The sequence below is a fragment of the Piliocolobus tephrosceles genome, chromosome 2, assembly GCF_002776525.5.
Source record: "Piliocolobus tephrosceles isolate RC106 chromosome 2, ASM277652v3, whole genome shotgun sequence".
NCBI lineage: Eukaryota > Metazoa > Chordata > Mammalia > Primates > Cercopithecidae > Piliocolobus > Piliocolobus tephrosceles.
Genome location: NC_045435.1, coordinates 101,430,820 through 101,574,998, shown reverse-complemented (window position 1 = coordinate 101,574,998; position 144,179 = coordinate 101,430,820). Strand labels below are relative to the sequence as shown.

Here is a 144,179-nt window from a genome sequence, read left to right as displayed (position 1 = left end):
GGAGGCCGGGCGCGGTGGCTCAAGCCTGTAATCCCAGCACTTTGGGAGGCCGAGACGGGCGGATCACGAGGTCAGGAGATGGAGACCATCCTGGCTAACATGGTGAAACCCCGTCTCTACTAAAAAATACAAAAAACTAGCCGGGCGAGGTGGTGGGCGCCTGTAGTCCCAGCTACTCGGAGGCTGAGGCAGGAGAATGGCGTAAACCTGGGAGGCGGAGCTTGCAGTGAGCTGAGAACCGGCCACTGCACTCCAGCCCTGGCGACAGAGCGAGACTCCGTCTCAAAAAAAAAGAAAAGAAAAGAAAAAAGAAATTGTTGCAGGAAGATGACACGTAACCAGTACAAAACCAGAAGCTTCCTCCAAAAGTCCCTCTCCCTTTTCCTGACATTCAGGTACAAAGAACCATCAAAGCAATTAGCTTCAACGGTAATGTCAATGATGTCAGTGGTGCTAGGCTCTTTATATAGCTATCTGGAAAACGAACCCCTTTCCTGCCCTGGCTTCAAAACCCAAGGATAAGGCTTGCTCTCTTTCTCTGCTGCTCACACCTACTCGGCCTGGGTGTATACCTGTGTAGGATTTGGGTGCACTGTTTTTACCCTAGTTCAGAACAAAGCTAGTTCACCTGGGGTGAAATGAGGGCGGAGCCAAGGCTGCTTCTCCCTCCCTTGCAGCTGGCTTCCCCCAGGGAGCTGCTGTCGGGGAGAGTTTTATCTCCGCTTCCCGGCTTCCCGGAGGGAGAGAGCGGAGCCCCAGTAACAGCTGTTGTGATTTCCAGGAGGCACAGGGCTGGGGACTCCCCGCCCTTCTCACATCTCCCGTGGGTATCCAAATGCGTATGTTCCTTCCTGAAGCTGAAGGTGTAAATAGCTGTGAAACTGACAAGAGAGATTTGTGGATTTATAGAGTAACACGACTGGTTAAGTAAAATGCCCCTTTTATTATTCAGGAAAGTGGAATTACAGAAAGGGGATAGGGTTACCTGCTCAAGGTCATAAAACCACTCATCCCACCATCTATTCGTCGTGGAGAATGAAAGAGTCCATATTTAGTGATTCCGAAGCCACACTGCTCTGCTTGCTCCCTTAGTGGTATGAAGGGAAATTGGCTGATGCTTGTACACATTTTAAATCTTGATGATTGCTTTTCACTCCCTGCCCATTGTTGGTCATGAGGGTGATATTTTGAGGCTATGCTGTTATAGGCAAGGATCCAGCAACACCCTAGTCCTGTTGCCACACCCCTCTCCCCTTCCCATTAAACCCCCCCAGGAAGCTAAGCATAATAAATGATTGTAGATTGTGAAACAGGTACTTTTTCTTTCTTTCTTTCTTTCTTTTTTTTTTTTTTTTTTTTTGAGACAGAGTCTCACTCTGTCACCCAGGCTGGAGTGAAATGGCACAGTCTTGGCTCACTGCAACCTCTGCCTCCTGGGTTCAAGTGATTCTCCTGCCTCAGTCTCCCAGGTAGCTGGGATTACAGGCATGCAACACCACGCCCAGCTAATTTTTTTTATTTTTAATTTTTTGTATTTTCAGTAGAGACAGGGTCTCACCATGTTGAGAACTCCTGACTTCAGGTCATCCGCCCGCCTTGAACTCCCAAAGTGCTGGGATTACAGGCATGAGCCACCACGCCTGGACGAAACAGGTACTTCTTTATTAAGACGATCCGAGCACCCATACCCCAATGTAGAGCTCTCTGGTGAGAGAGGTAGGGGCCTCCTACCTCTCGGGATCTTCCTGCTGTCTGACCATATGCAAAGAGGAGGAAGTCTAAGAAACAGGGGAACTGTGTGACCAGGATTGCATAGCAGGCCTTGGCTTATTTGTTCACCTAAATGCATGTTAGGGGGAAAGCAGAAGAGAGAATGAGTTAGGCCTGATCCACCTATAAATGATATAGGAAGCACAAGAAAGAAGCATATAGGGCCAAGTGCAGTAGCTCACAACTGTAACTCCAGTACTTTGGGAGGCTGAGGCAGGAGTATTGCTTGAGTCCAAGAGTTTGAGACCAGCCTGGGCAACATAGGGAGATCCTATCTCTAAAAAAAAAAATTTTTTTTTAAACAGCCGGACGTGGAGGTGCATGCTCATGGCCCCAGCTACTCAGGAGGCTGAGGTGGGAGGATCGCTTGAGCCCAGGAGGTCAAGGCTGCGGTGAGCTGTGATTGCATCAAGCTGCTGCACTCAGCCTGGGTGAGAGAGCAAGCTCCTGTCTCAAAAACAAAAACCAAATCCACAAAAGGGAAGCATATAGGTTCGCACCCTTTAGTAAACATACGCTTTGGTAAATGTGTTATTTCCTTAGTGCTGCATAACAAATCACTCTAAAACTCAGTGGCTTACAACAGTAATCATTTATTCTCTCTTGCAGTTTCTGTGGGTTAGGAATTCACACAAGGCAGAGCAAAGATGGCTTTTCTCTGCCCTACCATGTCTGGAATCTCAGCTGGAAGACTCAGAGGCTGGGAATTGGACCTGCCTGAGGAAGCGGTCACTCATACGTCTGGTGGTTGGCAGTTGCTTAGCACACTAACACATGGCCCCTCCAAGTGTCTTCCTCAGAATACAGAAGGGGTCCTGAGAGAGAGCCGAGTAGAAGTCATATTGACTTTTAGGACCCAGCCTCAAAAGTCAGGCACCATGACAGGCCAGGTGCGGTTGCTCACGCCTGTAATCTCAGCACTTTGGGAGGCTGAGGTGGGCGGATCACCTGAGGTCGGGAGTTCGAGACCAGCCTGACCAACATGGAGAAATCCCGTCTCTACTAAAAATACAAAAATTAGCCAGGTGTGGTAGAGCATGCCTGTAATCCCAGCTACTTGGGAGGCTGAGGCAGGAGAATTGCTTGAACCCGAGAGGTGGAGGTTGCAGTGAGCCGAGTTTGTGCCATTGCACTCCAGCCTGGGCAGTAAGAGCAAAACTCCCTCTCAGAAAAAAAAAAAAGTCAGGCAGCATGACCACATTGGATTTGGATTCGTTGAGGCAGTTACTAAGGTCAGCCTAGGTTCAGAAGAAGACCCCACTTCACAACAGAGACGTGTTAGCATCACATCATAAGAACAGCATGAGAAATGAGATGTTTTTGGAAAATACCATCTGCCACATAGCCTAGTCGATGTTTAGGGCTCTGACCATTCAGATTAGAAATGTATTCCTTATTTGTTTATTTGTTTTTCCTCGAGACGGAGCCTTGCTGTCCCCAGGCAAGGGGGATTCTCCTGCCTCAGCCTCCCGAGTAGCTGGCATTACAGGTGCCTACCACAATGACCAGTTAATTTTTTATATTTTTAGTAGAGATGGGGTTCCACCATGTTGGCCAGGCTGGTCTTGAACTCCTGACCTCGTGATCTGCCCTCCTTGGCCTCCCAAAGTGCTGGGATTACAGGGGTGAGCCACCGTGCCCAGCCCAGTAACTTCTTCCTCACTGAGGAGGTAGGAAGGACTGGGACCTGAGATACGCATGGCTGGGAAGAGTGCCTAAAGTTTTATTTTCTCATACCACCCCTACCTTTTTTTTTTTTTACAGTTATTCATTTAGAGACTCCTTTCCACTCCACTCTTTTTAACTTTCTTACCTTCCTTGACCCATGACAAAAATTCAAACTGGTTTTTTTCTGTTTTGTTTTTTGGGGAAGACAGGGTCTCACTCTATTGCCCGGGCTGAGTGCAGTGGCACGATCACAGCTCACTGTAGCCTCAACCTCCTGGACTCAAGTGATCCTCCCACCTCAGCCTCCCCACAGGCGAGAGCTACCACACCCAGTTAATTTTTTAATTTTTTGTGGAGACAGGGTCTCACTATGTTGCCCAGGCTGGTTTCAAACTCCTGGACTCAAGCAGTCCTCCTGCCTCAGCCTCCCAAAGTGCTGGGATTACAGGCATAAGCCACCATGCCTGGCCTGCAAACTCTCTGGTTTTGATATTGAGATAGGACTGGGTTGATGGGTAAGAAGGTACATATGTGGATACTCTGGAAAGACCCCTACCCAATCAACCATTTTCCAAAACAAAGTAAAACAAAACTACAATCTAACACTTTATTTTACTACGCCATAAAAATCTGCATGAAAGTTAAATTTGTCTTAAAACTGCATCAAATGCTAAATTCAAATAAAATAGAAGTGCTATCTTATGAATCATGTATCACCTTAGTGGAAATTCATTTGGGTTTGAAATTGCGGGGAAAGGGTGACTGGCAATGGAGTTGAGAGGCTGGTAAGGGACAGGGTAGAGGTGAAGAGAACAGCAGAAACAGCAGAAGCTATAATTACCTGGAACATAGCCTGTATTATAGTTGACCAAGAGTTGGTCTTTGTAAGCAGTTTCCATGCTTTCCCAGGTGTAAACCCACAGTATCAGCTTGGGGATCACAGACCCTTTTACGCCCCTCACTCAGAGACCAACCACTAAAGCCAAGGCTTCTCTTTCATCCTGCCACTCAATAGAAATTCCCCTTTCCTCTGAGTCCTCCTATAGATAATTCATATTTTCTAATTAATAACAATGACAACTAATATACTAACATTTGTTAACAGCCTACTATGCGCCAAGTACTATGTTAAAAGCTCACTTTATCTCACGTAATTTTTATGAAAATAATCTATGAGGCAGATCCTGGTAACTACCCCTACTTCACACATGAGGATGCTGGAGGCACAGAGAAGTTAAGGAATTTGTCCAAGGCAGCATAGCTAGTAAGGCCTGAAGCTGGGATTGGAACCCAAGCAGCCTGACCCTGGCGCCCATGCCTTTAACCATTGCATTAGGGTATACTTATTGTAGGAAAAGATCATCCTAAATACTTTTTTAAAAATTACTTATTTTATTTTATTATTATTATTTTTTTGAGATGGAGTCTTGCTCTGTCACCAGGCTGGAGTGCAGTGGCGCGATCTCAGCTCTCTGCAACCTCCAACTCCCTGGTTCAAGCGATTCTCCCATCTCAGCCTCTCGAGTAACTGGGATTACAGGCGTGTGCCACCACACCCAGCTAATTTTTGTATTTTTAGTAGAGATGGGATTTCAGCATGTTGGCCAGGATGGTCTCAATCTCCTGACCTTGTGATCCGCCTGACTTGGCCTCCCAAAGTGCTGGGATTACAGGCGTGAGCCACCGAAGCCGGTCAATACTTTTATTAATTAAAAAAAATTATAAACTTGATGAGCTAAAATTCCACCTAAAATATTTTCTGGGATAAAAGTGGCTAGTCTAAAGTAGGAGTAATAAAACAAGATTATATGTAAATAAAATGAGGAACAAAACCAGACTAGTATATTAAAACAGTAAAAAGTAATTTTTCTACAAAAGGCTATTGTCTCAGTCAAAACAAGAAGAAAGAATACATGTTAATAAGATTTGAATAACACAAAATAGACTTGGCATTTAAAAAATATTATTTCTATATATGCATACGTAAGTAAATTTTGATACCCAAATGTGTACTTGCTGATAAAAATATAAAGCACTGTGACAGATCAAATAACCGGAAAAGAAATACAAGAAATTACACCCCAAAAGATGCCTGGTCCTTATGGGTTTACAAAAATTTTGTAAACTTTCAAAGAACAAGAAAAAAATTCCTGTTATATAAACTTTGAAAGTATGTGAGTGCTCATGTGTGTTGTATGTTACCCAGTTCGTTTTGTGAAGAGAAAATGATGCATTTCAAAATCTGAATAGGAAACTGAAATCAAATCTCATTTATGAACACTAATGTTAAGATTTCAACTTGATAGAAAAATACTTTATTAAACATAAGGAGTTGATTTAACTTATAGCAAGGTTTATTTGGAGTACATTATACTTTATTCCAAAGACACAAAACTGGTACACAGAAGAAGTGATAACATAACATGTTATATTGACAGGAAAAACAAATATATGTATACATATAATAATTATCCAAAGAGATTTTTTTTTTTGAGATGGAATCTCGCTCTGTTGCCCAGGCTGCAGTGCAGTGCTGTGATCTCGACTCACTGCAACCTCCGCCTGTGGAGTTCAAGTGATTCTCCTGCCTCAGGCTTCTGAGTAGCTGGGATTACAGGCGCCTGCCACTACGACTGGCTAATTTTTGTATTTTTAGTAGAGATGGGGTTTCGGCATGTTGGCCAGGGTGGTCTCGAATTCCTAACCTCAAGTGATCCACCTGCCTCAGACTCCCAAAGTGCTAGGATTACAGGTGTGAGCCACGGCGCCTGGCCATCCAAAGAGATTTTAATAAGGTATTTGGTATAATTCTCATTCTCTTCTTGATTAAATTCTAAAAAATCAGGTGTTAGTAATTTCTGGATTGTTTTTTGTCCTATGGGATTTACTTCAGTAATGCACCAAAAAGGCAGATTGCCTGGTCTGCCTTGTTCAAACCCATTTTGCTTATATGATAATATATCCTTTACTCCAAGAGAAGGAATAATTTGTTTTACAGATGACATGACTACAAACCTAGAAATCTAAAGAAATCAACTGAAAATTACTGAAAGTAATGAGTTCAGTTGCAGGACTTAACCCTAATACCTCTAAAACATTTGAATGTATGTACATGTGTGTGTGTGTGTATATATATTATATTTGTATGTACGTATACTGTTTTATGTATATATGCCAATATTAAACTGATATCTAATAGGGAAATACAAAAAATAAATTTTATTGTTGCTAGTACAACCAAAAAACAGATTAAACACATGGGGTTGATTTAACTTATAGTAAGGTTTTCTCAGAGAAATTACAGAGGACATAAATTAGAAAAGTAAATAAAATATTATTTTCTAGGTTAACATGTAGATTTACCAGTTAAAGCCTCGGCAGGCTAACTTCAAGTATCTAACAAAGTAAGAGGGCAATTCAGCTGGATAATAACAAGAAGAATGCCAAAGAATACTTATTATAGAGGATGTAATGATTATTGACTCACCCTATTGTACATTTTTGGTCATACTAAATTTTAATAAACGTTACAAAGTGATCATTGTAAAAGTAGTGGAGCATTAAGTTAAAAATAGAATAAGTTACTTAATCCGAAATAGAGATTTAACACATTAATTCAAACACTAAGGGCTTAATATATGACAAAATGGAGTACAGTAAGGAAAAGAATCATGACAAAATGCTATTGGTATAAAGAAGCATTTACATCTATATTTATACATATATGTGTGTGTGTGTGTGTGTGTGTGTATATATATATATATATGGAGAGAGAGAGAGAGTGCGCACAATTAAGAACGGTATTTTGGAATCAGATAGTCTTTGGCAAGTTCCTTAAAATTTCTGTCTCCCTTTCCTTAGTGGTAAAATGGGACCTGTACTACCTAGCTTGAGGGTAATTTTGCAGAATAACTCAGATATTGTATATACAGCACTTAGCATAATGCCAGGAACATAGTAAACAGTTATTATCATGAGTCAGAGTGCTAAATATAAACTAGAACCAACTGGTTAAATGCTCTAGAAACACGAACAGGAAAACATGTTCCCAGTGGAAGAAGGGAAACAAATTTCTGATTATGGAAGCATGCAGGACAGTATCCTAGACAAGATGGATGCTCAAACTCTTAAAAAAAAAAAAAGAAAAAGAAAAGAAAAACTGTATAAACAAACCATATTATTGAGAGTGAACGCAAATTGTTGAGCTCCTAAATGAAGTAGCTTTGGAAAGAGCAGTGGCAGGCTGGTGGAGATGGGCTAAGTTTCAGGATGGCCTGAAATCTCACTATTTGTCAAACAGCCCTTCCAGAGCTGTGCCTGAGAAGGAAAGTTCATGGACAGTTCATGGACCTTTCATGTGACCCCAAAGGCAATCAATCCCAGTGAAAGTGGTCCCCCTTCCCATTCTATCATCCTCTTTGGCTAGGTCTGTCCAGAGCCCTGTGGCCCCTCCTTCTCCAGCTTGGGATGCAGAGGCGCTTCATGTGGGCCGGATGGACTTGTGGTTCTCACTGGTCACCTGAGAGCTGTGCCATCACCCTCTGCTCCCAGGGCTGCTCCTCTGGCACATTTCCAGCCAATCCAGTGGCCCCTTTAGCTTGCCCAATGGTCCAATGTCTCTTTACTTCGTTACCTTAGCTGATGAATGTTCATTGCCTCACCTTTTTTCGTTCTGCTAATGTGGAATTTCATGTCATTCCGACAGCCCCAGCCCAGTCAATAAACCCAATGCAACATCATAATTCATATCCCTAAATCCCACTTTTCCCTTCTTCATCTGGATAATTACTTTATCCTGTATGACTCAAGTCACTCCAGGAAGCCTTCTTTGACACATCCTAGCTGAGCTCAGAGTCTCTCTTGTAAGAATCAAGGCAGCTGGTACACCTTGATTAGACTGTAAATTCCTTGTGTGCCAGCAACAGTCACGGCTCTTAGGCATCTTTGTTCCAAGCACGGTGCCTGGCCCACAGTAGTCCTAAGAAAGGTTTGTGCCATTTGCTGCTGTCTCTCTCACTGCTGGGCACTAGCTTTGACACCACTGCCTGTCCTACTGAAACTGCATGTGCTAGTTTGGGCAGTGGTTCTCCAGCCTGACTGTACATTGACACCTCCTGGGGAGTGCATAAAATACAGTCCCCTGGGCCAAGTAAGTGAGAATCTCCAGGGTTGAATTTTTTCAGAACTCCCCAGATTGTTCTTCTGTGCAGCCAGGAGTTGAGAACCACCAACTTAGGACATTATTCAGAGCCCAACTAAGAGATTTTAATTCTGAGTCTGACTAGGGCAGATGGGAAGCGCGCCCTGCTGACATGGTTGCTATACAGAGCCTAGGGGAGTCAGGAAGCATCCCAGCTCCCTCTCAGTGCCCCTCTCTCCACACCCCCACCCCCATAAGGCTGAATGTTTAGTGCGATCACTTTCACTTCTCCTTGGAGGGTAGCTGTTTAAACCGTTTCTCTAGGAACTGGCTCTGAACCTGCCTCAGCAATTCACATGCACTCTCATCACTGGCTCTAATCAGAGGGATGGGGCACTTTACCTGTCATTATAGTACCTCACTTCTTAGGTTCCCTTTAAGTGGAAGGATAGCACAGCAGTAATCTGATGGATCCAATGAGAACCTGAAAGGTATATAATTTTAGGGGTCCTCTTTAAGGAAAAGAGTACAGGATTACAAATCACAAAATTGCCAGGGCCTTCCTGAAGTCTTGGAAAGAGCCCGTGCCAAGTGCTGTAAGCTTTGGTAGCTTCAGAGTAGATCTGCTTCTGAGAATAATGGCTACCATTTGTTGTGTCAATACATATCTGAGACTTTTTATATATAGCTGTGCTTACAACAAACAGGCAAGGATATATTATCCTCCTTTTACAAACAAGGAAACTCAGTCTTGGAAAACATTCATTTTTTTTTCAGGTCGCACATGTGGGACTAGAATTCAAACTCATTTCTGACTGGCTTGTGAACTCAGAATCTTTCCACCACACTAACAAATTCCAGCATCTACAAAGGTTATGCATGCCAGGGGCCCAGAAGAAACAAGTAAATCCATATATATACTGAGTATTCTATGTAGAATGAAAAATTAATGTGACTTTCATATGTGTGGGCCACTTTTACATTATGTAGATGCTGCTATAAATAATCAAGTCATTTAAAATCGTGTGTTACTCAATAGCTTTAATTACAGTGTCTTTTCTCAATCAACAGATACAAAAGGTACAACTCTTTTTCTCTTTTTTTTTTTGAGACAGAATCTCGCTCTTGTTGCCTGGGATGGAGTGAAATGGCATGATCTTGGCTCACTATAACCTCCACTACCTGGGTTCAAGTGGTTCTCCTGCCTCAGCCTCCCGAGTAGCTGCGATTACAGGTGCACACCACCATCCCAAGCTAATTCTTGTGTTTTTAGTAGAGACAGGGTTTCGCCGTATTGACCAGGCTGCTCTCGAACTCCTGACCTCTGGTGATCCACGCACCTCGGCCTCCCAAAGTGTTGGGATTTCAGGCGTGAGCCACCGCACAAGGCCTAAAGGTACAACTCTTATATGAGCATCTGCAAAACTTGTTTGTGTTAAAAAGGAAGCATGGTGCTGGAAAGTACTGGAAGCTCACTGTATTAATGGTGAAGTGGTACAGCTCATGTTCCCTGAGCCTGTCATGGTCAGGCTCTTTCCACAGGGCTCCAAATTCTTAAACAGTGGTCTCTAAAATGGGGGATTACAAGACAATCTATTGGAGTCAGGGAAGAAAATATCAGAAATTCTATTTATATTTATTGTTAACATTGCCTTTAAAAATGTCCGTGTATGTCTATGTTTCATGAGGTATATATTAATGTTATTGCAGTAGCATATGTGTGTGATTTATAAATAAGTACAAATTACATAGCATAATAGTTAGGAGCATAGACTCTAGAGCCAGATTGCCCAGGTTAAAGTCTTGGGTTTATCACCTAGAGACAGGTTGATAGCTGCAGCAAACCACCATGGCACATGTATACCTATGTAACCAACCTGCATGTTCAGCACATATATCCCAGAACTTACAGTAAAGAAAAACAAACAAACAAAAAAAAAAAAACAGCTGGGTGCAGTGGTGCATGCCTGTAATCCCAGCACTTTGGGAGGTTGAGGCGGGCAGATCACGAGGTCAAGAGATCGAGACCATCCTGGCCAACGTGGTGAAACCCCCGTCTCTAAAAATACCAAAATTTGCTGGGCCTGGTGGCGTGCACCTGTAGTCAGGAGGCTGAGGCAGGAGAATCGCTTTAACCCAGGAGGTGGAGATTGCAGTGAGCCAATATTGCACCAAGATTGCCTGGCGACAGACAGAGCAAGACTCCATCTTGAAACAAAAACAGAAACAAAACAAAAAACACACACACAAACAAAAACCTTGGGTTTATCTCTGTGTGTCCTTGGGAAAGTAATCTTTCTGTGCTTCAGTTTCCTCATCTGTAAAATGGTAATAATAATACCGGAAAGCCTACTGCAGAGGGGTATTATAAGAATTAAATGAGTTAATACAAGCAGAATATTTAGAATGGTGCTCTGCAATATGAGGGGTGGTGTAGTTTTTTTAATGATAAAGACAGTGACCCACAGAAGATGAACTTATTGATGGGTGGACAGAGATAGTGTGCTGTCATGTTCTGATTTTAGAAAAAAAAGAAAAAAGAACAATTATTATTTGCATATATACATATTTTAAGGTATTTTTAAAGATGCATTTTCTGTATGTCTCCTTCTCTTGTCTCTCTCTTTAACCCAAAGAGTGTGGTTTTACACATTTCGCAATTATGGCTCTAACAACTCTACTAACTAGAGGCACAAAAACAAATGACACTGGGGCATCAGAGCAAGACCACCCCCCAGATTGCCCCTTCCGCTTAAGCCAGCCTCTAGCTTTGGAATCTGGGCTAGCACTGCCAGGTTGCCTAACTCCACAAGCGGTGAAAGAGGGCCCTAATATGCTGGGGTTATTTATCTCGGTGTTGTCCTCTGGCCCAGCCCTGCCCAGGAACAGGAGACAGACTGCTACACAGAGCCTTCCCTCTGATAACTGGGGGATGGAGAGGCTGAGAAACAAGGCTTCACTTAGCAACTTCCTGCTCCCTCCGAGGAAGAAGAAAGGGGTGTCTGTGCTAGAGCCACCCCCCTGCCAGCAGCCCAGCAGAACAGCTGCCGATCCCCTGCATCCCCAAGTCCAGGCGGAGGCCCTGGGAAGTGGGAACATCAGCTGGAGAGAAAAGAAGAAAGCAGTACATTGAGTGTTGCTTAGTCCGCTTGCTTTGCTTTCTTCTCTTGCTCTCCCCAGAGACAATCTCATGGCCTGTGTTTCCCTGCAGGCAGGCCCCAGAGCCCTCAAGCCCAGATGTCTGCTGTCCACGCTCTTCTGACTTCCTGAAAGCTAACATCTCATATTCCCTCTCCCTGAAGGACCTTTGGGAAGTCCCAACCCCCACCCCAGGCTCTTTGCTCCCCCTGGGTCTGCTTCTCATTCTCTCAAATAGACGTATAACTTATGTAAATAAATGTACATGATTAGGCAAATGATTATGTAAATGATTCCTTCCTTTTCTCGTCCCAATTCTGGTAACAATAATGATTAGAAGATGGAAAATGGAGTCAACATGTAAAAGGTAAAGAAGTTGGAATTTAATCTGGAAAAGCAAGTGTAATGGCTACTTCATGGCAAGTTTCCATTTGCACAGAGGATAAAATAAAAGAGGTCATTGACTCTCAAATTTCCATGAAAGCTCCAAAACGGTAGCAAATCAGGTAAAATCTGACCACCTGTATTCACCAATTTTCTCATCAATATTAGTGGCTCTTAGGAAATGACCAAGTAGACTAATTGCTATACTGTATGAATGGCTCATACTGTTATTACAGTGATACACGGTATATAGCATACACTTAAAAAAATCCCTGAATTTACTAATAGACAAAATATCTGTGTAGAAAGAGCCATAAATCCAACTGTTAAATTATTATTTTTAAAACTCTTGCCCGTGTTTTAAAGAATTAATAAAGCTAGCTTTTCAGGAACCATGTAAGAATAAGCAATTGGATTTTTAAAATTGAAATGGTATTATTATGCTCACTCTTGTAGGTTGAACAAGATCTACAAAAAATTATGTACATTTTACATAATTTTTTAACTCTGGGAAGCCAAGTACATAATGGTCCCTGAGAATCTACTAATTTCAAATGCTGCTGCAGCTGAAATTCTATCTCCAATTTCCACCTACTCACATTGCCTATTATTTATGAAACTGACCCACATCCCACCCATGCACAAGTTCCAGGAGCCTACAGAACATTTTGTCTAAAGTAATAAAAACAATATTAGAGAACCGTTATTGAACATAGAAATTATATTCTATTACTTGGTTAACAGTTGACTCCCAACTCGGAATGTTTAAGAAAACTTCTCAACAGCACCATCTGGTGGGCAGTGCAGCAAAAAACCAAAACAACAACAAAAAACACAGCAAGACAAAACCCACACTCCATACTTTCAGTTCTTGGAAGTGATTATCAATTGCGCTTCACTAAGTTTATTTTCCAACGTAGAGTCTACATTATGAGATGTTCCTGAGGACCAGCTGGGTAACTGACAATTTAGTGGTATGGCCAAGTCATTTTCTATAACAGTTCATATTTCAAATATTCATACATTCTAATAACAAATATTATTGACTTTTATTTCTTTGTTATGTAATATTATTGTCTCAAAAACGTGGATTTGTAAATTGTACAATGAAATGTAATTTGATTTTTAATTTTTTTTTTTTTTTTTTGAGACAGTCTCACTTTGTCATCCAGGCTGCAGTGCAGAGGCACAATCTTGGCTCATGGCAACCTCCACCTCCTGGATTCAAGCAATTCTCCTGCCTCAGCCTCCCGAGTAGCTGGGACTATGAGATATTTTTTATGTAAGTCACAAATCAGGAAAATTTTTTTGGATCATTTGTTCTATAATTAGGGGTGGGTAGACAAGGCAAAAGTTAGGTTACCAATGGAAATTTGGCTTTTACATTTCTTATGTTAAGCTGTGCTAGGTAGTTTTGAGACAGATGATGGATGAGCAATCTTTCTATGGCCTTCCTTCAATGTTCTAACATAGCCTGGGCTAATCTCCAGTATGCAGAACACAAGGTGTGATCTTTTAAAATGGCTAGCCTAAGACAAGATATAAACTAAGATTTTTATTTCTTCAACAAATATATTGAGCATCTCCGATGTCCAGGCACTGGTCTAGGTTCCAGAAACAACAACAAACAGAACACCCAAAATGACTGCTTGTGAGGAGCTGACATTTTAGAGGGGGAAGCCTAGAAAGTATTGTCAGACAGTAACTGTGATCTGAAGAAAATGCAAGATCAAGAAGATAGGGAATATTGGGGAAGGGAATGGTTACTGTTGATATGGAATCATCAGAGAAGCCCTTCTAACAAGGTGACATCAAAGCAGAAGGAAAGAAGTGAGGCAGAAATCTATGCAGTAGCTGAGGGAAGTGAGTTTCAGGTAGACAGAATAGGAGATGCAAAGGCCTTGGGGTGGGAGTTTGCTAGGCATGTTCAGAAAATACCAAGGAAGCCACGTTGGCTGGGACAGAGAATGAGCCAAACATTTCAGATGATGAGGTCAGGGAGGTAATGGGGTTAGATCATGTAGGGTCTTGTAGCATTGTAAGGATGGGTTTTTACTCTAAATAAGATAGAAAACCACTGAGTATTTTGAATAGAAGAGCTATTCTGGCTGCTGTGTTGATCTGGTCATAGTAAAACAAGGGCTGAAGCAGGGAGTCCAGTTAGGACACCACTGCCTCAGAGGAGAGACAATAATAGCAGGTTGGACCCAGTGATAGCAGAGGAGGCAGTGATAAATAGTTGCATTCTGAATATATTTGCTGGTAGAGCCACCAAGATTTACTGATGGATTAGATGTAGAGAGTGACATAAAGTGAGGAGCTGAGGATGACGCTAAGGTGTATGTCCTGAGCAAATGGCAGAACGGAGCTATCACTTACAGAAAATGGGGCAGATTTACAGAAGTCTGTTTTGGGGGAGGACAGGAAGGGGGATGGAGAATATCAGGAGCTCAATTTGAACATGTTAAGTCTTAGATATTCACTAGACATCCTAACATAAATGTCAAACAGACAGACAAACAAGAGAGAGGTCTAGGCTAAAGGTATGAATTTAGGAGTTCTCTGTGTATAGTTGATATTGAAAACCATGAAACTAAATGAGATCACTGAAAGAGCAGGTATGGAGCATGAAAAGAAGAGATCCAAGGCCTGGGCTCTGGGCTCTCCACTACTTAGAGGTGGGGGAGATAGACAACCAGTAATGGAAACTAAGCAGGAGACCAATGAGGTGGAAGAAATAAAGAGGCTGGTGAGGTCCTGGAATCAGGCAAAGTAAGCCTTGTAAGGAAGAGGGAATGATCAATGAGTTAAGTGAGATGAAAACCAGGAATTGATCATTGGATTCAGCAATAAAAGTGTCACTGGTTGGCTGGGCGCAGTGGCTCATGCCTATAATCCCACTTTGGGAGGCCAAGGCATGTGGATCACGAGGTCAGAATTCAAGATCAGCCTGGCCAAGATGGTGAAACCCCATCTCTACTAAAAATTAGCTGGGCGTGGTGGAGAGCACCTGTAATCCCAGCTACTTGGGAGGCTGAGGCAGAGAACTGCTTGAACCCGGGAGGCGGAGGTTGTAGTGAGCCAAGATTGTGCCACTGCACTCCAGGCTGGGTGACAGAGCGAGACTCCATCGAAAGAAAAAAAAAGTGTCACTGGTGGACTTGACAAAGGCAGTATTGGTAGATTGGTGGGGATCAAAGTCTGACTGGAGCAGGTTTAAGGAAGAATGAGAGGAAATGATAGGAAACGATGAGAAAACTCAATAGAGAAGTTTCGCTGTGAAGAAGCAGCAAGTTGGTAGCCGGAAGGGGAAATGGGATCAAATTTTTTTCTAATAGAAAAAGGATTTTTAAACAAGATTTTATTTAATGTGGAAGAAAGTACAACTTTACGTACTGATTAGAAAGAAGCTGTAGAGGGAGGGAAGTTGATGAGGCAGAAGAAAGGGGAGAGAATTGCTGGGACAAGGTATTTGAGTAGGTGAAGGGAGATGGTATCCAGAATATAGTGGAGGAGCTGATTTTTAATAGATGGGCAGATAGTTTATTTACAGAAACAAGAGGGAAGGCAGAATATGTGAGCACAGATGCAGGGAGGTGGGTAGATGTGTTGGTGGGTACTTGAGGAAGCTCTCCTGATTGCTTCTATTTTCTCAGTGAAAGAAGCAAGGACATCAGCTGAGGAGGATGGAGAAGGAGGTGACAGAATTTGGAAGAATAGGAGGTATGAAAGAATCATCTAGAAGAATGGGGGAATGAATGGTCTAAAGAAATGTGGCAGCATGGCCTCCTTAAGGTTAAGGAGCATACATTTTTTTAGTGACTACCTTATTCTCTGAATTCCAGTATTAATATTCTACATCATTCATTTGGCAATTGACACTCGTTACATTCAATTATTGTTTGTCTGTTCTTGAGAGTTCCATCTCCCTGTTTTTCCTGATTATACCTCACCTGTTAGGGCCTGAGACAAGTAATGTGCCATAGGGAATCATTTAAAACCACATAACTGAGGGCTTCAGGAAATGTGAGAATATACTTGTGGCCCTCTGCTGCTGTGACTATGTAGGGCGGTCCGTCTAATTCTCCAGGGCAGTGTTTTCAAGTCCGTGGGGTTAATATACATCAAACCACATCCTCCTACCTGTCCTCTATCTCTAATAAAGGTGCTATTTTGGCCTCCAGAGTTACTTTTTTGTTTTATTTTTCAATGTATTCAAAAGCTGGCTGATGCAGTCATTTATTAGAGACTCCCTTGAAGACCCCAAGGAGATACAGAAGTGTTCAATAAACATTTGAGACTAGAGGAGATGTTGATGCAAATGTTGAGTTTGAGAGGACTCAGGAGAAGGATTTGGAGAGTTGAGGAACATCAGACATCAGATTAGATGCCATATGATGAAAAGAGTCCAGGGTCACACAGGGATGAGTGTCCAGGTGAGGAGGGATGCTGGGAGTTGCAGGTTTCTTGAGCAAATTAGAAAAACAGGAGCTAGAAGTATAATGAGAGTGATTAGAGCAATAATGAAGGTCTACAAGGCAGGGCTCTGTGTTGGATGCTGTGCCGCACCAACCAGATTCCTCCAGCTGCTGTGAGTACTGGGTGCTCCTGGGAGAAGATAAGGACCTGAGTTCATCCCAGGATACTGACCTTGGCTGACGGTATAGCCAAGGCTGTGCCTTCCTCCCTAGGGGCAACCCACAGCCAAAAGCAAGTCAAGGTCGGGGCACAAAGGTCCATCCCCTTTGCCTTAATTTAGGATCTCTGAAGGGCTATCCGAGCCCCTGACTTCCCCATGGGTCCACTGAAGCCCCTGTTACATCTGTATCAACCCCTCCTTCTGCTCAATCCTGTTTCCTTCACTCTCTTACAGCTGTTGTTGCCAAGGGCATTCACTAGTAGACCTGCATGGAAATCTCTGCTTCGGGTTTCCTTCCCATTCCATGGCAATTTTAACAGAAGTGGTCCTAGGAGGCAAACTGCTAAAATGGAATTTTGGAACTGGATCAGCAACCAGCCACCTGGCAATGAGGACATCATCCCTTGTAGTAAGTGGAGTACTGATACCACCTGGCATGCTGTGGCTGCAAAAGTTAAAACTTTTACCCATGGAGAAGTTGTGATGGGATATCGGTAGGAAGTAATGAAAACAGTATCTCAGGCATTTGAGAGGCTTATCGGAAATCGTGATTATGGAGTCAGATGGTGGCTGCTGGAGGCTATTGCTGCACTGGAAAAATATAATAAAAGATGTGAAGGTGATTAATTACCAATGTAAGATGAACTGTGAACATCACAGGACTTCCCTGGCAGCATATGAAGAAGCTCATCTCCTGTAGTCACAGGGGAGAAAAAGCAGAGTGTCAGGCCTGGGACTTAATTGTAAGGAAAGTGGAGTTCTGCAAAAGGCTGAATTTTCATGCTAAGTCCATTATGATAAGGTTAGGGCTTTGATTAGGAAGAAGTGTGACCCTGTGACTTGGGATGGGGACATTGGGTCAATGAATCTGAAAATCTCAAATTCTGAGATTCCCTTAAATGCTATGGGCCTGCAGAAGTGATCTGCCTTTCCCTGCTAAACACTAATGCTCCTCACTTGCTTGAAGATAAGAGGTTTCTGTCCTATAAAATAACACATGCCCAGCTCAGAAAATGCCGCTAGAACAATAATTAGAGTTAAGTCACAAAATAACTTATCCAGGGAAGTGTTGAGATCACTAGGGGAGAACAGGGATCATACCCTTAAGGTGCTGTGGGACGTAGCCAACACCTATCAGCAGAAGCCAGGAGAGCGTGTGTGGGACTAGACCTGAGGGTGTTAGAGCAAGAGAGGAGCAGAACATAAACTTTGGTAGGTAGAGTTTATCAACATGGCAACACTCTTCAAGACACAGGACTCAATGCCTAGACACTCTAGGAGACGTCGTTAATACACTGCTAGGTTAACCATTGAAACTGCTCTAGCAGACGGTGGAGGAAGAGATCCAAAGACTCAGAGAGGTAGCTTGAGGTAAGGATATGTGGGGCAACGGTAAACAGCTTGGATGGTTGGTTAAGGCCTAGAAGGAGGAATATTGGAAGCCAGGGAACAGTGAGAACTGGGGAACTTAGAGATGGATGACCTGTGGGAGTGGGCATGAAAAGTAAAAAGTGGTGTATCACATGTTAATGACCTCCAGAGGACACCTACCACAGAAGATGAATTAAGCAACCAAGTAGACAGAGAGGCCAGGCTAGCTGACATCAGCTAGTCATGATCACTGCCCACCTTAGCATTGGCATGACGGACCCATGAACAGAGCAGGCATGGTTGTAGGGATGGAGGCCATGCATGAACCCAACAGAAGGGGCTCCCACTCACCAAGGCTGATCTAGTTGTTGAATATACAATTTACTAGCCAAAGACTAGTAAATGCTGCACCCCAGGGGCTGGTACTCAAGGACACCAATCAACCTCTTGGTGTTAAGTCGACTACATCAGAACTCTTCTACCCTGGGAGGATCAGTGATCCATCTTGACTGAAATTGACATATATTCCAGACACAGGTTTTTCTTTTCTGACTACAGGGTTTCAGCACCATTCTCCAAGGACTTAGAATCTGAATCAGTGGTACAAGACCTCACATAATATTGCATCAGGGAAAAGGACATACTTTGGAACAAAAGAGGTATAGAAGTGGATAGATGACTATGGGATCCTCTAGTTCAATCACATATTGTACTACATAGAAGCCACTAGCCTTCCTATTAGAGCATTTATTGCATTTATTGTTGAGGTGCCAGTTTTGAAATGATGCCCATGAAATGGGGTATCATTCTGCAGGATATAGTTCATACTCTAAATCAATAATCACATATGGCACTATGTTCCCAGTAGATAGAATACAGGGCTATAGGCACCAAATAGTGGAAGTATTTCCCGCATGAGCAACTAACAGTCTGTATCTAGAAGTCCTGGTTCCTAGAGGGGAAATATTTCCACCAGAGATACAGTAAGAATCCCTTAAGCTATGGCTGTCCCCCAGTCACTTCTGGCTCTTTGTAACCACCCTGGCATGGGTAATTGACCCTGCTCATCAGAAGGAGGTAAGAGTACAGATAAAACATCGGCAAGGCTATACAGAAAACTAGAGAAACATAATTAATAAGCTTGATCTAATAGTAGAATTCCATATTCACGAAATAGAGAATGAAAATTCTAGCACATATAGAATATTTATAAAGACTGATGGCATGTGAGATCAAAAGAAGTCTATTAAACAAATACTGAAGAGTTGATGGCTTGTAGGTTGACGATTGCTAAGCATTTTTTTTTTTTTTTTTTTTTTTTTTGAGGTGGAGTCTCAGTTGGTGGCCCAGGCTAGAGGGCAGTGGCACGGTCTTGTCTCACAGCAACCTCCGCCTCCCTGGTTCAAGCAATTCTCTTGCCTCAGCCTCCCAAGTAGTTGGCATTACAGGCGTACACCACCATGCCTAGCTAATTTTTTGTATTTTTAGCAGAGGCAGGGTTTTGCCATGTTTGCCAGGCTGGTCTCAAACTCCTGACCTCAGATGATCCACCCACCTCGGCCTCCCAAAGTGCTGGGATTACAAGCACGAGCCACTGCGTCTGGCTTGCCAAGCATTTTTAATCATGCACCTTCACTGTTGTAGGTTAGGTTTCCTGGGAAGCAGAGTCTGAGATTGAGATTCATGTGCAAAATTTTCAGTCATGATCCAAACCTTGGCATTACACAATATACCCAGGTAACAAACATGCATGTGTACCCTGTGATCTAAAATCAAAGTTGAAATTATAAATAAATAAACAAATAAACAATAAAACCCCAAAATGTTTAGAGAGTGATCTCAGAATTAACACCTTTGAAAGGAGGGAGAAGCAGGAATGAGCAGAGGAAGAAGTTGAGGGGCATTGCAGGATGAAGGAAGACCTCGTTCCAATCAATGTGGCCCACCAGGAGCTCTAGACTATGTCAGCCCTGCAGAGCTGGGGCAAGACGACTCCTGCCCAGAGCAGGCAGTGGATGCAAATTACCTTTGGAAGAAGGTGTGACCTTGAGCAAGGCAGTCCCTAAAGAAGGCTGTCTTCTGGCAGCACTTCTGGAAGCTGAGAGAATTAATCTTTCATTCCTGAAAGAGGATGTAGGTAGCACATCACAGAAAATTTTAGTATATATATCTAATATGCAGAATGCTTATTGACTTATAAATCATATACTTTCCCTATTATATTGATGTACATGTACATTAAACAACGCAAAAAAGAAATTTAGAAATGATAAGATATTGACTAAATAATATATTAAAACATCTTACTAATATGTGATAGTTTCATATTATTATTAGCTAATATCATCAGACAGTATACTTTTAGGGCAAACTTCACTATTTATGGCAGGTACATAAATATTTCTTTTTTAAAAAATTTATTTATTATTATTATTTTTGAGACGGAGTTTTGCTCTTGTTGCCCAGGCTGGAGTGCACTGGTGTGATCTTGGCTCACTGTAACTTCTGCCTCCTGGGTTCAAGTGATTCTCCTGCCTCAGCCTCCCGAGTAGCTGGGATTACAGGCGTGTGCCACCATACCAGTTAATTTTTGTATTTTTAGTAGAGATGAGGTTTCATCATGTTGGTCAGGCTGGTCTTGAATTCCTGATCTCAGGTGGTCCACCTGCTTCATCCTCCCAAAGTGCTGGGATTACAGGCGTGTGCCACCGCACCTGGCCATCAATCAAAATTTCTAATAATCTTCTTGATAATTTCCATTTTTTAGCCAACTTCTTGCAAGATTTGACTAACTCATTCTACCTTGTAATGCAGCTGACTAAAAGCTGACACCAGAACTACCAGCTCTGCCATTGTCTCGTTGCTCACCTTCGCTTGCTTTGTTTCATCTTCCCTTGTGCTTTCTTTGAAGGAATCCTTTTTTTATAATTTTATTTTTTAATTCACAAATAATAGCTAGACATATTCATGGCGTTTATGGTGATGTTTTGATACATACACTGTATACTGTTCAGATCAGGTTAATTAGCATATCCATCATTTCAAACATTTATCATTTCTCTGAGTCTAGAATATTCAATATTCTCCTTCCAGCTATTTGAAACTACATAACATATTATTGTGAACTATATCATCCTACAGTGGTATAGAACACTAGAACTTATTCCTCCCATCTAGGTGTAATTTTGTATTCTTTAACAGCTCTCTCCCTATCCCTCCTTTCCCCTTACCCTTCCCAGCCTCTAGTATCCTCTGTTCTACTTTTTGTCACTTCTATGAGATCTGCTTTTTTTAGCTTCCCCATATGAGTGAGAACATGTGGTATTTAGCTTTCTGTTCCTGGCTTATTTCACTCAGCACAACGTCTTCCAGTGCTATCCATGTTACCACGAATAACAGGATTTATTCTTTTTTACGGCTGAACAATATTCCCTTGTGTATGTGTACCCCATTTTCTTTATCCATTCACAAGGAAATTTTTTTAAGAGGGCTTCCCTTCAAGGAGTTTTTTGTGAGGGTGAGTTTAGTCTGAATATCCACTTACCGCATTACATAGAATCTGCAATATTTCTGAATACGCTGAAAACAAATGAAAATGGGAGGATACCACTGTCAGCCTCTGCATTTTGGATGTTGCCTGCTTTGCTCAGGACACCTCATAGCTGTCTGAGATGCAACCTGTTGAGGGCAACAGTGTACATCAGCCCACAAAATATTAATCAAGGTTAAGTTCTTATTTTGTAGGCAAAAATAAGTAGCAATGGTAGTGCTAGTATTTTCTGCCTACACCTCTATGGATCATTTTTCATACTCATTTGGGTAGAGGCACTCCATTTTGGAGATCTCTGATCTAGTGAGCAGAAAGTTCATGCACCCCAGATTTAGTACTTTTAGTCAGTGCTGAGAGATGCTGCTTTTCCAATTTTTCTTCTTTTTCCCTTATGCTATTGGTGATCACTTCTCCTTCTGTTAATACATATTTTCTTCATGAAATGTTTTTTTATTTCTAATTAAGTAACAGTCAAGCTGAAGTTCAAGTAGGCCTGTGAGACTACTTCCTACTAAATGTTTATTTACAGCCCTATTCTCAGGTTCTTAGTGGGCATCTCCGTCTGCCCACAACAATTATATGTGGAACATACAAAAATTTCTGAGTAATTCAATATCAAGTTGAAAAACACATCAGACTGGCAAAATCATTTTTTAAAAAAACAAATTTTGTTTAATGAGACAAGATTCTTAAAACTACCTGTGTGGCCGAGCCTGGTGGCTCATGCCTGTAATCCCAGCGCTTTGGGAGGCCAAGGTGGACAGATCACCCGAGGTCAGGAGTTCAAGACCAGCCTAGCCAACATGGTGAAACCCTGTTGCTATTAAAAATAGAAAAATTAGCTGGGTGTGGTAGCGCGTGCCTGTAATCCCAGCTGCTTGGGAGGATGAGGCAGGAGAATTGCTTGAACCCAGGAGGCAAAGTTTGCAGTGAACCGAGATCGCGCCATTATACTCCAGCCTGGGCAACAAGAGTGAAATTCTGTCCCAAAATAAATAAATAAATAAAACTACCTGTGTATCAGAATTGCCTATAGCACTGGGAAAAAAAACAAACAACAACAACAAAAAACAAAGAACCCAAACTGTACCAATTCTTGGATCCCACTTGCATTCATTTAGATTTTAGGGTCAGTCATGAGTAAAGACTTAAAAATAACACCAACTTCTCCATGATACGAGTTGATTGCTCTCACATAAATGACTGCTGGAGGTAGTGTAGCTAATGCTGCTCCACGAGCTCCTCAGGGACCCATGTTCTTTACTGCTCTTCATTCCAGGGCCTGGCCTCTGTCTTCGTGGTCTAGTCTAGTGGCTGCAACTCCAGCCATCACATCTGTGTTCCAGGCAGGAAGATGGAGGAAGAGACAAAAATGAAATGGGCAAAGGCTGCTCATCATCTGACCATGAAGGCCAGTTCCCAGAAGCGGCCATGTGACACTCCCTCTGACATCCCATTGCCTAGAACTTAGTCACATATCCACAATTTCACGTAAGAGAAGCTGACAAATACGTTGTGTATTCTGGGCCACTACATGCTGAGCTAACAATTGGGACATTTATTCCTACTAAGAAGAGAAACTTTGGGGGACAGCTAACGGTCAGTTTACAAATCAACAACACTCTAGGCCTCGGCCCGCTTTGGAAATCCATGTGCATTGAGGATCTGGTTGGAGAAGGTTTTGCCCTAAGTTCATCCTAGGGATATCACACGATGGCTAGAATTAGCAAGTGTTTGTGTGTCCTTAGAGAGTGTGGAATAGCCCTAAGTACAGTGAAAATATGCGTGCACGAGTGACTGCATTAGCTCTGCTCATGTCAGCTTATGAGATGCTTTCAGGCACTCATTCTGCCAGGCTACTTTAAGTTTGGGTGAAAGAGAACAAATAAATATTTCAATTGAAATGCCCTGGGAGACCGGGTGCAGTGGCTCAGCACTTTGGGAGGCTGAGACAGGAGGATCACTGGAGCCCAGGAATTTGAGATTAGCCTGGGCAACATGAGTCTCTACAAAAAACAAAAAATAGATTAAATGCCCTGGTATTCTTTGGACAAGAATTTAAAGTTCTGTTCATCTCTCTCATATTCCTCTTTCTCAGGGTGCTAGGAAAAAAAAAAGAACAAACAAAACGCAAACATTTTGTCCCATTTTGTTCCAAATTTGGTCCTATTGGTGATCCAGTCTAAATAGAAATTTTCTGAACCACTTTTGTCAACTATTATTTAGAAAGATACAGCAATAACCAGAAGAGTTTTTGGCTTGAAACCGCTACACAGAGTGTCCTGGAAACAAAACTAGGCATTATACAATTCCTGGGGATGTCATTCATATCATTTCTATGTGGATGACAGTCCCTTGGTACACAGTATGAATGGTGTCCGCTGGAGTTGTGCAATGCTGCTGTCCTGCCTGGAAGCAGTGTAACTTGTCTGTTAATCTCAAAATACGTATAAGCTGTTAAGATAAACAGATGGTACTGACAGTCCCAGGAATAGTCAAGAACTATTCTGTTCTTGCAAAAAGCTGCTTTTAAACGTAGTCCAGAGAACTTGATTTAATCTTATCAATGGCTACCAAAAGGGTTCAGATAATCTAGTGAGGCTGCAATAGTTCTGATTTCTAGGTGTCTGTTTTTTTTTTTTTTTTTTTTTTTTTTTGAGACGGGGTTTCGTCTTTTCGCCCGGGCGGGAGTGCAGTGGCCGGATCTCAGCTCACTGCAAGCTCCGCCTCCCAGGTTTACGCCATTCTCCTGCCTCAGCCTCCGGAGTAGCTGGGACTACAGGCGCCCGCCACCTCGCCCGGCTAGTTTTTTTTTTGTATTTTTTAGTAGAGACGGGGTTTCACGGTGTTAGCCAGGATGGTCTCGATCTCCTGACCTCGTGATCCGCCCGTCTCGGCCTCCCAAAGTGCTGGGATTACAGGCTTGAGCCACCGCGCCCGGCCTTAGGTGTCTGTTTTAAAGACAAATCTAAGACCCTAGAAATTCTAGGTTCCTACAGTGCAGTAGAGTGTGATTTGCATAAACAATCCTGTAACATCATTCATCAGGGGAATTTAGGATTCCTCACTTGATCGCACTCATGCACACCTGTTCCTGCTGGAGATAAATAAACAGAGAGCAACTGCAGCTGCATGGCGGCTTCACTGATTTAAGGAGTATCATTAAGAGCGTCTTTCAAGCTGGGAGTCTTACAGCTTCAAGGGTGTTTCCAATATATAATTCCCGTCACAGTCAATTATCATTAGAACATATTTTTAAAAATGAAATCCAGAGGTTTTTCTTAAACAAATGTTTTAAAATTATTAACAAAATCAGCCTTTTAAGCAAGTATATTTTCAAGGACAGGAGAGGATATCCTGAAAAATTTCATCATATTAACTACTATTATATGTAGGACCCAGCAAATTTGAATGTTTGGCTTCATTTGATGTAAAATAAGAAGGAATGAACTCATATTTTCCTCTTCCTGTTTTCTTTCTTTTTTTTTTTTTTTTTCTTGAGACGGAGTCTTTTTCTGTCACCCAGGCTGGAATGTAGTGGCGAGATCTCGGCTCACTGCAACCTCCACCTCCTGGGTTTAAGGGATTCTCCTGCCTCAGCCTCCCGAGTAGCTGGGACTACAGGCAAGTGCCCCCACTCCCAACTAATTTTTGTATTTTTAGTAGAGATGGAGTTTCACCATGTTGGCTAGGCTGGTCTCAAACTCCTGACCCCAAGTGATTTGCCCACCTTGGCCTCCCAAAGTGCTGGGATTACAGGCATGAGCCACCGTGCTGGGCCGCTCTTCCCGTTTTCTATTGGTCCTTAACCTTTATTGGGTCATGATACATTTTTTTTTTTGAGATGGAGTCTCACTCTGTCGCCCAGGCTGGGGTACAGCCGCGCAATCTCAGCTCACTGCAACCTCTGCCTCCTGGGTTCAAGCAATTATCCTGCCTCAGCCTCCCAAGTAGCTGGGACTACAGGCGCGTGCCACCACACCCAGCTAATTTTGTGTATTTTTAGTGGAGATGCGGTTTCACCATATTAGCCAGGATGGTCTCGATTTCTTGACCTCATGATCTGCCCACCTCGGACTCCCAAAATGTTGGGATTATAGATGTGAGCCACTGTGTCCGGCCGGGTCATGATACTTTTTAGAATATGATGTAAGATATGGTACCTCTTCCAAGAAATGTACTCAGATACATATACACAAACTTTATCATAATATTTCAGGGGTTATTGACTGATAAAATCTATTCATAGACACTCTAATTTCAAAACCTCAATCTAGAGGCTAGTGTAGGGTGAAAATAAGTTGTAAGAACTCAAAATTAATTCCAGGTTTGAAGAAAAAGTTAGTGGGTTTTTTTTAACATTAATTTGAAAACAAGTCACTTTGGAGACAAAATTACTACTTTCAGGAATCATTTTCATTGATGTCTTTAATTTCACAAACCAAATTATATAAAATTAAGTAGTATATATTTCAAACATAATAATTGTGCTCTGTACAATTCAAGGCACACTTGGATTTTTTGTTGGTTTTTTGTTTGCTCTTTAACAACGGAAAACTTATACTCCAAGATTTTTTCCATCAGAACTTTCATCATTTTGTTGGGGTTCACAGGTCAAAATATTGTGAAAGTTCATTTCCACCACAATGAAGGATAACATCTTCAGCCCCATTTATTTACTAACAACTTTATTGAGATACAATTCACACACCACATAATTCACCCACCTAAAATATACAACTCAATGGTTTTTAATATATTGTTATGTGATCATTACCACAATAAGTTCAGACCATTTTCATGAACCATAGAGAAATCCTGTACCTATTAGATGAATCCTGTACTCCCCATTCATCACCCCTAATACTAGCCTTAGGCAACCACTAATGTACGGGAAGTATTTTTTATAGAGACAGGGTTTTGCTATGTTGCCCAGGCTGGTCTCAAATTTCTGACCTCAAACAATCCTCCTGCCTCAGCCTCCCAAAGTGCTGGGATTACAGGTGTGAGCCACTGTGCCTGGTCCTTTATTTCTTTTTATGACTGAATAATAGTCCATTGTATGGATATACCAGATTTATCTATTCATTAGTTAATAGACATTTGGGTTGTATCCAACTTTTGGCCATTATGAATAATTCTGCTATAAATATTTGTGTACAAGTTTTCGTATTGACCAGCCCCTTAATTTTTAACTACACAATGCAAAAAGTAAAAAGAGAAAAACTCTTATAACAAAATTATACAAAATATGTTTTGCAACAATTTTAGAATTTTCAAGATTCAACCATTTCCATACGTAACATCACAGAGGCCTGTCATGACAGGAAACTGGTATCATTTCATCACAGAATTGGGAAATCCTAGGTTAGATGTTCTCTAAGACCCTTCTTACACTAAGTTAACGACTTACTACTTTCTATTATTTCCTCATAAACAGAAGAGGAAAGACCAGAAGAGGAAAGGCTTGCCATACTAATCTGAGTTCCCTGTGCTGGTTTGAAGTACTCAGTTCCCTTACCAATTTCCAACTGTGTTTTTCCTACGACTTTAATGTTTGTTGAGTGTATGTATGATTCATAAGATTTCTGATCAATACTATGTGTGTGACATTGAAAGGAGTCAAAATCAATGTATGACTTAGCTGCATTTGTCATTTATTAATTGATGACACATTTATCCAATGATCAAAACATTTGAGAATCTCAACTTATACCTGAGCCTCTTTCATCAGCGATTATGATACTACATTCACACAAGTTCATGCATTGAATTTATCTGATAAGGACAGATTCAGAGGCATAGGAAGCACATTCCTAAAGATTTGACCATTAGAGTCGTCACACAGAAGACTCTACTGATTATTTCTTTTGCTTTGTATTTCAGAACAATCTTACTTTGGATTTTTGATTTAATTTCACTGAAATTCAGTGAGCATTACCTGATGCTAGCATGTGAGGCATAATCTGGAAGGCTGAATCACAAGTGACTGCTAGGGGAGCCTGCCAAGCTTTGCCATTCTTTCAGGGGAGGGTTTCCCTGAGAAGCCAGTTTTTTAAGATAGTCACTGGGCTCCAATTGGGGAATATCAGGGTTCTGCCTGTAATATTTCTGCAACTTCTCTAGAACTGTGGGCAACCCAACTGTGGAAGCATAGAACATGGGCCCGCCCTTGTGCCTTGGCCATCCATATCCATGTAAATAGACAACATCAATGTGCTCTGGGCTAGCAGCTATCCCTTCTCCCAAGATACGGAATGCTTCATTGATAAGTGAATATAAGCAGCGCTCAAGGATCTCATCCTGGCTAATGGCACGTGGTTCAATGTGATAGGTTTCTCTATACTGTGATAGGAATTTGGAAAGCCAGGGATCAGGTTTGTGAATCCTACCCAACGGCTTGTCATATTGATACCAACCCTTACCTGTCTTCTGGCCAAATCGTCCTAATTCACAGAGCACATCAGGAATTGGGCAGTATCTCCTATTGCCCCTTTTTCGGGCAGGAGTTCCTGGAGGCAATGTAGGTCCAGTAAGACCTTGCCCCTTTCTAGATTTCCAGCCCACATCCAACCCAGCAAGATCAGACACTCTAAAAGGTCCCATTTTAAAACCAAACTCTTCCAGCACCTGATCTACCTCCTCTGGTTTGCTGCCTTCTTCTAACAAGAAATATGTCTGATTGTAATAAGGATTCAACATTCGATTCCCCACAAATCCAAAACAGTTGCCTACAACTACTCCAATCTTTTTAATCTTTTTTGATAAGTTCATAACAGTGGCAATGGTAGTGGGGGAAGAGTATCGGCTGGGAATAACCTCTAACAACTTCATGACATGAGCTGGTGAAAAGAAGTGGGTGCCAATGACCAAGTGAGGACGATCAGTGGAAGAAGCAATCTCATCAACATCCAGGGCTGAAGTATTAGTGCACAAAAATGCTTCTGGTTTGCACACTGCTGAGAGTTCAGCAAAGACCTGCTTCTTCAGGCTCATTTCCTCAAATACTGCTTCAATGACTAAATCTACATCACTAAGCTCCTTCATAGATGAAGTTAACCTGGGTTTTGGTCCTGACCAAGGGTGGCCACTCTGTTGCATTTTGGAGGCTTCTTTTTCCAAGACAGAGGTTATTATCATGTTTGCAGTTGCTAGCTGGTTTTTGTCTGAGTCTACAGCAATCACAGGAATCCTGGCCCTTGCAAAAGAAATGACAATGCCTCGGCCCATTGTTCCCAAGCCTGCAGATAAACATCAAAGGAGAAAAAGAATGATTCAGTGATATTGGGAACTGAGAAATTATTCACTGGATGGAAGGCTTATGTGACAATGTGGCATTTAAAGAGATCGATTCAAGAAACACAAATGGATTGAGTACTAATAAAGACTCTGCACTCTGTTAAGTGTTTCAGAGGATATAAAAATTAGTTGGATTCATACACACAAATAGAAGCTATACAAACTAATAAATGGGTCCAACAGGGTTGTAGGTACATAATTGATATACAAAAATCAAGTATATTTCTATATATTAGCAATAAACAACCTGAATATAAAATTAAAAGAAACAATTCTACTTACAATAGCACCAAAAAGAATACTACACAGGAAGAAATTTAACAAAGAATAAGAGGATCTGTACACTAAAAACTATAAAACATTGTTAATAGAAATTAAATAAGACCAAATAAATGGAAACACATTAAACGTTTATGTATCAGACAACTTAATATTGTTAAGGTGGCAATAGTACCCAAATTGATGTGAAGAACCAACACAATTCCTATAAAAATCCCAGCTGGTTTTTTTGCAGAATCAATAAGCTGATCCTAAAATTCACACAGAAATGCAAGAAATCCAGAAGAACCAAAACAATACTGTAAAAGAACAAAGCTGGAGGATTCACTCTTCCCAATTTCAAATTGTATGACAAAACTATTCAAGGTTGGGTGAGGTGGCTCGTGCCTGTAATCCCAGCACCTCGGGAGGCCAAGGTGAGAGGATCACTTGCAACCAGGAGTTTGAGACCAGCCCGGGCAACACAGTGAGACTCCAACTCTATAAAAAATTAAAAATTAGCCAGGAGGCCAGGTGCAGTGGCTCACCCCTGTAATCCCAGCACTTTGGGAGGCTGAGGCGGGCGGATCACCTGAGGTCAGGATTTCGAGACCAGCCTGACCAACATGGAGAAACCCCATCTCTACTAAAAATACAAAATCAGCTAGGCGTGGTGGTGCATGCCTGTAATCCCCACTACTCAGGAGGCTGAGGCAGGACAATCACTTGAACCCAGGAGGCAGAGGTTGCAGTGAGCTGAGATTGCACCATTGCACTCCAGCCTGGGCAACAAGAGCAAAACTCCATCTCAACAACAACAACGACAAAAATTAGCCAGGCATGATGGTGCGTGCCTACAGTTACAGCTGTTTGGGAAGCTGAAGCAGGAGGATATCTTGAGCCCAGGAGTTTGAGGATTGCAGTGAGCTATGATCACACTACTGCACTCCAGCCTATGTGACAGAGTGAGACCCTGTCTCAAAAAAAAAAAAAAAAAAAAAAAAAAGCCTACAGTATATAAGACAGTGTGATCATAGCAAAAGGATAGACACATAGATCAGCAGAATACAACTGACAGCCAAAAGTAAACCCATACAATTATGGCCAATTAATTTTTATCAAGAGCGCCAAGAACATTCAATGGAGAAAGTATAGTCTTTTCAACAAGTGATGCTGGGACAACTGGATATCCACATGCAAAAGAATGAAGTTGGACCCTTACCTCACACCATATACAAAACTAACTCAAAATGGATCACAGGCCTAAATGTAAGAGCTAAAACTATAAAATTCTTAGAGGCAGATCTTAGGAGTAAGTCTGATAGATGGATACATCTTTGTGATCTTGAATTAGGCAATGGTTTCTAAGATATGACACCCAAAGCACAAGCAACACATAGGCAATAATCACATGAAAAAATGTTCAACATCAATAGTCATTAAGAGAATGCAAATCAAAACCACAGTGAGATAATGCTTCAAACCCACTAGGATTGCAATAATGAAAAAGACAGACAATAACAAATTTTGGTGAGGATTTGGGGAAATTAGAACACTGATACATTGCTGGCAAAGTTTTTAAATGGTACAGTTGCTGTGAAAAAGAGTTTAGTAGTTACTCAAAATGTTAAACATGGAGTTACTATATGATCCAGCAATTCCACTGATAACTAAATCTCCAAGAGAACTGAAAATATATGTCCACATAAAGCTTGTACATGAATGTTCATTAGCAGCATTATTCAAAATAGCCAAATGCAGCCATAAAAAGAATAAAATCACACATTTGCAACAACACAGATGCAGCTGGAGGCCATTATCCTAAGCAAATTAACAGAGAAACAGAAAACCAAATACTGCATGCTCTCACTTATAAGTGTGAGCTAAACACTGGGTACACATGACCCCAAAGATGGGAACAGTAAACACTGGGAATTTCAAAAAGGGGAGTGAGGGAAGACGGAAGGGTTGAAAACCTACCTATCGGGTTCTATGTCCACTACTTGAGTGAACATTAGAAGCCCAAACCTTGGCATCATGCAATATATACACCCACGTAACAAACCTGTACATGTACCCCCTGAATCTAAAATAAAAGTAAAAAAAAAAAAAAATTTCAGAAACCCTGAGCTAAGGCTGGATCCAGAAAATTGTGTATATTACATGTACACAGAATGTATACACATCTTTCTTATCTCCTCCCCAAAAGAAATAGATCAGTGGCTATCAGTACTTATTAATTAAATTGTTAATTAAATCTTCAACAGAATCAACTGTCTTCCACAGAAATGGAATCTTTCAAAATCTGAGATACAATGAGACATTTTAAAATGAAATCTATTAATTTAGTATGGTTCTCCTGCTTTGTGATTTTCCTGTATCAATGTCACTTGGCATTTTTTAAAGCTTTAAAATATTTTCTTGTAATTTTTGCATTTATACAATAAAAATAAATTTCATCTTCTCACATTAAAAAATTAGCCAAAAAATAAAAGCAATTTGAATGTCAACTGCTGAATGGATACACAAAATGGAGAATATTATTCAGCCATAAAAAGGAATAAAATACGAGGCAGGCAGATCACCTGAGGTCAGGATTTCAAGACCAGCCTGACCAACATGGTGAACCCCCATCTCTACTAAAAATACAAAAATTAGCTGGACGTGGTGGTGCACACCTGTAATCCCAGGTTCTTGGAAGGCTGAGGCAGGAGAATCGCTTGAACCTGGGAGGCAGAGGTTGCAGTGAGCTGAGATCACACCATTGCACTCCAGCCTGGGCAACAAGACCAAATTCTGTCTCAAAACAAAACAAAACAAAACAAAACGAAAGGAATAAAATAATGATACATGCTATAACATGAATGAATCTTGAAAGCATTATGCTAAGTTAAAGAAGCCGGAGCCAGGTGTGGTGGCTAATGCCTGCAATCCCAGCACTTTAGGAGGCCAAGGCGCAAGGATCATTTGAGCTCAGGAGTTCAAGACCAGCCTGGCCAACATGGCAAAACCCTGTCTCTACCAGAAATGCAACAAATTAGCCAGGTGTGGTGGCATATGCCTATGGTCCCAGCTCCTCAGGAGGCTGAAGTGGGAGGATTGCTTGGACTCAGGAGTCAGTGGTTGCAATGAGTTGAGATTGTGCCACTGCACTCTAGCCTGGGTGACAGAGTGACACCCCATCTCGAAAAAAAAAAAAAAAAGCCAAACACAAAAGGCTACATATTGTACATATTGTATGGTTCCATTTATATGAAATGTCCAGAATAGGCAAATCTATAGAGACAGAAAGTAGATTCATGGTTGCCAAGGGCTGGAGGGAAGGGTGACGGAGAGCGACTATTGATGGGTAGAGGATTTCTTTGGGGAGTGATGAGAATGTTCTAAAATTGATGTGACAGTGGTTGCATAAACTCTGTTAGTATCTAACAACCATTGAATTGTATTCTTTTCTGGTGATACTCTTACTATGCATTGTCTTATTTTTAAAAATTGTGGCAAAATACACATATATACCATCATGACCATTTTTAAGTGCACAGTTCAGTGGCATTAAATACATTCACAATGTGTACAACCATCATCAGAACTCTTCAAATTGCAAAGCTGAAACTCTGTATAGCTTTCAGCTTTGATGAAATGGTAACTCCCTATTTTCCCTCTCCCCAGCCCTAGCCAACCATTCTATTTTCTGTATCTGTGAATCTGACTACTCCAGGTACCTCATATAAGTGGAATTTTGCAGTATTTGATCTTTTATGCTTGGCTTATTTCACTTAGCAGTATGTCCTCATGGTTCACCCATGCGGTAACACGTGTCACAATTTTCTTCCTTTTTAAGGCTGGATAATATTCCACTGTATGCATATACCAAATTTTATTTACCCATTCATCCTTCAATGGACACTTGGGTTGCTTGTACTGTTGGGCTATTGTGAATGATGCTGTTATGAACATGAGTGTATAAGTATCTATTTGAGTCCCTGCTTTCAATTCTTTGTTTGTTTGTTTGTTTCAGATGGAGCCTCTCGCTGTCACCCAGGCTGGAGTGCAGTGGTGTGATCTCGGATCACTGCAACCTCCACCTCCAGGATTCAAGTGATTCTCCTGCCTCAGCCTCCCAAGTAGCAGGGATTACAGGTATGCACCACCATGTCCAGCTAATTTTTGTATTCTTAGTAGAGATGGGGTTTCACCATGTTGGTCAGGCTGGTCCCGAATTCCTGACCTCAAGTGATCCACCCGCCTTAGCCTCCCAAAGTGCTGGGATTACAGGCATGAGCCACTATGCCCAGTCCCTGCTTTCATTTCTTTGGGGTAAACATCCAGAAGTGGAATTGCTGGGATCATATGGCACTTTTTTTTTTTCTTCTGAGACGGAGTCTGGCTCTGTCGCCCAGGCTGGAGTGCGGTGGCCGGATCTCAGCTCACTGCAAGCTCCGCCTCCCGGGTTTACACCATTTTCCTGCCTCCGCCTCCCAAGTAGCTGGGACTACAGGCGCCCGCCTCCTCGCCCGGCTAGTTTTTTGTATTCTTTAGTAGAGACGGGGTTTCACCGTATTAGCCAGGGTGGTCTCGATCTCCTGACCTTGTGATCCGCCCATCTCGGCCTCCCAAAGTGCTAGGATTACAGGCTTGAGCCACCGCGCCCGGCCCATATGGCACTTTTTACCTTTTAGAACTGTCATGCTGTTGTCCATAGCAGCTGTACCATTTTATTATTTATTTATTTGTTTTTTGAGATGGAGTCCTGCTCTGTCACCCAGACTGGAGTGCAGTGGTGTGATCTCAGCTCACTGCAACCTCTGCCTTCTGAGTTCAAGTGATTCTCATGCCTCAGCCTCTGAAGTAGCTGGGATTACAGGCACCTGCCACCATGCCTGGCTAATTGTTTTTTGTATTTTTACTAGAGACAGGGTTTCATCATATTGGCCAGGCTGGTCTCGAATTCCTGACCTCAGGTGATTCACCCACGTCGGCCCCACAAAGTGCTGGGATTACAGGCGTGAGCCACTGTGCCCAGTCGCAGCTGTACCATTTTACATTAAATCGCTTTAAAAGGGTGGTTTTTGGCCTGGCGCAGTGGTTCATGCCTGTAATCCCAGCACTTTGAGAAGCTGAGGCAGGTGGATCACTTGAGGCCAAGAGTTTGAGACCAGACTGGCCAACATGGCGAAACCCCATCCCTACTAAAAATACAAAAATTAGCCGGGCATAGTGGCACATGCCTATAGTCCCAGCTACTCAGGAGACCGAGGTACAAAGAATCACTTGAAACTGCAAGGTGGAGATTGCAGTGAGCTGAGATTGTGCCACTGCACTCCAGCCTGGGCAATACAGCAAGAACCTGTCTTCAAAAAAAAAAATTAAAATAAATAAATACATACATAAATAAAAGGGTGAATTTTACATATGAGTTACATTTCAATTAAACTGTTATATATAAAAAAAAAAAAACCTGAAGAGCATCAACCTTCAGGGAGCTTCTGATCTAGCAGTGGAAAGAGGAGTTTCCATTCCATATGGTAAAGTAAATGATGTGAAAAGTTCAAATTTCTTTGATTCAAAGGGAAAAAATTATATTCAGTTGGATGAATCAAGAAAAGCTTCAAGACAAAGACATTTGAAATGGACCTTAAAGGCAGATTAGACTGTAATAGGTAAAATTCAGGACGTTGAACCATCCAGGTCAAGGAAGGGAGAAACATAGGGAGAAATATTTTAAGCAAAGGCAAGAAAAAAATGGAAAATGAAGAAAAATTATTTGATGAAAAATATGTTATTTGTTTCCAACACTAATTCCTTTTCCTCCTGGCACACAGAAGACTGTACTTTCTAGATTCCTGGCATCCTGTTAGGGCCTGTGAGTAACTGTGATCAGTGAAATATTATGGTGGTGATTGGGGGCAATGTGGGTTCTCAGATTGACTCCTAAAGTCTCCCACAAGATCCTCCGTAGATACGCGGATGCAGAGAATGCAGAGAACAACTCCAAGGCCTTAAAGAAGGCCTAAAGTAGGTGATGGGGTAAACTGTGGCCTGTAGGTCAAACCCTACCCACTGCTGATTTTTGCACTGCCTGCAGACAAAAACATGTTTTTACAGTTTTAAATAAAAAACTTAAAAAGCACCGTTTTGTGACACATGAAAAATTTTATCACATTCAAAATTCAGTGTCCATAAATAAAATTTTATTGGAATACAAGGCTAATTTGTTTCCATATTGTCTATGGCTGGGTTTTTGTTTTGCTTTGTATTTTGTTTGTTTTTAGAGATAGGGTCTTGCTCTGTTGCCCAGGATGGAGTACAGTGGTGGCATCATGGCTTCCTGCAGCCTCTATGTCCTGGGTTCAAGTGATCTTCCTGCCTCGACCTCCCTAGTGGCTGCAATTGAGGCATGTGCCACCACGCTGAGCTCTATGGCTGTTTTTGTGCACAATGGTAGACTTGGGCAGTTGCAACAGAGACTGTATGGCCCACAAAGCTTAAAATATTTACCATCTGGAACTTTACAGAAAAACTTTGCTGACCCTTATCATGGAGAATGGCAGAGCCACTAGTGGGAAAAAACCCCGATCCTAGAATGACCTTATGGAATAAGCATTAAATAAATACTCATTGTGTTAAGCTACTGAGATCGCTGGGTTACCTGTTACATCAGCAGATGATCTGTTGCCTAACCAGTCCACTGTGGATAAAAAAGCTTTGTGAAAGCCACTTATATATTACTCCTCTATACTTTGTATTTACTAGCATAGAGGATTGGTTTTGAAGACAGGATGTATCAGTCATCAGAAATCACTGATTTAGTCTATCCAGAACATATTTATTTAATTTTCCAAGTGTATTAAATTACTCAATATTATATAATAAATATATTAAATTATTAAGGACATAGTTTTCCAAATTTATTAACCCCTGCACTTCTCCCAAGAACAAGCAGGCTGAATAACTCTCACTTTTATAGCAACTTGTATCCTGAACTTTAGCTTTGATAAACCTTTTCTACATTAAAAGGTAGAATGTGGGGTTCAAAACTCTGCTAGTTTTGAACCTAGCTTCTAGCTATTAGTTTCAAGCTTCATACAGTTCTCTAACTTTGCCTCACAGATGCATATAGACAGGGACAAGGAGTCCTGCTCCCCTGCCAAATTACTGCATTTGACTGCCATGGAATTGAATTTGATCAGGAACTTCTTCGACTCAGAGAAGTAAATACCAAATAAGGATGTTTTAAATGCTAGTTTTGTAGTTTCTTATCAACTACATTCCCCTGTCCTGACAGGCCTGGGAGCCCGTGTGTGGTGTGAGAATGTGAACTTGCAGGGTTACCAATTGGAACTGCATCACCTGCGGGGCTGAGAAGCTTGGGCCTGGGCTCATGGAAACAAGCAAACAACTGGGATCATCAGGGTGAGGATTTTGTGGGGAGCACAATGGAAGGGCAATGAATCGCAGAGTTTGGAGACTTTGGCCTGAGAGTGGCTGAAATGATAACTCCTAAAATTAAAGCTGATAAGAAGAAAATAAAGATAAGGGGAGCTGATCAAGTAATGGATATAGTTGAAATAACCCATTAAGAAAGATATAAGGACAGATATGAGGTATTGGTGAAGAGTGGGGTTTCAGATTTTAGAAGTGGAGAAATATTCAGGGTAATGACAAGACCTGTAGAGAAGCAATGAGTGTGAATGTGGAAGTGAGGTGAGGCGAATGTCCCTGAGTCTGAGGAGGCAAAAAACTCAGACGCTACAAGCAGGGAATGATTGTCCATAGAGACAATGAGGACAACCAGGATGGCAGCAGGGTTTGGGCCAAAGTGGGTAGCTGTGAGCCAGGAACTAAAGTTTTCAGCAAATGGAGGGGGAGCCATGACAGTAATGAAAAGGGATAGAATGACAAGACCACAGGGCAGGACCACAAAGGACAGTGTCCCATAAAGTGCAATGGTCTGAGAAGTGACCCAGAGGCCCATGGAGTGTGGGAGAAGTGGCAGCATTCCCTGGAGAGGGCAGCAGATTCAAGTCCTCAGGGTAAGCCGGGTTTCAGTCAGGAGGCAGAGGACGGTCATGGAGGCTTTCAGAGGACACGAGGGAGCAGTAGAAGGCTGCATCATGAAGATGAAATGCAGGGTAGTGTGGCAATACACACGAAGAGGGCAGAAATGTCCAGATCCTCTTACTTTATTTCTATCTATGTGTCTTTTATATATTTATTAGGCCCTTTCCAATATTTTTCAAAACAATGTGGATATCATTTTAAAAAAATACTTCAAACTTTTAAACATTATATGCCAGAAATAAACCTGAAGCCTTTTAAAGAAAGGCTCACAACAAAATTGGGAAATTCTCTCGAACAATGGTTGACAAACACAATACTGATGCACTTACCAGCTTGCTATTATTTGCGTTAATTATTCTTGGCTTGAAGGAATTGAAGAGAGAAGAAAGAGGTAAGTGCACAACAACTAGAAATAAATATTGGCATTGCTGAAATATTTAATAGTACAAAAAGAGGAACAATCATAGTTCTTTGTCACTCTACTTATCCATCTTCTTAAAAAATCACAAGTGAGGCTGGACACAAAGGCTCATGCCTGTAATTCCAGCACTTTGGAAGGCCAAGGTGGGCAGATCACCTGAGGTCAGGGGTTCAAGACCAGCCTGGACAACATGGTGAAACCCTGTCTTTACTAAAAATACAAAAATCAGCCAGGCTTGGTGGCGCAGCACTTGTAATCTCAGCTACCCGGGAGGCTGAAGCACGAGAATTGCTGGCACCTGGGAGGTGGAGGTTGCAGTGAGCTGAGATTGCGCCACTGCACTCCAGCCTAGGTGACAGAACAAAACTCCATTTCAAAAAAAAAAAAAATCACACGTGAACCAAGGCTAGACCTCAACAGAGTCAGAGCTGAAAAGAACACAATATATTTATATTAAAGACAGATTCTTTGATACCAAAGCTGAATTGAGACAACAAACAGACTGAGAAAATGTGGAGTGAGATCTTTGCCTCCAAGTTGGGTTGGTGCTAGAGCAGGGGTCCCTAACCTCTGGACCGGTACTGGTCCGTGATCTGTCAGCAGAGCAGGAGGTGAGCAGCAGGCCAGGGAGCATTTCAGCCTTGACCTCCGCTTCCTGTCAGATCAGTGGTGGTATTAGATTCTCACAGGAGTGCGACTCCTATTGTGAACTGCGCATGCAAGGGATCTGGGTTGCACACGCGAGGGATCTGGGTTGCACATGCGAGGGAATCAGGCTGCGGCTCCTTCTGAGAATTTAATGCCTGATGATCTGAGGTGGAACAGTTTCATCCCAAAACCATCACCCCTGAGTCTGTGGAAAAATTGTATTCCGTGAAACTGGTCCCTGGTGCCAAAAAGGTTGGAGACCACTGTGCTAAAGAGCTGGGCAAGGGTTAAGAAAGTTGATGCTTCTACACTAAAAGGCAAATATCATATGTTCTCACTCATATGTGGGAGCTTAAAATGTAGATCTCATAATGATACAGAGTAGATTGCTGGTTGCCAAAAGCCAGGAAGGGGAGGGGAGAAAGGGAGATGAAGGGGGAAAAAAAGGATATAAATGTATTTATTACCACTGAACTGTATACTTACAAATCGTAAAGATGGTTACAAAAAAAAAAAAAAAGAAAGAAAAATCAGAATAAGGGCTATAGACTAAATAATAGTTTTTTTATATTAATTGCCATGTTTTTTAAGATAAATTATACTGTGGTCATGTAAGAGAATATTTAGTTTTAGGAAATACACATAAGTCTGTAACTTATTCTTAGAGTTCAGAAAAGAGAGAGGGAAATAAAACAAATATAGTAAAATGTTAACATTTGGAGGATCTGGATAAAAAGTATATGATAATTTTTTGTACTATTAAAACTTTCTGGCATGTCTTCAATTATGATTTAAAAAACTTAAATGTAAGAAAAAAAAGGAAAGGAAGAAAGTTGATGCCTTTAGTAAACCACAGACCCTCTCCCCAGAAGATTGTACCTCAGCTGGTGCAAAGAATGTTTTACTTGCCATCTCAAGGGATTTAAAATCTACCAAATACCATTCTTGAGCCGAGACTAAGAGCAAGTGAAGCTTAGGAAGGTGGCCCAGAGAGGCCAATCAGGCAGCCAGCTTCTGAGGAAAGAAGATATTTTGTTTGGGAAAATTCCAGAGGGAAAAAAGTAGGGAAGCCATGGTCTCAGGGTTTAGATGGATTTGACGATAGTGGTTTTGAACAGGAAAAGTGAATGGCTCAGGGGCCGGAAAGGCAAGAGACTTCATTACAAATACTGAGCTATGAGAGTGACAGGCCATACCTTGAAATGTGGTACAAATCATCATCAGGAAATCCAGGAATGAGAGATTCATACAGGGAAGAGGTAGCATAGAATAAAAAATGCCAGGCTAGGAGTGGTGGCTCACACCTGTAATCTCAGAACTTTGGGACACTGAGGCAGGTGGATCACTTAAGGCCAGGAGTTTGAGACCAGCCTGACCAACATGGCGAAGCCCTGTCTCTACTAAAAATACAAAAATTAGCTGGGCATGGTGGCAGTAGTCACAGCTACTCAGGAGGCTGAGGAAAGATAATCACTTGAACCCGGGAGGTGGAGGTTGCAGTGAGCCGAGATCACGCCACTGCACTCCTGCCTGGGTGACAGAGCAAGGCTCTGTCTCAAAGAAAAAAAGAATAAAACATTCCTAGTCTGAGTCAGACCTAGGGTCCGACTTTCACCCTACTTGTGTTTAGCTCACTGTTGAGAAGGCTGGAGTCTCTACGCCTCTTATGTTAAAGAAGAGAGCTCATGGGGCGGTGTGAGAATTAGCTTAGCTAACACAAGTAATGTGTCTTACGTGAAACCTAGCATCTGGTGGCCCTAAGCAAATGGTAGCACATTACATGAGCGGATTTGGAGGATTCCATTCATTACCCCATGCTCTTACCAACAACACCAACTGAGGAGACGGGCTGCGCTGATGCTGTTTTCCACGATGCTCCGGAGGGAGTTGACCACTTATTTGCTTTCCTTTCAGCAAAGAAAGCATATTGCAGGGCTCTAGCCTGCCCTGATTGCAAAAGATACAGAAACAGCTCCTCCTCCTTCTTGATGCCCACTTCATAGGGATACCGCACAGCAGCCTGGACTGCACGGACACAAGCCTCCTGAGCAAGACACCCAGGGTGCTGCTTCCACATCTTCAAGAGGACCTCACTAAAAATGGTGTCCATGTTGGGCAAGCTCTGAATTGGCTTGTTGCAGAGTCTACGGGATTCTAGTGGTTGATCTGAAAGGAATAAGAATGATCAGAGCTTTGGAAATGGTACTTGTACAAAGGAAATATGAAAATATAATAATAATATTAACCTGTTCAAATTCAAAGCACAAACTAAAGGCTATTCATTAAGATATTTCATGTACACTAAACCTATGTACACTAACATCTCTGATATTTTTATAACATAGTCTTATAAGATAGAATTTAGTAGATTCAAAGCAATTTTAGATTACCTAGTTTAGGCATAAAAGTTGTATTTTCTTTTTAATCTAAGACCAAGACCATTTTTAATAGATTAATTATTAATTTAATTAATCAATTTAATCAATAGATTAAATATTAATTATAATAGATAAAATATTAATCTGTCCAAGGAAAACAGTTCTGAGTTAACATTTTATTTATTAATTTTTAAAAATAATTTCAGCTTTTATTTTAGATTGAGGGCATACATATGCAGGTTTGTTACATGGGTATATCACACAATGCTGAGGCTTGGGATATGAATAATCCCGTCACCCCAGTAGTGAGCATAGTACCCAAAAGTCGGTTTTTCAACCTTTGCTGCCCTCCCTCCCTTCCCCGTAGTAGAGTCCCTAGTGTCTATTGTTGAGTGAATATTTTATATTCAAAATAACCTTAACTCCATTCCTAATAGTAACAAAAACCAGAAAAGGAGACAGTGTGATATTGATGCAAGGATAGGCATATATATCAATGGAAGAGAACTGAGAGTTCACAAATGAATTCTTACAATTATAGCCAATGATTTTCAATATACGTGCCCAAACAATTCAATGCAAGAAAGGAGAGTCTCTCTCTTTTTTTTTTTATTCACATTCAGAATGTTTATCTTAAAACAAAGAATCGGAGGAACATTAATAATAGAAAATCCATATGGAAATATTCACAATCTGCTCATTGAGAAATGGGAAAACAACTTCCCTGCCTTACTGCCAACCTGCTGTTTGAGGAGCCAGAAGTTGATGTGAAGTTGGAAGGTCACCTTTTCCAGCTAAACCCCACCGAATAGTTGTGTGCATTTTTATTCAAAAGCTCCACGACCAGAGGGAGCAGAACTGAGAACCAAAATACTGTTATTGGCAAGGGTTTGGCTCAAGGGTCTGAGATGTGTAAGCACCAAGAAGGGATAAGGAGATTGAGTAACATATGAAAAGGGGGGCTGCAGGAACAAGCACAGAGAAAGTAAGTCAACAACAAACTACTTCCATGCAGAGCAAAGTGACTGTGCATATACATTCACACTCTCAAGTGAGGGCTACACTGCACGCTGACTCATACTATCTCAAACGTGGTTTATTGGAAAGATTCTAGTCCCCTAAGGGCACTCAGCATAGGAGCACAGTGACATGGTAACAGACATACACAAGCATACTGTTACCCTAAAGCAACAACACACTTTAGATCATATCGTTCAGAAAAAAATCCTAGAAAGGAGCGTCTTTCAACAAATGGTGGTGGGATAATTGGATATCCACATGCCAAAAACAATCAAACAAAAAAACAAAACTTATGTCCTTACCTAGCACCATATATAAAAAGCAACTGAAAATGGATCACAAATCTAAATTGAAGCACTAATACTATAAAAATTCCTAGAAGAAAATACAAAAAATCTTTCAGGACCTTGGGGTTAGGCAAAGTATTCTTAGATATAACACCAAAAGCATGACATATAAAAGAAACAAGAAATCAGACTTCATAAAAATGGAAGACTTTTGTTATTCAAAGGATATCAATAAGAAAATGAAATGACAGCTGGGTGCAGTGGCTCATGCCTGTAATCCTAGCACTTTGGGAGGCCGAGGTGGGTGGATTGCCTGAGCTCAGGAGTTTGAGACCAGCCTGGGCAACACGGTGAAACACCATCTCTACTAAAACACAAAAAACTAGCTGGACATGGTGATGTGCTCCTGTAATCCCAGCTACTCGGGAGGCTGAGGCAGGAGAATTGCTAGAACCTGGAGGGGCGGAGGCTGTAGTGAGCTAAGATCACACCATTGCACTCCAGCCTGGGTGACAGAGTGAGACTCCGTCTCTAAAAAAAAAAAGAAAAAAAAAAAAAAAAAGAAAGAAAGAAATGATAAGCCATAAACTAGGAGAAAATATTTGTGTGGTAGTCAGAATAACACCCCCACAAATGTTCATGTCTTAATTCCCAGAATCTGTGAATGTATTACCTCACATGGTAAAGGGATGTATTGGTGAGATTAAGATTAAAGACCTTGGCTGGGCGCAGTAGCCCACGCCTGTAATTCCAGTACTCTGCGAGGCCGAGAGCTCAGGAAGTCGAGACCAACGTGGACAATGTGGTGAAACTCTGTCTCTACCAAAAATACAAAAAATTAGCTGGGCATGGTGGCACACCCCTATGGTCCCAGCTACTCTGGAGGCTGAAATGGGAGAATTGTTTGAGCCTGACAGGTGGCAGTGAGTGAGCCAAGGCTGCGCCACTGCACTGCAGTCTGGGTGACAGAGTGAGACTCCATCTCAAAAAAAAAAAAAAAAAATCAGACCTTGAGATGGGGGATATTACCCTGTATTATCTGAGTGAGTGCCATCTAATCATATGAGTCCTTAAAAGCAGAGAATCTTTCCTGACTGTGGTGAGGGGGATTCAACAAGGAAGAAGGGTTAGAGAAATGCAACATGCAAAGGACTTGACCTGTTAGCACTGATGTAGCTTTGAATATGAGGAAAGGAGAGCAAGAACTAAAGAATGCAGTATTCTCTAGAAGCTGGGATTGACCTTTGGTTTACAAGACCGCAAGTTTGCAAGCAAGAACATGGGGACGCTGATGCTACAATGCAGAGTGCTGAGTTCTGCCGACAACCCAAATGAGCAGGAAACAGCTTCTCCCCTAGAGCCTCCAGAAAAGAGTGCGCCAGCTGACACCTGGACTTTAGCCCAGGGAGACCTCTAGAATACTTCTAGGCTACAGAACTGGAAGAAAATAATTTTGGATGATTTAAACTGCTAAGCTTGTGGTAATTTGTTATCACTGTGATAGAAAATACAACTGGCAAAACGAATATCAAATAAAGAACTTGTTTCCAGAATATGTAATAAACTCTTAGGACTCAATAATTAGGTAAACAATGTAATTTCTTAAATGGGCAAAAACTTGAGCAGATATTTCATCAAGGAGCATATGTGAATGGTTAATATGCACACGAAAAGATGCTCGACATCATTAGTTATTAAGGAAATGCAAATTAAAACCACAACAAATGTGGTAGACAGCCTCTAAGTAATGGGCTGTCATTTCTAGACTAGGTTACAAAAAGACTCTGGCTTCAGTCTTGCTCATACTTTCTCGCCCTCTCAAATTGGTCACTGTGATGGAAGCCAGCTGCCCTGTTGTGAGCCACCCTATGGTGAAGCCCACATAGCAAAGAACTGAGGGAGGCTTTTAGTCCAGTCAGTGAGGAACTGAGGCCCTCAGTACAACAGCCCATACGGAACCGGATCCTACCGCTTGAGTGAGTTTGAAAGCAGATTCTCCCCCTGACTCTCAATCAGCCCGAGATGATGACAGCCACAGCCAACACCTTGATTATAGCTTCGTTTGAAATCTGAAAGCCAGAAGACCTAGGGCACTTGGATTCTGGACCCACAGAAATTGTGGAATAAATGTTTGATTTTAAGCCACTAAGTTTTGAGGTCATTTGTTATGCAGTTAGACTTACTAGAATGACTATCATAAAAAGACATCACAACTGAATGTTGGTGATGATGTAGAGAAACTGGAAGCCTCATACATTGCTTCTGAGAGTATAAAACAGTACATCGCTTTGGAAAACAGTTCAGTTGTTTCTTAAAAAGATAAACATAAACTTATTGTTCAACCCAGCAATTTCACTCCCAGGAATCTACACAAGAGAAATGAAAGCATATGCCATAAAGAAAACCTGTCTACAAATATTCATGGCAGCATTATTTATAACAGCAAAATCTGGAAACAATTCAAACATCCATCAACTGTTGAATGAATAAAGAAAATGTGATAGAGCCATCCAATAGAATATTATTCAGCAATAAAAAGGATCAAACTGCTGACACATGCTACAATACAGATACAGATGAGCCTCAGAAACATTATGCTAACCAAAAGAAGCCAGACGCAAAACATTACACATGGTATGATGCCATTTAGATCCAATGTCCAAAAAATGCAAATCTATAGAGACAGAAAGATCAGTGGTTCCCTAGGGCTGGGGATGTGAGTAGGAGTTAGCGGTAATGGGCGTGAAGAAACTTTTTGTGGGAGTGGACAAGTCTTAAAATTGATTTATGGGGATAGCTGCACAATCTGTGAGGCAAATCATGCCTCATTAAAGCTGTTAAAGTATATCTAAAAATGAATTTATCAAGAAAGGTACAAGACCTTTCAGAAGACAACTATACCATTTTATTGAAGAATGTAAAATAAGACCTTAATAAAAACAGAAAAGCCCCATGCTCCTGGATATAAATATTTAATAGCATAAAAATATAAATATTTTCCATATGTATTATATATGAAATTTTAATAAGAATCCTTATGGTACTGTTAAAAAAAAACTTTATGGAATGATTCCAAAGTTTTCATAAAATAATAAATTTATAACAACTTATAGTTACCAAAACTTCAGCTATACCAGAAGTTGTTTTCTATAATGTACTGGCATCTCTTAAAAAATAAAACCATTTTATCAAAAATGTACATCTTAGTTATTTAGACAGAAAGCCTACCAAGGCTTATACCAGAGCAATTTCACCAGAAAAAGACATATGAACATGAGCCCATCTGGCATTGAGCCCATCTGGCATTGGGTGTGTTAGGCGTGTTCAAGGGAACGTAAGGTTTGGATGTAATAATGTGCACATGGTAATACAGATATATTGTATAATCTCAACCTCCTTTTTTAATCAAAGAGACAAGAATATTTTCTTAATGCTTGATTAGTAAGTAGTGTTGGAAAGAATGAGTTTCTAAATTAATGATTTCCCATATGATGTTAAAGAATAGGATTCAGGAATGGAGAGAAGACAGTGGTTAAAGGCATGTGGTCCCTCTCATCCTACTACTCTGAAAAAACATGAACTGTATCCAATAGGCCCACCAATTACTTGCTCAATTACCCAAAGAGTTGCCCAATCCTCAATTTATGGGAAAGCAAACTCAGCAGAGAAGAATGGGGAACTCCCCCAGGGTCTACAGATGATTTAATTTGCCGGTAAAAGGAAGGCAAGAATGGACGATGGGGAGAGGAAGGAGAGAACAAGAGCATGGAGGTGCAAGTGGAAGGCAGGCTGGGTGGCTGGTGCAATCTATGCCATGTAATGGGGCATAGACAGCGTTGGGATATCTTAGAACTGGATCTCTGTCTTGTGATATTAACTCTGTTCCCAGCATTCCTGGGGGTGCTTCTAAACATCATAGCACACATCAGATTTATTTGAAGAGTTTAAGAAGTTCAGATGCCTACATCATACCTCAAAATTAACTTGAATTTTTTAAGAGTAGTCATGCCCAGGCCTCACCATCGATTCAGTTAAGAATCTTTGCCGGGCACGGTGGCTCACGCCTGTAATCCCAGGACTTTGGGAGGCCAAGGCGGGTGGATCACGAGGTCAGGAGTTCAAGACCAGCTCAACCAAGATAGTGAAACCCTGTTTCTACTAAAAATACAAAAATTAGCCAGGCGCAGTGGCAAGTGCCTATAGTCTCAGCTACTCAGCAGGAGAATCGCTTGAATCTAGGTGGTAGAGGTTGCAGTGAGCCGAGATCATGCCACTACTCCAGCCTGGGCGACACAGTGAGACTCTGTCTCAAAAAAAAAAAAAAAAAAAAAGAGAGAAAAGAAAAGAATATTTAAAGGTGGGGCATAGTAAGACTATTCTTGAAAAGTCCAGAAGTTGATTTTAAGGTATAGTCTCTGGGAGCTCCAAGAGCAGAGAGTATTGTCCACCACTGAATCAGGGACAGCTGCAGTTCCTGGCAATTTCATTTTAGGCCAGAGATTGAGAAGAAAAGAAGGGGGAAAAAAGAGAGGAGAGAACAAAATTGAAATGAAAAAGAAAGCCTGCTTAATGGTGTGCAGTAATTATTTCTGATCAGCATAATCCTATTATCCCGGGGACACTGAAAACCTTGCAGACTGCATATGGGCATTTTGGGAGCTATCCAAGGCACTTGTCTAGACCAGCCCTAGGGCCAAACTAAGCATATCCACTGGAAAATTTTGGATCTGGGCATAATTATAGATGGGTTTTCCCTGCTCAATTTCCTATCTCTTTCTTGCTGCAGCTATAACTAAGGAGGCTGTTATCTTACAACTTCGGTTATAAGATATTCAGAATTTTCCCTTTGGGTCTGTAAGTACAGCTGTTTTCAAAGTGTATTTCTTGTATACTTGGTAGTTTTCAAGTCACTCAGCAGTGCCTACACAATAAGAGAGGCAAGTGTCAGCATGTTAGCATCAGCCTTAGCTGCCCAGGGAAATGGGGAGGAAAGGAACTAATCAGTGATTCAAACACACTATTAATTGAATTCTTTCCTTGACCCACTCACATTTTGTCTTAGTTCTATGAGGTATTCTATGACATTTTTGATAAAAAAGATACGTGAGTCATGTCTCTGAAGGAAGAAAAGGAGGTGATTATTTTCCCTTCTGCTGCTGTAATGGCAAGAAAAGATTTTTTCTGCCTAGGCTAAAGAGAGACTCAACAAGGGGTTCACGGAAATCGTGAACACAGACATAAAGGAATCTGTCTCTCTCTCTAACCCTGATAAACAGAAAGCTGTGTCCATCATAAAAGCTTTGCAAAGGACAGACAGAATAACTGCACATTAACAGGCTTCAAGAAGGTGACCCACAGAACTTGTCTAGCAAGTAAAAAGGAAGCTCAATTTAGACATGTGCGTAGGCCTCCTATGTAAGACAGGTCACTCTGCTCTTTTGAAACATGTTCATATAAATGTTCACAGAGAGCAAAAATAAATTACAAAGTGAGGAAGATAAAATGAAGAGAAAGACAAATAAAACCACTAAAGTTTTTTAAAAGCCACAACTCCAAAAGGACAAATAGACCAAGGTCTTTAGGCAGAATTAGAATTGTTAAAAGTCGCTAACACAGCCCAGCACAGCCACAGGAACAGGACCAGGGTTCATTACAGACACAAAAACTGAGCATTAGGTTCCAGAGCTGAGACTCCCAGTTAGATAATTCCCTGTGCCCATTCCAGCTGGGGAAGGTTGAGAAAGAGAGAGCCTGTAGTCTCTTGGTCTTTGAATAAAGCACACACGTTCAGTGTCATGCCAGAAACATGCACATGAGAACAGGAGTTCTTAGTTCAGAAACAGGCAGGCTGCTAGCCACATGCATGTGCAAATATATAGCATTTTACAGGATCCTCCCCTCCCTGGTTTAGTCAAAGCAATCTGGTTTGGCCAAGTAATTCTGCATTGCACTACTGAATGCATTGCACTGCAGTTGTCTGGGAGGCTTCATAGAATACGAACATTAAAATGCATAAAGCTAATGAACTTCCACACTCAGCTCACCAGGATACAGTGTTAAGTTTGTAGAGGAATGTGCAGCTAAGTCCCAGATTGCGTTTTAGGTATGTTAACGTTGTACACTCCCTTCCCACCTATAATTGGTTCCAAAAGTGCTGATTGGGACACTGACCACTGGAAATTCCCTTTTCTCCCTCCTTTCGTATAAGAAGTAGAAACTAAATAAATGTTCTTCATCTTCTTCTTCTTTTTTTTCTTTTAAAGCAAACATTTGAGCAGTGGGAGTGCGAATAGGTTGAATAATTGGAATATTGTTACAAATGGGAAGAGGGAACACAAAAATTTTACATGTATTTTTAAAACAGAGACAGACTTTGCATAACACAAAAGTCCCCGCTTTAAAGTGTATAGTTCAGTGTTTTTCAGAATATTCACAAGGTTGTGCAACCATATGTGTATGTATTTTAACCATGCCTTTCATAACTGATTTACAAAAATATCTTTAAGACTATAGCAGCCAGGTGCGGTAGCTCACACCTGTAATCCCAGCACTTTAGGAGGCAGAGGCAGGTGGATCACTTGGGGTCAGGAGATCGAGACCAGCCTGGCCAACATGGTGAAACCCTGTCTCTACTAAAAATACAAAAATTATCTGGGCGTGCTGGCATGCGCCTGTAATCCTAGTTACTTGGGAAGCTGAGATAGGAGAACTGCTTGAACCCGGAAGGCGGAGGTTGCAGTAAGCCGAGATTGCACCATTGTACTCCAGCCTGGGCGAAGAAGCAAGACTCGGTCTCAAAAAAAAGACTATAGGTAGTGTTTGCATGTCAGGTGTAAAAAAATCAAAACTAGCAAAAATTATCTCCTTTCTTACCCTTGTTCTCTGTATATCAATGGTTCTCAAAGTGTGGTCCCCAGAACACAGCACCAACATCACCTAAGCATGTTAGTTAGAGATACAAATTCTTGGGCCCCACCCCAGATTAAATGAATCAGAAAGTAATGAGTGGGGCCCTATCTATGTTTTAACAAGACCACCAAAAAGCAATTTTGATGCACAGTGAGGTTTGAGGACCATGGCTCTAGATCAAGACAATTGCTCTAGCTTTCCATAACTATAGATTTCTAATAAATGCATATATATTTAATGTAATTAACATATTGAATTTTTGTGGAAACTTTCATTCAAGTTAATCCATCAATTTTGTTCTGATAAATGACCACACACTAACGACTATATTTAAAACAAAGAGGCTGGGTGTGGTGGCTTACGGCTGTAATCCCAGCACTTTGGGAGGCAGAGGCGGTGGATCACCTGAGGTCAGGAGTTTGAGACCAGCCTGGCCAACATGGTGAAACCCCGACTCTACTAAAACTACAAAAATTAGCTGGGTGTGGTGGCACATGCCTGTAATCCCAGCTACTCCAGAAGCTGAGGCAGGAGAATTACTTGAACCCGAGAGGCGGAGGTTGCAGTGAGCCAAGGTCATGGCATTGCACTCTAGCCTGAGCAACAAGAGTGAAACTCTGTCTCCAAAAAAAAAAAGGAAAAAGAAAAATAAAGAGAAAATAGAGGAAAGCGGGGAAGCACAAACAGAAAAGATAGGCATAAGGCTTCAAATGAAAATGAAAGGCAAAATAAATAGGCCTCATTAAACTACAAAGTTGGTAAGAGAATAAATGGCAAATGTAGATAAGATTCTGAGTTAATCCTTGGTTGATCTGTCCTTTTCTCTACCTTGATCTCTAGCATTTGTCTATTACAAAGCAGCACCAAGAAATCATAGGATTTCAAACAGTGGAACTCATTTAAAAAAGGAAAAACAGTAAGAGTCCTAGGGTTTCCGTAGGATTCTAATCACTAAACCCCAAAACAGACATTACACCCCAAAACCTTGCTTGAGCTGTGGCAAGGACAAATAACTAGGCACCCAACCACTGTAGCCTGTGAGGTCTCAGAACATGATTTGAAACCAACTAATTTTGTTGAACCCTTTCTTTTAACAATACATAAAATAAAGCCCCAAAGGTGATTTGTTAAGGTCCATGTAGCTAAGGCTGAGAGCTCTGTCCCTCCTGACTTCCAGTCCCGAGCCCCTTTCTCTAACAGAATGCATCCTTTCCACACTGGCCTCCCAAAGGCATCCCTTTTTTTGAGGGGGTAAATTTAATGACTCAGATATTAGGAAAAGATCTTTTTTTTTTCAAGTCAAGAGTCTAGATTACCTACTACCCAAGTACAACCACTACTGAAAATTTGTTACATCGCCTTACAGTTTTTTCCTTATGCATATATGTATAAGAACACACGCACACACTTGTAAAATTTTCTATCTGGCTGTTTTCTTCTTAATACTGTATGTAAGCAATTTTCCAAGTTCTTCAACTTTCTTTAAAAATGGAAGTTGTAATAGCTGAATGAAGTTAGTTCATTGAGATTATCGTTTTTATATAATTAATTTCCCAAAACTAAATATTTGACTTTCCAATATTTTATGATAATCTAAAAGCTTTAGTGAGCATTACTATATACAAATCTTTGTGTATTTATGTGATTATTTCTCTATGGTAAATTCCTAAGAATAGAAAAACCAAGTCAAAAGCTATGAGTAATTTTAAGCCTCTATATGTGATTTGTCCAATTGCCTTCTAGATAGGATGTATTACAAGCATTCTAATGAGAGCTTGTTTAAACTCAGTCTCACCGTATTTTTTCCATCTGTTCTGATCTGTTTGGCAAAAATTAGTGTCTTTTAAATCACTTTTTTTGTTAATAAATTTTAAAAAGCATTTAAGAGTTAAGCGTACACTTACTTTACAACCCAGCAATACTATTCTCAGGTATTCACCCAAGAAAAAGGAAAAACTATGTCTACAAAGACTTGTGTAGGCCCAAAGTGGAAACAACCTAAATGTCCATCAACTGATAATGGATAAACAAATTGTGGTTTACCCACACTGTGGAACACAAGTCAATTAAAAGGAAGAAAATATTAATGCATGCAACAATAGGAATGGCTCTCAAAAACATTATGCAAAATAAAGCCAGCCACAGAAGACTATATACTACTGCATGATTTCATCCCTATGAAATTCTAAAAAACTCGTAAAACTATGACAGAAAGTAGGTCACGGGTTGCCTGTGGCCAAGGGGAAGAAAAAAGGAATAAGGGAAAGGGGTATGAGAATACTTTTTAGGGTGATAGAACTATATTTTGATTGTGGCAATAGTTACATAACTGTAAACAATTACCAAAATTCACCAAACTCTCCCCTTAAAATGCATGAATTTAATTTGTAGAAATTACACCTCAATAAAGCTGGAAAAAATAAAACCAAAACCAAAAACAATTTAGAAATATTTGAGAAAACTAACTTATCCTAAACCGGGGAATAAAACAAAACAAAAGCAAAAATCACTTAAGAAATTTTGGAGAAAAACTAACATTTTCATTTTTGCTTATTTCCTTTCCATTTGTATCTGTGTCTATACATACTCTAGATCATGATGATCATTACTCTATACACGATTATATACTACATAATTGCAAATACATGTACATTTATATTCTAAACATTTTTATATCACGATTTTACATTTTTCTACATGGTCTTCATGATTATAATTTAAAATAGTAATACATAATTGTCTAAAGCCCTGAAGTGTTAAAAGGCGAATTACAGGTTTAAAGCAAATGGTGCCTCAATATTTGGATGCCACCAAGTGGACAAACTGTATAATGTCATTAAGATTAAACACTACTTGGTAAGTTTTATAAAGTAAAAATGTTTAATTTAATGTTTAAAATTAATTTAAAATTGCCAATAAAATAATGTGTAACCAGACCATTTTATAAATGTAGCTAAGGTTGAGACCTGAATTCAGGTCTCCTAGATCATGAACCTCATCTATTTCTTGAAGTAACTTAATTCTCAAATCAGAATCTAGGGAAATCACTTAAGGAAAAGAACTTCCTGTTGAAACTGAGACCTTTACAAACTAAAACTACAGATGTGAATGACAGACATAGGTCTATCTTTAGCAAACCAAAGAATCATTTAGGGACCTCCAAATGCAAATAGCCTTTGCTGTGTGTCTATCAAGTGACTTCTAACAAAACAACAAGCCCCCTTGGGAAGCAGTGATGAAATCACAGTGAAGGTTGCCTGAAAGGCAGAGAAAAACAGTAGGAAATTTATTTCTATTTGGGAAATAAATCAGCAAGTCTCTTGCTGATTCTCTTTAGAGGCCTCCATTATTTTCTCCCCATTGTTCCTCACCTCTCCAGTTCAAGCTTTTACTTTCACATTGAAACAGTAACTGGCTAGAGCCACAAGAAAGAAAGATTATTTCAGGAAAGTGTTTGGTCTCTGCCAGGGTCAACAAAAGAATGACTCCTTCAAAAGAATGCCTTTGAATGACACTGGGCCATCGCCTGCCACCAAGCGGGAGATCAGCACTCTGTTCTGCCTGTGACCCAATACTCTTCCCAGTTATTTTTTTCCGGCCATTTTTACCCTCTCCTTCTTGCTCATTTAAAGCTGACAACCTCCATAGACTGAAAATAAACTGTTTAAAAACAAACAAACAAACAAAAAACTCTAGGACTGCCACTGAAAGAACTCTGAAAGGAACATCCCAAGTCCGTAAAGTAAGAAATCACTGAGAGAAGGACATAATTCAGTTTGCAGAGACAGAAGTTCTCAAGGTCCACAGCTTTGCTGCAGTAAATTACAGAGCCTGTGATATGGTTTTGATGTGTGTCCCCTCCAAATCTCATGTTGAAATGTGATCCCCAGTGTTTGAGATGGGAGCCTGGTGGGAGGTTATTGGGTCATGGACGCTGATCCCTCAGGAACGGTTTAGTACTATCCCCTTGGTGATAAGACAGTTTTCACTCAGTTGATGAGGGATCAGTTTGTTTAAAAGAGTTTGAGGCCGGGTGTGGTGGCTCATGCCTGTAATCCCAACACTTTGGGAGGCCGAGGTGGGCAGATCGTGAGGTCAGGAGTTTGAGATCAGCCTGGCCAACATAGTGAAACCTCGTCTCTACTAAAAATACAAAAATTAACCAGCATGGTGGTGTGCATCTGTAGTCCTAGCTACTCAGGCTGCTGAGGCAGGAGAATCACTTGAACCCAGGAGGCAGAGGTTGTGGTGAGCCAAGATCACGCCACTGCACTCCAGCCTGGGCAACACAGCAGGACTCCGTCTCAAAAAACAAACAAACAAAAAAAAGAGTTTGGGATCTGCACACTTCTCTCTCTTGCTCTGTTGCCATATGACGTGTCTATTCCTGCTTCACCTTCAACCATGGGAAAAGCTCTGAGACCTCACCAGAAGCTGAGCAGATGCTGGTACTATGCCTGTACACTCTGCAGAATTGAAGCCAATTAAACCTTTTTCCTTTATAAATTACCCAGCCTCAGGATTTTCTTTCTTTCTTTCTTTCTTTCTTTTTTTTTTTTTTTGAGACGGAGTCTCACTCTGTCGCCCAGGCTGGAGTGCAGTGGCGCGATCTCGGCTCACTGCAAGCTCCGCCTCCCGGGTTCACGTCATTCTCCTGCCTCAGCCTCCCGAGTAGCTGGTACTACAGGCGCCCGGCACCACGCCCGGTTAATTTTTTGTATTTTTTAGTAGAGACTGGCTTTCACCGTATTAGCCAGGATGGTCTCGATCTCCTGACCTCATGATCCGCCCGCCTCGGCCTCCCAAAGTGCTGGGATTACAGGCCTGAGCCACTGCGCCCGGCCAGGATTTTCTTTATAGCAATACAACAGACTAGCGCAGCCTGTCTTCAGTCTACTGAAGTGTTTGTCTGGTTGGTCGTTTTAATGTCTTTTTTAAATTTTATTTTGTGTTCCGGGATACCTGTGCAGAATGTGCAGTTTTGTTACATAGGTAAACGTGTGCCATGGCGATTTGCTGCACCTATCAACCCATCACCTAGATATTAAGCCCAGCATCCATTAGCTATTTATCCTGATGCTCTCCCTCCCCCTCCCCTCTGCCGACAACCCCCAGTGTGTGTTGTTCCCCTCCCTGCCTCCATGCGTTCTCATTGCTCAGCTCCCACTTATAAGTGAGAGGATGCGGCATCTCGTTTCCTGTTCCCGCATTAGTTTACTAAGGATGATGGCTTCCAGCTCCATCTATGTCCCTGTAAAGGACATGATCTCATTCCTTTTTATGGCTACATAGTATTCCAGGGTGTATATGTACCACATTTTCTTTATCCAGTCTATCATTGATGAGCATTTGGGTTGATTCTATGTCTTTGCTATTGTGAATAGTGCTGGAATGTACACATGCAAGTATCTTTGTAATATACAATGATTTATATCCCTTTCAGTATATACCCAGTAATGGGATTGCTGGGTCAAATGGTATTTCTGGTTCTAGGTCTTTGGTGAATTGCCACACTGTTCGTCCACAATGGTTGAACTAATTTATATTCCCACCAACAGTGTAAAAGCGATCCTATTTCTCTACAGCCTCACCAGCATCTATCTGTTGTTTCTTGACTTTAATAATCACCATGTAATAATCGGCATGAGATGGTATCTCATTGTGGTTTAAATTTGCATTTCTCTAATGATCAGTGATGTTGAGCTGTTTTTCATATGTTTGTTGGCTGCATAAATGTCTTCTTTTGAGAAGTGTCTGTTCATGTCCTTTGCTCACTCTTTAATGGGGTTGTTTGTTTTCTTCTTGTAAATTTGTTTAAGGTCCTTGTAGATTCTGGATATTAGACCTTCTTCAGATGGATAGATTGCAAACATTTTCTCCCATTCTGTAGGCAGTCTGTTTACTCTGATGATAGTTTCTTTTGCTGTGCAGAAGTTCTTCAGTTTAATTAGATCCCATTTGTTAATTTTAGCTTTGTTGCAGTTGCTTTTGATGTTTTAATCATGAAATCTTTGCCCATACCTGTGTCCCGAATGGTATTGCCTAGATTTTCTTCTAGGGTTTTTACAGTTTTGAGTTTTACACTTAAGTCTTTAATCCATCTTGAGTTAATTTTTGTATAAGATGTTAGGAAAGGGTCCAGTTTCAATTTTCTGCATATGGCTAGCCAGTTCTCCCAGCACCATTTATTAAATAGGGAATCCTTCTCCATTGCTTGTTTCTGTCAGGTTTGTTGAAGATCAGATGGTTGCAGATGTGCGGACTTATTTCTGAGTTCTCTATTCTGTTCCATTGGTCTATGTTTCTGTTTTTGCACAGTACTATGTTGTTTTGGCTACTATAGCCTTGTTGTATAGTTTGAAGTTGGTAGTGTGATGCCTCCAGCTTTGTTCTTTTTGCTTAGGATTATCTTGGCTATATGGGCTCTTTTTGGGTTCCATATGAATTTTATTTTATTTTTATTTATTTATTTATTTATTTTTGAGACAGAGTCTCGCTCTGTTGCCCAGGCTGGAGTGCAGTGGCTGGATCTCAGTTCACTGCAAGCTCCGCCTCCCGGGTTCACACCAGTCTCCTGTCTCAGCCTCTGGAGTAGCTGGGACTACAGGCGCCCGCCACCTTGCCTGGCTAGTTTTTTGTATTTTTTAGTAGAGACAGGGTTTCACCGTGTTAGCCAGGATGGTCTTGATCTCCTGACCTCGTGATCCGCCCATCTCGGCCTCCCAAAGTGCTGGGATTACAGGCTTGAGCCACCACGCCCGGCCATGAATTTTAAAGTAGTTTTCTTTTTTCTAATTCTGTGAAAAATGTCAATGGTAATTTAATGGGAATAGCATTGAATCTATATATTACTTTGGGCAGTATGGCCATTTTCACAATATTGATTCTTCCTGTCCACGAGTATGGAATGTTTTTCCATTTGTTTGTGCCCTCTCCGATTTCCTTTAGCAGTGGTTTGTAGTTCTCCTTGAAGACGTCCTTCACTTCCCTTGTTAGCTGTATTCCTAGGTATTTTATTCTCTTTGTAGTAATCGTGAATGGGAGTTCATTCATGATTTGGCTCTCTGCTTGTCTACTACTAGTATATAGGAATGCTTGTGATGTTTGCACATTGATTTTGTATCCTCAGACTTTGCTGAAGTTGCTTAACAGCTTAAGAAACTTTTGGGCTCAGAAGATGGGGTTTTCTAGATATAGGATCATGTCATCTGCAAATAGAGACAGTTTGACTTCCCCTCTTCCTATTTGAATACCTTTTCTCTTTGAGAAGAAGTCTCGCTCTGTCAACCAGGCTGGAGTGCAGTGGTGTGATCTTGGCTGACTGTAATCTCTGCTTCCCAAGTTCAAGCAATTCTCCTGCTTCAGTCTCCCAAGTAGCTAGGATTACAGGCACCTGCTACCATGCCCGGCTAATTTCTGTATTTTTAGTAGAGACAGGGTTTTACCATGTTGGCCAGGCTGGTCTTGAACTCTTGACTTCACCTTAGCCTCCCAAAGTACTGGGATTACAGCCAGGAGCCACTGTGCCCAGCCCTTGAATACCCTTTATTTCTTTCTCTTGCCTGATTGCCCTGGCCAGAACTTCCAATACTATGTTGAATAGGAGTGGTGAGAGAGGGCATCCTTCTCTTGTGCCGGTTTTCAAAGGGAATGCTTCTGGCTTTTTCCCACTCAGTATAATATTGCCTGTGGGTTTGTCATAAATGGCTCTTATTATGTTGAGGTGTGTTCCATCAATACCTAGTTTATTGAGCGTTTTTAACATGAAGGGATATTGCATTTTATCAAAGTCCTTTTCTGCATCTATTGAGATAATCATGTGGTTTTTGTCAAGTTCTGTTTATGTGATAAATTATGTTTACTGATTTATGTATGTTGAACCAGCCTTGCATCCCGGGGATGAAGCCGACTTGATCGTGGTGGATAAGCTGTTTGATGTGATGCTGGATTCATTTTGCCAGTAAATATATATATATATATATTTTTTTTAATTGAGATGGAGTCTCACTCTGTCACCCAGGCTGGACACACAATCTCAGCTTACTGCAATCTCTGCCTCCTCGGTTCAAGGAATTCTCGTGCCTCAGTCTCCCAAGTACCTGGGATTACAGGGTGTGCACCACCATGCCCAGCTAATTTTTGTATTTTTAGTAGAGACAGGGCTTCACCATGTTGGCCAGGCTGGTCTCAAACTCCTGAACTCAAGTGATCCACCCGCCTCGGCCTCCCAAAGTGCTGGGATTACAGTTGTGAGCTACTGTGCCTGGCCTAGTTTGCCAGTATTTTATTGAGAATTTTTGCATTAATGTTCATCAGGGATATTGGCCTGAAGTTTTGTTTTTTTGTTGTATCCCTGGCAGATTTTGGTATCAGGATGATGCTGACCTCATAAAATGAGTTATGGAGGAGTCCCTCTTTTTTTTTTTGAGACGGAGTCTTGCTCTGTCGCCCAGGCTGGAGTGCAGTGGCCAGATCTCAGCTCACTGCAAGCTCCGCCTCCCGGGTTCACGCCATTCTCCTGCCTCAGCCTCCTGAGTAGCTGGGACTACAGGCGCCCGCCACCACGCCCGGCTAGTTTTTTGTATTTTTTAGTAGAGACGGGGTTTCACCGTGTTAGCCAGGATGGTCTCGATCTCCTGACCTCATGATTCGCCCATCTCGGCCTCCCAAAGTGTTGGGATTACAGGCTTGAGCCACCGCGCCCGGCCTAGTCCCTCTTTTTTAATAGGAAAAACATTCATGTGATAAAGAATTTAAAAAGCTACAGCAAGGTAAACAGTGAAAAGTCTCCTTCCAGTAGCTTCTGCTGGCTGACCAGCCATCTTCCCAGAGGCAGCCATTAAACATTTCTTGTGAATCTCTTCAGAAATATTTTATGCATAAACAGTTAGATATATACATTTTCCCCATGTTCTATCCCACCCCTCCTTTTTGTTATACCAATGGCAAACCACTATATACAATAATGCTTTTTTCACTTAATAATGTATCATGGGCTTCATACCATATCAGTACAAACAGTTTCTCATTCATTTTTAAGCAGTATCATATTTCATCACATGGATGTACCATAAGATCTTTAGGAGTTCCTTATTTAAATGAACATGTATCTTGTTTACAGTCTTTGGCTATTTTTATTATTTTCTTACCAGAAACTCTCTGAGCAAATCTGATTGCTTCTTCAACCGGGTCTGAGTTCACAACTTTATCTAGAATGCCCAGCTTGAGTGCTTCACCTGCTAAAACATGTCTTCCTGAAATAAACAACAACAACAACAAAACAATCAAAGAACAATGAAAGATTAAAGCAAAAGCATTACTCTCTCTAGTAGGAAAGGCTGTCTATCTGGATATAAATATCTATTATTGAATAAGATAAGTAAGAACCACACTGACTGATAGAGTAGAAAGATCACCACCAAGGTAACCAGGAAACTTGGATTCCAGCTCCAGCTCTAGTTTCCACTATTTGTGTGATCATGAAGAACTGCACCAGGACCACCATTTCCTCATCAGCAAATGGCAATAATTATGCTTATCTCAGTAATTCTGAGTATTAAGTGAGAATAATAGATTCTCTTTATATTCTATAACTCTCTACAGAAGTACTTTATGAACTACAAATCTCCATAGAACTCTATAGAAAAGTGAGATGTTTAGTTTTTGATAATAATAATAGAAGTAGTAGCAGCAGAGTAATATATAGTATCTATCTTATCCCTAGCATACACCATTGGCTGTGGTTGGTTTAAAAAAAAAAAAAAAAAGACCAGGCATGGTGGCTCACGCCTGTAATCCCAGCACTTTGGGAGGCTGAGGTGGGCAGATCAACTGAGGTCAGGAGTTTGAGACCAGCCTGGCCAACATGGTGAAACCCTGTCTCTACTAAAAATACAAAAATTAGCTGGGCATGGTGGTGGGCACCTGTAATCCCAGCTACTCAGGAGGCTAAGGCAGGAGAATTGCTTGAACCCACGAGGTGGAGATTACAGTGGGCTGAGATCACACCACTGCACTCCAGCCTGGGCAACAGAGCTAGACTCCATCTCTAAAAACAAAAACAAAAACAAAGAGAGAAAAAATAAAAAAAGATAGTTCCCAGACATAAATATAGTTAGCTCAATGAGAAAAAAAATTAAGTTGACATTCTATAAGGTATAATTAATATTACATAGGACAAATGGGATGGACTTCTGCCAGTTTTTGGCTACCCAGCATCTGAACTCTTCCCTTAGTTTGTGGAATTGCTATTGTGTAGGCTTTGAAGCCCTGCCTCCTACTACAGAAGCTGAAAAGGACACAGATGATTAGACAATTGACAATTTGACTGTGGCAGCTGGAGTGTGGCCCATGACCCCAGTTAGTGAACTGAGTGCTCTGTTGAGGGTTTTTAGCTTGGAGTTAGTGACACTAAGCAGCAGCAACAGGTTAAACCTCATTTCACAGCTGCCAACATCTAGTGTCTGGCAATGGTGGTGCTGGTACACTTAGCATCCAGTCATACCATTGGCATCGTCCAGTACAGAATGTCAGCAATAGAGGATATAGAAGTTTGATGAAGGTTTGCGCCATTCCTAAATTTGCCTTGACAGTTCTTCACCCATTGTAAATATGCAATTTGATCGGTATATTGAGGTAAGAGGTAGGGGACATCAGCATCCCCTACCCCAGGGTCAGAAGGAAGGAGACAGTGACACACTGCTTGCTTTCTTGCCAGTACCATTTTGCCTTCTGAAAAGCAACCATCAAATCCATCTTGGTGGCAACAGCTCCACAGTCTTCACTGCACTTACAGTGTTGGTGGATGCCATCGGAGATAAACCTTCCATTCCTAGTTCTTCAGAGAACTACAAATGAGTTTTCTTGATTGAATAGAAAGTTCAGTGATATATATATATATATATATATATATATATTTTTTTTTTGGTAGGTGTCTCTTTGAAAAGCAGTATTTGGGCAGTTTTCTGGAAGTATTTCTGAAAACAGGCTTTCAGACCTCCTCCTAGAGTAAGGAGTAGGGTAGGAAGTACATAAGTGGTTTCTGGGGTCAAGTATCCTGTGTATAAAATCACTTTGGTAAGGAGAGAGTGAACAGCCTACCCAGGTTAAGGGAACCAAGCAAACACAAAATGGAACAAGGAAACCTGGATACTATTACAAAAGGATTTTGAAGTCAACTAAGCAGGGAGAATGTGAGCTACTCCCAGATGGACTAAAAATTTCTTTTTTTTTTTTTTTTGAGACGGAGTCTCGCTCTGTCGCCCAGGCTGGAGTGCAGTGGCCTGATCTCAGCTCACTGCAAGCTCTGCCTCCCGGGTTCACGCCATTCTCCTGCCTCAGCCTCCTGAGTAGCTGGGACTACAGGCGCCCGCCAACACGCCCGGCTAATTTTTTGTATTTTAGTAGAGACAGGGTTTCACCGTGTTAGCCAGGATGGTCTCGATCTCCTGACCTCGTGATCCGCCCGTCTCGGCCTCCCAAAGTGCTGGGATTACAGGCTTGAGCCACCGCGCCCGGCCCTAAAAATTTCTTTAGCTGCAATGATTTCTTCTGGTTTGGATTTCACAAAATTGGAAGAGTATCACTACTATTCTAACAGTCAATGGGATTCCAAGTACAGTAATATGCCATATAATGACATTTCTGTCAACAACACATATATGATGGTGGTCCCATATGATTACAATATCATATTTTTGCTGTACCTCTTCTATGTTTAGATGTGTTTAGATACACAAATACTTTCCATTATGTTACAAATGTCTACAGTATTCAGTAAAGTAACATGCTGTATAGGTTTGTAGCCTAGGAACAATAGGCTACACCATATAGCCTAGGTGTGGTAGGCTATACCATCTAGGTTTGTATAAGTAAACCAGGTGGTCACATAACAACAAACTCATGTAATGATCATTTCTCAGAATATATCTCATTGTTAAATGATGCGTAGCTGGACTTCTATCCTGTTTCAAAGAACTAAGGATCTAAAGACATGGCGCTGTATATCCAATCCAGATTCTTAGGCTGTAATTTAAATTTTTTTTTTCTTATGACACCGTTAAGTGTAGATGACAACCACTGTCCAATGTGCTCTGATAAGAACCCTGTGTGCCCTAAGGGAACTGAGGCTGAGAGTTCTCTTCTCCAACCTGAGTAATCTCAATTTTCTCCAATTTTCTTGATAGCTTCTTTCCTAACCTTTAAAACTTTTTTCCACATGGAACTCTTTCCAAATGTCATATTCAGGTTTTCCTAAAATTGTGCAGACTACTCAAAAAGACAGGTGTATAATTCTAATGTTAGCTTTCTTCTAATTCACTGTGACCTTTTCTATGCAAATCAAAACCCCATCATATTCTTACTGTTTTTACCTCTTTTCTGCATGTTAAAAATAGTGATATTTCTTTAAGCAGTGCTTTGGGAAAAGGCCAATCCTAGTTGGTTTTATTTCTTTTTGTCAAAGCCAGTTTTCCTGATTTCTTCCAATAATCTTGGTTTCAGGCAATACTGCAAATAGGGCCACAAAATGATTCAATATTCCCCCACATGCTTTAAGTTTCTGTAAACCCTCAAATTTACAGACTCATTTCACACTATCATGATTTCCTCCTATATTTTAGGCTTCTTTGCTTCCTATTTTGTCTTTTGCACAATAAATTGTCTCATGTGCTTTGAATTTCCAAAGTATGTTGGATCCTAAGCATCCTTTTATGCATTTGACATTAAATACTTAAAATAGTTCACATTCTTTAAACTGTACTTATTATACCATTGTAAATTAAAACAATATCTACTTGATTTATTGAAGGAAATAAACGTCATATTTCTGGACTTTCTCTCCTTTTATACACTACACTACAGATTTATAAAATCATCCCCCCATTTAAAAGAAAAAAGCCATTTTTAATGCATATAGCCTCACAATATTTTCTTTTCTTTTCTTTTTCTTTTGACACGGAGTCTCACTGTCACCCAGGCTGGAGTGCAGTGGTACAATCTTGGCTCACTGCAACCTCTGCCTCCGGGGTTCAAGTGATTCTCCTGCCTCAGTCTCCCGAGTAGCTGGTACTACAGGTGCATGCCACCACCCCCAGCTACTTTTTTGTATTTTTAATGGAGACGGGGTTTCACCATGTTGACCAGGCTGTTATCAAACTCCTGACCCCAAGTGATCTGCCCAACTTGGCCTACCAAAGTGCTGGGATTACAGGCGTGAGCCACGGTGCCTGGCCCGCCTCACATTATTTTCTAATTTGGCTAATGTATACACAATTTTATATCATGGTTTCTATGTCAAAAGATGTGGATTTTTACTAGCAGTTCTCGAAGGGGTCTTAGGACCCCTTTGCCCTCTTAAAAATTATGGAGAACTCCAAAAAGCTTTTGTTTATATAGGTTATATCTATCAATATTTACTATATTAGAAATTAAAACTGCAAGCTTGTCTGGGTGTTGAAATTACAAGGCTAGATGCTGTGGCTCACACCTGTAATCCAAGCACTTTGGGAGGCCAAGGCGGGCGGATCACCTGAGGTCAGGAGTTTGAGAGCAGCCTGGCCAACATGGTGCCCCCCACCCCCCGTTTCTACTAAAAATACAAAAATTAGCTGGGTGTGGCACGAGCCTGTAGTCCCAGCTACTTTGGAGGCTGAAGCAGGATAATTGCTTGAACCTGGGAGGCAGAGGCTGCAGTGAGCCGAGATCGTGCCACTGCACTCCAGCCTGGGCAACAGTGGGAGATACCATCTCAAAACAAAAACAAAAACAAAAACAAAAATCACTGCAAGCTTTAAAAATGTTTCTTTATTAGTTCATTTTAAAATAATAAACTCACTGCATGTTAGCATACATGTTTTTATGCAATAATAATTATATAAAAATTCTTAAAATTAGTGAGAAGAGTGCAATTGTTTTAAATTTTTGCAAAGTTATTTACTGTCTGATTTAACAGAATACAGCTGCATTCTTATTCTCCTATTGCTTCTGCATTCAATCTGTTGTGATATCACACAGCATATTACAGTCTCTGGAAAATTCCACTACACATTTGTCAGAAAGGCAAGTAATGTCTTATTATTATGAAAATAGATCTGATCTCAAGGACCCTGTAAAGGTCTTAAGCCATACCCAAAAGTCCCTGGACCACACTTTAAGAATCCTGTGATTTAGATAATCATTCTTCATAAATATTACATAGCATCCTAGTATGTGAATGTTCCATAGCATTTACTTGTGGCTGGTATAATTTTAGTTCCTTTGAAAGTAACCTTTCGTTTTATTTGTTTTTATCCTTTGGAAGCTTGCAGGCTTCCATTTTCTGGATGTTTAAAATCTTTACCAAGACACATCAAATAATTATCTCCTCATCAGTTTTTCCAGGAAAATGGCATGCTTGTTAAAAGTACAATCTCTGATGCTATTCAATGTCTGAAGAATTTCTTCCATTTTTTTTCTTTTGGTTATTGCTTTCATTTTGCCTTGTGCTTTGGGAGCACTTATTATTCAAAGCAGAGACCTCTGTTATATATCTTCCATGTCTGCTATCTTTATTTACATTTATTTATCTTTTTGTTAAATTCTTCTGAATTCTCTAGATGTGTCTCTTTTTATCCTCTATGTTGTTGATTTTGTAATCTGTTCTATCACATCTTTTTATTACTTCAAAAAGAAATTATTTTGGCTAAGGTTTTGATTTTAAATATGGTGTTCTTATTTAACAAAATATTTTCTTTTCTAATTTAGAATAATGTGAGTTTTCTAAACTTTTTTGTTTTCTTTAATGCTTAAGTAGATTCACATTTACATTTCATTTTTTTAAGTTGTAAAATATTTTCGTAGGTTTTAGGGTTGCAGTTGTTTTAGTTTTAAGAATTTTTGTGTGTCTGTTTCTTTTGGTCATAGAACAATATTTGCTGCTATTAATTATTTCTGCCTGAGAGCCTTGAGGTGCTAGTAGTAAAAAATATATAGAGAAAACCCACCTGGACCTACAGCTAAAAGGCAAGCAGGATAAAGATGTTACTCCCAATTCCTCTTCCCCCCTCAAGTATTCTGGGTAGTCAGAGGTATCCCACCAAAGTCTAGAGCTCAAAGCCTGTCCTGTGAATGAGTATAGAGTAACTCATCAGGGCTGGGGCCAAGCTTTATGAGAATACAGCAGAGCTTTCTATGCTTTTCTGTGAATAAAGAGGACAGCGCCTAGAAAATAAAACAGAAAGAGGAGCAGGACACTGAAGTCCTGTCAGCTGACTGGACAGAGAACATCAGGGAATGAATCGCAATATGATCAGGCACATCCTTTGCGGTTAATGCTAAAGATTCCTTCATTTTCAGATGGCATTTTAAGGAAATTGTGGAGAAGGATGCTGTTGTAATCACTCTACTTTCCAGAATTACCTCTCTTATGGATTTCAGAGGATCAGAAAGGGTCAGCCACCTAAATCTATTTACTTATTAATTTCCTATGGGAACAGTGCCTACAAGGTTGGCACTTTTTTCCCTCATTCACATCAGTAGGGAATCTTCAACTTTCACAATTTAATCTTTTTCTTTAACATCCTTTCTTAGAAAAGCAAAATTTTCAGCCGGGTGCTCACGCCTGTAATCCCAGCACTTTGCGAGGTCGAGGCAGGTGGCTCACTTGAGGTCAGCAGTTTGAGACCAGCCTGGTCAACATGGCGAAACCTTGTCTCTACTAAAACTACAAAAAATTAGCTGGTTGTGGTGGCACGTGCCTGTAATCCCAGTTACTGGGGAGGCTGAGGCAGGAGAATCACTTGAACCTGGGAGGTGGAGGTTGCAGTGAGCTGAGATCATGCCACTGCACTCCAGCGTGGGAGAAAGAATGAGACCCTGTCACAAAAAAAAAAAAGAAAGAAAAAGAAAAAGAAAAAAATATTTTCCAAACCAAAGCAGGATTCTGAATATCGTGATTACTAATAGCTTTCATATTAGTAGCATATTACTGCTGTAACAAATTACCACAAACTTAGAGGCTTAAAACACACATTTACTATCTTATAGTTTAAGATGTCAAAAGTTGGCCGGCGTGGTGGCTCAAGCCTGTAATCCCAGCACTTTGGGAGCCCGAGAGGGGCGGATCACGAGGTCAGGAGATCGAGACCATCCTGGCTAATACGGTGAAACCCCATCTCTACTAAAAATTACAAAAAACTAGCTGGGCGAGGTGGCGGGCGCCTGTAGTCCCAGCTACTTGGGAGGCTGAGGCAGGAGAATGGCGTAAACCCGGGGGGCGGAGCTTGCAGTGAGCTGAGATCTGGCCACTGCACTCCAGCCTGGGCGACAGAGCGAGACTCCGTCTCAAAAAAAAAAAAAAAAAGATGTCAAAAGTCTAGGTCAGCAGAAGGTGTTCCTTCTGGATGCCGTAAGAAAGAATGTTTTCCTTGTCTTTTTCAGGTTCTAGAAGCTGCCTACATTACTTGGCTTGTGACCTCTCCCTCCGTCTTCAAAGCCAGCACATAGTGTCTTCTCTCTTCTCTGACCTCCTGCTTCCCTGTTATACGGATGCTTGTGATAAAATGGGCTGAGCTAGATAGTCCAGGGTAATCTCCTTCTCAAGATCTTTAATGTAATCACACGTACAAAGGCTCTTTTGAATGTAACATAATATATTCACGGGTTCTGCGAATTAGGATGTGGACATCTTTGGGGGCCATTTGGATATCATTTATGAAATATGGTCTCTTTAACAGGCACTATATCAGAAGCATGTCATGTTATTTCATTATTCCTTAAAACAACCATGTGGTTGTTTACTGATGAGAAAACAGAGGCTTAGAGGAGTTCAGAAGACCTCTCTCTCCTAAACCCTAGGCCCGTCTATCCGATTATCTATTTGACATCTCCACTTGGATGTGTAACATGGCTATCAAACTTAACATGTCCCAAATGAAGCTCTTGTGATACTTCCATAAAACCTGCTCTATCAGTAGAAATCCCAGTCTTAGTGATGGCACCATCCTTCCAGCAACTCACTCCGGCCATTAGATCATCCTTGACTCTCCTCTTTCTCTCACATCTTGTATCTGCTCTGTCACAAAATCCTATTGGCTCTACCTTCAAAATATCTCTAGAATCTGACCGTATCTTATGAGTTACATTGCTACCACTCAGATCCATGCCCCCATCATCTCTCCCTTGGATTATGATAGCAGCCCTCAGTCTTCCTGTTTTTGTCCTTGTCTCCGATTAGTATATTTTCAACAGTCAGAGTGATTTTTAAAAAGAAACCTAACTAAGAGCATATTACTCTTCTGCTTGAAACACTCCAATGCCTTTCTTCCTCATTCACAAGAAAAGTCAAAGTTCTTTCTATAACCTTCCAAGCCCAGTAAGATATGGCTTCATCCCCTAGTACTTTTCCCCTGACTCATTTCATTCCAGCTACATTGACCATTGACCTTCTTGCTGTTCTTTGAACATTCTAAGCATGTCCCTGCCTCAGGGCTTTGTACTTGCTATTTTCTCTATGTGGGATTCCTTCCTCCAGATATTGGCATAACAAGCTTCCTTATCTTCTTTAGATCTTTATTCAGATGTCATTTTGTAGAGAAGGCTTTTCTAGCTATCCTACCTAAAATATTGATTCACCTCCCATTCCTAACAATTTATATCTCCCCCTTCCTGTTTTGTGTTTTCTTAGCACTTATCTCCACCTGATTTTATATATATATATAAATTATATAATAGGTAGGCATATGTGAGTGTATTCAGTTGTGGTGGATAGTCTCCAAAGTGACCCCCAGCAAGTCTAACCTCTTGGTATTCAAGTTTCCTTCCATATTGAATAGAGAAGACCTGCATAGCCAATAGGAGAGTTTAGAAAAGATGGCATGTGACTCTAACGCTAGGTCATAAAAGACACTATGGCTTTTGCCTTGCTTTCTCTCTTAGGTCACTTATTCTGGAGGAAGTGAGCTGTCACGTTGTGCGAATGCTCAGGAAGCTCTCTGGAGACCTCCCCGTACATAGGAAAGGAAGCCTCCTGCCAAGGTCAGCCCCATCCAGTCATCCATGTGACTGGGTCATCTTGAAAGTAGATCCTCCAGGCCAAGTGTGGTGGCTCATGCCTGTAATCCCAGCACTTTGGGAGGCTGAGGCAGGTGGATCATCTGAGGTCAAGAGTTCAAGACCAGCCTGGCCAACATGGTGAAACCCTGTCTCTACTAAAAATACAAAAATTAGCCGGATGTGGAGGTGCATGCCTGTAATTCCAGCTACTCAGGAGGCTGAGGCAGGAGAACTGCTTGAACTCGGGAGGTGGATGTTGCAGTGAGTCAAGATTGCTCCATTGCACTCCAGCTGGGGCAACAAGAGCAAAACTCCATCTCAAATAAATAATAAATAATAGTCCGGGCGCGGTGGCTCAAGCCTGTAATCCCAGCACTTTGGGAGGCCGAGACGGGCGGATCACGAGGTCAGGAGATCGAGACCATCCTGGCTAACATGGTGAAACCCCGTCTCTACTAAAAAATACAAAAAACTAGCTGGGCGAGGTGGCGGCGCCTGTAGTCCCAGCTACTTGGGAGGCTGAGGCAGGAGAATGGCGTGAACCCGGGAGGCGGAGCTTGCAGTGAGCTGAGATCCGGCCACTGCACTCCAGCCTGGGCGACAGAGTGAGACTCCGCCTCAAAAAAAAAAAAATAATAATAATAATAATAATATATATCTAACAATTATGGAGTTATTACCATGTGGAGGACTATCCTAAGGACATTGTATGTATTAACTTTTCCAATTTTCACACCACCACATGGTAGGTACTATTCCTATGCACATTTATAAAGAAAATAAGGCACAGAAAAGTAAAATGACTGACCTAAATTCTTATTATTAGTTATGTCTGTTTGAAGTATATTGTTGTATACATTCTTTCTTCTAAACTTACCTCAACTGGAAGTTTCATTCACATCTTACAAACAAATATAAGGTAAATCTGAGGCAGGAGAATCACTTGAACCCGGGAGACAGAGGGTGCAGTGAGCAGAGATCATACCACTGCACTCCAGCCTGGCGACAAAGCGAGACTCCGTCTCAAAGAAAAAAAAATACACACACACACACACACACACACTATATAAAATAAATCCAGGGTCTCTAAGGGTTGTCTAGTGTTGTAGTGTTCACATTCTCTATGAAAAAGAACAACTTAAAAAGCACTGGGCCGGCCAGGTGCGGTGACTCACGCCTGTAATCCCAGCACTTTGGGAGGCTGAGGTGGGCGGATCACCTGAGGTCAGGAGTTCGAGCCCAGCCTGACCAACATGGAGAAACCCCGTCTTTACTAAAAGTACAGAATTAGCCAGGCATGGTGGCACATGCCTGTAATCCCAGCTACTCAGGAGGCTGAGGCAGGATAATCGCTTGAACCTGGGAGGCGGAGGTTGCCGTGAGCTAAGATAATGCCACTGCACTCCAGCCTGGGCAACAAGAATGAAACTCCATCTCAGGAAAAAAAGAAAATAAAAAGAACAACTTATATTTCTAACTAATATCTTAATACTTGCAAATGAAAAATCTAGTCATTTTCATATAAAATGTGAAAACATACCTTGAATTATGATTTTCTCATTTATACTACAATTTTTTTTTAGATGGAGTCTTGCTCTGTGGCCCAGGCTGAAGTGCAGTGGTGTGATCTCAGCTCACTGCAACCTCCGCCTCCTGGGTTCAAGCGATTCTCCTGCCTCAGTCTCCCAAGTAGCTGGGATTACAGGTGCCTGCCACCATTCCTGGGTAATTTTTTTTGTATTTATTAGAGATGAGGTTTCACCATGCTGGTTTCCAACTCCTGACCTCAAGTGATCTGCCCATCTCAGCCTCCCAAAGTGCTGGGATTATAGGCATGAGCCACCGCGCCCGGCCTATATTACAATTTCTAAATTAGCTCTGAATATAATGCACTCTATGTGAACACCAGTGTTTATGAATAGTCACTTAAACTGAAATAAAATCCTAAATTTGATTTGCTCTTCACATGCACTTTCATTTAAAAGGTTCTCACATTTGATCTTCATGATAAAATTTGAGAAGCTCAGAAAGGTATTTCTCCATATTACAAATCAGAAAATTGACAGGCCAAGAAGTCCAGGAATCCTTTCACGGTTACATAGGGAGTAGGTGGTCAAGCCAGAATTTTTCTAAATCCTAGTTCAATTCTTCACACTAATCTAGACAGTTGTTCCCAAGGTCTATACTGACCTGAGGTAATTAAGTCAAGTGCAGCAGGAACTCCAATAAGTCTGGGGAGAAGCTGGGTTCCTCTTGCACCAGGGAGAAGTCCCAGTGTAACTTCTGGTAAGCCAACTTGGGCCTATCAAAGATTGAAGGCATAAAGGCCATTAGAATGAGATGGTATGTTCAGAGTTGAGGCAAGCATTTCCCTGGATTTCCTGTATTCTCAAAAGCATAGTTTCATTGAATTCAGCAAGATTTCTACAGGGCAAATCAGTGCACATCCTTTTCTTTAATTAACAGCATAAACAGAGCTGTGCTGTCCCTAACTCTTCATGTTGAAACACATTTTTAGCTTCTTACACATTTATTCTCTGACTGTATTATGACCTGTCTCAACCAACAAAAATAATATTCTCTGGAAACAACTTTCTGGAGTCCTGCATGAATCAGGAAACAACAGAAAGTGAAAAGACAACCCACAGAACGGGAGAGAATACTTACAAATTATATATCTGATACAGGATTTCTATCAGGAATATATAAAGAACTTTACAAATCAATAATAAAAGACAAGTAACCAGTTAAAAATGGGCAAAGGATCTGGATAGACATTTCTTCAAAGAAGAGCTACAAATGGCCAGTAAGCACTTGAAAAGATGCTCAATATCAATAGCCATCAGAGGAATTCAAATCAAAACCACAAGATAACACTTTATACCAACTAAGACGGCTATTTAAAAAAACGACAGACAATAACAGGTGTTGGAGAGGATAATGGAGAATACAGAACCCTCATACATTGCTAGGGGGAATATAAAACAGAGTGGACACTTTGGAAAACAATCTGGCAGTTTCTTAAATGTTAAACACAAAGTTACCATATGACTCATCAAATCCATTCATGGGTATATGCCCAAGAGAAATGAAAACATATGCCCACAAAAATCTTGTATACAAATTTTCATGGCATCATGGTTCATAAAAGCCAAAAAAGTAGAAGCAGCCCAAATGTTCATCAATGAGTAGTGGATAAATGAAAGGTGGTACATCCATACAATGGAATATTATTCAGCAATATTAATAAAGAACTGATTCATGCTACAACGTGGATGAAACTTGAAAACATGCTAAAAACAAAGTCAGTCACAGGAGACCACATATTGTATAATTCTGTTTATATGAAATATCCAGAATAGGCAAATCTATAGAGACAGAAAGTAGATTAGTGGGTGCTTAGGATAGCAGAAGGTGATGGAGGATTACCACTAAAGGTTACAAGGTTTCTTTTTGGGGTGATAAAATGTTCTAAAATTTACTATGATAATGGTTGCACAACTCTGAGAATATACTCATATACCATTGGATTGTACACTTTAATTGTATGGTATGCAAATTATATCTCAAAAAGGCTGTTATTTTTTTAAAAGAAAGTCAGACAGTAATCTCAGTCCAGACAAGAGGGTGAGCTTGAGTCCTTCACTACATTGCCTTTCTTGGCTATTCCATATAAAAGTGGCTAAGGATCTGTTAACCATTTACAGGTACAAGGGTGAGAAGAGGGTACTTAAATGCCGACTGCCATTTACCCAGATTGTGATTCCAGCAATTCCAAAACACCTCACATATGTGAGGTCTGTCTTACATGAGGTTTTCCTAACAGTCAATCACCATTCTTTCTATCACTGCCCATCTCTACCTCTTTACTTATTGCTAGTAACTCAGATCTGCACTCAGGGTACAGAAGGTTACGGTAAGAGGGACACAGAAAAGGAGCACTTAGGACATATATGCGTATTTATTTATAAGCATTTATAAAACTTAAAACACCATTGGGAAATGGTTAAATAAATACTTGTATAGCCATATGATCGAATACTATGTCGCCACTTACAATGATTTTTTTTTTTTTTTTTTTTTTTTGGAGACAGAGTTTCACTCTTGTTGCCCAGGCTGGAGTGCAATGGTGCAATCTCGGCTCACTGCAACCTCCGTCTCCCAGGTTCAAGTGATTCTCCTGCCTTAGCCTTCTGAGTAGCTGGGATTACAGGTATGTGCCACCACACCCAGCTAATTTTGTATTTTTAGTAGAGATGGGGTTTCTCCATGTTGGTCAGGCTGGTCTTGAACTCCTGACCTCAGGTGATCCGCCTGCCTCAGCCTCCCAAAGTGTTGGGATTACAGGCGTGAGTCACTGTGCTCAGCCTATAATGACATTTTTAAAGAATATTTACCAGAAGATTAACATGATTTCTCCTCAGAAGCCACAGAGGTCAGAAGGCATGAAATGACATATACAAAGTGCTGAAAGAAAACAACTGTCAATCAAGAATTCTATATTGAACAAAACTATCCTTTGAAAATGAAGGCAAAATTAACACATTTCCAGATAAAGAAAAACTGATGTTGTTGTTAGTATATTTGCCCTATAAGAAATACTTCAGGCTGTAATGAAAAGACACTAGACAGTAACTTGAATTCACATGAAGAAATAAAGAACACTGATAAAGAGTAACTACATGGGTAAACAGAAAAGACAGTAATAATGTATTTTTCATTTGTAATTCTTCTTTTTCTTATCTGATTTAGGACCACTGTGTAAAGCAATAATGACAAATCTATGTTAAGTGGTACACAACTTATAAAGATATAACTTGTGACAATAATAGCATAAAGGGGCAAGTAATAGAGGCTACAGAGGAGCAAATTTTTTGTATATTATTAAAATTCAGTCAGTAATAATCTGAACTAGATTGTCATAAATTAAGATGCTAATTGTAATCACCAAGTTAACCACCACTAAGAAAATAACTAAAAATATATATAGTAAAATAAACAACAAGAAAATTACAAGGGTACAGTTTTCCATTTAACACAAATGAAAGCAGTAATGGAGGAATTGAACAAGAAAACCAAAAAACATAGAAAACAAATAGCAAAATGGCAGAAGTATGTTCTTCCTTATCAGTAATTACATTAAATATAAGTGTATTAAGTTCTCTAATCAAAAGACAGAGATTGGCAGAGTAAAGGATATGTAATAATGGGTTAAATATTATAGTATAAAAATAGAGTATAAACTAAATACTATAAAAACTCAAATGTGGTTTTTTTGGTTGTTGTTTGTTTGTTTTGAGATGGAGACTCGCTCTGTCACCAGGCTGGAGTGTAATGGCACGATCTCGGCTTACTGCAACCTCCACCTCCCAGGTTCAAGTGATTCTCCTGCCTTAGCCTCCTGAGTAGCTGGGACTACAGGCACATGCCAGCATGCCCAGCTAATTTTTGTATCTTTGGTAGCGACGGGGTTTCATCATGTTGGCCAGGATGGTCTCGATCTCCTGACCTTGTGATCTGCCTGCCTCAGCCTCTCAAAGTGTTGGGATTACAGGCATGAGCCACCGCGCCGGCCAATGTCCTTTTTTTTTAAAGGATGTTTTTCAAAGGAAAAAGAAACTGTAAGAAAAAAATTACATACAAAAAAGACTAGAATGAAATAGAATGTTAATGGGGTTATTTCTGAACTGTGAGTTTATGATGATTTTAGTTTACATCTGTATACTTTCTTATGTTTTCTAGTTTAGTAGAATAATGAACATTATTTTTATCATTAGAAAAATATATTAATTACAAAAATGCTACCATTATATATACTGTGATACACAGTGGTATCATAGACCTCATCTGACATGTCTAATAGCCTAAATTAAACCTATTTCCAGAAATTTCCCCGTATTTACTAGTTTTGTGCTATTTTCCAATAGACATTCGTCTTATTAGGTACTGATAATTATAAGGGACCATGAAACAGAAATCTTTGGGTTATCAAAGAAGCATATTTAATACGTCATACTGCATGAGCACTGCATCAGTGAAATCTGATATGGGTCATAGTACTGGAGGTAGAGTCTTGGGGCTCTCTATTGACTCAGGAGTTCCCCTAGAGTTGATGGATCATAGAAAGGCCCTAGGGCTAAGGTTAAGGGAAATAAGGAGACAGAGGGCTCACAGTAGCAGGTGTTTACTTATCAGAATGGAAGTGAAGTATTTGAACATTTTAACAATTAGTACCATTGTACTGGTACATAACAGCTGAAGAGGTTAATCAGTGAGCTAAGCATTCAAAATTATCACCTCTGGGCTGGGTCCAGTGGCTCATGCCTGTAATCCAAGAACTTTGGGAAGCTGAAGCAGGTGGTCACCTGAGGTCAGGAGTTTGAGACCAGCCTGGTGAACATGGTGAAACCCTGTCTCTACTAAAAATACAAAAATTTGCTGGGCATGGTAGCATGCCTATAGTCCCAGCTTCTCGGGAGGCTGAGGCAGGAGAACTGCTTGAATTCGGGAGGTGGAGGTTGCAGGGAGCTGAGATCACACCACTGTACTCCAGCCTGGAAGACAGAGTAAGACTCTGTCTCAAAAAATAAATAAATAAAATAAAATAATTACCTCTGATACGTATGACTACATTTAGAATTTGCCCTAAAGAAAAGCCCCACACATCAGCCACTATATAGAGCCTTGGTTGTTACCTCTGTATGGGCAATCCTATAGTGACAGCCCAGGGCCAGCTCTAGTCCCCCTCCGAAAGCCATGCCTTGGATTGCTGCCACCACAGGCTTCACATTTCTCTGTATTTCATCTACTACATGTCCCAGTGTAAAGCCAAATGTCCTAGGAGCGCTGAAGCCATGAATATCAGCACCTAAAGGCACAAAGACAAGGAGAAAACAGAGTTGAGAAATACATGGGCATTGTTATCTAGCAATAAGTTACTTGATACTCTTTAAATTTTTTTTAAATTTGTTTTATTTATTTCTTAATTTTTTTTAAGAGTTCCTGATGACTCTTAAAAGGTCTCAGACCTCTTTGGGCCCTTACACTTCATCCTTGGCTGAAAACAAGTATATTGGAGAATGTAGAATGCTATGAGAGAAAATCCTCAAATCTTTACCAGGAATTCTGTAATTTTCTAAAATCTATCTTTCCATATAGTAAGTAGTAATTCTATCTTTAAAAAAATTAAAAATCTCAGAAAAGGGGAATAGAGATTCTCCTCCAAAGATCATTATTCTGAGATTGAGTCAGCCCCTCTCATTTTCGTATGTGTGATATTGTTAATCAATCATATTTACAGCAACTTAGCTCCGTATCTTTGTTAAGGGCATGAGTCATTACAATATCAAATATCAGGATAACATATATACATATTTATGAGTTTTATGTTAGTCAACCAGCTTAGAATTATGTTTTTGTAATAGATTTTTATCTTCAATAAAAATAATATTTATTGGCCGGGCGTGGTGGCTCACGCCTGTAATCCCAGCACTTTGGGAGGCTGAGGCGGGCAGATCACGTGAGGTCTGGAGTTTGAGACCATCCTGGCTAACATGGTGAAACCCCATCTCTACTAAAAAATACAAAAAATTAGCCGGGTATGGTGGCAGGCGTCCGTAGTCCCAGCTTCTTGGGAGGTTGAGGTAGGAGAAGGGTGTGAACCCGGGAACCAGAGCTTGCAATGAGCCAATATTGCGTCATGGCACTCCAGCCTGAGTGACAGAGCAAGACTCCGTCTAAAAAAAAATAAAAATAAAAATAAAAATAATATTTATTGCTTTTCCTGATTATAAAAATACCATGTATTATGGAAAACTTGAAAACCACACAAAATTAAAAAGAACATGAAGATCACCCTAAATATCACCATACAGCCATAATTTAATATTTTGGGGAATTCTTAGTTTTTTTCACATGGGTGAGAGAGCATTACCACCTGAACTCTGCCTTCTGTCAGATCAGTAGTGGCATTAGATTCTCACAGGAGCGTGAACCCTATTGTGAACTGCACAAGTAAGGGATCTAGGTTGTGCTCTTCTTATGAGAATCTAATGCCTGATGATCTGAGGTGAAACAGTTTCATCCCCGAACCATCCCTGACCCCCCACTCTCCCAGGACTGCACCCCCACCCCCAACCCCTGTCCATGGAAAAACTGTCTTCCATGAAAGCAGTCCCTGGTACCAAAAAAGTTGAGGACAGCTCATTTAGAGCATACTGTAAAATCATTTTTATATTTTCCTATTTTCATATAATATTATACATAGTAAGCTTTTTCCTACAGCATTATCTATTCCTTGAAAACACTAGGCCAAGCATGGTGGCTCATGCCTGTAATCCCAGCACTGTGGGAGGCCAAGGTGGGCGAATCAAGAGGTAGGGAGATCGAGACCATCCGGACAAACACGGTGAAACCCTGTCTCTACTAAAAATACCAAAAAAATTAGCCAGGTGTGGTGGCAAGTGCCTGTAGTCCCAGCTACTCAGGAGGCTGAGGCAGGAGAATGGCAGGAACCTGGGAGCTGGAGCTTGCAGTGAGCCGAGATTGCGCCACTGCACTCCAGCCTGGGTGACAGAGCGAGACTCCGTCTCAAAAAAAATAAAAAATAAAATTAAAGTTAAAAAAAAAAACAAAAAAAACACTGCTGGGCACACCTAAGATGGCTGAATAGGAACAGTTCCAGCCTCCAGCTCCCAGTGTGAGTGACACAGAAGATGGGTGATTTCTGCATTTTCAACTGAGGTACCAGGTTCATCTCACTGGGTAGTGCCGGACAATTGGTGCTAGTCAGCTGGTGCAGCCCGACCAGTGAGAGCTGAAGCAATCACCTCACCTAGAAAGTGCAAGGGGGAAGGGAATCCCTTTTCCTAGCCAAGGGAAACTGAGACACACAACACCTGGAAAATTGGGTAACTCCCACCCTAATACTGCGCTTTACCAAGGGTCTTAGCAAATGGCACACCAGGAGATTATATCCCACACCTGGCCTGGAGGGTCCCAAGCCTACCGAGCCTCCCTCACTGCTAGCACAGCGGTCTGAGATCTAACTGCAAGGCAGCAGCGAGGCTGGGGGAGGGGCGCCCACCATTGCTGAGGCTTAAGTAGGTAAACAAAGCCACTGGGAAGCTCGAATTGGGTGGAACCCACTGCAGCACAAGGAGGCCGGTCTGCCTCTGTAGACTACTCCTCTGGGGACAGGGCATAGCTAAACAAAAAGCAGCAGAAACCTCGGCAGAGGTAAATGCCCCTGTGTGATAGCTTTGAAGAGAGCAGTGATCTCCCAGCATGGAGGTTGAGATCTGAGAACGGACAGACTGCCTACTCAAGTGGGTCCCTGACCCCTGAGTAGCCTAACTGGGAGACATCCCCCACTAGGTGCAGACCGACACCTCACACCTCACATGGTGGGGTACACCCCTGAGACGAAGCTTCCAGAACAAGAATGAGACAGCAACACTCGCTGTTCAGCAATATTCTATCTTCTGCAGCCTCCGCTCCTGATACCCAGGCAAACGGTCTGGAGTGGACCTCAAGCAAACTCCAACAGTCCTACAGCTGAGGGTCCTGACTGTTAGAAGGAAAACAAACAAACAGAAACGACACTCACACCAAAACCCCATCAGTACATCACCATCATCAAAGACCAAGGGCAGATAAAACCACAAAGATGGGGAAAAAGCAGTGCAGAAAAGTTGGAAATTCAAAAAATCAGAGTGCATCTCCCCCTCCAAAGGAACGCAGCTCATCGCCAGCAACGGAACAAAGCTGGACGGAGAATGACTTTGACGAGTTGAGAGAAGAAGGCTTCAGTCGATCAAACTTCTCAGAGCTAAAGGAGGAACTACGTAACCAGCGCAAAGAAAGTAAAAACCTTGAAAAAAGAATGGATGAATGGATAAATAGAATAATCAATGCAGAGAAGACCTTAAAAGAACTGATAGAGATGAAAACCATAACAGGAGAAATACATGACAAATGCACAAGCTTCAGTAACTGAGTCGATCAACTGGAAGAAAGAGTATCAGCGATTGAAGATCAAATGAATGAAATGAAACGAGAAGAGAATTGTGGAGAAAAAAGAGTAAAAAGAAATGAACAAAGCCTCCAAGAAATATGGGATTATGTGAAAAGACCAAATCTACATCTGATTGGTGTGCCTGAAAGTGATGGGAAAAATGGAACCAAGTTGGAAAACACTCTGCAGGATATCATTCAGGAGAACTTCCCCAACATAGTAAGGCAGGCCAACATTCAAATTCAAGAAATACAGAGAATGCCACAAAGATACTCCTCAAGAAGAGCAACTCCAAGACACATAATTGTCAGATTCATCAAAGTTGAAATGAAGGAAAAAATGTTAAGGGCAGCCAGACAGAAAGGTCGGGTTACACACAAAGGGAAGCCCATCAGACTAACAGCAGATCTCTCAGCAGAAACTCTCCAAGCCAGAAGAGAGTGGGGGCCAATATTCAACATTCTCAAAGAAAAGAATTTTCAACCCAGAATTTCATATCCAGCCAAACTAAGTTTCATAAGTGAGGGAGAAATAAAATCCTTTACAGACAAGCAAATGCTTAGAGATTTTGTCACCACCAGGCCTGCCCTATAGGAGATCCTGAAGGAAGCACTAAACATGGAAAGGAACAACAGGTATCAGCCATTGCAAAAACATGTCAAAATGTAAAGTCCATCAATGCTAGGAAGGAACTGCATCAACTAGCAAGCAAAATAACCAGCTAATATCATAATGACAGGATCAAGTTCACACATAACAATATTAACCTAAATGTAAATGGACTAAATGGTCCAATTAAAAGACACAGGCTGGCAAATTGGATAAAGAGTCAAGACCCATCAGTTTGCTATATTCAGGAGACCCATCTCACATGCAGAGACACACATAGGCTCAAAATAAAGGGATGGAGGAAGATCTACCAAGCAAATGGAAAACAAAAAAAAAAAGCAGGGGTTGCAATCCTAGTCTCTGATAAAACAGACTTTAAACCATCAAAGATCAAAAGAGACAAAGAAGGCCATTACATAATGGTAAAGGAATCAACTCATCAGCAAGAGCTAACTATCCTAAATATATACGCACCCAATACAGGAGCACCCAGATTCATAAAGCAAATCCTTAGAGACTTACAAGACACTTAGACTCCCACACAATAATAATGGGAGACTTTAACACCCCACTGTTAACATTAGACAGATCAATGAGACAGAAAGTTAACAAGGATATCCAGGAATTGAACTCAACTCTGCACCAAGTAGACATAATAGACATCTACAGAACTCTCCACCCCAAATCAACAGAATATACATTCTTCTAAGCACCACATCGCACTTATTCCAAAATTGACCACATAGTTGGAAGTAAAGCACTCCTCAGCAAATGTAAAAGAACAGAAATTATAAAAAACTGTCTCTCAGACCACAGTGCAATTAAACTAGAACTCAGGACTAAGAAACTCAATCAAAACCACTCAACTACATGGAAACTGAACAACTTGCTCCTGAATGACTACTGGGTACATAACGAAATGAAGGCAGAAATAAAGACGTTCTTTGAAACCAATGAGAACAAAGATACAACATACCAGAATCTCTGGGACACATTTAAAACAGTGTGTAGAGGGAAATTTATAGCACTAAATGCCCACAAGAGAAAGCAGGAAAGATCTAAAATTGACACCCTAACATCACAATTAAAAGGACTAGAGAAGCAAGAGCAAACACACTCAAAAGCTAGCAGAAGGCAAGAAATAACTAAGATCATAGCAGAACTGAAGAAGATAGAGACACAAAAAACCCTCCAAAAAATCAATGAATCCAAGGAGCTGGTTTTTTGAAAAGATCAACCAAATTGATAGACCGCTAGCAAGACTAATAAAGAAGAAAAGAGAGAAGAATCAAACAGACGCAATAAAAAATGATAAAGGGGATATCACCACCGACCCCACAGAAATACAAACTACCATCAGAGAATACTATGAACACCTCTACACAAATAAACTAGAAAACCTAGAAGAAATGGATAATTTCCTGGACACTTACACTCTCCCAAGACTAAACCAGGAAGAAGTTGAATCCCTGAATAGACCAATAGCAGGCTCTGGAATTCAGGCAATAATTAATAGCCTACCAACCAAAAAAAGTCCAGGACCAGACGGATTCACAGCCGAATTCTACCAGAGGTACAAGGAGGAGTTGGTACCATTCCTTCTGAAACTATTTCAATCGATAGAAAAAGAGGGAATCCTCCCTAACTCATTTTATGAGGCCAACATCACCCTGATACCAAAGCCTGACAGAGATACAACAAAGAAAGACAATTTTAGACCAATATCCCTGATGAATATCGATGCAAAAATCCTCAAGAAAATACTGGCAAACCAAATCCAGCAGCACATCAAAAAGCTTATCCACAATGATCAAGTGGGCTTCATCCCTGGGATGCAAGGCTGGTGCAACATATGCAAATCAATAAACGTAATCTAGCATATAAACAGAACCAAAGACAAGAACCACATGATTATCTCAATAGATGCAGAAAAGGCCTTTGACAAAATTCAACAGCCCTTCATGCTAAAAACTCTCAATAAATTCGGTATTGATGGAACGTATCTCAAAATAATCAGAGCTATTTATGACAAACCCACAGCCAATATCATACTGAATGGGCAAAAACTAGAAGCATTCCCTTTGAAAACTGGCACAAGACAGGGATGCCCTCTCTCACCACTCCTATTCAACATAGTGTTGGAAGTTCTGGCGAGGGCAATCAGGCAAGAGAAAGAAATCAAGGGCATTCAGTTAGGAAAAGAAGAAGTCAAATTGTCCCTGTGTGCAGATGACATGACTGTATATTTAGAAAACCCCATCATCTCAGCCCAAAATCTCCTTAAGCTGATAAGCAACTTCAGCAAAGTCTCAGGATACAAAATCAATGTGCAAAAATTACAAGCATTCTTATACACCAGTAACAGACAAACAGAGAGCCAAATCATGAATGAACTCCCATTCACAATAGCTTCAAAGAGAATAAAATACTTAGGAATCCAACTTACAAGGGATGTAAAGGACTTCTTCAAGGAGAACTACAAACCACTGCTCAGTGAAATAAAAGAGGACACAAACAAATGGAAGAACATACCATGCTCATGGATAGGAAGACTCAATATTGTGAAAATGACCATACTGCCCAAGGTAATTTATAGATTCAATGCCATCCCCATTAAGATACCAATGACTTTCTTCACAGAATTGTAAAAACTGCTTTAAAGTTCATATGGAACCAAAAAACATCCCGCATTGCCAAGACAATCCTAAGCAAAAAGAACAAAGCTGGAGGCATCATGCTACCTGACTTCAAACTATACTACAAGGCTACGGTAACCAAAACAGCATGCTACTGGTACCAAAACCGAGATATAGACCAATGGAACAGAACGGAGCCCTCAGAAATAATACCACACATCTACAGCCATCTGATCTTTGACAAACCTGAGAGAAACAAGAAATGGGGAAAGGATTCCCTATTTAATAAATGGTGCTGGGAAAATTGGCTAGCCATAAGTAGAAAGCTGAAACTGGATCCTTTCCTTACTCCTTATATGAAAATTAATTCAAGATGGATTAGAGACTTAAATGTTAGACCTAATACCATAAAAACCCTAGAATAAAACCTAGGTAATACCATTCAGGACATAGGCGGGCAAGGACTTCATGTCTAAAACACCAACAGCAATGGCAACAAAAGCCAAAATTGACAAATGGGATCTAATTAAACTAAAGAGCTTCTGCACAGCAAAAGAAACTACCATCAGAGTGAACAGGCAACCTACAGAATGGGAGAAAATTCTTACAATCTACTCGTCTGACAAAGTGCTAATATCCAGAACCTATAAAGAACTCAATCAAATCTACAAGAAAAAAACAAACAACCTCATCAAAAAGTGGGCAAAGGATATGAACAGACACTTCTCAAAAGAAGACATTCATACAGCCAACAGACACATGAAAAAATGCTCATCATCACTCACCATCAGAGAAATGTAAATCAAAACCACAATGAGATACCATCTCACACCAGTTAGAATGGTAATCAATAAAAAATCAGGAAACAACAGGTGCTGGAGAGGATGTGGAGAAATAGGAACACTTTTACACTGTTGGTGGGACGTAAATTAGTTCAACCATTGTGGAAAACAGTGTGGCAATTCCTCAAGGATCTAGCACTAGAAATACCATTTGACCCAGCCATCCCCTTACTGGGGATATACCCAAAGGATTATAAGTCATGCTGCTATAAAGACACATGCACACATATGTTTATTGTGGCACTATTCACAATAGCAAAGACTTGGAATCAACCCAAATGTCCATCAGTGACAGACTGGATTAAGAAAATGTGGCACATATACACCATGGAATACTATGCAGCCATAAAAAAGGATGAGTTCGTGTCCTTTGTAGGGACGTGGATGCAGCTGGAAACCATCATTCTCAGCAAACTATCGCAAGAACAGAAAACCAAATATCGCATGTTCTCACTCATAGGTGGGAAGTGAGCAATGAGATCACTTGGACACAGGAAGGGGAGCATCACACACCAGGTCCTATTGTGGGGAGGGGGTGGGGGAGGGATAGCATTAGGAGATATACCTAATGTAAATGACGAGCTAATGGGTGCAGCACATCAGCATGGCACATGTATACATATGTAACAAACCTGCACGTTGTACACATGTTCCCTAGAACTTAAAGTATAAAAAAAAAAAAAAAAAAAACTTAGCTTGGTACAAGTTTTAAAAATTAATTATTTTATATCTAGCCTATTCATCTATTTTTCTCTTTTCACTACCTGTTCCTCATCTAGCAGCAATCCAGGAGTTATGCTTTTTTCTCACCAATTCATTATATTTCACTCTCTAGTCCAGTGTTTTGTTTTGTGTTTTCAATTCCTTTTGGTTCTAGAGAAACAAGATCAATTTCAATCTAAGTCTCAAGCCTATCATTCCTGTAGCTTTAGATTGAGATGGTTTTTTAGATAATAACAGAAATAAACAGTCATTGGATAAATGCATCAAGCACTGTGCTAAGCAGTTTCATATACTGTCTCATTTAATTTTCATAACACCTAAGTTAAGCAGCATAACAATTCCCATTTTATAGGTAAGGAAGTTAATGCTTTGAGACAAGTGACTACTTCAGACATATGACTAATAACTTGTGGAATAGGGATTTAAACTTAGGTAATTTGACTACAAACCCCACATTCTTAAAAGCTATACTATATTCTTCTACTTATAGCAGAAGGTTAGTAGCATTATAATCCCAATTTTTGGAAAACCAAAGCACAGTGTAGTGATTTCACTTTTTAATTATTTCCAGCATACCAAAATCCAATTAATTTTGGGATATTGATTTTATATCCAGCAAAACAGCTAAATTTTCTTATTAATTCTAACAATTTTTAATAAATTATTTTGATTTTCTACAAACATTATTGTATCTTCTGAATAATTAAGTTTTGTTCCTTCTTTTTCATTCCTTATACCTTTTGTTTCTTTTACTAGCTTTACTGGGTTATCAAAAACCTTGAATATAATGAAAAAGAAATGGTGAGAGCAGTCAGCTTTGTCTTGTTCCTTTCTCATAAGAGAAGCTTTCAATTCGTCATTTTGTTGGTTTCCTGTAGATTTTTCAAAATGGATACCTTTTGCCTGATTAAGGCATTTTCTTTGTGTACCTCATTTACTACGAATGTTTCTTCTTAATGCACTTCAAATGTTACAGAATGTTTTTTCTACATCTCGACATAATCATACAATTTTTCTTTTTAATCTTTTAATGGGATGAATTTCATTAATCTAGTGTTCAACCAATCTGATATTTCTAGGACAAAAGTTATATATTATACTTTTTATATGTTGTTAGATTCAGCTTCACAATATACTAAGATTATTTAAAATTATTTTTATAGATTCAGGGGGTACATGTACAGGTTTGTTACACAGATATATTGCATAATGGTTTGGGTTTTTGGTGTGCCTATCACCCAAATAGTGAACGTTGTGCCACTTGGTAACTTTTCAACCCTCACCCCAACCTCCTTGCCCTTTTGAAGGTGCCTATTATATTATTTCTCTCTGTATGTCCATGTGTTCCCACTGTTTAGCTCCCCCTTTATTTCCCTGACAATTATTCCTTCATAATAGCTCCCACTTATAAGTGAGAATATGTGGTATTTGATTTTCTATTTCTGAGTTATTTTACTTAGGATAATGGCCTAAGTAAAAACGTAATTTCATTCTTTTTTATGGCTGTGTAGTATGCTATGGTTTTCTTTATCTAATCAACCATTGATAGACCCTTGGGTTGATTCCATGACTTTGCTATCATTAACAGTGCTGTGATAAACATGAGTATAGTTATCTTTTGATATAATAATTTGTGTTCCTTTGGATGGATCTCCAGTAGTTGGATTGCTGGGTCAAATGATAGTTCTGTTTTTAATTCTTTGAGAAATCTCCATACTGTTTTTCCATAAAGGTTGTACCAATTTCCATTCCAAATAACAGTGTATAAGCATTCCCTTTTCTCTGTATCCTTGCCAACATGTTCTTGTTTTACTTTTTAATAATAGCCACTCTAAGTGGTGTGAGATATCTCATTGCAGTTTTGATTTACATTTCTCTGATGATTTGTGATGTTGAGAATTTTTTCGTGTTTATTGGCCACTTGTGTGTCTTGTTTTGGCAAATGTATATGTCCTATGTGTACTTCAAAAAAAATTTTTAAGTATATATAACCAAAAGACAATGTTCACTTTTTAATGGGGTAAATTGGTTTTTCCTTGCTGAGTTGTTTGAGTTCCTTATAGATTCTGGATATTAGTCCTTTGTCAGATGCATAGTTTGCAAATATTTTCTCTCACTCTGTAGGTTGTCTGTTTACTCTGCTGATTATTTCTTTTGCTGTGCAGAAGCTCTTAGTTTAATTAAGTCACATTCATCTATTTTTGTTTTTGTTGCATTTGAGGTCTTAGTCAAAAGTTATTTGCCTAGGCCAACGTCCAAAAGAGTTTTTCCTAAGTATTCATCCAGGTATTTTTTTGATTTCAGATCTTACACTTAAATCTTTAATCCATCTTGAATTAATTTTTGTATATGGTGAAAGATAGGTGTCCAGCTTCATTCTTCTGCATATGGCTCTCCAATTTTCCCAGCATCATTTACTGAATAGCATGTCCTTTCCCATTGCATATTTTTGTTGACTTTGTTGAAGATCGGTTGGTGTAGGTATGTGGTTTTATTTCTGGGTTCTCTATTCTGTTCCACTGATCTATGTGTCTATTTTTGTATCAGTACCATGCTGTTTTGGTTACCACAGCCTTATAATATAATACGAAGTCAGGTAATGTGTTGCCCCCAGCTTTGTTCTTTTTCTTAGGATTGCTTTGGTTATTTGAGCTCTTTTTTGTTTCCATAATTTTGGGATTGTTTTTTCTAAATCCATGAAAAATGACATTGGTAATGTGATAGGAATTACATAGAATCTGTATATTGTTTTGGGCAGTATGTCCTTTTTAACAATATTGATTCTTTCAATCCATGAGCATGGATGTTTTTCCATTTGTCTGTGTCATCTATCATTTCTTTCATCAGTGCTTTGTAATACCCCTTATAGAGATCTTTCACCTCATTGGTTAAAGGTATTCCTAGGTATTTTATCTTTTTGTGGCTATTGTAAACGGAACTGAGTTTTTGATTTGGTTCTCAGCTTGAATATTATTAGTGTATGGAATGCTACTGATTTTTGTACATTGATTTTGCATCCTGAAATTTACTGAAATCATTTATTAAGTGGAAAAGTCTTTTGGAGGAGTTGTTAGGGTTTTCTAGGTATAAGATCACATTATAAGTGAACAGAGGAAATCTGACTTCCTCTTTTCCAATTTGGATGCCTTTTATTTCTTTCTGTTGCCTGACTGCTCTGGCTAGTACTTCCAGTCCTATGTTGACTAGGAGTGGTGAGAGTGGGCATCCTTGCCTTGTTCCAGTTCTTAGGAGTAATGTTGGATTTTACCAAATGCTTTTTCTGCATCTATTGAGGCGATCATGGATTTTGTTTTCAAATTCTGTTTATCTGGTGAATCACAGTTACTGAAACATCCTAGAAACCCTGCAATAAAGCCCATCTAATATTGATGCAATAACTTTTTGAAGTGCTATTGGATTTGGTTTGATAGTATTTTGCTGATGATTTTAGCATTTATGTTCATCAGTTATATTGGCCTTTAGTTTTTTGCTTGTTTTGTTTTCTTGTGTCCTTGCCTGATTTTGGTATCAAGGTGATACTGCTTTCACAGAATGAGTTAGGGAGGAATCTTTCCTCCTTGATTTTTCGGAATAGTTTCAGTAAAGATTGGTACCAGCTCTTCTTTGTACGTCTGGTAAAATTTGGCTATGAATCTATCTGGTCTTGGACTTTTTTTGGCTGAAAAAATTTTTTATTACTGATTCAATCTCATAACTCAGTATTGGTCTCTTCAGGATTTCTATTTCTTCCTGATTCAATCTTGGGAGGTTGTATGTTTACAGGAGTTTATCCATTTTTTTTTTTTTTTTTTTTTAGGTATTCTAGTTTGTGCATGTAGAAATACTCACAGTAGTCTCTGAGTATCTTTTGTCTTTTTGTGGAATCAGCTGTACTATCACCTTTATAATTTCTAATTGTGTTTACTTGAATCTTCTCTCTTTTCTGATTAGTTTACTTAGCAGTATATAAAATTTGTTTCTCTTTTCAAAGAACCAACTTTTCATCTCATTTATCCTTTGTATGTCTTTATACTATATTACCAACTTATATTTGTAATATTTTCATAAGTATATTTCTTTTTTCTGTTTTATTTTTTATTTTTCCATAGGTTTTTGGGGTACAGGTGGTGCTTGGTTACATGAGTAACTTCTTTAGCGGAGATTTGTGAGATTTTGGTGCACCCATCACCCAAGCAGTATATACTGCACTATATTTGTAATCTTTTATCCCTTGCCCCACTCCCACCCTTCCCCCCCAAGTTCCCAAAGCCCATTGTATCATTCTTATGCCTTTGCATCCCCATAGCTTAGCTCCCACATATCAGTGAGAATGTACAATATTTGGTTTTCCATTCCTGAGTTACTTTATTTAGCATAATAGTCTCCAATCTCATCCAGGTTGCTGTGAATGCTGTTAATTCATTCCTTTTTATGGCTGAGTAGTATTCCATCATATAACTATATCACAGTTTGTCTGCTTGTTGATTGATGGGCATATGGGTTGGTTCCACAATTTTGCAGTTGCAAATTGTGCTGCTATAAACGTGTGTGCAAGTATCTTTTCGTATGACCTTTTTCCTCTGTGTAGATACCAAGCAGTAGGATTGCTGGATCAAATGGTAGTTCTACTTTTAGTTCTTTAAGGAATCTCCACACTGTTTTCCATAGTAGTTGTACTAGTTTACATTCCCACCAGCAATGTACAAGTGTTTCCTTTTCACCGCATCCCTGTCAACATCTACTGTTTTTTGATTTTTTGATTATGGCCATTCTTGCAGGAGTAAGGTGGTACCTCATTGTGGTTTTGATTTGCATTTTTCTGATCATTAGTGATGCTGAGCATTTTTTCATATGTTTGTTGGCTAGTTGTATATCTTCTTTTAAGAATTGTCTATTCATGTCCTTAGCCCACTTTTTAATGGGATTCTTTTTTTCTTGTTGATTTGTTTGAGTTCGTTGTAGAGTCTGGGTATTAGTACTCTGTTGGATGTATAGATGGTGAAGATTTTCTCCCACTCCGTGGGTTGTCTGTTTACTCTGCTGACTGTTCCTCTTGCCATGCAAAAGCTCGTTAGTTTAATTAACTCCCAACTATTTATCTTTGTTTTTATTGCATTTGCTTTTGGGTTCTTGGTCATGAAATCCTTGCCTAAGCCAATTTCTAGAAGGGTTTTTCCAATGTTATCTTCTAGAATTTTTATAGTTTCAGGTTTTATATTTAAGTCCTTGATCCATCTTGAGTTGATTTTTTTTTTTTTTTTTTTTGAGACGGAGTGTCGCTCTGTTGCTCAGGCTGGAGTGCAGTGGCCGGATCTCAGCTCACTGCAAGCTCCGCGTCCCGGGTTTACGCCATTCTCCTGCCTCAGCCTCCGGAGTAGCTGGGATTACAGGCGCCCGCCACCTCGCCCAGCTAGCTTTTTGTATTTTTTAGTAGAGACGGGATTTCACCGGGTTAGCCAGGATGGTCTTGATCTCCTGACCTTGTGATCCGCCTGTCTCGGCCTCCCAAAGTGCTGGGATTACAGGCTTGAGCCACCGCGCCCGGCCGAGTTGATTTTTATATAAGGTGAGAGATGAGGATCTAGTTTCATTCTCCTACATGTGGCTAACCAATTATCCCAGCACCATTTGTTGAAAAGGGTGTCCTTTTCCCACTTTGTTTTTGTTTGCTTTGTCAAAGATCAGTTGGCTATAAGTATTTGGGTTTATTTTTTGGGTTCTCTATTCTGTTCCATTGGTCTATGTGCCTATTTTTATACCAGTACCATGCTGTTTTGGTGACTATGGCCTTATAGTATAGTTTGAAATCAGGTAGTGTGATGCCTCCAGATTTCTTATTTTTGCTTAGTCTTGCTTTGGCTATCTGGGCTCTATTTTGGTTCCACATGAATTTTAGAATTCTTTTTCTAATTCTGTGAAGAATGATGGTGGTATTTTGATGGGAGTTGCATTGAATTTGTAGATTGCTTTTGAGAGCATGGTCATTTTCACAATATTGATTCTACCCATCCATGAGCATGGGATGTATTTCCATTTGTTTACATCATCTAAGATTTCTTTCAGCAGTGTTTTTTAGTTTTCTTTGTAGAAGTCTTTTGACTCCTTGGTTAGGTACATTCCTAAATAGTTTATTTTATTTTTTGCAACTATTGTAAAAGGGGATGAGTTATTGATTTCATTATCTGCTTGGTCACTGTTGGTGTATAGAAGAGCTACTGATTTCTGCACATTAATCTTGTATACGGAAACTGCTGGATTCTTTTGTCAGTTCTAGGAACTTTCAGGAGGAGTCTTTAGGGTTTTCAAGGCAAACAATCATATCGTCAGCAAACAACGAAAGTTTGACTTCCTCTTTACAGATTTGGATGCCCTTTATTTCTTTCTGTTGTCTGATTGCTCTGGCTAGGACTTCCAGTACTATGTTGAAGAGGAGTGGTGAGAGTGGGCATCCTTGTCCTGTTCCAGTTCTCAGAGGGAATGCTTTAAACTTTTCCCCATTCATTATTATGATGGCTGTGGGTTTGTCATAGATGGCTTTTATTACATTGAGTTATGTCCCTTGTACATCAATTTTGCTGAGTTTTAATAATAATGGGATGTTGGATTTTGTCAAATGCTTTTTCTGCATCTATTGAGATGATCATGTGATTTTTGTTTTTAATTCTGTTTATATGGTGTATCACATTTATTGACTTGTGTATGTTAAACCATCCCTGCATGCCTGGTATGAAACCCAGTTGACCATTGTGGATTATCTTTCTGCTATGTTGTTGGATTCAGTTAGCTAGTATTTTGTTAGAGAGTTTAGCATATATGTTCATCAAGGATATCGGTCTGTAGTTTTCTTTTTTGGTTATGTCCTTTCCTGGTTTTGGTATTAGGGTGATGCTGGCTTCATAGAATGAATTAGGGAGGGTTCCTCCTTTCTCTTTCTTGTGGAATAATGTCAAAAGGATTGGTACCATGAGGATGGAAGATTTTTCCATTTGTTTGTGTCCTCTCTTATTTCCTTGAGCAGTGGTTTGTAGTTCTCCATGAAGACATCCTTCACATCCCTTGTTAGCTGTACTCTTAGGTATTTTTATTCTCTTTGTAGCAATTGTAAATGGGAGTTCATTCATGATTTGGCTCTGTGCTTGCCTATTGTTTGTGTAAAGGAATGCTTGTGATTTTTGCACATTGATTTTGTATCCTGAGACTTTGCTGAAGTTGCTTATCAGATCAAGAAGTTTTTGGACTGAGATGATCGGGTTTTCTAAATATAAAATCATGTCATCTGCAAACAGAGCCAACGTGACTTCCTCTCTTCCTATTCGAATATGCTTTATTTCTTTGTCTTGCCTGATTGCCCTGGCCAGAAGTTCCAATACTATGTTGAACAGGAGTGGTGAGAGAAGGCATCTTTGTCTTGTACTGGTTTTCAAAGGGAATGCTTCCAGCTTTTGCCCATTTAATATGATATTGGCTGTGGGTTTGTCACAAATAGCTCTTATTATTTTGAGTTATGTTCCATTAATACCGAGTTTATTGAGAGTTTTTAACATGAAGAGATGTTGAATTTTATCAAAGGCCTTTTCTGCATCTATTGAGATAATCATGTGGTTTTTTCCTTTGGTTCTGTTTATGTCAATATCGTGAAAATGGTCATACTGCCCAAAGTAATTTATAGCTTCAATGCTATTTTTATGAAACTATCATTGACATTCTTCACAGATTTAGAAAAAACTATTTTAAATTTTACACGGAATCAAAGAAGACCCCATATAACCAAGACAATCCTAAGCAAAAAGAACAAACCTGGAGGCATCACACTACCTGACTTCAAACTATATTACAAGGTTACAGTAAACAAAACAGCACAGTACTGGTACCAAAACAGACATATAGACCAACGGAGCAGAACAGAGACCTCAGAAATAACACTACACATCTACAACCATCTGAACTTCAACAAAACTGACAAAAACAAGCAATGGGGAAAGGATCTCCTATTAAGTAAATTATGCTGGGAAAACTGGCTAGCCATATGCAGGAAACTGAAACTGGAGCCCTTCCTTACACCTTATACAAAACTTAACTCAATATGGATTACAGACTTAAGTGTAAAACCAAAAACCATAAAAACTCTAGAAGAAAACCTAGGCAATACCACTCAGGACATAGGAATGGGCAAAGCCTTCATCAAAAATGACAAAAGCAATTGCAACAAAAGCCAAAATTGACAAATGGTATCTAATTAAACTAAAGAGCTTCTGCACAGCAAAAGAAACTACCATCAGAGTGAACAGGCAACCTAAAGAATGGGAGAAAATTTTTGCAATCTACCCATCTGATAAAGGTCTAATATCCAGTATTTACAAGGAAGTTAAATATATTTGCAAGAAAAAAACAAACAACCCCATCAAAAAGTGGGCAAAGGATATAAACAGACACTTCTCAAAAGAAGACATTTACACAGCCAACAAACATATGAAGAAAGCTCAACATCACTGATCATCAGAGAAATGCAAATCAAAACTGCAATGATATACCATCTCATGCCATGCAGAATGGTGATTATTAAAAAGTCAGGGAACAACAGATGCTGGTGAGGCTGTGGAGAAATAGGATCACTTTTATACCATTGGTGGGAATGTAAATTAGTTCAACCATCGTGGAAGAGACTATGGCAATTCCTCAAGGATCTAGAACCAGAAATACCATTTGACCTAGCAATCCCATTACTGGGTATATGCCCAAAGGATTATAAATCATCCTACTATAAAGACATATGCACATGTATATTTATTGCAGCACTATTTATAACAGCAAAGACATGGAGCCAATGCAAATGCCCATCAATTATAGACTGAATAAAGAAAATGTGGTACATATATACAATGGAATACTATGCAGCCATAAAAAGGGATAGATCATGTCCTCTGCAGGGACATGGATGAAGCTGGAAGCCATCATTTTCAGCAAATTAACACAGGAACAGAAAACCAAATACTGCATGTTCTCACTGATAAGTGGGAGTTGAACAGTGGGAACACATGGACACAGAGAGGGGAACAACAGACACCAGGGCCTGTTGGGGGGGTTGGGAGGTGAAGGGGAGGAACTTAGAGGACAGATCAATAGGTGCAGCAAACAACCATGCACACATATACCTAAGTAACAAACCTGCATGTTCTGCACATATATCCCATTTTTTAAAAAGAAATAATAATAATAATAATAATAATAATAAAAGGATTGGTACCAATTTGTCTTTGAATGTCTGGCAGAATTCTGCTGTGAATTAATCTGGTCCTGGACTTTTTCTTAGTTGGTAATTTACTGATCTGTTCTGGGTATGTAATTCTTCCTGGTTTAAGCTAGAAGGGTTGCATTTTTTCAGGAATTTATCCATCTCTTCTAGGTTTTCTAGTTTATGTATGGAAAAGTGTTCATAGTAGCCTTGTATTTCAGTGGTGTCAACTGTAATATCTCCTGTTTCATTTCTTCATGAGGTTATTTGGATTTTCTCTCTTCTTGGTTAATCTTACTAATGGTCTATCAATTTTTTTAATCTTTTCAAAGAGCCAGCTTTTTGTTTCATTTACCTTTCATATATTTTTGGGGGGTTGGTTCCACTTCACATAGCTCTGCTCTGATCATGGTTACTTCTTTTCTTCTGCTGGGTTTGGGTTTGGTTTGTTCTTGTTTCTCTAGTTCCTTGAGGCACTGTGACCTTACAACGTCAGTTTGTGCTCTTTCAGTCTTTTTGATACAGGCATTTAGGGCTATGAACTTTCCTCTTAGCATTGCCTTTGCTGTATCCCAGAGGTATTGATAGATTGTGTCATTATTGTCATTCAGTTTAAAGAATGTTTTCATTTCCATCTTGATTTTGTTTTTGACCCAATGACCATTCAGGAGCAGGTTATTTAATTTCCATATATTTGCATGGTTGAAGGTTCCTTTTAGAGTTGATTCCCTGTTTTATTCCACTGTGGTCTGAGAGAGTGCTTGATATCATTTCAATTTTATTAAATGTATTGAGGCTCATTTTGTGGCCTATAATACGGTCTATCTTGGAGAAAGTTCGATGCACAGTTGAATAGAATGTGTATTCTGTGGTTGTTGGATGAAATGTTCTGTGTAAATCTGTTAAGTCCATTTGTTCCAAGGTATAGTTTGAATCCATTGTTTTTTTGTTGACTTTCTGTCTTGATGACCTGTCTGGTGCTGTCAGTGGAGTACTGAAGTCCCCCACTATTATTGTGCTGCTATCTCATTTCTTAGGTCTATTAGTAATTGTTTTATAAATTTGAGAGCTCCAGTGTTAGATGCACATATGTTTAGGATTGTGACATCTTCCTGTTGGACAATGCCTTTTACCATTATATCATGTCCCTCTTTGTCTCTTTTAACTGCTGTTGCTTTAAAGTTTGTTTTGTCTGATATAAGAATAGCTACCCCTGCTTGCTTTTAGTATCCATTTGCATGAAATGCCTTTTTCCACCCCTTTAAGTTTATGTGAGTGCTTATGTGTTAGGTGAGTCTCCTGAAGGCAGCAGATAGTTGGCTGGTGAGTTCTTATCCATCCTGCAGTTCTGGATATCTCAAGTGGAGTATTTAGGCCATTTACATTCAATGTTAGTATTGAGATGTGAGGTACCATTGCATTCATCATGCTATTTGTCACCTGTGTACCTTGGTTTCTTTGGTGTTTTTTTGTTTGTTTTTTGCTTTTTAACTTGTATTTTTGTTTTATAGGTCCCGTGTAATTTATGCTTTAAAGAGGTTCTATTTTGATGTGTTTCCAGGATTTGTTTCAAGATTTAGAGTTCCTTTTAGCAGTTCTTACAGTGGTGGCTTGGTAATGGTGAATTCCCTCAGCATTTGTTTGTCTGAAAAAGACTGTATCTTTCCTTCATATAGGATGCTTAGTTTTGCTGAATAAAAAATTCTTGACTGACAATTATTTTGTTTGATGGGGCTGAAGATAGAGCCCCACACCCTTCTAGTTTGTAAGGTTTCTGCTGACAAACCTGCTGTTAATATGATAGGTTTTCCTTTATAGGTTACCTGGTACTTTTGTCTCACAGCTCTTAAGACTCTTTCCTTTGTCTTAACTTTAGATAACCTGAAGACAATATGCCAGGTGATGAACTTTTTGCGATGAATTTCCCAGGTGTTCTTTGTGCTTCTTGTATTTGGATGTCTAGATTTCTAGCAAGCCCAGGCAAGTTTTCCTCAAATATTCCCCCAAATATATTTTCCAAACTTCTAGATTTCTGTTCTTCCTCCGTGACACTCATTATTCTTAGGTTTGGTTGTTTAACATAATCCAAAACTTCTTGGAGGCTTTGTTCATATTTTCTTATTCTTTTTTGTCTTGTTGGATTGGATTAATTCAAAGACCTTGTCTTCAAGCTCTGAATTTCTTCCTTCTACTTGTTCAATTCTATTGCTGAGACTTTCCAGAGCATTTTGCATTTCTATAAGTGCATCCAGTGTTTCCTGAATTTTTGATTGTTTTTTCTTCATGCTATCCATTTCCTTGAATATTTCTCCCTTCACTTCTTGTATTGTTTTTTGTATTTCCTTGCATTGGGCTTTACCTTTCTCTGGTACCTCCCTGATTAGCTTAATAACTAACCTCCTGAATTCTTTTTCAGGTAAATCAGGGATTTATTCTTCGTTTGGATCCATTGCTGGTGAGTTAATGTGATTTTGGGGTGTGTTACAGAGGCTTATTTGTCATATTACCAGAGTTGGTTTTCTGGTTACTTTTCATTTGGGTAGGCTCTGTCAGAGGGAAGGTCTAGGGCTGAAGGCTATTGTTCAGATTCTTTTGTCCCATGGGGTGTTCTCTTGATGTAGTATTCTCCCCCTTTTCCTACAGATGTGGCTTCCTGAGAGCTGAGCTGGAGATTGTCGTCACTCTTCTGGATCTAGCCACCCAGAAAATCTACCAGGCTCTGGGCTGGTATTGGGGGTTGTCTGCAGAGTCCTGTGATGTGAACTGTCTGTGGATATCCCTCAGCCATGGATACCAGCACCTGTTCTGGTGGAGGTGGCGGGTGGCGGGTGGCGGGTGGGGGGGTGGGGGGGAATGGACTCTGTGAGGGTTCTTAGCTTTGGTAGTTTGATGCTCTATTTTTGTGCTGGTTGGCCTCCTACTGGGAGGTGGCACTTTCCAGAGGGCATCAGCTGTGGTATTATGGAGAGGAACTGGTAGTGGATGGGGCTCTAGAACTCCCAAGAGTATATGCCCTTTGTCTTCAGTTACCAGGGTAGAAAGGGAAGGCCCATCAGGTAGGGGCAGAGCTAGGCGTGTCTGAGCTGAGACTCTCCTTAGGCGGGTCTTTCTGTGGCTGCTGTGGGGGATTGAGGTGAGATTCCCTGGTCACTGGAGTCGTGTACCTAAAAGGATTATGGCTGCCTCTGCTGAGTCATGCAGTTTGTAAGGGAAGTGGGGAAAAGTTGGCAGTCTCAGGTCTTACCTAGCTCTCACACAATCCAAGAGCTGGTCTCACTCCCCATCTAACAGCACCAAGTCTGTTTCCAGGCAGTGGGCAAGCAGGGCTAAGAACTTGCCCCAGGCTACCCACCTCCAAGCTGCATAAAGGCTTTAGTTTTTCCCCTGCCTGTGGAGTCTGCACTCCAGATTCACACCCTCCCCCGAGTTCTGGCCAGGAGGCTTCTAGACTAGTTCAAATTGTTACAAAGTTCGGCTGGAGACTTTCTTCTCTCTGTGGTGTTTTCCCCATGACTCTGGCCACCCTCTCAAAGGATCTCTATGATGTCAGGCAGGAACAGCCTGCTTAGGGACCCAGCAAGCTCCGAGGGCCTTTCCCGCTGCATCCTCTACCCCTGTATTTCATACGGCTCTCTAAATTGACTCAGCTCCAGGTAAGGTAAGGATGTTCTCCCACAAACTAGACCTTCAGTTTCCCCAGTGGGGGTGTGTGTTCAGGAATGGAGGATCTCCCTTTCCCATTTCTGCAGTTTGGGCACTCACAGTATTTGGGATGTCTCCTGTGTCCTGCAGGAGCAGTCTGCTTCCTTCAGAGGGTCTGTGGGTCCGTTGGGATTCCTGATTTATTCTTGCAGTCATTCTGGAGCTAAAATTCACGATGTGAGCCTCTGCATGCTGCTCTGTCCATCCAAGTCAGAGCTGCAATCTAGTCCTGCCTCCCATTCACCATGATGATCCTTAATCCTCATTATTATTATTTTTTGTCTCAATCTCATTCAGTTCTGCTCAGATCTTTGTTATTTCTTTTCTTCTGCTAGCTCTGGGTTTGGTTTGCTCTTGTTTTTCTACTTCCATGAGGTGCAACATCAGGTTGCAACTTTAAGATCTTTCTATATTTTAAAAAAATTTCTGCCTTGATTTCCTCATTTACCTAATGAACATTCAGGAGCAAGTTGTTTAGTTCCCATGTATTTGTAGAGTTTTCAGAGTTCCTCTTGCTACTGATTTCTACTTTTATTCCACTATAATATGAAAAGATACTTGATATGATTTAGATTTTTTTGAATTTGTTGAGATTTATGGCCAAACATATGATCTATTTTGGAGAATGTTCTATGCACAGAATGTCCCATGCACAAATGAGAAAAATGCATATTTTGCAGTTGTTGCATAGAATGTTCTATAAATGTCTATTAGGTCCACTTGGGCTAAAGTCTAGTTTAAGTCCATAGTTTCTTTGCTGATTTTCTGCCTTAATCATCTGTCTAGTGCTGTCAGTGGGGTTTTGAAGTCTTCCCTTATTATTGTATTGCTGTCTATCTCTTTTCTTAGGTTAAGTGGTATTTGTTTTATAAATCTGGGTTGTCCATTTTGGGATGCATATATTTTTAAGACAGCTATACCTTCTTCTTGTATTGAACCTTTTATCATTATATAATAAATTACTGTTGTTGATTTAAAATCTGCTTTATCTGACATAAGTATAGCTACTACTGCTTATTTTTGTTTTCTGTTTGCATGATGTATCTTTTCCCACTCCTTTGAGTTTATGTGTGTCTTTACCAAAGGGTGTCACTTGTGGGCAGAAAATGATTAGTTTTTTTTTTTTTTAATCCAATTTGCCAGTCTATATCTTTAAGTGGAGTATTTAGGCCATTTATGTTCAAGGTTAATATTGATATATGAGGTTTTGTTCCCGTCATAATGTTGTTACCTAGTTGCTTTGTTGTCTCAATTTATACTAAGATTTTTATATCTACATTTATAAATGAAATTAGCCTGTAATTTTTCTTTTCCATACTGTCCTTGTCAGGTGTTAGTATCAAGGGTATGCTGCCTCAAAAATGAGTTGGGAAGTGTACTGAGTTGAATAGTGTGAGTGTGACATTTGGAAATAAGGTCTTTGCAGATGTTATCAAATTAAGATAAGGTCATGCTGGGTTAGGGTAGGCCTATTGAAGATCAGGAAAATTTAGACATGGAGGAAAGGAAGCCATGTGATTAAAGTGAGACTGGAGTGATGCATCCATAGGCCAAGGATTGCTAGCAACCATAAGAAGCTAGAAGAGGCAAGGAAGGATTCTTCCCTAAAGAAAACAGAGGAAGAATGACCCTGCTGATATCTTGATTACAAACTTCTATCCTCCAGAGCTATGAGAGAATAGATTTCTGTTGTTTTTAGTCATTTAGTTTGTGGCAATTTGTTATGGTGCTCTAGGAAACTAACAGAGAAAGTGTTCCTACTTTTTTGATTCTCTAAAATGTTTATGTAAAATTGGAATATTTTTCCTTGACTTTACAGTAGACCTTGCCAATGGAGTCTTCTGGGTCAAGTATTTACTTGGTGAGATTTTTTATTACTGATTGAATTTCTTTAATGATTACAGAACTATTTGGGTTTTCTATTTCTTCTTGAGTTAATTTTGAGAAGCTATTTTTTACATGTTCATAATATTTTCATTATCTTTCTTTTTTCACTGTTATGATAACTTTGATTTATCTTGCATTTTACAGAAGTCTATGAATGATTTTTAAAAAGCACCTCCTTACCCCATATCACATTTCTCTGACAGGTGTTAAAGTAGGCTATAAGTATGTCAACAGCTTGAGCATCAGTGTCTTGCAAGGATTTCAGACCAACCAACCACCAGCCAAAGAACTTGGCAGCTTTTTAATCTTGTTTTTAATACAATGGTATATCCACTCTGATGGCAAACCAGTCTAGCCACATCTCTACAACACACTTCGAAAAATCAGTGATTAGCAAATTAGTTAGCTTTGGCACGGAGCTGTGCTCACTTGCCCATGACAGTCTGAAAGCCGGTTTTGATACTGGCAATAGCACATCTAGAATGACAATTTTCACACTGTAGGAAATAAGAGTTGCATGTCCTTCTGCAGGATTGTGTCCAGTGATCTGCATGTGTGACAAACGACACATGCCTTAATAAATCTTTGTAAGACATTTTCTATCTGTTTCTGTTGGAATCTTCCTTTACAAGTTGGTTATTACCATCTATAGAACCACTTGTACCCAATTCAGCCAACAAAAATGCAAGTGTGCTGATGATGTAATAGTTTACAGATATCTGTAAAGTTGACAAAAGAAGTTTTCTTGGTTCCTACTCGGACGACCTGCGGAGGTTTCATAATGAATTTCTTTCTCTCCCCAGCAACCATATCTGAATTCTTTTCCCTTATGATGTTGAACACACGATTCAGCAGCTCCTCTTACATGTAGTCTCCTTCTGAGCCTACCCAAGCAGGGCCTGTCTGATTACTGAATGAGATACCATCATCTTTTTTGCTGTCTTCATCTTCTAGAGCTTCATCTTTTTCTAGCATTTCATCCTCATCTGGGTACTTGACATTCTTCTTTTTCTTGCCAAGCATAATGTCAAGGTCATGCTCTGGTTCAGCTGGTCCTTGAACATCACTTTCAATCTTAAGATCCTTTACATCTTCTTCAGCGTCATCAATATCAAATATCTTTTTTGTTTTTTTCTTTTTTCTTTTGATTAAAGAAGTTCTAGTCATCTAGTTCATCAGAAGCATCTTTTTTCCTACTGTCCTCATCATCAGCTTCCAAATTTTTGTCCTCAGTTGGCTCTGGCTCCAGACTTTTGTTTCTGAAGGCTGCGTTTCCTCTGTTTGGGTATCCCCTTCCTCATCTAACATAAAAGGCTTCTTCTTCATCTTCTTTTCTTCTTGCTCATAGTAGGATCAAAAATCACCTCGTCCCCAGACATGGATGCGGCTCCAGTGGGCTCAGCATGGATGAGAAGTCAGACAGGTCACCCCCAGGCCCTGCAGCAGTGCTGCTCCTGCCAATACCTCTCCCACTACTGCACTAGGCTCTTGTATCAGACAAAGGGCCATTATCTTTCTTAAAGGCTATATAGTATCTGCAATGATATCCCTTTCATCATTCTTCATATGCATTGTTTGTGCCTTATCTTCTCCTTCAATCTCTCCAGAGTTTGTGAATTGTATTAGTCTCAAAAAACTGACATTGTTGTTCCTCTTGATTCAAATGTTTTTTATTTCATTAATTTCTCCTCTTTATTATTTCCTTTCTTCTACTTGATTAGGGTATATTTTACTGTTAGTCAGTTCCTTTATATAAATACTTAACTCATTATATTTCAGCCTTTTTTCTTTTCTAATATATATTTTTAAAGCTATAAATTTCCTGATAAGTTTTATTTGAGCTGCATCCCTCAAGTTTTATATTATGTTTTCATTGCCATTCAGTTCCCAATTTTTTCTAAATTCCATTATTTCTGCTTTTACTCAGAGGATATTGGAAATTAACTTCCAAACATATGAGAATTACTAGTTATATTTTGTTACTGATTTCTAGCTTAATTGCATTGTTGTCAGATAATATATTCTTAATGAAATTTATTTAGATAAGATTTTATAATTCAGTATCTAGTCAATTTTTGTAAACGTTCCAGATGTATTTCAGAAGAATGTATATTCTCCCATTTTGGGGTGCATTGTTCTATGTACATGCATTAAGCCAAGTTTCATAATCCCTAATACTTTTTTAGAAGAATAATTTTTTCTGCCTCCGAACTCTAATTGCATTCTCTCATCTACCTTCTTTCTTACAAAGAAATATCAAGTTCTTTATCATTCTGATCACTCTTTCCATGCATCATTGTCATCATCTTGGGTGCCAAACCTTAAGTTTCCAAACAGTGAGTAAGCGATTTAATAACTGGTTAAGGTTTGGGACATTATATTAATCTCTTTCAGGCTCAAAATCTCTTCTTACTTATAAATGAGGATTGTAGGACTAACTGAGAATTAAAATAGAATGTGTTTAAAAATACTATTACTTTTATTATTATTAATAAATAACCTACATGGTACTAGCACATAACAGGCAAGATAAATGGTAATATTATAATGATTCACATATTTATATTTATTTATTGCCATGATTCTAACATCTGTGTCTTTTCAGGCTACGATTAACACACATTAAATTTCTCTGGCTACAGTAAGGTTGAATAGGCCCCCATATCCATGTGACTTTTGTCAAAGGGTATAATGTATTCATTAAGGAAAAGATGCCATATATATCATTGAATAAATCACCATTTCAAAATACTTTTGCCATATTTTGTCAATAATTTTGCATCTTCACACAATAACCCAATAAAACAGTGCCATGGTCACTGAGATGGGTGATTATCAGAAGAAAAATGAATTCTATTATAAGACTCTGTGTGAATTAAACAGTAACATTTATTGACCATCTTCTGTGTGTAGGTACTGTAGTAGAGGCTTTCAGATATGTTATCTCATTTAATGTCACAAAAACCCCTTAAAATAGATATTATTGTTCCTACTTTATAGATAGAGAAATTGAGGTTCAGGAAGTTAAAGAGATTTGCCCAAGTCCATATGTGGTGGAGATACATGCAATACAAGTATATATCAGCAGGTGTATAACAGCCATCAAGTCTGGAACTAAATATACTCTAAAACCCCAATCCACTATACAAGAGACTAAGCCCAAAGACTTCTCTGGGTCTCTCTTGTAATTCCCGTCCCTTTCTCCACAATGTTTCTCATTCTCACTCAAGTCTGTCATTTCCATTACCTACACTAAGTCATTACCCACAAGCACGGCTAATGTAGTATTGGTCTCAGTCTGTGGTTGGATTCCAGAGATAGTGGGAAAGGGTTAGACTTAAGTTACCTGCAGAAAATTTGCCCTCTGCTCCACAAATCACAATGGCTTTTATTGTATGGTCTATTACAGCTTTCTGTAGTCCTTCTTTTACATCACGGAGTACAGCCGTACTAAAAGAAAACAAAATACATAAAGTAAATTAGTCAGAATTAAATTCCTACCATTCAGAGTGTTTTCCTTTCCTAACAATGAAAAATTAAACACACACATAATGGATAAGAACTGTAGATACTTCTCAATAAAGCTTCCAACAAATAATATATGTGTCTACTATGACTACTATATTTGTTCTACAAATAATATATGTGCCTATGATTAATTAAGCACTGAACAGATTAAATGAATCCACTTTTTAAAAATGTAATTTTCCTGCCCTGTGCTTTCACTTTGACGACTTAAAATTGGCACCAACCAATTTAAAAGTATTATTACATGTCTTCTATATACTGTACAAGGAGTTATCCAATACTTGTACATAATTTATCATGTAAGGTGCACTAAGATGAGTGCTGTAACAAAGGTACAAAGAAAAAGTGATGTTGAAGTTGAGAAGGGTGAAATGACTTTCAATTTTTCATATTGGTAAAATATAAGAAAATTAAATGAGAAACAGTCTAGGAGCTGTGGCAGGGGCTGTGAGTTACCTCAAATATCCATTCCTCTCCGTCTTCTTCATAGTATTAAAACACCTGGTTTTTACTTGAATATATGTGATATGGCTTTGGCTCTTAATCCCCACCAAAACTTCATTTTGAATTGCAATCCCCACATATCAGGGAAAGATCTGGCGGGAGGTGACTGGATCATACCAATGGTTTGCCCCATGCTGTTGTTCTATGAGGGAATTCTCAGGAGATCTAGTGGTTTATAAGTGGCAGTCCCCCCTGCACTCACGCCTCTCTCCTGCCACCTTGTGAAGAAGGTACTTGCTTCTCCTTTGCCTTCCGCCATGATTGTAAGTTTCCCCAGGCTTCCCCAGCCATGTGGAACTGGCAGTCAATTAAACCTCCCTCCTTTATAAATTACCCAGTCTTGGGTATGTCTTTATAGCAGTGTGAAAATGGACTAATACAAAAATATGGTTGCCCAAAAGAAAGACTACATTTTCCAGCCTGCTTTACAGTAAGGTCCGCACAAGGAACTAAGTTCTAGCCAATGGAATGGAAGCATATTTGGTATATGCAACTTTTGGGAAGAGTTCTTAAAGATTTGGGTATGCTTTTCCCTTTTTCTTTCCTCCCTACTCCTGGCACCAATGATGGTTAGATCAGGAGCAGCCACCTTGAATCAGGAGATAGAAGCTATGTATTGAGGATGGTAGAGCAAGAGATAGACAGAATAAATAATTGAGGCCCTCGTTGATTGTGGAGCAGCTGTATCATTCCAGGACACTGCTGTGAGAGAAATTAGCTTTTTATTGTCTAATTCACTATTATCTTGAGTATTGTGTCAGTGACAGCCAAGCATAATCTTAGATAAGAGATAAAGGCAAGATCGTGGAGAGATAGGGCATGTAGCAGATTTTGCCAAGTTTTAGTATATGAGGAAGTCATCCACAAAAGAGATAGCTAAAACCAAGACTGAATGAGTCTACCAATGGAAAAGAGAGCTGAGGGCAGATCCTCTGGATATATCTTCATTTAAGAAGTGGGACAAGCTCAGCAGCATGATTCAGCAAGTGAGCTCAAAGTCACAAAGACCAAGAGAGAAAATTTGTGAAGAAGGAGGGGATTAATAAGTACCAAGCAACCGAAGCGAATCTAGGGCAAGTGGTGAGGAACTGCTTAAAAGAAAAATCACAGAACCAGATTCCAATCAGTTTTGCCTTGGAATTCCAAGTATTCTGGATAAAATATCTGTTCTTTAGTATACAGGGTTAAAAATAAATTTTAAAACAAAACAAACAACAACAAACTTCTGTAAAGGCCATAATGTTAAGACCAATAACTATGAGTTAAAAACCCAAGCAATAAAAAGGATACTTGCCCTTGTATATAATGGTTCCCTTTCACCTAATTACTTTTCACCTCTTAACCTAGATGAAATCAGACAAAACCTCTTGCCTTCAGCTGGTTAATTAGAAGCCAAATCTGATCACGAAAAGCAAATTCAGAACCATTATATAATCAAAAAATCCAAAAGGCACACATTTCTTTCTGAATAAACAATGCCTACAAAACTAGCCAAAATTAGCTCAATCAGTGCCACTGAGGAGAAGAAACCAGCTTTTCCTATTTCAACCAATCTTCCTTTTATATTTATGCTCATAATTTTGCAAATATCAAAAACAGGAAAAGAATGAAAATAGCTATAACAGATACACACTTTACTAGATTCAAGCTGACAGAGTCACAGCAATGTAAAGGCCACAGAGGTTACGAAATTATTTTCTCCTGTTAATACTGTCAGGCATAAAGAAATAGAATCTGGAGTAGAGATAGCATTTCATGACTACTGACCAAAACTCTTCAGCTTCTTTGACTATAGGAGGTCTTTCATTTTTTTTAGACAGTTTTTTTGTTTGTTTTTTAACCAAATGTCATCAAATCAAGTTTGTGGCTTGTGACCAGGATTTTTTCAAAGGAAAAGAAGAGAAAATAGACTATATCAAACAATACACCAAGTAAAGATAGGTTTTGTTTTAGGAAACTGTTTTCAGTTACGTGTTTGTATGTAAGTGTGTCTTGAATTGCTATGTAAAAACGTGAGCTTTCTTAGTCTGTGGATCATAGTAAATCAATAGTGTGAAAGCCACTGTTCTGGGAGACAGGCCTATTAATCAGGCATGTCCTATGCTTATAAAGGGGGCTGGTGTTTATCTGAATGGAAGCAAACATGGCTGCTAAACTAGCAATGAAGGATTTAAACTATTTGTTTTGGGGAAAAAAATTACATATATGTGTGTGTTACACTCAAATAAGAATCTCTCAATCAGCTAGGAAGAGACAACTTCCCATATAAAATTAGAAATAGGAAGCGGAAAAGGAAGAAAGGGAGGAAAGAAAGAAAAGTGTAATAAAAAAATTGAGGAATCTATTAAACTTGAGGAACTCCTAGGATGTACATTTCTACCTAAAAAAATTTCAGAAGACAGACGAAAAAGGGCAGAGAAGTACTTATTCCCAAGTGGAGAATATCTTCTTGATGAAACTGAAGTGGGTCCTGAGTAGCAGGGCCTGTTGTTAGGGGCTTGAATAGGTCTTCTGACTAACAGGAATGATAACCAACATCTATTAAATGCCACTTTATAATTTCCAGCTGATTTAAACTTCACAACTTTATGAAGTAGGCCCTAACATTTCTCCTGCAAAGGGGATGGGAGTGGTACAAGCGGTTGCATGGGTGGGCAGGGAGAGCAGGTTAAATTCCAGAAACATTTAAAACAGTTGTCAGGGGCGAGGCACGTGGCTCACGCCTGTAATCCCAGCACTTTGGGAGGCCGAGGTGGGTGGATCACGAGGTCAGGAGATTGAGACCATCCTGGCCAAATCCCAGCACTTTGGGAGGCCGAGGTGGGTGGATCACGAGGTCAGGAGATTGAGACCATCCTGGCCAACATGGTGAAACCCTGTCTCTACTAAAACACAAAAAATTAGCTGGGTGTGGTGGCGCACACCTGTAGGCCCAGCTACTCAGGAGGCTGAGGCAGCGAAATCACTTGAACCTGGGAGGCAGAGGTTGCAGTGAGTCGAGATCCGGCCACTGCACTCCAGCCTGGCGACAGAGCAAGACTCCGTCTCAAAACAAACAAACTAAAAAATAAAAAAGAACAGTTGTCAGAAAACATTCCTAGTCATGAGTATTAGAGTATGGAACTTTTCCCCCTAAAGTCCTAATAGCTAGCAATTCTAATCAGTATATAGACCAGTCCAAAATGGACAAGTAATCAAATTACTTACATTTTTCTTTGTCAAAACCAACATAACAGATATTTTGCTTTTGATTCTGGGAATGGCAAGTTAGTAGACATGTCATCCTTATGTGATTTTAGTCCTGCATTTTTTTGGCATTATTAAATGTAATAATTCATATTGAATTAATATTAATACTAATGATAAATCTGATGACAGTAGGATTTTTAAATTGTATTAAAATTAGCAGGTCTTCTCATTTCAGACGCTTTGCTTCAGCAGCATGTGATAAGAATTTTGACCAAAGACCTTTCTCTCTATGCTTTATATATTCTTGGTAAATTATGATTTCCACTAATCTTATTCCCTGTGGATAGGTAATTCTTCTTCAAGGCTGATGTATAACTACTTTTTTTAAGAGATGTAGAATGACCAAACCGAATAACTTCATTACTTTTCAAAAGAGCAACATTGATCTCACTTTTTAATGTTTTAAGTGCACCACACAAGGCAAATACTTCCCAGTGAGAAAAAGAAGACAAGGTGCAGTTTTTCAGAAAACGTCATTACATAGGGTTAGTCTGATGTGTCTTCCTCGGAAGCACCAAAGTCCTGAGGTTTAAACAAATCAGGAGAAATAATTTTGCGTTTCTGGACCAGGGCACAATTCTGCTTTAATCACTGCGCTGGCATTAGTGGGACTTTTATTATTATTTTTAAATATTAAATCATTTTATTGCCCTATTCCTAAAGCCTTTAGCCAAACTTTGTAAGAGCAGCCTGGACTCAAAGTTGGGGAGTGAGATTGGATCAAAGTCCAACATCGAACTAAGTTAAGACCTTTGGATTAGAAAGTCGGCCTGCAAAGCCAAAGTTGCAAGTAAGCAGGAGGACTCTGCATGAAGGAACAGGTCGAGGCTGACTCCCTAAGTGATCTGTCTCAGCCTCAGTTTCTTTATCAGTAAAACGGGGACGAGAGTTCTCTGCGAAGATTAACCAAGCTAATCTAGGTTAAAAAAAAAAAAAAGGAAAGAAAGAAAGAAAAAGAAAAAAAAAAAAAAAGGCTCCTGGCATGTACCAGTTGCTCAACTCTGAGTGTCCTTCTCGGTTTAAACCAGCCGGGGAGAGTCAAAGCCTCCGAAGCCGGAGGGCGGGTAAGGCCCGCACGGTCTCCAGGCTGGAGGCGACCGAGCCCGTTACCTGATCGCGTTGACCGGCGGGTTTCGGAGGCGGATCAGCGCCAAGGCGTTGTGCAGCCGCGTATACTCGGCCATGTTTCTTCTATCACCGAGGGCACCTCTCCCTCTCGCCGCCAGGCAAAGCCACTTTTCCGGGCGCGCCCGGCCGCCCCGAGAGGAGGGACGCCGGCTGGGCCAATGCGAGCCCGGGCGCCGCCTCCCGCCGCGCCTCTTCCCACCCAGCCCTCCTCTCCAGAGACCCCACCCCGCGCTCTCCAGACGCTTGTCGCTTTCTCTTTATTGACTCCCATGCTGCTCCCACCACAAAGTACAGCAAGGAGAATGATGGAAACAGGCGTAATTGCCGGCAAGTCGAAGTTTGCAACCCCTTGGCCCATAGGGGCTGGCTACTGAGGACAAGTTCTGAGTTCGCTGAGTCGGGCAAGCTGTCGGCATCGCGGTATTCATCTTCATCATCTTTCTGAACAGGGACAGATACCTGGGGCCCTGACAGTTATGTGATATTGATACACATCTGGAACACATAAAATACACATTGTTCATTTCACCTAAATGAGTAGGGTACTAATGAAACAGCCTTTGCAAAAATTCTAACAGTGAGAAAATTATGGCAGTGAAAGAGATCTGATTTAACCAACCCCATTTTACCTTTAGCTGCCCTTAATTATTCCTGAGCTCAGGTGAAGTTAACTTTGGGAGACATTTAGTTTATAGTTTAAATGATAATAGCCCTTCCCCAAAACTCTACTGCCTTTGTAAAGCTTAACTGAGAGACCACCAGGCTAGGAGGATAGAGGAGTGTGAATTCTATCTGCTAAGGTGTAGACATAGACCATAGCCAGCCATTATTCCGGAGGCCACCAAATAGACAATCCCCATTTACTCCTGAAGATAACATCACTATTGTAGAACCTAAGTTTGGCCTTTTGAGGCGTTTTTTCAGGTTTTTTGCATGCCTGACACTGATGGCTCTACCTGGACCTGTCCACCGCTCTTGTGGCCCCACCCGCAAGCAACTCAGCACAAGAGGATAGCTTCGACCCCCTGTGATTTCATCTCCAACCCAACCAGTCAGCACTTTCCATACTCTAGCCACTGCCCACCAACCTACCTTTGAAAAACCCCTAACCTACTAGCTTTCGATGAGATTGATTTGAGTAATAACTCCATCTCCCATGTGGCGTGGCCAGCCTCACATCAATTAAATTCTTTCCTTATTGCAATACTGTAGTCTTCCTGAATTGGAAGAACTCATCCAGTGATTACACTAACATCAACCAAATACTTATATAACATTGTTACTAGAGGAGGGTCTGGACTGCAAGTTGTCCAGGTTCTTGGTGTTTTGAACAAAGAATTGGACAAAACACACAAACAAAGCAAGGCAAAAACAAAGTAACAGAAGCAGATATTTACTGAAAACGAAAAGACACTCCACAGGGTGGGAGTGGGCCGGAGAAAGAGGTTCAAGGGACCTTGTTACAGAATTTTCTGGGGTTTCAATACCCTCTAGAGGTTTCCCATTAGTTACTGGGTGTACGCCCTATGTAAATGAAGAGGACCAAGTAAAGTTTCAAAGTTATTTACTCAGTGTACACCCTACGTAAACGAAGAGAATATTTTCTGTCATAGCTGAAGTGTTTCCATCATTTGATTTAGTTCTAGGAAGTCCTTAGGTTCCCTGCCTCCAGGCCATATTCTCCTGCCTCAACATCACTTTTTTTTTTTTTTTGAGGCAGAGTCTCACTCTGTCACCCAGCCTGGAGTACAGTGGCGTGATCTCGGCTCACTGCAAGCTCCGCCTCCCAGATTCACGCCATTCTCCTGCTTCAACCTCCTGAGTAGCTGGGACTACAGGCACCTGCCATCATGCCTGGCTAATTTTTTGTATTTTTCGTAGAGATGGGGTTTCACTGTGTTAGCCAGGATGGTCTCAATCTCCTGACCTTGTGATCCGCCCGCCTCGGCCTCCCAAAGTGCTAGGATTACAGGTGTGAGCCACCACACCTGGCCCTCAACATCATTTTTATTTGTCTTACAATCACATGCAACTAGTGAAACTGTTATGGGTGGAGGGTGTCCAGGTTCTTGGCGTTTTGACCAAAGAATTGAAAATGCAAAAACAAAGCAAGGAAAGAATGAAGTAACAAAAGCGGAGATGTATTGAAAATGAAAACACACTCCACAGGGTGGGAGCAGGCCTGAGCAAGTGGCTCAGTGGCCCAGTTACAGAATTTTCTGGAATTTCAGTATCCTCTAGAAGTTTCCATTGGTTACTTGGTGTATGCCCTATGTAAATAAAGGATGATGGTTGGGTGTGGCGGCTCACACCTGTAATCCCACCACTTTGGGAGGCCAACGTGGGCAGATCACGAGTTCAGGAGTTCGAGACCAGCCTGACCAATATGGTGAAACCCCATCTCTAATAAAAATACAAAAAATTAGCCTGGAGTGGTGGCACATGCCTGTAATTCTAGCTACTCAGGAGGCTGAGGCAAAAGAATCACTTGAACCCGGGAGGGGGAGGTTGCAGTGAGCTGAGATCGTGTCACTGTTCTCCAGCCTGGCAACAGACCAAGACTGCATCTCAAAAAATAGAAAAAGAAAAGAAAATGACAATTTAAATATTTAAATGGCCCATCAGGTAGCCAAATATACCTGAAGCTTTGATTGTAAACCAAACATTGATTATAAACTATTTTAGCAATTTATAAGTTGGCACACCAATATATATTTAATCTGGATCATTTTATCTTTTCCATAATTAGTCATGGAATGCAGAAACTTTAATAACAAAAGCTTTAAGGACTCAGGAAGAACAAGGTGGCCATCTTGGTTCTCCATGAGTCCATACTTAACACTAGACTTATGTCCTCTTGAATACCAGTTGTTTCTCCAATTTAGGTGCATAGCACTGATAACTAATGGGTTTTCATAGCTAATTTGACTTAGACCATGGAGTTCAAATGACTTTAAATAGTGATAGTTAAAAACACTATTGACAAGGAGATTTGTTTATTTCTGCAGTCTACAATAACATAATAATTATGATTGATAGCATATACTCACACATATTAGAATTTTAGAAATTCCATACAATTTTGGAACATATATTAATATCATTTACTAACATATAACCTGAAGATTAAACATTATTTTTTATTTTCACAATGCTTCCCATGTAACTAAACATATCAAATAATCATGTTTATCACTCTTTTGGATGGTTCACGGGCCTGATGTAGCATCTCAATATTTGAGGTCAGAAAAGACAATTTTGAAGCTGCAATTTGATTTTGGGAAGCTTGTTAAGTGTTTATAAAAATTTACATTTCCATTCCTTCTTATAATCTTTTACCATTCATTCAACCAGTTTGTACAGAGAGGGGCCAGAAGTCCAACTGGTAAGAAATTCTTACCCTATTGCCAGCATGTCAGGTTTCTGAGTTGTCTCTCTGTGAGCAGCCCTAGTAACCCTGCTCAACTGTATGCAAATAAACACATTGTCATGAATTAAGAATATTCACAAATAATTTACAAATTTTGAAGAAATTGGGCAGAGAGAGAGAAACATGACTCAAGTTCTATTTACAAAAGTATACGCTTAAAGTATCGGGAAGCCTAATATCCAAAAAGTTAGTTGAAGCTTAAAAAGCTTACTGTGCTCTGGCCAGGTGCGGTAGCTCATGCCTGTAATTCCAGCACTTTGGGAGGCTGAGGTGGGTGGATCACGAGGTCAGGAGATCGAGACCATCCTGGCTAACATGGTGAAACCCTGTCTCTACTAAAAATACAAAAAATTAGCTGAGTGTGGTGGCGGGCGCCTGTAGTCCCAGCTGCTCAGGAGGCTGAGGCAGGAGAATGGTGTGAATCCGGGAGGCGGAGCTTGCAGTGAGCTGAGATTGAGCCACTGCACTCCAGCCTGGGCAACAGAGTGAGACTCCGTCTCAAAAAAAAAAAAAAAAGCGTAATGTGCTCTGTCAATTCCTGTGGGCTCGACAAAGGTAGCCTAGGAATTGCAGATAAATGGAACAAATGATGACTTGGTAGAAATGCATAGAAAATAAAATAACTATTCACAGAACCAAATAAAAGCCTTCCACCAGAAACTTAAAAGACAAACCAAAAAAATGGTTTTATAAATATGTGACCACAAGCAAAGTCCGGAGGAGAATAAACAGCAAACAAATGAAAATTAGAAGCAAAAACAAACAAACAGGAACCCAATCCTAAATTTTTCCTACTCAATCTACCCTGGAGGCTACAGTGTTACTCAGGGCCTCCAAACACCCACATAATGAATATTTTATTCCTGATACACAATTCAATATCCTTAAGTCCACCAATATCACCATACATCCTGTAAAATCAAGAAATTCACTCTAGGCACATGACCAATAAGTACTCCAGTTCCAGCACTATCCATGCAAAACAGTAAACAATGTGAAGCAATGCATGCATGTACATGAAACTTCGCTCCATAGTTAACTGGCTTCATGCTTAAGTATATTAAAAAATATACTTATATTTCTTATTTTACTTTAATTAAGACTAAGAGCTCTAACTATGAAATGTTAATTAGCCAAATTTCTCCAATTTTCTATTAGGTTTTAAGGAATATTTTATTATGTAAACTTTTTTTTCACATCTCTCTCCCCTACTTACTGGTTCCTTACTACATTGTTTCATAAATAACCTTTTCTTTTTTTTTTTTTATTATACCGTAAGTTTTAGGGTACGTGCACAATGTGCAGGTTTGTTACATAGGTATACATGTGCCATGTTGGTTTGCTGCACCCATGAACTCATCATTTACATTAGGTATATCTCCTAATGCTATCCCTCCCCCAGCCCATCACCCACCGACAGGCCTCACTGTGTGATGTTCCCCTCCCTGTGCCCATGTGTTCTCATTGTTCAACTCCCACCTATGAGTGAGAACATGCGGTGTTTAGTTTTGTGTCCTTGCAATAGTTTGCTTAGAATGATGGTTTCTAGTTTCATCAATGTCCCTGCAAAGGACATGAACTCATCTTTTTTTATGGCTGCATAGCATTCCATGGTGTATATGTGCCACATTTTCTTAATCCAGTCTATCATTGATGGACATTTGGGTTGGTTCCAAATCTCTGCTATTGTGAATAGTCCCGTAATAAGCATATGTGTGCATGTGTCTTTACAGTAGCATAATTAATAATTCTAATGGGATTGCTGGGTCAAATGGTATTTCTAGTTCTAGATCCTTGAGGAATCACCACACTGTCTTCCACAATGGTTGAACTAATTTACACTCCCACCAACAGTGTAAAAATGTTCCTATTTCTTCACATCCTCTCCAGCATCTGTTGTTTCCTGAGTTTTTAATGATCACCATTCTAACTGGCATGAGATGGTATCTAGTTGTGGTTTTGATTTGCATTTCTCTGATGACCAGTGATGAGCATTTTTTCATATGTCTGTTTGGCTGCATAAATGTCTTCTTTTGAGAAGTGTGTGTTCCTATCCTTTACCCACTTTTTGATGGGGTGTTTTTTTCTTGTAAATTTGTTTCTTTGTAGATTCTGGATATTAGCCTTTTGTCAGATGGGTGGATTACAAAGATTTTCTCCCATTCTGTAGGTTGCCTCTTCACTCTGATGATAGTTTATTTCACTGTGCAGAAGCTCTTTAGTTTAATTAGATCCCATCTGTCTATTTTGGCTTTTGTTGCCATTGCTTTTGGTGTTTTAGTCATGAAGTCTTTGCCCATGCCTATGTCCTGAATGGTACTGCCTAGGTTTTCTTCTAGGGTTTTTATGGTGTTAGGTCTTACATTTAAGTCTTTAATCCATCTTGAGTTAATTTTTGTATATGATGTAAGGAAGGGATCCAGTTTCAGCTTTCTGCATATGGCTAGCCAGTTTTCCCAGCATAATTTACTTAATAGGAGATGCTTTCCCCATTGCTTGTTTTTGTCAGATTTGTCAAAAATCAGATGGTTGTAGATGTGTGGTGTTATTTCTGAGGTCTCTGTTCTGTTCCATTGGTCTATATATCTGTTTTGGTACCAGTACCATGCTGTTTTGGTTACTATAGCCTTGTAGTATAGTTTGAAATCAGGTAGTGTGATGCCTCCAGTTTTGTTCTTTTTGCTTAGGATTGTCTTTTAGATAACTTCTGAATTAGACAAAACTATTCTTTTTCTCATAAACAACACAACTTTTTCAGGCACATTTTGTATACAGAATTATGTGTTAACTAGAATTCTTATCCTTGGTAACCTAAAACTTTAATGAAATCCTAAAAAGCAAGAAATCCTGAACTATCAGATATGGACATTTATAGATAAGAACAATTACACAATTTTAGAAACTTACTTCCCCATATCACAAACCTTTCTTAATTGGAAATGACCCAGATATTCAATGAACATCCAAAATAATTTTAAGATTTTAATTTGCATAAAAAGTTTCCCTAAAACATTTATTACATTCACTGTACTCAATTCATTCACTTTTTTTTCTTTTTTTTGAGATGGAGTCTCACTCTGTTGCCCAGGCTGGAATGCAGTTGTATGGCCTTGGCTCACTGCTACCTCCACCTCCCAGGATTGAGCAATTTTCCTGCCTCAGCCTCCCAAGTGGCTGGGGTTACAGGTGCCCGCCATGGTGCCTGGCTAATTTTTGTATCTTTAGTAGACACAAGATTTCACTATGGCTGGTCTCAAACTTCTGACCTCAGGTGATCCGCCCACCTCGGCCTCCCAAATTGCTGGGATTACAGGTGTGAGCCACTGTGCCTGGCTAATTCTTTTACTTTTTAAACAGTTTATCTAGATAACGTCTGTAAACTGAGGTATTAGACATTATCATTTAAAGTTAGTTGTTTCCTTGTTAACCATGTTTTTAATAGCCAGTGAACATCAGGTGCTCACCCAAACCTAAGTAAGAGCCTCAAAGTTAAATACATTGGTATTTTTACCAGTAACTCAGAAGATTTAGCAAACAATATTAAATTACTCTCATTTGTCAAAAAAAAAAAAAGGCACTCAAACCCAGATCATTTTGTTTTGGCTGGGTTATAGTTTTATAACCTTCTATGTCAAACACTGACATCTCAAAGTATCTAGCGAAGACAAACAAAATCCAGACCAACATGTATGCTGACAATTTTGAAGGCATACCTATTTTTATTTTATCAATAATTTTAAAACCAATTTGTTTAGTAACTTATACTTAAGTCACATGAATTTGAAATTGCTTAGATTTATTTACTTAATATATGAGTGCTCTTTTACTTATAAGTCAGTTTGGTAGACACATCATATAACAATAAGTGTACATACAAATAACCACATCTAGACATGTATATACACATACACACACAAAGATCCAATAGCTTGGAATCCTAGCCATGAAATAGCAATACAAGCTTGCCAGTTTTTCTCTGTTTGCCCCAATATGTAATACAATGCCGTGAACCAAAATTTCAGGTAAAGCGGTTCTCACAGCAGTTTGATATTTAAAGGCCAAACCTCCCCAGATTCCAAAGAACACTGGAGCCAAACAGCACCAAAGGAGAACTTCCCATACTAACCAGTCCTGACCCTGCTTAGAACAGCAGCCCAAAAGTCTGGATACATGCAACTCCATTCCACTTTTCCATTCAACAGGAAACTCCAGATTCTTTTTTTTTTTTTTTTTTTTTTTTTGAGACGGAGTCTCGCTCTGTCGCCCAGGCTGGAGTGCAGTGGCACGATCTCGGCTCACTGAAAGCTCCGCCTCCTGGGTTTATGCCATTCTCCTGCCTCATCCTCCCTAGTAGCTGGGACTACAGGCGCCCGCCACCTCCCCCGGCTAGTTTTTTTGTTATTTTTTAGTAGAGACGGGGTTTCACTGTGTTAGCCAGGATGGTCTCAATCTCCTGACCTCGTGATCCACCCATCTCGGCCTCCCAAAGTGCTGGGATTACAGGCTTGAGCCACCGTGCCCGGCCGCAAACTCCAGATTCTAAACAATATTGGGGCCAAACAGTATTGCAACTGCCAGAGAAAATTCTAAGCAGGTAATACTAGACCTCAGAAACTCTACCGAGGGTGTTTCCTTTGGAGAGGTTGAGGTCTGGAGGATCCCCCGGGGTACCCCCTTTGAGGTCCAATCTGAGTGTCAGACATCTTTGACCTTAGGTGGGCACAGGTGCCACTTTGCATGTTTTCCTTCCAGAGGCAATGCCCTACTCTGAGCTTTCCTTTGGTTCATGGGTATAATTCCCGACTTTTAGCATCCTTATAATTTGATAAGTCTGTGCTTTCCCATGCTTCCCATTCCACTAAAGTGATAGCCATGAACTGTAATGATAGGAACTGGAGGCTAGGTGAGTTTCTCTTCTCCTCAGCTGAGTAGGGTAAGGGAATAATTCAGCATAAGAAAAAAAGGGTTGGCCAGGCATGGTGGCTCATGCCTGTAATCCCAGCACTTTGGGAGGCCGAGGCAGGTGGATCAGGAGGTCAGGAGTTCGAAACCAGCCTGGCCAACATGGTGAAACCCCCGTCTCTACTAAAAATACAAAAATTAGGCAGGCATGGTGGAGCGCGCCTATAGTCCCAGCTACTCGGGAGGCTGAGGCAGGAGAATCACTTTAACCTGGAAGGTGGAGTTTGTGGTGAGCCAAGATCACACCACTGCACTCCAACCTGAGTGACAGAACGAGACTTTGTCTCAAAAAATAAAAATAAAAAAAGAAAAGAAGGTTGAAGTCACCTGAAACACGGCAAGTTCACCCTGAGTTGCACCACACATAGTTAGCTATAATTTAAAGGAAATTATTTATAATAGTCTTTTAAGATTGGTCCCGTATATTAAAACAAGATTTTCCTAAGGTATTGATTTTCTCTTACTGAAATTAGAAAAAATTTTACTTTAATTTTATAATCTATTTCCTTTAGTTTTATTATTTTATTTATTTTTCTAGAGACAGAATATTGCTTTGTTGACCAGGCTGGAGTGCAGTGGCACAGTCTTGGCTCACTGCAGCCTCCGCCTCCCAGGTTCAAGCAATTCTCCTGCCTCAGCCTCCCAAACTACTGGGATTACAGGCATGAGCCACCATGCACTATAATTAAAATTAAAAATTTTTAATGTTTAAAAAATTGTTATTTATGTATTTATTTTGAGATGGAGTCTCACTCTTGTTGCCCAGGCTGGAGTGCAGTGGCATGATCTCAGCTCACTGCAACCTCCACCTCCCAGGTTCAAGTGATTCTCCTGCCTCCGCCTACTGAGTAGCTGGGATTACAGCCATGCACTACCATGCCTGGCTACATTTTGTGTTTTTAGTAGAGATAGGGTTTTACTATGTTGGTCAGACTGGTCTTAAACTCCTGGCCTCAAGTGATCCCCCCGCCTCACCCTCCTGAAGTGGGATTATAGGCATGAGCCACTGTGCCTGGCCTAACCTATTTCTTTCTTTCTTTTTTCTTTTTTTTTTTTTTTTGAGATGGAGTTTCGCTCTTGTTGCCCAGGCTGGAGTGCAATGGTGTGATCTCGGCTCACCAAAACCTCCACCTCCCAGGTTCAAGCGATTCTCCTGCCTCAGCCTCCCGAGTAGCTGGGGTTATAGGCATGCGCCACTATGCCCAGCTGATTTTGTATTTTTATTAGAGATGGGGTTTCTCCGCGTTGGTCAGGCTGATCTCGAACTCTTGACCTCAGGTGATCTGCCTGCCTCGACTTCCCAAAGTGCTGGGATTACAGGCGTAAGTCACTGCACCCGGCCCGCCTATTTCTTTTGAAAACTCAGAATCACATCTCAGAAGTTCAGCTTTTGCCAAGTCTTGCTGTTCTTAGCTTTTTTTCTGCTTGAGAAGGCCTGAGATGATCTTTCCTTCAGCAACACTGGTTGCTGGGTTCCATGGTTCTCTTCCATGACCCACAGCTTCTAACAGAGCTCACTGCATGGCCCAAGGTTCCATTCCTTGGAATCTGTGAGGAAAAGAACCCCAGGTGAGAGAACAAAAGGCTTGCTGCCATCTTGGGAGCGGCTGCCACCATCTTGGGAACGGCCTGCCACCATCTTGGGAGTTCTAAGAACAAAGACCCACCCTGTAACACTGGAAGGCAGAAGCTGCGGTGAGCCAAGATCATGCCATTGCACTCAGGCCTGGGCAACAAGAGCAAAACTCAGTCTTTAAAAAAAAAAAAAAAAAATCTGAGATTTAAAAGGGTTAAGGTTTTACATCCATTTAACTTTCTGTATTGCCTTTGAGGTCTTTTAATTATCACTTATCACTCTTGGTTAAATGTATGACTTATTTTACAATAACCTGTGATTCTGTTTTAATCAAATGTTTTGAGCCTGTTTACATCTTAAACAAATGTCCTCAAAATCAAAATCCTAAATTAAGTCTCTCAGTCTTATTACTGGGGCTTATTAAGGCTATAAAAATTAATTACTGCAAGGTTGTAGAATCTTTCTCCAGCTTCTAGTCAGCGCGTGAACTCCAGTATCACCACCTCAAGCCTGATAATTACATATACTCAAAGAAAACCAGTTAAAGGACTCCTTCTTGTCCCCTTAAAAGGGTCCTTATCAGGTGTTATTAACTAATCCTTGTGCTAAGTTACAGGGCTTTGACTCCTGGGTACACACATCTCATCTGAAGAAGACATGGAGTCCTGCCAGTATCTGACACCAAACCCAAGTTAACCAAAGCCTTGACTTTAGACCTGGACAAAAGCAGCAATCAAAGTAAACCGCTTTATTTTATTTTATTTTTTTTGAGACGAAGTCTCGCTCGCTCTGTTGCCCAGGCTGGAGTGCAATGGCTCAATCTCGGCTCACCGCAACCTCCACCTCCCAGGTTCAAGCAATTCTCCTGCCTTAGCCTCCCAGGTAGCTGAGATTACAGGTGCTTGCCAGCACGCCCAGCTAATTTTTGTATTTCTAGTACAGATGGGGTTTCATCATGTTGTCCAGGCTGGTCTGGAACTCTTGACCTCAGGTGATCTGCCCACCTCAGCCTCACAAAGTGCTGGGATTATAGGCCTGAGCCACCTCACCCAGCCATAAACTGCTTTTGTGAGACACAGGGACAGACCTGTATTCAAAACATTAAAATTCATTTAATGCTCCGCCTCCCGGGTTTACGCCATTCTCCTGCCTCAGCTTCCTGAATAGCTGGGACTACAGGCGCCCACCACCGTGCCCGGCTAGTTTTTTGTAATTTTTAGTAGAGACAGGGTTTCACCGTGTTAGCCAGGATGGTCTTGATCTCCTGACCTCGTGATCTGCCCGTCTCGGCCTCCCAAAGTGCTAGGATTACAGGCTTGAGCCACCGTGCCCGGCCTGAAATTATATAATTTTTTCTATGCCTTGATACTAAATAATTTAAATGTTTGGCTACCTATGGGCTTCCTTTCCTATCATTCTTTAGAATTAGGCAAGGCCTATGACCTTTTGTTTAAAACGTTGCTAATTTTTAAATATTTTATTTTACCTACAGAATTTAAAACTATTAAATCCCTCCAGGTGGCCCAGGGACTATCACATGAGATTGTTGGGGCTGGTCCTGAGGGATAAAATTAATTCAGACCCTCCTAATTGAGGCCAGGTGCACAGATGCCTGTGCAGCTGAAAACAAAATACTTGTGTTTTGTATAGCTAATTGCTAAAGCCAAGATTACAATAGCTCAATACATAGAATTTATAGAAAAGTCAATTTTATGACCTTGCCTTTTGGCTTTGGTTTTTGGCTCTTAGGTTGCTTAAAGGGGGTTTTAAGGGTTGATGAATGCCTATCCATCTCCATTCCCATCTGGCCTGTAATGTTTCATTGGCTATAAATCTTTTGACTCTAAGTCCCTTGCCACAGGGTTCCCACTGAAGGACATGATGGACCCGAGACAGGTAGCAAGTCACCCCGGCATCGATATGGGACAAAATAAAAGCTTGGCTATTGATGCTGCCTCTTTCATACCTTGACAAAAAAGGAAACATATGAACAAAAATTAAATCCTAAGCTCTCCAACAGAATGAACACCCCTCTTGGCCAAAATGAATTGAAAAAAAAAAAAAAAAAACTTGAAAAAACTAGTTCAGGCCATGAAGGAAGTGGGGGTTGGACACACCTCGCTATACTCCCCCCACTACCCCTTGGAATTCAGGCACAACTGACCAGCCTTAATATTAAAATAGAGCTTATAAGACTGACAGATTCTTCAAGGCAATAAAATATCAAATTATAAACAGAATCTAAGACTATGCCAAGGAAGGGTTAATTCTCTACCCCAAGGTAAACAGTTATGTTTCTTCCATGTTTGTTCAATATACATGCATCAGGACCACTTTCATAAATATTCATAGCTTCCCTGTTCAACCAGGAGACTTAGTCTTATTAAAAACTTGGAGAGAAGGATTCCCTGAAGATCAAATTTAACCAAAACGGAAGGGCCCCTATCAGGTGTTGCTAAGTACCCCAACTGTTGTTAAATTCGAGGGAGTCAGTAGCTGGGTACACTTGTCAAAGATTAAACCTGTTTCTTATGAGGCCCCGCAGGGGCACTTGAGAAAGACACCATGACCTACACTTGTGAACCCCTAGGACATCTAAAGCTGTTGTTTTGCAAATAAACACATAAGTAACAGCCTTAGTCCCTCCTGCAGGTACTCCGCTTTCTTAACAACTCCATCGCGTACAGATTTGTACCCCAATGGATATCTATGGCTATGTGGTCACCCACTCAATCAGCCTATAAATAACTTGTGTTTCATTTGGGATCATAAAACACATGATTATCAGGGTATTGATAACGTTTGGTTCCTGGATCGATGTACAATAGGACAAGCAGAGACCCTAACATACAATTATATAACATCACTCACCTGAGTGCTATGCCGGCAGGCAATCGGCCTTATATTGGCTAGGGTTGGAGCTTTTTGGCCCCATGGGGCAACTTTTCATTAAACATGCCCTCCCAAGTCTCACTTAGTTTTTGCCCTTCCTAGGACTTTTGATGGCTATCTTGTTATTACTAATCTTTGGCCCTTGCTTGTTTAACGTCTTGGTGAAATTTGTGTGGTCTAGATTATAATAATCCCATATAAACATCATGCTGGCACAAGGCTTCTAACCTGTCCTATCTTCTGAGTTGGGAAATAAAGACATCCTGCCCCTGCCCCTTAGATCAGGCATCCAGATATTTTTTACTCCTCCTTTACCAGGCAGGGCTATGCTCATAAAATCAGCAGGAAGAAGTTACAGAAGAATGATCTTGTCCTTCATCTCTCCTTAAGATTAAGGGTTCTCTGATAAGTAAAGGGAGGATTATGTTAGGGAAATAGAAGCATGGGAGACCCAGGGTAACACCATTTTAAAATCAACTCCATCTTAAAACTAGCAAGGCACATCCTTTGCCAGTCATGACTAGTAGTCATAAGATGTTTAAGGATAAGGAAACAGCTTAATAATGCCTGCAAAGACCAGTTCCCAAAACAGTGGGTCACATGACCCCACTAATTAAAGACAGGAGAGCGTAAACAGGTCACATGACCACACTGATAAGAAAGGGGACAGTAAAGAAACCAGCCTAAACCAGCTAGAAGAAAGATGGCAAAAAAGCAACCTTCAGGACTCATTATATGCTAATTATAATGCATTAGCATACTAAAAACCACTCCCATTAGTGTCATGATAGTTTACAAATGCCATGGCAACATCCAGAAGTTACCCCGTATGGTCTGGATAGGGGAGAAACTCCCGGTTCCAGGAGTTCCCAGAAAATTCATGAGTAATCCACCCCTTGTATAGCATATAATCAAATAGCTATAAAATAGCCAGCTAGCAGTTCCCTCAATGCTACTCTGCATATGGGGTAGCCCTGCTCTGCTTTTGGAGCAGCCACTCTTTTACTCCTTTACTTTTTAATAAACTTGTTTTCACTTTACTCTATCGGCTTGCTCTTTTTAAATTTTATTTATTTTTATTTTTTAATTTTTTTAAGATGGAGTCTCCCTCTTTTGTCTAGGCTGGAGTGCAGTGGCGCCCTCTCGGCTCACTGCAACCTCTGCCTCCTGGATTCAAGCAATTCTCCTGCCTCAGTCTCCCGAGTAGCTGGGGTTACAGGCACGCGCCACCATGCCTGGCTAATTTTTGTATTTTTAGTAGAGATGGGGTTTCCCCACGTTGGCCGGGCTGGTCTCGAACTCCTGACTTTCAGATGATGCACCCACCTCGGCCTCCCAAAGTGTTGGGATTGCAGGTATGAGCCACTCCTCCCAGCCTGTCGGCTTGCTCTTGAATTCTTTCTTGCATGAAGCCAAGAACCCACTTGGCCTTGTGAGCTGAGCCTAAATTTGGGGATTTGCCTACAACACTACTACTGTAACTAGGTCACTTGAGATTTTCAGCACCCCAGCATTTTTTAGTGACTAAAATAATGAGAATTCTGATCAGGACCTTGCTTGTTTGCTCATGTTAACCACTTGCTTTTTGCCCAATATCTGTTTTTCCCACAATGTAACTATAAACTTCTGATATACTGTTTATTTGTCAAGGGGGAGGAGATAACTTCAGGGTCACAAAAGGTATTTGCCGAAGGAATGAATCCATTGAAAGTTATTGCAACCAGCTGCTGACGCCCAGAACTCTGGTTGTTCAAGGTGTTAAGTGGGACTGAGGAAACAGACTTTCAACTTGGATTCCCTAAAACTCCCCCTCCTTTATTCCTCTAGCCACATAAAAATTCCCTGCTTTTTCCTTTTGTTAACGTGGATTTAAGAGATCTTGCTTTCCTACCTTGTTGCTTTGGCCAAATAGAACAAACCTTCCTCTATCTCCGAACTGCTGTGTGTCAGTGTTTGGCATCAATTGCACATTGGGTACAAGAGCCTGAATTTGGGCTTCTACTAGAAAAGTACTGACTGCCGTGAAGCCCTGGTAACAAGTAACAGTGAGACCCCATTCGATTCAGCATGGACAACTGCCTCAATGATCAATGACAACGTCTCGATGACAGCCAATCATGAACAGTCCTAAGCACATGCTGCTGAGTATTGACAATCAACAGCAGCCTCATTACAGCAATGAGCTTCTTACAGGTGAGATATCAATCTCTAACACCTCTGCAAATTCACTGATCCCTGAACTCCACTGTGCTCTAAAACTCTAAGTGAGACCAACAGCTTGTTCTGCTTGGAGAGACTGTGCACAGCCGGCACAGTTCTCCCTTACTATAGTAAGCAATAAATTCAGTAATCTTGCTTCAGATATTGGTCTTTAGAGGAACACCCTGCCAGGGTGTTCTAGCAACTTTGAACATCTCCACAAAGGCTAAGTAGGCAAGGCTTCACAGCTCTGAACAGCCTGAAATTCCTCCTGGAGCAAGGCGAGATAATGAGCATGGTGTGGAGCCACTTTGAGGCAGCCTCTCCTCTGTCTGGTAGGAGTCTGTCACGGGCCATTTCTCATTTATCCTCCTAGTTTCAATTGAATACAGAACTTTCTGCCTTGTGCCCCCACCTAAGGGTTCAGCTGCAAGCATCTGTGAAGATCTATAAAAATGCTTGATGGTAGTTTAGGGTTGGCACTTAACAGGGCAGGGACTAGGGTGAGGCAAGAAAGACACCTAGTGGACAAAACTGTGGGGGCACAGTAACAGGGCTGTGCAATGCTGATCCTGCTCTGCTCCTCAACAACAGAGCAACTCACCATTCCTGACATCTGTCATCTGGTTCCTCTGTTTGGTGTCATGCTGTGAGACTAGGGATACAGGGAGCTGACGCCATGCTGACTTTCTTTTGCTGTAAATACTAAAGTGTCTAAATCCATTTGGGCTTCTTACTTGCTGATTCCATAGAAGACAAGCCAATTAAGCAGGTGCTACCATGCTACTGCTTATAGACTGCTTGACCACTTGACAGTCTCCTTATCATTATGATCTGATGTATTCTTAAATTATCTTCTCATTTAATTTGTTTCAGTAATTGCTACTTAACAGGATGCTGGTCCTCTTGGCTAACGCACTTCCACGCCATTTTCATGTTAGTGCTTTTGCTTGTTAAATGCGTTGGCTGGGCTTCATTGTTGTCATTATGTCATTATATCCCTAATTCACAAAAGCAGATCAGTTAGTCAGAAGTGGTTCATTACAGTTAAAAACAAAGATAAAAGAATGGAAATGCTATAACTTAGCATAATGCCCAGAAGGCAAACAGTGAGCTGGATTTCAAAGCAAATATCGAGCTTTTGCTGCTAGAACACGCAAATCTATTGTTATAGGAAGAAGAGAAATGGCTATCTAAACCCAGCTTTCCCTGCAATGGTGATCTATTAGCCCAGGAACCCAGGGTGCGCATGTGAAATTTCATTCAATAGTGACATGAAGCCATCAAAACTGACTTCTCTGGTAAACCAATCAGGTTTTTCTGGAACAAACAAAATAATGTTTTCCAGTCTGGGTGATTAAAGACTATTAATGGAGCAAGAAATAAATTTGAGTCTGTTTGTTAACAAATTTTACCATGCCCTAAATGGGCATTGGGTATACTCTTCCAGGGTGAAGTTGGCTGACATTCAAGGAAAAAAGCTACTCACATAAATGTTTTAAATGAGAGATAGAATGGCCAGGCACGGTGGCTCACACCTGTAATCCCAGCACTTTGGGCAGATCACCTGAGACCAGGAGTTCAAGACCAGTCTGGCCAACATGTTGAAACCCTGTCTCTACTAAAAATACAAAATTAGCTGGGCGTGGTAGCATGCGCCTATAGTCCCAGCTACTCGGGACGCTGAGGCAGGAGAATCGCTTGGACCCAGGAGGCGGAGGTTGCAGTGAGCTGAGAACGCGCCACTGCACTCCAGCCTGGGCGACCGAGTGAGACTCTGTCTTAAAAAAAAAAAAGAATGAGATATAGGATAAAAATAACTTCTTCACAATACCAATATGAAAGTTGTCAATCTCAAGATGGAGTCACTCATGTCAAACCCAAACAAAAAGTCAGGTTAGAAAGGGAAAGCCCTCCTGCACACATGCCTATGATAAGAACTATATCAAAGACTCTCTGAAAGTCTCTTATGCACATTTGCCTGTAACAAGAACTTTTGCCAAAGACTTTCTAACCTGCGTCTTGCTTCATGAATCACAGGGACAGCTAGCCAAAAGGGCAAGAATGCTTGCCTGGCACACTGTCTCCACTAATGAACTGACATCATCTTCTGTGATAAGCCACTGTAACCAATGTTCTTTTCGTTTCAAAACAAATTATGTGTACTTCTTTTGCGTTTAAAAGTTTCCCCTTACCTCAACCTCCTCGAATATGCCCACAGTTTACTATGGCCCCAGTGTCCTGGATTGCAATTCTTCTGCTTATTCCCAATTAAACTCAATATTTTTAGAGTCTCTCTGCTGGTTTCTTAGATTGACACAAAGAATATCAGTAATGACTATTTATATAATTTCAAGTGGCTTGTTCAAGTGTCAAGTGTTGAGCCTTGGAGATATACATATATTCATTATATTAATGTTTAATAGAAGCCATCGTGATTCCTAAAGAAAATGCAATTGTGGCAAAAATGACTCAATTGCGTGTTATCTTCATCAGGTGAAATAAGTCAGAGATCAACGATGTATTATTGAGCATATTTAAAGTTCACAGTCATATGCTGCAACCAAATCTGAGCTGAACACAGCCAAAAATTGATCTGAGAATGCATTCACTGCTATTTCTTGTGTTTCAACTTCTTAGCTTTTCAGTGAGCCTGGTTTGTCACTTTAGGTTTGCAGGTAGTTCTTCATTACATATGTCATCTCTGTCAGCTTCTGAACTGAAAATCATACAAGAAATGTCCCTTTTCAACAACATAAGCACCTTTTATGACATCTCAACATTCTCCAGCATCCAATTTCATTTCATGTTGAAAATGCAATTAGGCAATCGTTTGCAGGTCTCTCTCCCAATTTCCACCATATATCATTCTTTTCAGAGAATATTTCATTTGCCAGTGATCATCCCTTTCAGCTTTTCTGACAAACTGACCCTAGTAAGAAAAAGGCTACATAGATATATATTGGAGATATGCCCCAGGTAACTTTGTCGAGTATTCTTTCTAATACAGGAATGCTTCACCACCATTCCTGGTAAAAGATGACTCATCCCTCTGAATGCTTCCAGTGATTGGCAACTCAGCACTTTTCAAGGTACAGAGTTCTGCTTACTTAAAAAAAAAAAAAAAAAAAAAAAAGTTCCTATTCTATTCCCTGCGACCTTCCCCTACATGATTCTACTTTTGTTCTCAAGAATTACACATTAAATCTCTCTTTAATAGAATGATGTTTCATCAAATATTTAAAGATACTAACAAGTCTGCCCTAAGCTGTTCCTCTTAGGGGCTTTCTCAGGGACTCCCATGTCTCATATGGTAACGTATTTCTAACTGCTATGGTGGTTGTTCAGAACACTCTTCGAATTTGTCAGTGACTCTTTCAATGAGCATCAATCCCCTGTATCCTGTACCTCTCATCAAGCGGGCCATATTCATGTTTCCTTAATTCATGTTTGCTTTCTCTTGCTCTCTCTTTTAAAACTATAAAGACAGGGTTCCCCGCCCCTTTTAAACTTCCAGCAAACTGTTTTTTTGTTTTGTTTTGTTTTGTTTTTTTGAGACAGAGTCTCACTCTTTTGCCCAGGCTGGAGTGCAGTGGCATGATCTTGGCTCACTGCAACCACTGCTTCCCAGGTTGAAGCAATTCTCGTGCCTCAGCCTCCTGAGTAGCTGGGATTACAGGCACGCACCACCACGCCTGGGTAGTTTTTCTATTTTTAGTAGAGGGGGGATTTCACCATGTTGGCCAGACTGGTCTCAAACTCCTGACCTCAAGTGATCTGCCCACCTTGGCCTCCCAAAGTACTGGGATTACAGGCACGAACCAATGCACCTGACCTGTTTTTTTTTTTTTTTCTTAAAAGGGATAATTAACTTTTTATTGAGGTATAATTTATATACAATACATACACCCTTTTATTTTATTTTGTTTTTGAGACAGGGTCTTCTGGGCTTGAGTGCAGTGATGTGTATGGCTCACTGTGGCCTCAACCTTCTCGGCTCAAGTGATCCTCCCACCTCAGCCTCCTGAGCAGCTGGGACTACAGGTGTGTGCCACCACATCTGGCTAAATTGTGTATTTTTTGTAGAGACAGGGTTTTGCCATGTTGCCCAGGCTGGTGGCAAACAATTCACCCTTTTAAAGTATAAAACTGAGTGGTTTTTAGTATATTGACAAGGTTGTGCGACCATCACCACTCTCTAGTTCCAGAACATTTTAATGACTTCAAAAAGAAATCCTGTATCCATCAAACAGTCCTTTGCCATTCCTCTTCCTCTCTATTCTTGGCAACCACTAATCTACTCTAGTAGACACACTAACCTGTTTCTATGGGTTTGCCTTTTCTAGATTTTTCAAATAAAGGGAATCACATGATATGTGGCCTTTGGTCAAAGTCTGGCTTCTTTCACTTAGAAGAAGGTTTTCAAGTTTCATCCACGTTGTAGCATATGTCAATACTTCATTTCTTTTTATGGCTGAATATTTCATTGCAAAAATAAACTATTTTGTGTATTCATTCACCAGTTGATAGATATCTGGGTTATTTCTACTTTTTGGCTACTGTGAATAATGCTGTATATGAATATGTATATGAAATTTTTCATGAACTATTCATTTCATATACAAATTTTTGCATAAATTCTCTTGAGCATATATCTAGGAGTCGAATTGCTAGGTCATATGGTAACTCTGCTTAACTTACTGAGGAATTACCAAACTGATTTCTTCATTTTTTTTTTTTTTTTGAGACGGAGTCTCGCTCTGTGGTTCGGGCTGGAGTGTGGTGGTGCGATCTTGGCTCACTGCAACCTCCGTCTCCCAGGTTCAAGTGATTCTCCTGCCTCAGCCTCCCAAGTAGCTGGGATTATAGGTGCATGCCTCCATGCCTGGCTAATTTTTGTATTTTTAGTAGAGACAGCATTTCCCCATGTTAGCCAGGCTGGTCTCGAACTCCTGGTCTCAAGTAATCCGTCCGCCTCAGCCTCCCAAAGTGCTGGGATTACAGGTGTGAGGCACCATGCCCAGCCCCAAACTGCTTTCTAAGGTGGCCACGCCATTTGACATTCACACTAGCAATGTATGAGGTTTCCAATTTCTCCATAACCTTTCCAATACTTTTCAATTTCTAAAAAATTACTAAAGTATTTGTTCTTAGCTATAAATTATATCACATCTTTCTTTGTCACCAAGCATGGTCTTCTTCCGTTTGTGTAAATACATATTTAGAATTTGTCTGGCTTATGGAAAGCACTCAATAAAAATATTCATATTGTTGGTCATTATTAGTATTATGTACCTTTAAGAGGAATCAAATTGAGTTGCCTTTTCTCTAGTATTAGAGTTCCATCTGCTTTGAGTAGCAAATAGAATATACCTAATATATGATGCATTGCTGAGGTCAAGGAAAAACAGGTTGATATAATTCAAACGTTCTAGCAATTGTTATTTCTTTCCAGGTTTCCCTAACAAAGTGCCTTGATTTTAAGCCTGGGGATTGAGCCATTGTGGAGCAGGTCCGCCACGCCTACATGGCAGATGAGGCTTCTGATGTTGACATTGGCCAAGGCCTTTGCAAACAAGTCAGGCCAAAAAGGTTCAACAGTTACAGCAGGTGCTTTAATGAGGGCATTGATCTTATCCTCTGTGATGGGCACCTCATCAGCATGCAGGGTGAGGGTCAAGTAGATGCAGTGGAGCTTGGAGATGAAAAGGCCGTGGTGTAGGTAATGCAGAGCTGTCTCTGCCAGGTGTGGTGTTAGTCACCGAATGAAGTGGGCCTCACCCCAATGCAGCTTTAGTTTCTTCAGGACAGAGCAGCTTGGCGACAGATGAGAAAAGGAAGCAATTTCTTAAAATAAGAAAACAATAAAGTTTGCCACATCAATGGATTCTTCCTTTCACAAAACATTCCCCTGTAGCAGGCAATGCTGTTTGGTAGCATTTTATCCATAGGAGAATTTCTTTCAAAATTGGAGTCAATCCTCCCAAACCCTGCCGCTACCTTGTCAACTAAGTTTATGTAATATTCCAAATCCTTTATTGTCATTTCAACAGTGTTCACAACATCTTCACCAGAAGTAGATTTCATCTCAAGAAACCACTTTCTTTGCTCATTCATAAGAAGCAACTCCTCATTCACTCACATTTTATCATGAGATTGCAACAATTCAGTCCCATCTTAAGGCTCTACTTTTAATTCTAGTTCTCTTCCTATTTCTACCACATTCGCAGTTTCTTCCTACACTGAAGTCTTGAACCCCTCATGTTATCCATGTGGGTTGGAATCAACTTCTTCCAAACTTCCAAACTCTTATTAATGTTGATATTTTTACCTACTCAAGAATTATACATTATATTTATCTTTAATAGAATGGTCTTTCATCAAATATTTAAAGATACTAACAAGTCTGCCCTAAGCTGTTGCTCTTAGGGGCTTTCTCAGGGACTACCATTTCTCATATGGTAAGGTATTTCTAGCTGCTATGTTGGTTGTTCAGAAAACTCCTCAAATTTGTCAAATATTCTCATTAGTCACAAATGTTCTTAATGGCATCTAGAATGGTAAATCCTTTCCAGAAAGTTTTCAATTTACTTTGCACAGATCTGTCAGAGGAATCACTATGTATGACAGCTATAGCTTATGACATGTATTATTTCTCCTTCTCCTTCTCCTTCTCCTTCTCCTTCTTCTTCTTCTTCTTCTTTTTTGACAGAGTCTCACTCTGTTGCCCAGGCTGGAGTGCAATGGCACGATCTCAGCTCACTGCAACCTGCATCTCCCAGGTTCAAGCAATTCTTCTGCCTCAGCCTCCCGAGTAGCTGGGATTACAGGTGCATGCCACCATTCCAGCTAATTTTTGTATTTTTAGTAGAGACGAAGTTTCACCATGTTGGCCAGGCTGGTCTTGAACTCCTGACCTCAGGTGATCTGCCAACTTCGGTCTCCCAAAGTTCTGGGATTGCAAGCATGAACCACCACTCCTGGCTGAAATGTATTTCTTAAATAATGAGACTTGAGATTTGAAATTGCTCCTTGATCCATGGGCTGCAGAATGGAAGCTGTGTTAGCAGGCATGAAAATAACATTCATCTCCTTGTACATCTCCATCAGAGCTTTTGGATAACAGATCATTGTCAATGAGCTGCCACATTTTGAAGGAATTTTTTTTTTAAAGAAGGAGATCTCACAAGTGGGCTTAAGATAGTCAGTATATCATGCTGTAAACAGATGTGCTATCATCCAAGCTTTCTTGTTCCATTTATAGAGCACAGGCAGAGTAGATTTAACATAATTCTTAAGGACCCTAGGATTTTCAGAATGGCAAATGAGCACTGGTTTCAAGTTAAAGTTACCAGTTGCATTAGACCCTAATGAGAGTCGGTAGGTCCTTGGGAGCATTGAAGCCAGACAGACTTCTCCTCGTTAGCTATGAAAGTCTTAAATGGCATCTTACAATAGAAGGCTGTTTTATTGAAAATCTGTTGTTGTTTAGTGTAGCCACCTTCATCAATAATCTTAGCTGGATCTTCTGGATAACTTGCTGCAGTTTCTTCATCAGCACTTGCTGCTTGACCTTGCACTTTTATGTTATAGAGAAGGCTTCTTTCCTTAAACCTCATGAATTAACTTCTGCTGGCTTCCAACTTTTCTTATGAAGCTTCCTCACCTCTCTTAGCCTTCATAGAATTGAGGAGAGTTAGGGCCTTGCTCTGGATTATGCTTTGGCTTAAGGGAATGTTGTGGCTGGTTTGATCTTCTATCCAGACCAATAGAACTTTCTCTATATCATCAATGAAGCTGTTTTGCTTTCTTATCATTCGTGTGTTCACTTAAGTAGCACTTTTAATTTCCTTCACATTCACAACTTGGCTAACTATATGGCACAAGAGGCCTAATTTTTGGCCCATCTTGGCTATCGATATGTCTTCCTCACTAAGCTTTACCAGTTCTAGCTTTTGGTTTAAAGTGAGAGACATGTGACTCTTCACTTCAACACTTAGAGGCCATTGTAGGATTATTAATTGGCCTTTCGGAATAGGGAGGCCCTAGGAGAGGGACAGAGATGGGGGAAAGGCCCATTGATGAAACAAAACATATACAATATTTATCAATTAAATTTGCTGTCTTAATGGCATGGTTGATGGTGCCCCAAAACAATTACAATAGTAACACTAAAGATCACTGATCACAGATCACTGTAACAGACATAATAATACTGAAAAGTTTGAAATACTGCAATCATTATCAAAATGTGACAGAGATATGCTGTTAGAAAAATGGTGCCGACAGACTTGCTCTACACAAAATTGCCACAAACCTTCAATTTGTTAAAAATGCAATATGTGAGAAGCACAAGAAAGTGGTGCACAATACAATGAGGTATGCCTGTACTGAATGTGTGTCCATCCCCTCAGGGTGTGTACAGTGTGTAAATATGAACACAAACTGCTAGAGCAATTTTGCCATCTCAAGGAAAGCTGGCCATAAGTGGAAGCAGATGCTACTGAAGGCAGAGCAAAGACAGAAACAAATATGGGTCCTGGATGATATCGTCGAGTTTCTGAGGCAGCCAACCCTGATGCCTGTCATAATACTCCAGTTATAGAAGTCAAGCTATCCCCTTATTGTTTAAGCCAATTTGTGTTGCATTTTGTGGAAGATGCAAAGATACGCTGCCCAGATTCCCTTTCAAGGAAGCACTTGCTGCCCAGGTATAGGGAATGCGGTTAGCAGGCAGCCCCCAGCTATTTTCTTCAGGGTCTGCTTCAGCAGCAGAAGGCCACCTTGCTTGAGATTACACCCTTTCTAGGTCAGACAGCATTTAGTATAAGGGGCTGGCCATTTTAGCCTGACAACGATACTTTTGATGGGCAATACTTACTCGAAAGCTCCCTCTCAGGATGGCTGATAATTTGCTGGACGTGAATAGCAGTGTAACTACTTCCTCTGAACAATCCTGCTTCCACTCCATTCCTAATAAAAATCTTTCTTCTCATCTCCAATGTGGAATACCCAATCTGTGACAAGTTTTCTGTAACATTAGGCAAAAGCATCCTGAGATTCAGTGAGCTAGTCTGAATTCAATCTTGTCTACAGGATGAGAAATGCACTCATGATCTCTTATTTTTGACTTTGTATTAAGGAAGATTCCCAGCATGCACAAAAATAGAGAGAAGAATATAATGAAACAACAATATCAATACATGACAAATAGTTATCATCTGATGCCCTCGTGTATTATTTTAAAATAAGTCCTAAACATTATATTATTCCATCCAAAAATACCATAGTGCACCAATGTTTGCTTTGAGATGCAATACAGTGACTTTTTCTCCGTTCTTCTCCTAATCCAACTCCTCTTTATATTATCTCATCTTTTCTTCCTCTTCCCACCACCATAGCTTTAAAAAGAGGAAGTGTTTCAATAGGAGAAGGGGCAGGGGTGGCAGTGGTAAGGGATAGAAGGCCCAGAACAAATACTGGGATCCTTTCATTCATTCAGCAAACATTTTAGACCTATCCTCTCTCAAAGTCTCAATCATCACTAGTGTAGGCAGTTGTTCAGATAGGTGGTACTGGACAATGATGTTTTTGTTTAGCCAGAAAGGAAGAATGGAAAAGAGTCCCTTAACACCTGCCATCTAGTGGTTACAGTGATAAGTAACATGCATGCTTTCTACTAGACAGATTTATACATGGTTTGTTTTATGGAACAAACAGGAAATTAAGGCCAGAGGGGTAAAGTGATTTAAGGTCATATGGCTAGTTAATAGCAGAGCTTGGCATAGAACCCAAACAAGTTGATTTTAAGACCTGTGTAAATTTTGATTGTTTGAAACATAAAGATGTCATTCAAATGATTTTAAATTTGATTAAAGCATCATCCTGTTTTGTATTTATTTGTATAGTACATTAGTATCAAAGGAGAAAAAGTGCCATTGGTTGAATGAGGGAACAAGATGGGCCTATGAGATAATATTAACATTGAATTATTTTCCATTAAATGATCCTATTACCAACATTTCAATAATAATAATAATGCCTATGCTAGCTCTGTCATATTCCTAAATAAAGGTTGAATAATTATATTAGAGAAAACTAAATGCAATTATGCCACATCATTGACAGTGCATTCACAGAGTCTATGTTACCTTCTGGAGTTTGTTGGATCTGTTACTTATTCCTGTCCAGTCAGTTAAAATTGAAGGTGGAGCTCACAGGAGCTGATACTTTACACTTTATTTCTGAGTAAATATAAGAAGTTTGCCAGGGGAATGGAAATACTGTGTTTCAAATGAATCCAGCAATGGCCACACCAAACATTCAGATGATCATCACAATTAGGTGGCATCTAGGTTACATTGCCCTTGTCTCTCCAGGACTGGGGCTTTCCTAATCCTTTTCACTTGAGAGGGAAGGATTTAAAAGTGAATCTACCCCTACCTTATTAATATTTTGGGGCAGATTTTGGGAATGGGGAGAGGTGGCGAGCATTTTGAGACTCTACTTTTGGTGTTAGCATTGAAACTCATTGTGTGACATTTAGACGCTTCTTTGGATCCCATTTTCCTTACCTGTAACAGCAAGAGGTTGACTAAGTGATTACCTCTAAAAGTTCCTTTCAGTTCTGTCATTCTGTGAAATTTTTGTGCTAAGGATAAATCTTCAGTTCAGCTGGTCCCTTCTGCTTTTTCCTGGGTTGACTTCCTTCCTCCCACAATCATTTATTGAGTATCTCCATGTTCTTGAGGGTAGGGCCTGGGTTTTATTCAACTTTCCCCATTACCTAGCACAATAACTAAGCAGGTTATTTCCAGTAGGGTTAAAGTTGTTTTCTATATAAGATTCCAACGGGGGCTCACAGTTCCAAAGAGGGTGCCAGGCATCATCAATTAACTAAAAGCTGAGTATCCGTAAAAATAAAAAAAAAAAGTTGGGGGGGGGACGCGGGGGGACATAAAGGCTAGCAGGATATCTGGTTCCAGTTGTCCTTAAGCACAGGTATGTTACAACAGGGAATAAGAGTGCATAATAATGCAAAAAGTAATGGTTAACACTCATCGAATGCTTTCAGTGTGACGGCGCTTTCAGTGTATTATCTCAAGTAATACAATCGTCCTATTTTTTAGGTACTAGTATTATGTTTCACACTTGAAGTGGGCACAGAGAGGTTAAGTAACATGCCCAGGCAACACTGTTAGAAGTGGGAGGCAGCATTTGAAACCAGATAGCGAAACCTCACAGCCTGCACTCCTAGCGCTCCACTACGTAGATAAATAAGAAAAATGACAATAACAATCGTGATTTCTCCAAGAGGCCAGGTGAATTTGACCAGTGATGAGTACAACCTACAGAAGGAGCAGAGGGAAGTGGCTGCCGAAAAGAAGGCTAAAGAAGTTTGCAAAAAGATAACATGCACTTTTCCAGGCTAGATACCCAGGCCGAGAAGCAAACCGGCGGAATAAAATCTGACAAGCAAGATATGGAGCGCGCCAGGATGCCAGGTGAACCCAAACAACAGGTCGGAAGTGACGTCCCTAGCTGAGTCTGGCGCTCAGCGGGACGGCGGGTCAGGTGGAATTCCGGCCGGACGTGGCGCACGGGAAGTTACGCAGGGGAGGCGGTACCTGGTTGTGGAGGGTGACGCCATGGGCGGGGCGGAACGTCTGGGATCCGCTGGGAGCCTCGGATCCCCGACAGGTAACCTGCTGGCGGGATCTGAACTGGGGTGAGGGTGGCAGCTGGGGTTGATGGCCTAGGTCGCTCGGGGCCCTAAGCGCGGGCGGACACAGGTTAGGTAATGGACAGCATTAGGTCGTGGCTGGAGAAAAGGCTCCTTGGCATGAGACTCCCTGAGGGGTTGAGGATATGGAGAACTCTTGGGAACTTGGTCTTGGAGGCCCGAAGTCGTCGAGGAAATACAGACAGGTTGAGTCTTCTCAGAATCAGACATGGCTGGGGGCCATGGGTTTCCGATCATTGGCGCGTGTATTGGAGAGACGGAGCCTGGGACACTGAGATGAGTTGACCTAGGGTTCACCTACCCCGACCTGTTCTGCTAATAGGGGACAGGGACCTCAACTTTTTGTCTCTTAACTCGTAGCACAATGCCTTGCCGCAAGTAAGCATTCTTTAGATGCTGTCGAAGGAATGAATGAATGAATGAATGAATGAATGAATGAATGAACCAACCAACCTGATTCTGGCTCCCAGGCAGAACCTCTCCCAAATTTCAGTATTCTAACCTCTGAATATAGAAATGACTCCAGTTTAGTTTGCTAACCAGTGGTTTATGAGGATGCTGGTGCAGCAGATACCCAGGACATTGTTGGTTTTTGTTAGTTTTGTCTTTTATGGTTATTGAAATTTAGAAATGTGTCTTAGTATTCTTATCCGGGTGGAGAGGATGAGTCACTTACTTTGGCTTCTTTCAGGTTCCTTTACTTTTCTGGGAAGAACTTGTAGGGAAATGATACCAGGGAGGAATTGGACCGTTGTAAATAAACTGTTGTTATAGCACTGACTGCTCTTAATGCTTTCTTTTAAGCAAAGTAAACTTACTTTCCTTTTTTTTTTTTTTTTTGAGATGGAGCCTCGCTCTGTCGCCAGACTGGAGTGCAGTGGTGATCTCGGCTCACTGCGCGACTTCCGACCCCCTGGTTCAAGTGATTCTCCTCCCTCAGCTTCCCGAGTAGCTGGGATTACAGGCACACGCCATCACCCCCAGCTAATTTTTGTATTTTTAGTAGAGACGAGGTTTCACCGTGTTGGCCAGGATGGTCTCGATCTCCTGACCTCGTGATCCGCCCACCTTGGCCTCCCAAAGTGCTGGGATTACAGGCTTGAGCCACTGCAAGTGCGGCCACTTTCCTTTTTCTTAATGGTTTCTTCGTTATCTTATACGTAAGTGTACTACTTACATTTGAGATGTGAGAATTATAACTCACTGTAATTATATTGTAATTGAGAATACACCTTATATTTTTGATTATGAAAATGAAAATAGTAATTTATAAAAATCCAGTCAGAGATTATACCTGGTGTTTATAATAAGGTTAACTCCTTCCAAACAGTTATATTAATAGAGGGTCCCCAAAAGAAGATTAAACTGTTTCCTTTGTTGGAAGTACTTGTTTAGGTGTCTTAAATGTGATCAAGAGTGGGGCCAGGCATGGTGGCTCACGCCTGTAATCCCAGCACGTTAGGAGGCCAAGGTGGGCGGATCACTTGAGGTCAGGAGTTCAAGACCAGCCTGGCCAACATGGTGAAACCCCGTCTCTACTAAAAATATGGAAAAAATTAGCCGGGCAGGGTGCGATCCTGTAATTCCAGCTACTTGGGAGGCTGAGGCACGAGAATCACTTGAAGCTGGGAGGCGGAGGTTGCAGGAGCAGAGGTTGTGCCACTGCACTCCAGCCTGGGCGACAGTGTTAACTCCTCAGGAAATATAAATAAATAAATAAAATATAAAATATAAATAAATAAAATTTTAAAAATAAAAATTAATTTTAAAAATGTGATAAAAAGTGGGAAGGGACCTAAAAAACAACTACCGTAACCTTACTGGTTTTGGTTGTCAAATGGAAAAAAAGAGCAGATGAGACTGTCTTCAGGCTGTGTAATGAAATCTTGGCATGAATCACTACCTAGTCCAGTGAGGTGAATGTGTGTATGGACCACATAATGAGATAGCAGCTCTGGTTTCAGAATCTTACCATTAGATTGGATATAGTAGGAGTAGGAAACCCTGAATTTATGCCACATGGGGGTGTGTGTGTGTGTGTGTGTGTGTGTATGTGTGTGTTTTACAGAGATGAAACTTCTTAAGCATTTTCTAGATATAAAAATCTAAGATGTTCTCAAAATAGATTGAAAACTCCAAAAAGTTGACATGTAAATATATTATTGCACTGTTTAAATTTTAAGTTTACATACCCTTAAACCTTGTTTTCCCAGTTTCTGGAAAGTGCCCAGAATCATGCCCATTTGTGTATATTGTTACTTTAGAATACGTAAAATTATGGTACAAAGTCATGTTTTGAGATCCTGTAGATTTATGTTAATATTATTGTCTTACTTAAAAATCCAGTCTAATTTTGCTACCTCAGTCTCCTGTTCAGTGTCAATCTGTTGTTCAGTGTGATGTCCACTAAGTTGTGGACATCTAAATGTCTGTGTAGTATAACTTTTATTCATAATGATTTGGTATCTCAGTGGTAACTTAGGTCTGTACATTGACATTCTTGAGGTTTTTAGTTTTGCAGAACACTGATATCTATGGACTCTAAAATGGACCTCATTTAAAGAAACCCACGGACCATTAATGGACAAAAACATGAGTCAATATGTATTGTGGCATTCAAATCCTAGCACTTTGGGAGAGGTAAGTAATTGACTGTGTTTTATGTTTGTTGAGATGGTAGAACAATCTTAAATTTGCCTAGGAAATTATAGGATTGTAATTGAAAAGTACAGTTCTTAATCTCTTTATGTTTTAATCAGGACCTTCCAAAGAAAGGTTTGTTTTGTAAATATAAAGCAATTGTTCTTATTTTCCTATAAAGTTGATCAGAAATTGAAGATTGGCAAGCTATATTTATATTGTTCTTGGAAAGTTACTGCTCTGCTTTCTTTTTTTAGGGGGGAACCTCCTTTCAACACTTTACATCCTGGTAGAAATAATTTAATCTGTGGATACCCTGTAGAAATGAGGCCTCAAATAGTCATTTAAATTATCTTGCATCCAAGTTTGGCTATGTAATAGTATATGTATCAAATCTACTGATCAATTTTATCTTGTGCCTCAGGTTTAAGCAAGAAAAGAGGCCCAAAAATGCCTTTTTTTCTTTATCCTGCCTTATTCATGCTATTTTACTTTTTTCTTTCTTCTTCTGTTAAAAAAATATATTAGGTGGTTGATTCTCCAGGGCTTTTATCTTTCTGTCTCAAGGGGGTAAAATTTATTTTCTCCCATTTTACCTTTTTTAATTGATCGGTTTGTTCATTTTCAGAACCTTAACTTCTAACTTTATGATAATATTTGTCACAACTTTAATCACTAAGCATTAAACTTGTAGTTTTTTTCTGGTCTCCTTTGTAGATACCCTGGCTTCTTATTTAGAATTTGCTTAATTCTATAGCAGGCAGTACTTCTAGGAATTCATCTTTCAGATTTATTTGGCCTTACACACAGAAATTTGCATACAAAGATTTTTGTCACCATATTGTTTGATTTAAAAAAACCTGCTAGAAATAGCCTAACTGTGTTTCAACAGAGGTCTGGTTAAATGACTGTCTTTATACAAAGTAATACTTTGCAGCTCTTAGGATAAAGTAGTTGCAGAGATGCAGATATGGAAAAATCTCTAATACACATTGTTAACTGATAAAACAATAAAAAGAACTATACATACAGTATGTTTTCATTTGTGTTTATATAAAGCATACATTTATATACATACATACAAAATTTCTTCAAACCAGTGTAAGGAATTATTGACAGATAACCCTGGGAAATGAGACTAGAGGCCTACAGTAGGAAGAAGAGACTCACATCTCACAATTTTTCCGTATACTATTTCTGGTGGGTTGATTTTTTTTTTTTTTTTTTACTATGAGCATGTTTGTATTTTCATAATACTAAGAAACAAACAGCAAGTCTTTACAATAATTTAGCAATTATGAGAGCCTTTTACTATTCCCTTATGACTTTCTGTTCTTATAATACTTGGACTATTTAGAAGAAGTAGGGTTACATAAATGAGTTAAGATTTTTTCAGAGCTGCAATCTATTCCAATCCATTGTAATAGATTTTAAACCTTGACCTTAGATTGTTACTATTAATAAGATCTTAAGAATACTAAATGCTTAGTCTTGCCGAATTCAGTATTCATTTACAGTATACTGCGTGTTGCTGACCTGACCAGGTGATATGGTGGGTGTTACCGTTGTTTGCAAGCTAGGTTAGTATTGCTGTGGCATAGTTCTGAACTTCACAGTATTACTGAATAGGATGAACTTTGTTTTATCTGAATTGCTATTTAGGGACTTTTTAAACAACTCATTATTGTTTTACTTTGTTCTTGATGTTTAGAACTGGCTTAAGGCATTGCAAAGAATGGCTTGTTCTGTTAGTAAAATCAGTAAATCAGAAAAATAATTTATATAATTGGTAATCTCATTTTGTATTACTTTTAATTAGCTGATTATCTGCCTTGGGAATGCAGCAGAAAATTCTGGTGACTTTTACTTCGATAATCATTTTTGTCTTCCCACACTTTTATTGTAGGACATTTGGAATAGTAGTAATAGATAAGTAAAATGAATTATATGAAAAATTTAAATATATAATAATCTTTATTTTTTAATAGGGATTTTATTAGAAACTTGCTTGAGAACAGGCTTTGTAAGATACATACCTATATGATACCACTTATTGTGTGTCTGTTAAAAATCATAATGAAGGCTGCTAACTAGTGATTGAATCATGATTAGTAGAATAGAAGAAGTTATAGGCTCACACCTGTAATCCCAGCACTTTGGGAGGCCGAGGTAGGTGAATCACCTGAGTTCAGGAGTTCGAGACCAGCCTGACAACCATGGAGAAACCCCATCTCAACTAAAATTACAAAAAATTAGCTGGACATGGTGGCACATGCCTGTAATCCCAGCTACTCAGGAGGCTGAGGTAGGAGAATCACTTGAACCCGGGAGGCAGAGGTTGCGGTGAGCCAAGATCACACCATTGCACTCCAGCCTGGGCAAACTTGGCAGAGTATTTTGCATATACTCATCTCTGTTAAATGATGCTTTGTTTCCTAATGTCCTTGGGATTAATCACTATCATCATGAAGGGGAAATCAGTGAGTGCGATGCCTAGAGTAAGACTCTTTATTCTTGCTAAGTGAATGGATAGCAATGAATTGAATCCAAGGACAGATTGTTTTCCTAAATCAAGAGGATAGAATATGGTAAAGGTGACAGAGAGAGAAAGGAGATGAACCTGAATGTAAAAGTTACATGTAAAGAACACAGAATTGAGGAAAGATGCTTCTATATGTGTGTGTATATATGTGTGTACATAGATATATAGTATATAATATCTACATCTATGTATGTTGCATACATATATGTTCTGGAAACATATATATTTATATAGAGAGAATATATATATTCCAGAAATATATGTGTGTGTGTATATGTATATACACATAGAGAGATAAAGAGAGAATATACATATATATTCCGGAAAACCAGATAGGAGGTTATCCAGTTAGTCAATGAGGAAAAAAAAAAAGCGCATTAAGTCCTTAGAGATGGGCCTGTCATTGGCTAACTCATGATTTTGCGAGTAGCTTAAATAATTTTGGAAGTTTTAAGATTATTCACAGAGTTGAAATGACAGGAAGGCAGACCTAAGCTTAAGTGAGAAAATTAAAATCTAGCAACATAAACTATTATGTTAACCATATCTTTTGAGATTCTGTTTTATGTAGTTTTGGGGAGGGGAGAAAGAATAGAGAACTCAAAAATTTATTGATGTTCAATTTGAATTGAACAAGAACATAAGTCTTTCCTAGCATTCCAATTGTTTATGACCAAGAATAAATAGATCTCATTAACCTATAAAACATTAATGCACAAAAACTGATTTGATTACCTTGCAGAACAGGAGAACGGTTTTTAATCAATGTTTTGATCCTATAAAAGGGCAATTGTAATGATCTGGATTGAGGGGACTGGAACTATTTAAAAGACTTTGGAAGGGTTGGAGAAACTCCATAGGAAGTATACTTGTTCTTTGTTATTTGAGGCCAAATTTCATTCAAAATAAGAGAAAGTATAGAACTATTAATAATTAGCAGTGAAGCAGACTGTGTTGAGAGGCAGTGGACTCCTGGTAATTTGGGTTGCTTAAGCAGATTTTGAACATCAGGAACACTGTAGAGGGGATTTTTCATTGTATGGGAGAATGTACTAGATTATTCCAGAGGCCTCTTTCAAATCCTAAAAACTTTTTTGTAGTATAATAAAGTGATTTATTGTAGATGGGTTTAATCTCTTATTCCTATATTTAAATACTGATAGCTAACATATCCACTGATCACTTATCCATCAACCTCACCTCACCCATAACCAGGACATAAATTTTAAAATTATTTTAACTTCAAATTATAAGACATAAAATCAACATGCTTTTCTCAGATCCTTACTCAGTTTACTTTTATTTTAGACACAATTCTGATAGGCTTAATTAGCTGGCATCTAATTCCATGAGATATTAGAAGTAACAAATCATGAATAGTCCAGGTGCTCTTATTAGAGGCAAAGAAAAAAGGAAAAAACTCATAAAGCAGACCAGCTAATTTAAAATTGTAGCAACCTGAGTCCTTTTGATAAGATGAAAACAGCTCTATATTAATGGATATTCAAAATGATAACCCTGACTGCACAGAAATAATTTATGTTTAGTATTTTCTATTGAAGAAGGGAAGAATACCTGAATTTTAGAAAGATCTCTTCAGTGTGTTTAATAACAAAAGACAGTCGGACAGATATTTTGGCATTTGGAGAGGCTGCATTGTATAGTGGAAAGAGCACAAACTCTAGAGTAATATAGACAGATTTGAATCTGGGCTCCAGTCTATTAATTAAGTTTTATTATTCGTTTCAAGCCTCAATTTCCTCAGCTGTAAAAAGGAATTTACTGAAGGTTAATGTATATAAAGTCTTGTCTACGTAAAAATAGCTATTGTTATTATTTCATTATTACCATAAAGCTGACTTTATCTTGATTAAAAAAAATTTTGGGCTATTCAAGTAGAGCAAGAACAAACTTATCTAATAGTTTTAGTGTAAGTTTAATATATATAATGCTAATAATGGTGATGGCATGCTTGAAAAAAGTTTTTAAAAATTATACAAGTAATTTATATCCACCTTACAAAAATTAGGTTATAGAAAATATACCTAAGCAAAACAAGGAATAAAGTTGTCAGAATCCTTTATCACTATAATATTTTAGTGCATGCTTCATTTTTAAACTGCTTTGACATTCCCACAGGGTGTCACTTCTGAGTAGTGACTGCTGAAATGGATTCTATATTACTACTGTTGGGGAATTTACATTATTCACTGTGCTTTCTAATCATAACATGAAGTGAAAGATTGTGACATGGCACAATACTGATTAAAATAAAGCCCCGGTCCTGGTAAATTTTGTTGTATTGAAACCAGTTTTGTAGAGCAGTGGGTGTTTCTGTTGTGGAGCCAGAGAGCCCAAGTTTGAATCCCGTCTCTACTACTTATCAGCTGGGTAATTACCTGAATTTCTTAATTTTTCTGTACTTCAGTTTCTTTATCTGTAAATTGGGGACAATAGTAGTATCTAATTCATGGGTTGTTGTGAGGATTAAAGGAATTAATCTACATAAAGTGTTTAGAGCAGTGCCTGGCACAAAGTATAGACTCAGTAAATATTAGCTGTAGTGTTATTTGTTTTTAGGCAGGTTTATACAAGCATATACAATAAACAGAATGAGCACAAAATTAAGTCAGTGAGATTAAAAACCTCTTCTAAAAAAGGGAGAGGTATGGAACAGAGGCTAGTATCCCCTGAGGGAGAGAGGCCTCTGGTAATTATTTACTGAGCTAAAATTTCAGAGGGCTATAACCTGTCTTTTGTTGCATCATGCACATGTTTACAATATTTTTACCATATGTTTTTCATTTGAACCTTACAAAGGGGTCTGAATTTTTCCATTTGAAGGCATTGTTTCTTTTTCTCCCTGTTTAAATATTTCAGTATTTTTGAACCATAATATTTCCACATCAGTTTCTTTCCCTACCCCACAAAGTCAACATCATTTTATGCTGTCTCTTCCAACAAGCATTTTGGCTATGCTTTCAGAGATCAAAAGCTCTTTAAGACAATTCGATACCATGGATAGAGATCAAAGAGATACAATAAATTATCATTAAATCAGTGTATCTGACTACAGCCCCAGGGAGATTCTGTAAGAACTTTAAATTCTGTTGCAATTTTCAGTGATGGGTATTAATCAAAGAGATAATAAGCCAATGAACATATTTAGCCGTTCTGTCTACTGTACCTTTTAAAAATTTTTTTTTCCTTTTCTTTTTTTTTGATTTTCTCCTTTTCTTTTAGCATGGTATCTAGTAATCTGATTAATTACTGACCAAAAAGAAGTTTTTAATTTCCCTTAAAAAAATTGTTAGACTTGTAGTAGAATTTTTTTTGTGTTTTGTTTTGTTTTCAAGCATCAAGTACCACGTTTTTGAAGACCATGGCCTATCATCATTATGCATTCAAGATTTGAGTTTGAATAACCTCATCAAGACTTAGATCTTCTTCAAAAGCTTCAAGTCTCATCTGCATTAAAGCTCTCCATTGAACCCTCTCACAAAAGTACAAGCTTAAAGGGACTAAAATCCATTCATACATTCCATTTTATATCCCTTCCTCTGACTTCTCTTCAATTTCCTTGGCCTCTAGGGTGCTTCATATTGCTTGTGTTCCTTTAGACTAGAGCCAAGGAGACAGTGTTTTCCAAAAAATGTGTTCTGTGGCCATAAGTTTTCATTGATAGAGAAGCATAAATTTAACATGATGAATTTAGAATTAGGACTTTTATGGTGTCCTATAAAAAGTTGAGTTAACAGGCCGGGCATGGTGGCTCCTGCCTGTAATCCTAGCACTTTGGGAGGCTGAGGCAGCCGGATCTCCTGAGGTCAGGTGTTTGAGACCAGCCTGGCCAACATGGCGAAACCCCATCTCTACTAAAAATACAAAAATTAGCCGGGCGTAGTGGCGGGTGCTTGTAATCCCAGCTACTTGGGAGACTGAGGCAGGAGAATCACTTGAACCCAGGAGGCGGGGTCTGCAGTGAGCTGAGATCACGCCACTGCACTCCAGCCTGGGTGACAGAGCAAGACTCTGTCTAAAAACAACAACAAAAAAGTTGAATTAACAATAAGGAAATTAGGACGAAGTGGCAAAAATATTTTGGGTTACATTATACTCTCAGAAGCTATGTGGTTTAGAGAAAAGGGTCCCCAACCACAAAAGTTAGTGGTTCTTATTCTGTCTACCTCGTACTAGGTATATGGTAACTGAGAAAGTCACTTAACCTCTCTGAACCTTAACTTCATCATCTATAAAGTGAATCTAACATTTCCCCCCCGGCCTACCTCACAGGGTTGTTGTGAGGATCAAATGAAATAATGTACATGAAAAGACATATATAAAATGTATAATACAGACAAAGGGTCCTGTTACATAGTTGGAAGTCATTCCCTCAGATCTTGGGTCTAGGAAGGTAGGTGATTTAAACTCACTGAAAGGTACCATGTTCAGGTTGGATACATGGTAACAAGCTATATTAAATTTTTTTCTCTGAGTTGAGTCCCTAAAATACTATCATGGGCTGATTCTAAGAAGGAGCACGAATATATATTCCCCTAAAATTATAGCTTAGCATTGTTAATGCTCTAGAGCAGTTATCAGAGTTATATGTTGTAACATATTAGTGATTTGTGAAACTTTTTTACTAAAATGTGACCCTCATTTTTCTTTAAATGAAAGAACATAGAATATTTCACAATGCATTCCATGTGGTAAGAGTAAAAAATTGTTTTAGTTATCTGTACAAATGTGTGTGTGTGAACGTGTGTGTACTTGGTCATTAAATAAAATGTACTTTTTTTCCCCTGTGAGTTGCAGCTGCTGTTCTTTCTTTCTTTTCTTTTTCTTTTTTTTTTTTTTGAGACGGAGTCTGGCTCTGTCACCTAGGCTGGAGTATAGTGGCGCGATCTTGGCTCACTGCAACCTTTGCCTCCTGGGTTTAAGTGATTCTCCTGCCTCAGCCTCCTGAGGAGCTAGGATTACAGGCACTGGCCACTGCGCCTGGCTAATATTTGTATTTTAAGTAGAGAAGGGGTTTCGCCATGTTGACCAGGCTGGTCTCAAATTCCTGACCTCAGGTGATCTACCCACCTCAGCCTCCCAAAGCGCTAGGATTATAGGCGTGAGCCACCGTGCCCAGCCTCTCTTTTTTTTGAGGCAGGGTCTCACTTTATCACCCAGGCTGAAGTGCAATGGCACAGGCTACAGCAGCGGCGTGATCATGGCTCACTTCAGCCTTGACCTACCGGGCTGAAGTGATTCTCCCACCTCAGCCTCCCCAGGTAGCTGGGACTACAGGCACAGGCCCCGACAACCGGCTAATTTTTCTACTTTTTGTAGAGATGGGGGTTTCATCATGTTACCCAGGCTGGTCTTGAACTCCTGAGCTCAAGTGATCCACCCACCTCAGCCTCCCAAAGTACTGGGATTACAGACTTGAGCCACTGTGCCCAGCCATCAGTTGCTGTTCTCAGAGTGCCATTTTGGCACTAATGCCTTCCTACACATTTGGATTCCTAAGAGACTCAGCATTTTTTTTTCACTTTATACTACTACTTGTGACAAAGAAATTAATATCAATTTGACTTATGGTGTAATTTAAATATTTTTATTTTGTAGCACAGATAAAACCTGTATGCCTCATGAATATTTAATATTTTAATATCTATTCTGATACCCAGACTGTTGTAGCATTTAAAAGGTTGCTTCAACCTCTACTAGCAGAAAGATTGTGTCAAATATTTTGCTTTTTAATTATTTTTTCTTGTATCTTTCCGGCCTAATGGCAAACAAAACCCTCCATTTAGCATTATTCGAGGACTAAGTAGAGAGAGGCTATCAAGAACGTAGTTAGCATGACTGGGAATTTGATGGTCTCTGGAAAAGAAAGTGCCATTTCTTTTCTTTCTTTGAGTAACTAGGTTTATCTTTAGTTTAATGATTTAAGATAAATAATTCACTAACATTAACTTGTTCAACTCTTACTCCTAAAAACACATATCTCCCTCTTTGGTGACAGCATTGGTTAGGTTAGCATAGGTGACTTTATTATAGTGTCCATGAACAGTAGGGCATCGCTGCTTCTTCCCAGGGTTATGCATTCCAGTTCATTGATGAAGAACTAATTTTTTAGTGCTTTAGTGTACTGAAATGCTGTCTTTAGTGCCCTGGAATTATTTAAAGTTTGTTAGAAGGTTGTACAAGGTATTAATTTTCTCTGTTTATAAATTATATGAATGTATATAGTCCTAGCAATATGAATATTTATCAGAAGATGTATAATGTAGAATCCAACTGCCTCATTCTTCCTGAACAGCCGTGGCCAAACTTCTTACATTAATGGAGACTGAATGAATTGCAAAGTTTGTATAAATCGAGGCTATTATGTTTATGACAATTGGCAGCTGTGGCATAAAAGGCTCATTACCATCTGTAATTGACATTTTGTTGTTCCTCCTTCCTCCACACCTTTGCCAAAAAATGGCATTGGTATTACTACCTCTCCATGCAGGAAGCAGGATCTACCTATGAGAAAGTTCAAGAGAGTAGTAGGCAAGTTCAGCTATCCCTGACCTTCTTCCACAACCCTCATGAAACTAATCCATTGCAAAATTCAGTCTTTTCTACTTCCTAAATATCTTTCAAATTATTCATCTTTGTTTCCATGTCCGTCCTTATTTATTTTATCATCTTCGCCTACATTTTTGCAATATCTCTTGAATGGTTTTTTGTATTTACTCCTCCCCCCTCTAATCTCATTGCTTTTAGACTGATTTTTAAAAATACAGTTCTAATCTTTTTGATCCTCTGATCTAAACTCTTATTATCTTATTGCCCTTAGAATTCAACCCCAAATCTTCAATCATTCTTTGCCTACTAAGCTCAAGCCATAATGGTCTTCCAATTCTCTGACAATGCCATTTTTTTTTTCTTCAGAGCTTTTGTTGTTGTTATTGTTGTTTTTTGAGACAGAGTGTTGCTTTGTCACCCAGGCTGGAGTGCAGTCCCGCAATCTTGGCTCACTGCAACCTTCACCTCCCAGTTCAAGCAGTCATCTGCCACAGCCTCCTGAGTAGCTGGGATTACAGGTGCCCGCCACCATGCCTGGCTAATTTTTGTATTTTTAGTAGAGATGGGGGTTCACCATGTTGGCCAGGCTGGTCTTGAAC

General features: G+C 40.0%; 1 protein-coding gene, 1 long non-coding RNA gene, 1 other non-coding gene and 1 pseudogene across 3 annotated transcripts; 2 read left to right on the top strand and 2 right to left on the bottom strand.

The window, feature by feature from the left end:
- The first annotated feature begins 11,041 nt into the window (after positions 1–11,041).
- LOC111523249 lies at positions 11,042–11,100 on the top strand. Its single transcript, XR_002725480.1, has one exon. It is a non-coding gene; the product is annotated as a small nucleolar RNA SNORD43 (small nucleolar RNA).
- Positions 11,101–26,054: 14,954 nt separating this feature from the next.
- On the bottom strand, positions 26,055–105,151 carry EHHADH (enoyl-CoA hydratase and 3-hydroxyacyl CoA dehydrogenase). The gene is made up of 7 exons (XM_023187655.1): positions 105,009–105,151; positions 99,964–100,067; positions 73,667–73,839; positions 69,162–69,273; positions 58,091–58,195; positions 40,172–40,513; positions 26,055–28,901 (listed from the first exon to the last, which is right to left on the bottom strand). Exons 1-7 carry the CDS (start codon positions 105,080–105,082, stop codon positions 27,640–27,642), a joined length of 2,172 nt encoding a protein of 723 aa, XP_023043423.1. The 5' UTR covers positions 105,083–105,151; the 3' UTR covers positions 26,055–27,639.
- Positions 97,016–99,189, bottom strand: LOC111523218 (annotated as a pseudogene).
- A 26,548-nt stretch (positions 105,152–131,699) lies between the features above and the next one.
- On the top strand, positions 131,700–141,758 carry LOC111523202. The gene is made up of 3 exons (XR_002725464.1): positions 131,700–131,785; positions 134,342–134,468; positions 140,367–141,758. It is a non-coding gene; the product is annotated as an uncharacterized LOC111523202 (long non-coding RNA).
- The last annotated feature ends 2,421 nt before the right edge of the window (positions 141,759–144,179 follow it).

What these genes read in the sequence shown, in the direction of transcription:
- EHHADH (XM_023187655.1), bottom strand. Translation starts at nt 105,082, where the DNA reads ATGGCCGAGTATACGCGGCTGCACAACGCCTTGGCGCTGATCCGCCTC. An exon ending in ATTTGCTCAGAGAGTTTCTG is followed by an intron (nt 40,514 to 58,090) that starts GTAAGAAAATAA and finishes TATTCCTTTCAG; the next exon opens with ATCAACCACTAGAATCCCGT. An exon ending in CTCCTCAGTTGGTGTTGTTG is followed by an intron (nt 28,902 to 40,171) that starts GTAAGAGCATGG and finishes GTTTATCTGCAG; the next exon opens with GCTTGGGAACAATGGGCCGA.